Source organism: Anser cygnoides, unplaced genomic scaffold (genome assembly GCF_040182565.1).
Source record: "Anser cygnoides isolate HZ-2024a breed goose unplaced genomic scaffold, Taihu_goose_T2T_genome scaffold_51_1, whole genome shotgun sequence".
In the NCBI taxonomy this organism is placed as follows: Eukaryota; Metazoa; Chordata; class Aves; order Anseriformes; family Anatidae; genus Anser; species Anser cygnoides.
In genome coordinates this window covers 436273-580451 of record NW_027103074.1, presented here as the reverse complement: position 1 = coordinate 580451, position 144179 = coordinate 436273, and the positions used below count along the sequence as shown (strand labels likewise).

General features: G+C 44.9%; 1 protein-coding gene and 2 long non-coding RNA genes across 3 annotated transcripts; 1 reads left to right on the top strand and 2 right to left on the bottom strand.

The window, feature by feature from the left end:
* Positions 1 to 53567: 53567 nt before the first annotated feature.
* On the top strand, positions 53568 to 119876 carry LOC136789488 (microtubule-associated protein 1B-like). Its single transcript, XM_066989533.1, has 7 exons — positions 53568 to 53892; positions 61646 to 61747; positions 76190 to 76272; positions 104816 to 104956; positions 106622 to 112847; positions 117146 to 117384; positions 118100 to 119876. The coding sequence occupies exons 1-7, from the start codon at positions 53721 to 53723 to the stop codon at positions 118253 to 118255; spliced, it is 7119 nt and encodes a 2372-aa protein (XP_066845634.1). The 5' UTR covers positions 53568 to 53720; the 3' UTR covers positions 118256 to 119876.
* LOC136789489 (uncharacterized) lies at positions 84637 to 92257 on the bottom strand. Its single transcript, XR_010828217.1, has 2 exons — positions 86412 to 92257; positions 84637 to 85960 (listed from the first exon to the last, which is right to left on the bottom strand). It is a non-coding gene; the product is annotated as an uncharacterized lncRNA (long non-coding RNA).
* A 2710-nt stretch (positions 119877 to 122586) lies between the features above and the next one.
* LOC136789490 (uncharacterized) lies at positions 122587 to 141689 on the bottom strand. Its single transcript, XR_010828218.1, has 3 exons — positions 141557 to 141689; positions 140906 to 141063; positions 122587 to 124040 (listed from the first exon to the last, which is right to left on the bottom strand). It is a non-coding gene; the product is annotated as an uncharacterized lncRNA (long non-coding RNA).
* Between the last annotated feature and the right edge of the window lie 2490 nt (positions 141690 to 144179).

Below are 144179 nucleotides of genomic sequence, written 5' to 3'. Positions count from 1 at the left end.
ATCACATCCCCTGTCATGCTCCAGCCTCCGGGAAAAGTTGAACGATACAATGGACTGTTGAAGACTACACTGAAAGCAATGGGTGCTGGGACATTCAAAAATTGGGATACACATTTGGCAAAGGCCACCTGGTTAGTCAATACTAGGGGATCTGCCAGCCGAGCTGGACCTGCCCAATCAAACCTGTTACGCACTGTAGAAGGGGATAAAGTTCCTGTAGTGCACGTAAGAAACATGCTGGGTAAAACAGTCTGGGCTACTCCTGCCTCAGGAAAAGGCAAACCAATTTGTGGAATTGCTTTTGCTCAGGGACCTGGATGCACTTGGTGGGTAATGAAAAAGAATGGGGAGGTCCGGTGTGTACCTCAAGGGGATTTAATACTGGGTGAGAATAGCCCATGAGTTGAATTGTAGTATGTTAATTATTATATAATACTGTATGTCATCACTACCATGATTGCTATGTATCATAGATAAAAATGGTGATTAATTAGAATGTATTGGAAAGAGTGTAACCTGAGCATGACATAAATGGGGAATAAGGGGTGGATATCTGTCCTGGTTCCAGTTAGGACAGAGTTAATTTTCCTCCTAGTAGCTGGTAGGGTGCTATGTTTTGAATTAGGATGAGAAGAGCGCTGATAACATGCTGATGTTTTAATTGTTGCAGAGCAGTGTTTACACCAGGCCAAGGACTTTTCAGCTTCTCACTCTGTCCTGCCAGCGAGCAGGCTAGGGGTGCAGCAGGAGCTGGGAGGGGACAGACCCAGGACAGCTGACCCAAACTGGCCAAAGGGGTATTCCATACCATCTGACGTCATGCTAAACAATATATAGGGGTGGCTGGCCGGGGTGGGGGGGCCGGCTGCTCGGGGATAGGCTGGGCATCGGTCAGCGGGTGGTGAGCAATTGCATTGTGCATCACTTCTTTCTTACACATTATTATTATTATTAATACTATTATCATTATCACTATTATTATTATTGTTATTATTATATTCCTGTCTTAATAAACTGTCTTTATCTCAACTCACCGGCTTCACTTTCCCGTTTCTCTCCCCCATCCCAGAGAGGGAGGGGGGAGGGTGAGCGAACGGCTGTGTGGTGTTTAGCTGCCAGCCGGGTTAAACCACAACAGTGGTTATGGCACCAAGCATGTTGGAGTTTAAGAAGCATTTGGACAACACTCTCAGACACATGATCTGATTTCTTTTTTTTTTTTTTTTGGGGGGGGGTGGTCCTTTCGGGACCCAGGAGTTGGATTCAATGATCCTTTTGGGTCCCTTCCCCCTCAGATATTCTATGATTCTATGATTCCATGACCTTTTCTGGGAGAATGGAGAAGGAGGGAAGAAAGGCTTTGTTATTTAAAATAAAAATAATAAAGACTGGATGTGTGATGATATTTTTTTCTCAACCACAGAACTTACGGGTTAAGAGTTAAGAGTTGTGACAAATATTATTTTTACTCTGCAAGTCAAATCAAGTAATTCTGTCATTTTATTTAAAGTTTTAAAGATATCATCAATAAAGGTCAGTTGGAGAACGACCTAAAGACAGAAGCCCTCACTTAAATGCTTGATCAGTCTCAGGTTTGACTGAAATACTCTCAGAATTAAAAATAAAATCTCCGTTTCAACTATTATACCAATTTGATATGTCAAATGGATTACTTTACATAAATTCTAATCCACTGATAGCACATCTTCAAGAAATCCAGTCCTTCATAAATGATTAAGATTTAGAGTTCTGCCTATGTACCTGGCCAGGAAGGAAGCCAAAGGAGACTTCCTTTCATTTCCATATGATTTAAAGCCCTTACAAGCGACAATGTCGACAAAGCGACATCATCTTCAGCAACCAGCTAGACACAGAATACAGTGGTTGCTCATTCTTTATCAACCAGCAGTGTCTTCCTGTGGTGGAGCTGAAGGAACTCACCAAAGTTCCAAACAAAATTCTGATTATAATATTATACATTAGCGAGTATTAATATAAACTATAGTGAGACAATATTAAAGATATTAAACAGTGCATTTAGGAAAAATGTTTATCCTTTAGAATGCCTGGCTGTGACTACAAAAGAAACAAGGCAACAGATTCAGTTAAACCAAGCAGACATAGAGATACTACCATGGAATCATAGAATCATTATGGTTTGAAAAGACCTCCAAGATCATCTGGTTCAATCATCCCCCTACCACCACTGTCACCCACTAAACCATGTCACTAAGCACCACGTCCAACCTTTCCTTAAACAGCCCCAGGGACAGTGAATCCACCACCTCCCTGGGCAACCCATTGCAATGCCTGACCACTCTTTCTGAGAAGAAATGTCTCCTAATTTCCAGCCTAAACCTGGCACAACTTAAGGCCATTCCTTCGTGTCCTATCACTGGTTATCTGGGAGAAGACACCAACCCCCAGCTCCCCACACCTTCCTTTCAGGTAGTTGTAGAAAGCAATAAGGTCTCCCCTGAGCTTCCTCTTCTCCAGACTAAACAACCCCAGTTCCCTCAGTCACTCCCCATAAGACCTGTGTTCCAGACTCTTCACCAGTTTTGTAGTCCTTCTCTGGACATGGTCCAGGGCCTCAATGTCTTTCTTGAAGTGAGGGGCCCAAAAGTGAACACAGTACTTGAGGTACGGCCTCACCAGAGCAGAGTACAGGGGGACGATCACCTCCCTGGTCCTGCTGGCTACACTATTCCTGATACAAGCCAGGATGCCGCTGGCCTACTACTTGGCCACCTGGGCACACTGCCAGTTCCTGTTCAGCTGAGCATCGACCAGCACCCCCAGATCCTTTTCCTTTGCATAGCTTTCCAGCCACTCTGCCCCAAGCCCATAGTGTTGCATGGGGTTGTTGTGACCAAAGTGCAGGACCTGGCACTTAGCCATGTTGAACCTCATCCCATTGGCCTCTGCCCAGCGATCCAACCTGTCCGGGTCCCTCTACAGGGACTTCCTACCCTCCAGCAGACCGACACTTCCCCCCAACTTGGTGTCATCTGCAAACTTCCTGAGGGTGCACTCAATTCCCTCATCCAAATCATCAATAAAGATATTAAAGAGGGTGGGCCCCAACACCGACTCTGGAGGAACACCACTCATGACCGGTTGCTAGCTGGATTTCACTCTGTTCACCACCACTCTCTGGGCCTGGCCATACAGCCAGTTTCTAACCCAGCAAAGAGCATACCTGTCCAAGCCATGTGCTGCCAGCTTCTCAAGGAGAATACTGTGGGAGACCGTGTCAAAGGCTTTGCTGAAGTCCGGGTAGACCACATCCACAGCCTTTCCCTTATCCACCAGGTGGGTCACCCAGTCATAGAAGGAGATGAGGTTGGTCAGGCAGGACTTGCCTTTCATGAACCCATGCTGGCTGGGCCAGATCCCCAGGTTGTCCGCTGCTACCAAAACCTTGCCACATAAGCCCATTACAGTGATCTAGTCTGTGATGGCTCCTAGGAAGCAACATCATCACCATTTCTAGATTTTCAGAAAGCAGACTTGCTGTGAAACTTTACGAGGGTGTCAGAAGTTTCTTACACTGCAGGTATACTTGTTTAGCTTCATCTACATGAAGCCAAATATAACCTTTTAAAAGGCCTATTACCACTTCTTACACTGGTCATATCAGAATAAGAATGCCTTTCCTATACCACCAAACAGGAGTGGAAACCAGAGAACAAATACTTCTCGATAACACCAATAATAGCACCCACAGTATTTTTGCCAGCTGCAGAGCTGAGTACCTTTCCTGAAGGCAATCTGAAGAGCCCATGTAAAAGTGTGTCTTCATCCCACAGTCAAAATATCTGATGCTGATAAAATTGACGTCAGTAACTGGCCACACGTTATCCCTGCTTTTGCAAATGATTTTAAAATTATTTCCCTTCCTTCTACCATGACATAATTCTCACTCCTCAGAATGTGGTGGTGCAGTCCTGCCCCCCCCCCCCCCCCTCGCTGGACTACTCTGCGATCTCAAGATAAACTAATGTTATGTTCTTCTCATTATTACAAGTTGTTGTGGTTTAAGCCGGTCGGCAGCTAAACACCACACAGCCGTTCGCTCACCCTCCCCCCTCCCTCTCTGGGATGGGGGAGAGAAACGGGAAAGTGAAGCCTGTGAGTTGAGATAAAGACAGTTTATTAAGACAGGAAAATAATAATAAAATAATAATAATAGTACTACTAATAATAAAGTGTACGAAACAAGTGATGCACAATGCAATTGCTCACCACCCGCTGACTGATGCCCAGCCTATCCCTGAGCAGCCGGCCCCCCCCACCCTGGCCAGCCACCCCTATATATTGTTTAGCATGACGTCAGATGGTATGGAATACCCCTTTGGCCACTTTGGGTCAGCTGTCCTGGGTCTGTCCCCTCCCAGCTCCTGCTGCACCCCTAGCCTGCTCGCTGGCAGGACAGAGCGAGAAGCTGAAAAGTCCTTGGCTTGGTGTAAGCACTGCTCTACAACAATTGAAATATCAGCATGTTATCAGCACTCTTCTCATCCTAATCCAAAACATAGCACCCTACCAGCTACTAGGAGGAAAATTAACTCTGTCCTAACTGAAACCAGGACACAAGTGCAGTGAGTTGGGATGATTAGGCACTCCCTAACTGCACCTGGAATTCCTGCTAACTGGATACCAGAACTGTACGATCTGGAATATACCTGGAAATGTATGGTTGGAGGGCAACAAAAGAATTACACAACCTGAATTGTGGCCAGGATGGAAAAATACTGACTAAAGCCAATCATCTCGCAGTCCTATAAATACTGGTCCTAGGCAAAACATCCCTTTGACTTCTCCAGGACCACAGCAGGCTATGACGTGGGATCTCTCTCTGAGGTGGGATGCCTTTCAGGGCAAGACTCCTCAAGGTTCAATCATAGAATCACAGAATATCCCTAGTTGGAACGTACCCACGAGAATCATTGAGTCCAACTCCTGGCACCACACAGGTCTACCCAGAAATTCAGACCATATGACTAAGAGCATAGTCCAAATGCTTCTTAAACTCCGACAGGCTTGGTGATGTGACTACATCCTTGGGGAGCCTGTTCCAGTGTGCAACAACCCTCTCAGTGAAGAATCTCTTCCTGATATCCAGTCTGAACCTCCCCTGTCGCAGCTTGACTCCATTCCCTTGGGTCCTATCACTGGTCATTAAAGGGAAGAGATCAGCGCCTGCCCCTCCACTCCCCCTCATGAGGAAGCTGTAGACCTCGATGAGGTCTCCCCTCAGCCTCCTCTTCTCCAGGCTGAACAGGCCAAGTGACCTCAGCTGCTCCTCATACGTCTTCCCCTCTAGGCCCTTCACCATCTTAGTAGCCCTTCTCTGGACACTCTCCAATAGTTTCACGTCCTTTTTGTACTGTGGTGCCCAGAACTGCACACAGTACTCGAGGTGAGGCCGTACCAGCGCAGAATAGAACAGGACAATCACTTCCTTCGACCGACTAGCGATGCCGTGCTTGATGCACCCCAGGATACGGTTGGCCCTCCTGGCTGCCAGGCCACACTGCTGGCTCATATTCAGCTTGCTATCAACCACAACCCCCAGATTCCTCTCTGTGGGGCTGCTCTCCAGTGTCTCATCCCCCAGTCTCATCCCCCAGTCTGTACATATAGCAAAGGTTGCACCTTCCCAAGTGCAGGACCCGGCACTTGCTCTTGTTAAACTTCATGCGGTTGGTGATTGCCCAGCTCTCCAGTCTGTCCAGATCTCTCTGCAAGGCCTTTCCACCCTCAGCAGAGTCAACAACTCCTCTAAGTTTAGTGTCATCAGCAAATTTGCTCAAAACACCTTCTATAGTCCCACATCCAAATTGTTGATAAAAACATTGAAGAGAACTGGCCCAAAAATGGAGCCCTGGGGGACCCCACTGGTGACTGGCCACCAGCCTGATGTAACCCCATTTACCATAACCCTTTGAACCCTACCCATCAGCCAATTATTCACCCATCATGTGATGTTTTAATCTAGCTATATGCTGGACATTTTGTCCAGTAGGATCTTATGGGAAACTGTGTCAAAAGCTTTACTGAAATCCAAAAAGATCACATCAGCTGGTTTCCCTTGATCGACTGGATGGGTGATCTTATCATAAAAGGAAATTAAATTTGTTAAGCAGGACCTACCCCTTGTGAACCCATGTTGGCTGTGACCAATGACTGCATTGTCCCCCAGGTGCGCTTCAGTAACTCCCAGGATCATCTTCTCCATAATTTTACCAGGCACTGACGTGAGACTGACAGGCCTGTAATTGCTAGGGTATTCTTTCTTGCCCTTCTTGAAAACTGGCACAACATTTGCTAGCTTCCAGTCAACTGGGACCTCTCCAGATTCCCAAGACCAGTGAAAAATAATTGAGAGAGGTCTTGCGATGATGTCAGCCAGCTCTCTAAGCACCCTGGGATGAATCCCTTCTGGACCCCTGGACTTGTATGGATCCAGGTGGAGCAGCAAATCCCGCACATGTTCAGGGTCGGTAGGGAGTTTTTCATTCCCACCATCACGGTCCTCCAGCTCAGGGCACCCTGAGTCCCGAAGCCCATCATCAGCATTGAAGACGGAGGTGAAGAAGGCATTAAATGTCTCTGCTTTGCCTATGTCCTTGTTTGTGAGATGATCATCCCCATCAAGAAGTGGACCTATGTTTTCTCTGGTCCTCCTTTTTCTGTTCTCATATTTTAAAAAGCCCTTTTTATTGTCTCCCACAGACATGGCCAGCTTCAACTCTAATTGGGCTTTGGCTGCACGAATTTTCTCCCTACAAAGGCCAACAGCATCCCTGTAGTCCTTCCATGTTGCCCGACCCTTCTTCCAGCAGCCAATGACTTTCTTTTTGTGCCTAAGCTCCAGAAGATCCCTGGTCAGCCAAGCCAACCTTCTGCCCCGCCTGCTTGACTTCTGATATTTTGGAATTGCCTGATCCTGTGCTTTTAGGAGGCAGTGCTTAAAGATTGACCAGCACTGATGGACACCAACGCCTTCAAAAGCAGTTTCCCAGGGGACCTTACTAACTAGTTCCCTGAGTAGCCTGAAGTCTGCTCTCCCCATATCCAGGGTTGAAGTTTTGGTGGCAGTTTTCCTCCTGTCACCAAAAACTTTAAAATCAACCACTTCATGGTCACTATGACCAAGACAGCTGCCAATTGCCACATCCCCCACAAGACCCTCTCTGTTCTCCAGCAACAGGTCTAGGAGGGCACCTTTCCTAGTTGGCTCCCTTAGCACCTGCACCAAGAAGTTATCATCTAGGTGCTTTAGGAACCTCCTGGACCTGCTTGTGTTGGCCATGTGATATTCCCAGTTAACGTCTGGGAAGTTGAAGTCCCCCATAAGGACAAGGGCAGTTGATCTTGAGGTATCTCTTAGTTCCTCAAAGAATAATTAATCGGTGTTGTCATCCTGGCCGGGTGGTCTGTAATAGACTCCCACAACGACATCCCCTTTATTTGTTTGTCCCTTAATCCTTACCCAGAGGCTCTCAACTTTGCCATCACCAACTGCAAGCTCCACACAGTCCAGCCCCTCCTTTACATACATTGCCACCCCACCACCTCATCTGCCCTGCCTGTCCCTCCTGAGGATCCTGCAACCATCTATTGCAACACACCAGCCACAGGATTCATCCCACCAGATTTCGCTTATGCTGATGATGTAGCTCTGGGACTGGGGCAAGACTTCTGGCTCATCCAGTTTATTCCTCATACTGCATGTGCCTGTGTAGAAGCACTTCAAATGCACCTCATTGTATGCAGCACGTCATGGAGCAGACCGAGGACCTCACTAACCCACAGTCCCTCTGATTCTGGCACGCCATCCCTTAGCTTATCACCGGTGGGCCTGGTTTTATCCCTTTCCCCCTTCGAGTCTAGTTTAAAGCCCTATCTATCAGCCCTGCTAACTCCTGGGCAAAAGTCCTTTTCAGTGATCATCTGCTGTATACACCAATGTAGAGGGTGAGGAATTCACCGAAAGAGGAAAAGTTCTTAAGCACACAACTGAGTTTAGAAATCTCCAATACCTTGTTGTATAAAAATGACTTATACCTTGCCGTAAGTCTTGTGTCTTTAACTAAATTGCTGTTCTGATTGTAGCAAACACTAATTATTATGTTAAATAGACTAACAATTAACTGATGATTAAGTGCTACTAAAGAAAAAATCATAGTCTAATTTGTGATTTACCATAAATGATTTAATAAATCATAAATTGCTGATATATCAGATCTGTGTAAAAATTTCATCCACGACACAGAACCATGTAAGATTTTACTCAGCTTCGCCATCTGCTTTCAAAAGCCAGTCAGGTACAACAGTGTCATAAGTACCAATAATTGCTACGGTCTGCATTCAGCTCAGTATATGTAGCTTACAACAGCTTAGCACTGCAGTACTGGACTGATTAATGACACTCCTTCCTGGTGAGGTTGCATGCTTCATCTCAAGTGGCACACACTGGCTGGCTATTCAAGCAAGTATACATTCAACAGTAGAAATGGATCTGGCTGGGATGGAGTTAACTTTCCCTGCAGCAGCCCATATAGTGTAAGTGCTCTGCACTTACAGCTAGAACAGCATTGGTATCACACCAGTGTTGTGTCTATTGCTGAGCAATGTTGGCTCATCATCAAGACTCTCTCTAACCCCCCCAAAGCCAGCAGGCTGGGAGTGGGCAAGAGGTGGGGAGGGGACATTGCCAGGGCAGCTGACCTAAACCAACCAAAGGGATATTCCATACCATATGACATCACACTCAGCAATAAAAGGTGGGAAAGAGGAAGGAGAAAGGGGGGGGGGGCTCTCATTATGAAAATGTCTGTCCTCCCAAAAAAACACTACATGTATTGAGGCCCTGCTTCCCAAAATGTGGCCAAACATCACTTGTTGATAGGAAGTAGAGAATAATTGGTTACTCTCTTTCTTTGCTTCCATGTAGCCTTTACTTCTTTTTTTTTCTCTTTCTTTTCCCTTTAATTAAATTATCCTTGTCTCAAACTGTGATCCTTTTTCTTTCCCATCATACTTTCTTCCCTGCACCTCTCTTTTGAGGAGATGAGGAGGAATGAGAGAGCGGTTGTGGTAAAGTTCAGCTGTCAATCAGGGTGAAAACACCACAGTCCTTTTTGGCAACCAACGTGGGGCTCAAAGGGTAGAGATAACAATAGATTTGATTAGAGCACTTCAGAAAGAACTTAAAATTATCATATTTGTTTAACAGTTGCTGTTCACAGTGTTGACTAGTTTGCTCTTGATATTTTTCTATGTGATCCTGTTTTATGTGATCTGTGCCATGTTCTCCCTTTTGCTATATATCAGATCTGAGAGCTTGTTAAAGGCTGTGTTTGTCTTTTTCAGTTCTCTGTGCTGTAAAGCACTGGCCTTGAGCCTAATCTGGTATTCAGGCCCTTCAATGCTATCATCTCTGTATTTTGGGAATGATCTCTTGGAGAACATTAACTACACTCTTTCTCACCACTCTTTATCAGCCAACTGGTGGAGGATATACGGAATGGTACCTCCTCCTACTTTCCTTATAGGTTAATTACAATAGCTTTTGAATATTTTGAACTTCTTTGGATAAGCAACATACTCCTATTGCTAGGTCTCCAGAATGTGTTTCTTAACAATTAGTTAAGAATACCACCCAGGAATCTGCCCTGAGGCAGTGCAGTAGTGTGTGGCAAGGTGTGTGGGAGGATATGGGCAGGTACCTGTCACGGTTATCTCTTCCAATGGTTTTGAACTTCACCCCTGAACAAGCAAAGAATCCTAAAAAACTGACAGAATGTTTGAAAGAAGTATGTCCTGATCCCAGCAATGCTGGAGAGTTACAGCTTGCTGCACTGTGCTGGGGCCTGGCCTGCACCTCTCAAATGATATTCCACACTATTCAGCACCCTCAGGGGGAGAAGAAGGTCTCTGAATATGACGACCAGATAAGACACTATGGCTAAACCAGAGGGCCAACCATCCATGGTATCAGTCACCATCAGAGTGAGGAACAGCCTTGCAGGCGCCAAGGTCAGTGAAGGAGCGGGAGAAGTCCCCTGCAGCCTGTAGTGAGGACCATGGTGAAGCAGGCTGTCCCCCTGCAGCCCATGGAGTACCATGGTGGAGCAGGGTTCCACCCTGTAGCCCAATGAGAGGAGACCACGCAGGAGCAGGTGACCTGGCAGGAGCTGCTGCCCATGGGGGACCCAGGTTGGAGCAGTGTGCTCCTGAGGGATGGACCCCGTGGTACGGACCCATATCTGGAGAAGTTCTTGAAGAGCTGCTGCCTGTGGGCAGTCCACACCAGATCAGTTCAGCAAGGACTGCATCCCGTGGGAGGGACCCCACAGCACAGGGGACGAGAGTGACCGAGAAGGAGCGGCGGCGAAGAAGCGCTATAGACTGACCATAACTCCCATTCCCCCGTTCCCCTGCACCGCTCGGGGGGAGGTGGTGGAAGAGGGTGGATGGTGGGGAAGGTGCTTTTGGTTTCTTTCCTTTGTTTCTCACTTCTCTAGCTTGTTAGTAATAGGCAATAAATCTTACTATCTCCCTATGCTGAGTCTGTTTTGCCCGTCACGATAATTACTGTGCGATCTCCCTGCCCTTATCTCAACCCTTGAGCCCTTTTCATCGTATTTTCTCCCCGTTCCTCTTTGAGGAAGGGGAGTGAGAGAGCGGTTGTGGTGGAGCTCGGCCGCCCACCCGAGTAAAACCACCACAACACCGTGGCCAGGCTCTGTGATAAGATGGGAACTTGATTGTTCCTGTGCACACCGAGACCGATAAGCTGCACATTTGCTACCCCGAACCAACGGCCTGTCATGTTTTTGACAAAATGCTGTCTTTTGCTCATTATAATATCATTATAATACCAAAACACACTTCCATCCCAAAGGCTACCTGCCTCCAAGGAGTAACCACACCTCACTGAACATGCGTTTAAAAATTTTTCTGGTCTATACATTTAAAGCAAAGCAAGAAAATTTTGCACCAATCATAACCAAGATATGCATGACTAGAGTTACTCAAGCTCCACCTAAAAGATAGAAAATACTATAAATTGGCTTAAGAGAGAGAGGATGTTAGGGAAAATACCATTGCGAAGGATACCTTCTGATTTCTGGGATCAGTTGATGGGCTGAGTCTCTCCCTCCCCCCCCCACACCTTTGGATGAGACAGAGAACAAGATAAAGGATGTTGATTCCATATGTCTTAGCTAGCACAATTGTATGTTAAGGACCCCAAAGATAAGGGAGTAAAAGACTCTATGCATAGATAATGGCACCAGCAAGAACTGGCTTGACTGCTGAAGTCTGTCAAAGAAAGGAAAGGTCAGAAGTTTAGCAGTGGGGAAGACTTCTGACCTTCATCAAAAGACCACCAGAGTACACCGGATGACCACCCAGGACTCCAGTATGCATGCGAATAGGGGTGAGAACCTGTTATTGATTCTTTGGAGACTTGATGAATATGCAAGAGACTTATGGGAAATTAGATGAATATGTATTTGTCCCACTAATATAAGCACACTGCCAGTAACCCTTGGTGTGTGTGTGTTAGGCGGAATGATCCCCCCACATACCCGGCGCCGTAATAAAGACTACCTGCTTAATAACTTTGGTTATTGAGTTTTCACTGTGTCATGGGTAAGATTTGAACACTTGGTTATACCAAGTGCCTCCCTGGGAAACTTAGAAATCTCTATAGAGTTGCTTTATACCTTTTAAAGTGTTTATAGCCAGGCTGTGTTACTCATACTTTTGGTATTTGAGTGTGCTTCACAGACAGTGAATTTATCAATGGCAATCCAAAGAACCTGTGTACCTGTTGCTGTAATAAATTGCACGAGATTTTATTAAACCTAGCCATGATAGTTCTCATTGAACGCGACCAAAATCTTTAAGTGTGGCCGTGGTAGTTCACGGAACGCGACTAGAGTGAGGGTGTGCTACGTTATTTGTGAATCCATAATCATGATAGTTCAGTACCCTGAATGCGACCGGACTTATAACAGCTAATTGGGCATCACTCTCAATTACTTTAAGCTTTAATGAATCAGAAAAAATTGGCATAGTCGGCAGGACTGCCATGGATAAACTGCTGCAAAAATACAAATGTGCCCCTTCCCAGGCTGGGAAGGAGTGGGCTCAAAAATTTTGGAAAAATGGAGGGAAAGTGGTAGAACACATTAAGCAGTGTCAGGCTGCGCAGAAGATTGGAGTGAAAAAGGGTAAAGATGTAATCTGTGCAGTATTAGGAGCCTGTTTGTCTTGCGCTCAGCAAGAAGCTAAGGAAATTCCTGCTCCCAAACTAATCTCTGATGTGGAATATACAGCTTTAAAATTGGAAAATGAGGTGTTAAAGTCATCGTTGCCCTTTGAAAGGGAGACAGGAAAAACACTGGGAATCAGAGCTGATAAACTTTTGAATGAGAATAATCATCTTAAACAATTGCTGGAAAGGGTTAATCATCTGTTAGATAAAATACAGCCTTCTGCTCCAATTAAGCAGGTTCGTAGATTAATGTGTAGTGCAGACCCTGAAAGCTGGGATGGTGATATTTGGTCTGACAGTGATGATGAGGTCAAAGAGACTGCCAAACCTCAATTTATTTCCTTGAGACTTTTGGTTAAAACTGAGACCACTGTTGATGATGATGATGAAATCCGCACTACTGTGTGAACAATCCCATGGTCACCAGCAGAGTTTATAAAAATACAGGAAACCACTGGAAATTAGAGCCACAGGCTATTCCATCTTGGCTGTCGCAGTACAGAAAGCAGCCTGCATACAGGCGATATATGAAAGAGAGAAATTTAGGAAATTCCCCGTGTTAGCCCCTATCGACCCAGCACGATTAACCCCTCTTATCCGTGGCCTCCCTGATTGTCTCAAGATGTTTGTAGCAAATACCAAGGATCACATACAAGCTGCTCGTAGGGATGGTGATCATGGTCGTAGATGAAATCCGCACTTCCCCATTCCCACCTGGAGTGAATTTGTACGAGACATAGATAAGTATGGACGTCGAATGGGCTGGATCAGTTCATCCAGTACTAAGCCCCCAGATCGCTCCCAGCAAGTTCGCCAAATCCACACTCAAAAACCCAGATACCCCAAATTCAAAGAGAGGTTCAAACCTAATAGGGAACGGGGCGAGTTGTGGTGTAAGGCCCTAGATTTGGGTGTACCCCAACCAATCTTGCTTGGTGTCTCTACAGAGGATCTCCCTACATTAGTCCAATCTCTGGGTAAGAAAAATATTCCATCTGGGGAGAAATGCCTAGCTGGAAAACTCCCAACCCATAAGGAAAGTGCACCTTCTGCACCAAGCCCAGTTGGCAAGGCAGAATCTCGGCAAGAAAACTCCTATCCCCGGGGAGGGCAGTGAGCCACCCTGCTCAACTGGCATTAGCAATTAAATGGTTCTTTAAAGAACACTCTGACCCTATCATTGCCATTCCCATTGGACCCCGAAAAATATTGATAAACTTTCTCATGGACACCGGGGTCCAAATGTCAGTGATTACCGATGAGACAGCGCAAATGGCTAATTGGGTATACTCTTAATGCAACATAGCATCAGTAGCCGCTACATGAAGTGAGATAGGGACTGCAATTAACACTGTCCCTAGAGAAGGAGCACACTCTAGGCTCTAGCAAGATTTAGAACAATGTAGAAGAGAGATTGAGAATTTCCACTTCCTTGATACTAACAGTACTAACACTAACTGTATCCTCTTAAGGAGGAGTTCCAGTGGGAGAAGGACAAATAGGTTATGTGAACTCCTCCCCCCCCCCCCGCCCCCCAAGCCCTTACCAGCAGAGAGGTTATGAATTTTAAGAAGGAAATAAAATCTTTAACTGAAGACCCTACAGGACTAGCAGAGCAGTCAAATCTGTTTCTAAGGCCTAATTTGTTTTAGGTGGGGGGGGGGAATATAGAGCTGTGCAAGAATGGGAAAGAACCAACCCGAGACTGGGAGTAATTCCAATAGAGCAGAAATATCCACTTATCCAACAGGGATAATAACAACCCACAACACAGAAATCATATGAAAGACTTAGGGTCAGAATGAGAAAGTACTCAGGGATGAATCCTGAGGACTCGGTAGCCCAAGGACTCTTGAAATTTGATTAAAAGTTGAAAGTTGATTAAAGCCTGGCAAGATATACAAAAAAAAGCTCCAGAAGGTGGGAGGATGGAGTGAACGGTCACTGGAGGCCCTCCTGCGGGAGGCCCAGAAGGTGTATGTCAGGAGGGGAGATGAGAAGGAAAAGCAGAGAGCGAAATTAATGGTATTCATAGTGGACCAGTTAGTGAGGCAGAGGGTTGAAGATAGAGGAAGAAAACTTTCAGGGGAGTCAGGCCCAGAATGGAAGGGAGAGGAAGAGAGATGAAGGAATGGCAGGCAAGGAAAGCTACCTGTGCTGCAGCCTAAAGCCTAGCAGGGACAGGCTTTGAGAAGGTGTTTTAAGTGTGGCCGGGCCAGCCACTTCAAATAGGAGTATACAGAGTGGAAGAAGGAGGAGAGATGGTTTGCTGTTATAAATTCAGAATAGGGGAGTCAGGGCTTCTCAGAAAGCTAGTCCCACTGAGAGCCCCTGATAAATGAAAAGGGCTCAAGGGTTGAAATAAGGACAGGGAGATCACTCTACAATTATTGTCACGGGCAAAACACACTTAGCATAGGGAGATTAATAAAATTTATTACCTATCGCTGATGGGTTGGAGCAGTGAGAAACAAAGAAACAAGCTGGGGGCACCTTCCCCCATCCACTCTCTTCCACCTCCTCCCTGCCCTGAGTGGCACGGGGAGGGCCGGGAGTGGGAGCTGTGGTTGGTCCATGGTGCTTCATTTCCACTGCTTCTTCATGGTCACTCTCTTCCCCTGCTCCAGCGTGGGGTCCCTCCTGCGGGGTGCCATTCTTCTAAAGGATTGAATTACACAGAATTGGAGTGTTTCCAGGGAACACTCCCTGGAAGTGGGAGAAGGGAGGGTATTTAATCCCCACCAGAAGAATCCTTGTTAGTTTGTGATGTTTTTTTCTTAATTATTATAGGGGTGTTTTTATATATATAGAAATGATGTATTTTAAGTTTATCTTAGTAATACCTATTCTCAACGGATTAGTGATAGGATGGAGGGAAAAATCAGCATTTCCAATTAATCCAGAACATCTCTTGAGTTCTATCTCGAAATAATTGTTGGATTTGCACCCAGATGTCTAGAAAGACTGAAAAGGCCTTGTCCCTGATTGCTATTTCCAGCAGCAACTGTGTCTGGATTCTCTAGATTCTCTGGATTCTCTAGAAATGACAGATCATACTCAGTCCTGGGAAGGAATAGATTTTGAAGTTCAGTTCCCTACACATAATCCTGGCTACAATATACTGTGTTATCAAAGGTGCCTTTTAAACAACATTGATAGAAACTCGGGGCAATAGTACTGACCCTGGGTGTGGAAATATTATCCATGAAGTAGGGAATCATCCATACTGTACCGAATATGGTAGCTACGGGAATGCTAATATACATAATGCACACCAGGTACAACAGGAGAATCCTGTAACCGGATGGCCTGTCCCAAATGGCAAGGGGTGGTACTGGCAATGTGGCCATAAAGCCAGGAAGGGGTTGCCCCTCAGATGGAAGGGAGCTTGAACCGTGGAGGCAATAATTCCAAATGTAACTATTATTGAAGACCCACAAAACCAAAGCCCCCTTGAGACCACATGCAGTATTAAGCGGACTCCAGCTAACCCTCTACTAAAAAGAAACAGGGCATTTCACAGTCTTTCAAGGTGTTTTTTACCTTGGTTAGGGGGTGAGTGAATTAGAAAAAGCTATTGTAAATATCTCAGCTATACTTGAAAAACTAGAAAATAACACTCTGGATGCAGTCCAGGAACAACAAAAGGAGTTAACAAGTTTGCAAAAATAGTACTCCGGAATCGAATGGTATTAGATTTATTCCTAAGCTCACAAGAAGGAGCGTGCACTGTTGTCGTGGTTCCAGTTAGGACAGAGTTAATTTTTCCTCATAGTAGCTGGTAGGGTGCTATGTTTTGGATTAGGATGAGAAGAGCGCTGATAACATGCTGATGTTTTAATTGTTGCAGAGCAGTGTTTACACCAGGCCAAGGAGTTTTCGGCTTCTCGCTCTGTCCTGCCAGCGAGCAGGCTAGGGGTGCAGCAGGAGCTGGGAGGGGACAGACCCAGGACAGCTGACCCAAACTGGCCAAAGGGGTATTCCATACCATCTGACGTCATGCTAAACAATATATAGGGGTGGCTAGCCGGGGTGGGGCGCTGGCTGCTCGGGGATAGGCTGGGCATCGGTCAGCGGGTGGTGAGCAATTGCATTGTGCATCACTTTTTTCTTACACATTATTATTATTAATACTATTATCATTATTACTATTATTATTATTGTTGTTATTATTATTTCCCTGTCTTAATAAACTGTCTTTATCTCAACTCACCGGCTTCACTTTCCCGTTTCTCTCCCCCATCCCAGAGAGGGAGGGGGGAGGGTGAGCGAACGGCTGTGTGGTGTTTAGCTGCCGGCCGGGTTAAACCACAACAACTGTAATTAATGCTAGTTGCTCTATATATGTAGATCAAATGGGACGAATTTGATCTCAAAAATATTTGGAAAAAAAAAAAGATCTTACATAACATGACTCAAGATGGCACTTCCTGGGGATTTAGAAACATTTGGGAGAAACTAATTTCGTGATTTCCTGAATGGAATTGGATCAAACAACTATTTGTTGGTATTATAATAATAATGGCATTGTATATCTGTCATCCCCCGTGACATCCGAAGAAGAATATTGCGCCTTAATGTTGGAAAAATTCAAGAGCGCGGTATGTGAAGAGGTACAAAAACAACAATAGGAGTAAGAAATGAAGAGGGGGGAATTGTGAGAAACTAAGTTGTGTTTTTCAGTACAGAATTACTTTTCTGTATTCCAAGGTAGTTGTGTAGTCATAATAAGGAGAAATGCTAAGTAGATAAGTGGACAGTAGAAGGCCTCTCTGTTCCAAAATAAGGTGGAAGCTTGAGAAAAACAGGATGAGCAGTGTGAGAACAGTAAAACAAAGATCACAAGTTCTCAAAATATAAGAAAGGAGAAATTAAAGGGTTGAAAAAAAAAGAAAAATTGTACGTCTATGGTATAGAGGAGCGTCGAGTAGCTTGTGAACCTGTAGTACTCAGCCAATGAGGAAATGGGAGAAATCAGGTGTCGGCTAATAGGGAATATAAGGTTATGATAAACTTTTACTGTGCGCTACTGCTTGCAGGATGCCCGCCACTGCAATCATGAATAAAAACAGCTTCACAGAAAGTCCTGTTTGAAGAAAATTATTGAGATTTTTTTTTTTCCTCACAAAACTAAGTGGAAATATTATATATATATATATGTATGAAAAGTGGTGATTAATTGGAATGTATTGGAAAGTGTGTAACCCGAGCATGACATGAATGGTATGGAATAAGGGGTGGATATATGCCCTGGTTTCAGCTAGGATAGAGTTAATTTTCATCCTAGTAGCTGGGAGAGTGCTGTGTTTGGGATTTAGGATGAGAATAATGTTGATAACACACTGATGTTTTAATTGTTGCAGAGCAGTGCTTACACTAAGCCAAGGACTTTTCAGCTTCTCGCTCTGTCCTGCCAGCGGGCAGGCTGGGGGTGCAGCGGGAGCTGGGAGGGGACAGACCCAGGACATCTGACCCAAACTGGCCAAAGCGGTATTCCATACCATCTGACGTCATGCTGAACAATTAATATGGGGGGGCTGGCAGGGGTGGGAGGACCGGCTGCTCGGGGATAGGCTGGGCATCGGTCAGCGGGTGGTGAGCAATTGCATTGTGCATCACTTGTTTTGGACACATTATTATTATTACTGTGAGAAACAAAGTTATGTTTTTGCAGTAGAAAATTCCACTAACCTTGCATATTCAAAAGTAATTGTGCAGGCATAACAGTGGGGAGGATGTTAAGCAGATAAGGGTAAGGTCCCACTGTCCCAAAATAAGGAGGATAGATAAGAAAAACAAGACAAGCAGTGCAAAATCAGTAAAAACATAAAATCACGGGCCCTCTAGTCACAAGAGAAGAAGGAAAAGAAAAGGAGAAATTAATGGTTGGTAAAATAAAATTGTACATACATAGCATAGTAATAAGCATCAAGTAGGTTGTGAACCTGTAGTACTAAGCCAATGAGGAAACAGGGGAGGAATCAAGTGTCAGGTAATATGGAATATAAGGTTATGATATACTTTTGCTGTGCGCTCCTGCTTGCAAGATGCCTGCTATTGCAATCGTGAATAAAAATGCTACTTCACTGAGATCCTTGCCTGAACCTGTGTTATTTGCTACAGATTGTTTCTCACAAATTGGGGGCTCGTCCGGGATCTAGTTGCCTTCTGGGGAGCCCTGTTACCATCGTGGCAGGAAGGCATGCCCAGATGATTTCAGCAGTCCTGTGCTGTGGTAACAGTGGTTCTGCAGAGAGCTGACAAAGGAACTGAGACTGGTTAAGAAGGCAGGATCGGTGAAGAATTAGGGAAGAAAGGAAGGTAGGCATTCTGGTTTCGAGAACTGACCTGGTAACTCTGTGCACAGACCAAGCTAAGAAATATCAAGTGTTGCCTTCTGGGTCAGGCAAGACTGTTGTGTTAAGTATGATTATGACATACTTTGGTACGAAGCGAGTGTGGAGTCCTGATCCGCGGTTCCATAGCTCTGCAAGGGGCACGGCCAGAGCAAGGGGCACAGCCGTGCGCCTGTACGTGATGGCTTGTTTCGCCCGTCATCGCAGAGGCCCAGAGCGCATGCGAAAAAGAATCTATGGACACGTGAACGTATTTTAGCCTCCCGAACTCGGGAATGTGAGTAACGTCAGTTTGCCAAAGCTGAAGAGAAGAGAGGCCCCTAGGATTAACTGTAGTCAGTGGGCCTGATCATTTTTGACAATCCGGGCAGGTCTGTACTATAAGCTTAGCATCTCCTATGGGGATGGCAAACTGGACAATGCCTTTGCTGCCTGGTGGAAGAATTGATGTGATAAACGAGCCTGGGACAATGTATTTGGCACTGGGACTTGCAATGCAATATGGTCAATTGATCGGCCCGGGCATTTCCTTCTGTAAAGAATCCCGGGAGTGTCGTATGACTTCTAATGTGGATCACGCAATAAGGGTGGGTACGGTGCTCTACAAGAAATAATAACTCTTTAAATTTTAAGAATAGTGCCTCGTTCTGGGTGTGTTTGATCTGAGATCTTTCAATTCGTTGTGCTACTCCTACTGCATAATGTGAATCAGAGACAATATTTAGTGGAGCCTGGTCCCGTTGCTTGAATGCCATTGCTATTGCATGTAATTCTACTATCTGAGGGGAGCCCTGTATTGTTTCTATCACATGTTGCCAGTGGCCTCCTTGTTCCCATGTGACTACAGCTTTTCCTTTTCTCCCTGACCCATTTGTAAATACTGTTTGTCCTTGGACTGGGTGCCATCGATATAGCAGCTTGTCCTCAACCTGTACATTATTATAAAAGGTAAGCATTTTATGAGATGGGAGATGTATATCAAGTTGACCCTTGAAACCCGAAAGGGCTGATTGTAGCTCTAAGCTATTCTGGAGGCACCAATCAAGATAGTCTTTAACTATCGGAATGATAATGGATTTTGGCTCTTCTCCGGCCATTTCTATAATTTGTTCTCTACCCTTCCTAATCAAATCCGAAAACATTTCAATGCGGGTGGCAAGCGTCTTTGTCGGTTGGTGGGGTAGAAACACCCATTCTAATAGCAGCAACGGGTCTGTTGCATTGGAGTCCCATTGCGCAATAATAGCTAAAGGTTGTGGATTCTGGTTGCATATGTAGAGCTGAATGGGTAAATTTTCTGCTTGCCGCTGGCATTATTGGGCAGAGATCTTCTCCTCTATATGGTTTAGTGCTGCCCTGGCTTCATTAGTCAGGCGGAAGGGCGCATTAATATCAGTGTCCCCTTTTAACAACTCGAACAGGGGTGCTAGTGTATGGTTGTCAATTCCGCATTGCGTTCTTATCCAATTTATATTGCCTATAAGCTTCTGGACATCATTGAGCGTGCGAATTTCCATTGTAATGGCTACATTTTGGGGTTGAATACTTTGCTGCAGTATCTTCCAGCCTAAATATTTCCAAGGCGCCTCCATTTGATTTTTTTCTGGCATGATTTGTAATCCCCATTTCTGTAACTCCTGCCGTAGAACAGGCAGTACCTCTTGCGTTAAGTTTTCTGTCGGACTGGAGAGCAATATGTCATCCATATAATGATAGATGTATACGTGCGGGAATCGCTTGCATATGGGACGTAGTGCTACTGCTACATACGTTTGGCAAATTGTTGGGGAGTTTTTCATCCCTTGGGGCAGCACAGTCCGATGATACCTATCGATTTGTTCGGTCTTACTGATTTTTGGGACCGAGAACGCGAATCGAGGAGCATCAGCAGGGTGAAGTGGAATAGTAAAGAAGCAGTCCTTTAAATCGATAACTACTATATTCCAATTTCAAGGGATCATAGCGGGAGAAGGTAATCCGGGCTGGGGAGCTCCCATGTCTTCCACTGCATTGTTTATTTGATGTAAATCGTGAAGTAATCGCCATTTTCCGCTTTTCTTTTTAATAACAAACACGGGTGAATTCCAGGGGCTGGTTGTGGGGGTAATGTGTCCCAATTGTAACTGTTCTTGGACAAGTTCTTGGAGAGCAGCCACCTTTTCTGCAGGGAGCGGCCGTTGATTCACCCACACTGGAGTATCAGTTCTCCAGGTGAGTCTCATGCGCGGTCGTTTGTCAATGGCCGCTATTAATTTTCCAGAAAGCTCAGGGTGAACTCGCCCTGTCCCATCACTTCCCTCCCCAGGAGACTGACAGGTATGAGGGCAGCATATGGCCGGACATTATAGAGTGAGCCTTCATGAGTCTTAATGGTAAGCATATACCGGCTCTGAAAAGTATCGGAGACACCACCAACTCCCACAAGGCCTTTTGTGGTGGAATCTAACGGCCAACCTTTGGGCCAATCCTGAAGAGCAATTACCGTGACATCTGCCCCAGTATCCATTAATACGGTTATTTGTGCGCTCGAGGGGTCGGCCTTTGGATGATGAAGTGTTAGGGTCAGTGTAGGTCTCTTAATGGTGATGGCCGAGGCCCAAAAAACTGATGGGGGTCCCGTCGATCCAAACCCCGCATCATGTCGGTCGTGCATCTCTGCTTGTGGAACTATGGCTTTAAATAGTATTAACTGTGCAATTCTAGTCCCCTTGGGTATGAGCATTGGAGGAGAAGGAGTCCATGCCATTGCTTGTATTATTCCTTCATATTCAGCATCGATTACTCCAGGCAGTACAAAAAGACCCGTTAGTGTGGTGCTAGACCGTCCTAGAAAGAGGGCGCTGCATCCCTTCCCTATTGGTCCCTTTACGTTTAGAGGTATTTTGCGGACCCGAGTGTCCCAAAGGGTGCAGCTCGTTACTGTGGAAACATCCAATCCGGTGCTTCCTCGGGTTTTGGCTGTGAGGGAATCCACGGTGACGTGGGGCGGTGATTTCCGCGAGGATGGCCCGCCCACGAAGGAGGGCCGGGGCACTTGTGTCGTCACGCGGCCCTGCCCCGAGCTCTGCTTCCCGTTTCCCTGCCGCGGTTGTAAAGGTTGTCCCTCTGCAGTATGCTTCGAATGGCACTGGCTAGCCCAGTGCCATCCCGTGCCGCACCGTGGGCAAATAGTGGGAGGAGCAGGGTTACCACGTTCCCCCCCCTGCTCCTCGCTGTGGGCATTCGGTGGCAAAATGCCCCGTGGCTTGACAGCGAAAACACCGTTTACCCCCGGTTTTAAGCGCAGCAACAAAAGCTCCGGCCAAAGCGGCAGTGTGATGTTCTATGGATCCGACTCGATTGCAAGCCTCTATCATTTGTACTAATGTAGTATTAGCAGGCAGGGCTTGGAGTATTTTCTTAGAGTCTGTGTTTGCATTTTGCACTGCCAGTTTTAGTATAAGGACCTCCTTGGCCTCGCGGTTGTCAATTTGTTTGTCCAAAGCGTCTCGCAATCTATCAATGAATTGCATATAAGGCTCGGTAACTTGTTGCCTAATGCTGGTAAATGATGGCTGGACTTTTCCAACTTCAGGCAACTTCAGCATAGCCTGGAGGGCCAGAGACGCGGACTGCCGCAGGATGGCACCGTTGAGCCTAGCCTGCAATCTCGGATCAAATAACGGCTCAGTCCCCATCAACTGTGGGATCCCGGCTCCCCGGAGGGGGTAGCCAGGCTGCCATTCTATGTTACCCAGGGCGGCTAATTCGCACCCTTCTTTCCATTTTCGCTCCCAGAGTAATTTTTGTGTTGGCGTTAAAATCATCGCGGCTATCTGACGGCAATCGTACGGCACCAACAATTGACCACTCATAACATTTTCTAACAATGACTGAGTAAATGGTGCGTGTAATCCATATGTAGTCACAGTCTTTCTTAATTCTTTAATTAGGTCCCATTGGAAGGCATTATATTCATTTGGACCGTTGGGTCGCACCTGCACCGGGAAAGCCATTCCTACCGGGTCCCCGTCCTTTGGCGCTTCCCGGCGCACCAGCTCCCATCGTTCCCGCGGGTCGAAAGCTCGGGCCCCCAGGGAGGCATTATCGGGGGTAGGCAAGGCGGGAGCCGAGGGGGTCAGCGGGGAGGGGCTCTGCGGCGGCGGTCCGCGGCCCTCTTCCTTGTCATCCCCCAGGTCTATCAAATCGCACTGCTCTGGTGACCTTGCAGGCTCTGATCTCGGTTCGGCTGCTGTTATTGCCTGGGCAGCGGCGTTCTGTACTTCCTTTTCTGCCTGCCACGATCTTAAAGTCTCTGTCACCAGCCACCACGTAGTCATCACCTCAGCAGCATTAGTATCCCCACTGGATGCTGCTTCCCATATTTTTTCCCCCGCTTGGTCCCAAGTTTTTACATCAAATACTGTGGAAGCCATTGAGGGGAACCCTTGTTTTCACAAAAATTTCAATAATGGCTTTATCTTAAACGGATCATTTTTTACTCCCCTGTCTATTAGGCATTGCGTTAGTAGTCTCACTATAGCCGCTTCCTCTGCCGAAAGGCTAGCTCCCATGATTAATGCCCAGCCGCTCACCTGTCCTTCAGGTGATGTCCTGGGGTTGAAGCTGCAGTCCAGCTGCGAGCTTGACTCGTTCGGCTGGGTTCCGTTCAGACTCTCGTACAGCGCTGCTCCATCCTGATCACGTCGGGGTCACCATTTGAAGGGATGCAAGACACAGACTCCTGATGGCTCTTGAACAGGAGAGCTTTATTGCCCTTTTTCACCACTACATATACTTTCCCCGTAGCCCCATGCGCTGTCCATGCGCCCAAATCTGTCATACAATTGGTTAGAAACCCTCAGACATGCGCCTTGAGCCAGCCAGCAATTGGCCACTGCCCAAAGCTCATCTTTAACACTGCAGCCAATTTACTTTATCTCGACCTTGCTCAAGTTTTTGGTTCTACCTCTTGTTTCCTCATTATCTCTAATTCAGGGACGTGTGAAACAGCGCAAAGCCACCTGCGAATTCCTTCCCCACATGAACCTGTGTTATTGGCTACAGATTGTTTCTCACATTACTGTTATCTGTATTATTATTATGTCTTCCTTTTCTGTCCTATTAAACTGTCTTTATCTCAACACATAAGCTTTTACTTTTTTTTTCTGATTCTTTCCCCCATCCCACTGTGGCGGGAGGATGAGCGAACGGCTGTGTGGTGCTTATCTGCCAGACGGGTTAAACCGCAACAAGATTAATGAATTATTCAGTCATTGTTTGCACATTTGAGGTACCTTCCATTATTTCATTAAATTTCAGTTTATATACCACTAAAACTTATTTGATACAAACCACACCTTTTATAGAATGGCTTGCATTACAAAATGGTTGTGTCATGTGTGTGTTGCTAGGAAAACAGGTGATATTAAGTGAGAACAAACCCAAATTAATATTATAGGATGAGGTTATGGGTCAGGTGGTGTTTTCGTCTATCCCTGCAGTGGCAGGGAGGGGTACCGAGAGGACACGGAAAGCTCACCTGATTAACACGTGGCTCAGAGGCTGGTGCCAACACAGAAATTTTGGGTTTTTTGACCATGGGGCGCTTTACTCGGCACCCGGCCTGGTGACCGCAGATGGGTCCCTATCTCTAAGGGGAAAACGGATCCTAGCCCAGGAGCTGGCAGGGCTCGTTGAGAGGGCTTTAAACTAGGAAAGAAGGGGGATGGGGCTGAAATTAGGCTTGTTGGAGCTGTGCCGGGGGGAACAATGGCAAAGCCGGGGAAGAAGGCAATGGCCCGACTGAAGTGCATCTACACTAATGCACGCAGCATGGGCAACAAACAAGAGGAGCTGGAAGCCATCGTGCAGCAGGCAGGCTATGACTTGGTTGCCATCACGGAAACGTGGTGGGACCACTCTCATGACTGGAGTGCTGCAATGTCTGGCTATAGGCTCTTCAGAAGGGACAGGCAGCACGGAAGGGGTGGTGGTGTGGCTTTCTATATTAGAGAGTGTTTTGATGTTGAGGAACTTGAGGCTGGGAATGATAAGGTTGAGTTCCTATGGGTTAGGATCAGAGGGAAGGCCAACAAGGCAAGCATCCTGGTGGGGGTCTGTTATAGACCACCGAACCAGGATGAGGAGACTGATGAGGAGTTCTACAGGCAGCTGGCAGAAGCCGCGAAATCGTCAGCGCTTGTTCTCGTGGGGGACTTCAACTTCCCAGACGTATCCTGGAAGCACAACACAGCCCAGAGAAAGCAGTCTAGGAGGTTTCTGGAGAGCGTGGAAGATAGCTTCCTGACGCAGCTGGTTGGAGAGCCTACCAGGGGAGGTGCCCCGCTAGACCTTCTGTTCACAAACAGTGACGGACTGGTGGGAGATGTGGTGGTCGAGAGCTGTCTTAGGCAGAGTGACCACGAAATGGTTCAGTTCTCTATTCTTGGCGAAGTCAGGAGGGGGAACAGTAAAACTGCTGTCTTGGACTTCCGGAGGGCTGACTTTGAGCTGTTCAGGACACTGGTTGGCAGAGTCCCTTGGGAGGAGGTTCTGAAGGGCAAAGAAGTCCAGGAAGGCTGGGCACTCTTCAAGAAGGAAATCTTAATGGCTCAGGAGCGGTCTGTCCCCACATGCCGAAAGATGAGCCGGCGCGGAACTAGACCGGCCTGGCTGAGCAGAGAGTTGTGGCTCGAGCTTAGGAGAAAAAGGAGGATTTATAATCTTTGGAAAAGAGGGCGGGCTACTCAGGAGGACTATAAGGATGTTGCGAGGCTGTGCAGGGACAAAATTAGAAAGGCCAAAGCTCATCTGGAGCTCAATCTGGCTACTGCCGTTAAAGATAACAAAAAACGTTTTTACAAATACATCGACACCAAAAGGAGGACTAAGGAGAATCTCCATCCTTTACTGGATGCGGGGGGAAACTTAGTTACAAAAGATGAGGAAAAGGCTGAGGTGCTCAATGCCTTCTTTGCCTCAGTCTTTAGCGGCACGACCAGTTGTTCTCTGGTTACCCAGTACCCTGAGCTGGTGGAAGGGGATGGGGAACAGGATGTGGCCCTCACTATCCACGAGGAAATGGTTGGCGACCTGCTACAGCACTTGGATGTACGCAAGTCGATGGGGCCGGATGGGATCCATCCGAGGGTACTGAGTGAACTGGCGGAGGAGCTGGCCAAGCCGCTTTCCATCATTTATCGGCAGTCCTGGCTATCAGGGGAGGTCCCAGTCAACTGGCGGCTAGCAAACGTGAGGCCCATCTACAAGAAGGGCCGGAGGGTAGACCCGGGGAACTATAGGCCTGTTAGTTTGACTTCAGTGCCAGGGAAGCTCATGGAGCAGATTATCTTGAGTGTCATCACGCGGCACTTGCAGGGCAACCAGGCGATCAGGCCCAGTCAGCATGGGTTTATGAAGGGCAGGTCCTGCTTGACTCACCTGATCTCCTTCTATGACCAAGTGACGCGCTTGGTGGATGAGGGAAAGGCTGTGGATGTGGTCTACGTTGATTTCAGTAAGGCTTTTGACACTGTTGCCCACAGCATTCTCCTCAAGAAACTGGCTGCTCGTGGCTTGGACTGGCATACGCTTTGTTGGGTTAAAAACTGGCTGGATGGCCAGGCCCAAAGAGTTGTGGTGAATGGAGTTAAATCCAGTTGGAGGCCGGTCACTAGTGGAGTCCCCCAGGGCTCAGTGCTGGGGCCGGTCCTCTTTAATATCTTTATTGATGACCTGGATGAGGGGATCGAGTGCACTGTCAGCAAGTTTGCAGATGACACGAAGTTAGGTGCATGTGTCGATCTGCTCGAGGGAAGGAAGGCTCTGCAGGAGGATCTGGATAGGCTGGACCAATGGGCTGAGGTCAACTGCATGAAGTTCAACAAGGCCAAGTGCCGGGTCCTGCATCTGGGGCGTAACAACCCCAAGCAGCGCTACAGGCTGGGAGATGAGTGGCTGGAAAGCTGCCTGGCAGAGAAGGACCTGGGAGTATTGGTTGATAGCCAGCTGAATATGAGCCAGCAGTGTGCTCAGGTGGCCAAGAAGGCCAACAGCATCCTGGCTTGTATAAGAAGCAGTGTGGCCAGCAGGTCTAGGGAAGTGATTGTCCCCCTGTACTCGGCTCTGGTGAGGCCGCACCTCGAGTACTGTGTTCAGTTTTGGGCCCCTCACTACAAGAAGGACATGGAGGTGCTCGAGAGAGTCCAGAGAAGGGCAACGAAGCTGGTGAGGGGTCTGGAGAACAAGGCTTACGAGGAGCGGCTGAGGGAGCTGGGGTTGTTTAGCCTGGAGAAGAGGAGGCTCAGGGGAGACCTCATCGCTCTCTATAGGTACCTTAAAGGAGGCTGTAGAGAGGTGGGGGTTGGTCTATTCTCCCACATGCCTGGTGACAGGACAAGGGGGAATGGGCTAAAGTTGTGCCAGGGGAGTTTTAGGTTGGATGTTAGGAAGAACTTCTTTACTGAAGGGGTTGTTAGGCATTGGAATGGACTGCCTGGGGAGGTGGTTGAGTCACCATCCCTGGAGGTCTTTAAAAGACGTTTAGATGTAGCCCTTAGTGATATGGTTTAGTGGAGGTCTTGTTAGTGTTAGAACAGAGGTTGGACTAGATGATCTTGGAGGTCTCTTCCAACCTAGACGATTCTGTGATTCTGTGATTCTGTCAGCATCTACCAATATGACATGGAGGCAGAGGAAAAAAGGTAAAGTAAATGAGCTTGCTTTCATTTAAAGTATACATCAATCATTTTTCCTTCTGGTCATCTGGGTAGTCAATGAATATTTCAAGAAGCAAAATCAAGAGTTTCATCTCCAGTCATTTCTTTAACTACCGTTTTATTTGGACATTTAAGTTTAGATGAAACTCAGCAACTGAACAAGTGACAAAGTGTTCATTCACTTCAGCAGGGCTTCATATACCACCTTTACATGCCAACAATGAACCAATGCCTTTTTGACTTGTCATCAGCTAAGCACCCAGAAATACTTTAGCCTTCATTCGAAATTGGTAACTCAGTCACTTTCCACACACAATATAAAATGTTACCATTATAAGCTTTAGTTACCACAGTTAATTTTTAGGCATTTAATCTAGTGGCCTGAATTGAAAAGTTCATATTCCTTATAGCCTTATCAGGCTTTCAGTACCTAAAGGGGTGGTGAGGCAATGGAACAGATTGCCCAGAGAAGTTGTGGATGCCACATCCTTGGAAGTATTCAAGGACTTTGAGCAACCTGGTCTAGTGGGAGGTGTCCACGCCCATGGCAGGGGGGTGGTGGAATTAGATGATCTTTAAGATCCCTTCCAACCTAAATCAATCTATGATTCTATGATTCCTCGGTTCCCGTTGCAATGAGCAGAGGAAAAGGGGCACTCTTGCACAGTGCTGTTCACAGCACCCAGATTAGGCTCCTGCTCTGAACACCATCTCATCCTCTTCTAACGATATAGGAAGCAAGCAGATTTCCTTCCTAACCCGGACACCCAAGCCTGGCGTCTTGCTTAGAGAGAATAACTGCTCCCAATGTTCAGTGCAGTTTTCAAACTTAACTTGTAATTGCTATCGTTGGTAAATACTTATGTAGTCATTATCCAATATACATGTATGCAGCATAAGTAGTAATACAAAAGGATATACCATTATGTCATTAAGACTGCAATGAAGACAAGATACAGTTATTGTGGTCTGGACTAGAGAAATGCTACAAATTTTAATCTGCTAGTATCCCAAAGCGGTAAAACAACCAGGCCTCAATTCTTGTCCCATTAATACAAGTGAAATTTTTGAAGTGACTTTCATTAGGCCCCAGATTCAACCCAGTGTGAGCTAAGGCTCGGAGAGGTGAACAAACAAATTTGAAAACCAAGGCAATAATTGATTAAACCTGTGTACTGGGTCAGGCTGGGATGTTAACTTTCCCTGCAGCAGCCCATACAGTGCTGTGCTCTGCACTCGTAGCTAAAACAGCAATGGTATCACTCCAGTGTTGTGTCTGCTGCTGAGCAGTGCTGGCACAGCATCAGGACTCTCTCTAACCCTCCTAGGGGTGGGCAAAGATGTGAGAAAAGAAACATCACCAGGGTAGCTGACCTAAACCAACCAAAGGGATATTCCATACCATATGATGTCACACTCAGCAATAAAAGGTGGAAAAAGGAGGAAGAGGGGAGGGGTGGGCTCTCGTTGTGAAAACGTCTGTCCTCCTCCCGAACGCTGGCTACGTGCGTTGAGGCCCTGCTTCAAGAACGTGGTCAAGCATCGCTCATTTGTGGGAAGTAGAGAGTAATTTCTTTCCTCTGCACTTCCACATAGCCTTTACTTGTTTTGTTTAGTTTTCCCTTTCCCCCTCCCTTTTCCCCTTTCCTTTTTTTTCCCCCTTTAGTTAAATTAATTGTTTAGTTAAATTGTTTAGTTAAATTGTTTAATTAATAATAATTTTTCCTTAATAATTATTTCTTTTTTTCCTTTAATTAAATCATCCTTATCTCAACCTGTGAGTTGTTCTTCCCTTTACTCCTTCCCCTCCTCATCTAAGGAGGGGGAATGAGAGAGCGGTTGTGGTGTTCAGCTGCCTAGCATGGTAAAACCACCACAACCTGACATAAGAGGACAAAGTGTCCATATTAAGTATATCCCATTTTCTGGAAATGTAACCTTTTAGGACAGGTTAAGTCAATTGAATGAAAATATAGTAAGCATTTCAAAAAAGAAGACTAGAAGCTATTTGGGGCAACTTACACATTATTACAATCCCTATGAAAAGTTTAGCATGCATCTAAATCATGGAGCTCATGCACACCTTGTTCCCTTGACATACCCTATGCTTACTCAAGGACGCTGCCTTATTCTGGCCCATCATCTAAACTTGAAATACCTGCAGTCAGTCTCAGCTTATAATAACACCCACAACTGCATTTCAGGGCTCTGCTTGGAGACTAATGGCCTATTACTATGCCTTGGGTCACATGTTTATCCCTGTCAATCATCAAAACAGCAGCAATGGTCATCCTTTGTCATTACTACTTCAGTCAATATCAGTCTATTTACTAAGCATATCGTTTTTTCCCAAGGTGGCTAAGATGTGATAACTGCATATCTGCAAGCAAACCAGATCATTCCCTACCACTATCCATGTTATGTATAAAAATAATTATTCCAGGTGGTTCAAAGCAATTAGCTGTGTGCCTAACTACTCACCTAAGCATTCTGGGATTGCATAATAAAATACTACTTGTCATGTCTTATCACTTAATTATTATCAGCCTCCAGAATTTCAGTAAACTCAATATACTGTATAGTGAGGTTATACTAAGCCAGAGGCATTGTATCACAAGTAGAAAGAGAGCTATGCCACTATATTGTACTGGATACACTATTACCCCAACACTGAAAACTTTTCAGTCTCATATTTTGACTTGAAAAAAAATGTGTTTATAGTAGACCTTTTTTCAGTGTGCCTGAATTTTAAATTCTCAGAGATACAATAAACTCCTGTCCTGGTTTCAGCTAGGATAGAGTTAATTTTCCTCCTAGCACCTGATACGGTGCTGTGTTTTGGATTAGGATGAGAAGAGTGTTGATAACATGCTGATGTTTTAATTGTTGCAGAGCAGTGCTTACACCAAGCCAAGGACTTTTCGGCTTCTCGCTCTGTCCTGCCAGCGAGCAGGCTGGGGGTGCAGCAGGAGCTGGGAGGGGACAGACCCAGGACAGCTGACCAAAACTGGCCAAAGGGATATTCCATACCATCTGACATCATGCTGAACAATTAATATGGGCTGGCTGGCTGGGGTGGAGGGGCTGCTGCTCTGGGATAGGCTGGGCATCAGTCAGGGGGTGGTGAGCAATTGCATTGTGCGTCACTTGTTTTGTACATGTTGCTATTATTATTATTGTTATTATTTTCTTTCTTTTCTTTCCTAATAAACTGTCTTTATCTCAACACATAAGTTTTTACTTTTTTTTTTCTGATTCTCTCCCCCATCCCACTGTGAGGGAAGGGTGAGTGAACGGCTGTGTGGTGCTTAGCTGCCAGATGGGTTAAACCACAACAACTTCCTTTGTTAGTATTATAACAGCATGCTAAAAGTGTATCTGGAGAGTAGATGAGCAGACCTCAGATGAGATGTCTCAGGCTAAGAGACAGCAAAAGGGAAAACAAACAAGAATGATAATTCTCTCATGTTATGAAATCTCACATTCAACTAATTTACATGGTGACAGCATCTCTCTGCTTTTTAAATCAATGACATCAAGCAGATAAATGATTAAGGTAAAGAAAATAATAGAGGAACATTAGGAGAAAAATCCTTAAAAGTAAAATATACATGTAGGAAAATGAGGGGAAGAAAATAAATGTAAACAAAAATGCAGAGAATAAATACTTCTATTTTTGCTAAGAACTGAATATCTTCTAGCAGAACATGGCTAAATGTGGCCAATAATTTGAAAAAGTATTAATCCTTGGTGCATCTACTTTTTATCATGTATTTCAAACAGCTTTCAAAAGAAGAGCAAGTATTACTATCTTCAGTTTATAAATGAGAAAAGAATAATGAAGGTCAAATATGTGATTCAATATAAATGCATTTGTGACAAATATAAAATACATTGGTTTCATTAGCAAATTGCCTCCTCCCATTCTTTCAGAATTACCTTAGCTTACTTTACTTGCTAAAATAAGATTTTACTATTTTTTTACTGCCATTAGCAGTACAGAACAAATTCAGATCTTGGAGGATGAGCTGGATTTTATTCTGATTTACTTACCATCAAAATAATTGTTAATTAAATTCTCAGTGCAAAATATCACTGTAGATGCATCAGCCCAAAATAATACAGCTTGACTTTCAGTGTTTATTATATTCTAGTGTATGTTTTCCTGTTCGTGCTCAGGAAAAACAAAAAACAAACAACAAAAAAAAAAACAACTAAGCAAAGCAAAGCAAACCAACCAACCAACCAAAAAAAAAAAAGGAACCAAAATCTAAAAAAAAACCTTTTAAATGGAAATTTGTCTGGAAGTCACTGGAAAACAATTCTTCTGGAATGAAACTGTTAGTGGCTACCCTCAGTGAGAAAGCAAGGCAAAGCCAAGCTGGAAATAAGTTAGATGTCCCTGACTAGTGCTTGTGCATTTGTTACTGGTGCAGGCCAGGTCACCAGTAACACAATGAGAGAGGTAGAAGGAGGCAGGGGTCTGCAAGCAAACTTGCAGTCTTGCAATTTCTCCCCAAAGGCATGGAGTTCAGTATGCTTGTTCACAGTATGCTTGCTCTGAAAAATGCTTACTCATGAGAGCATCCCATTAGATTTCAGACTTGGAGCCTTTACATCTTGACATTGCTTGAAAAGAAGTTAAAAAGCAGCACACTACAGCAATCCCGCTACATGATGCTATGCTCCTACTTTGGACAAACAGTCCTGTTGATTGCAACAGGTTTTTTGTATTGTGGTCTGCAGGTCCATGGAAATCTGCAGGTGCTATCTCAGGGGATGTGGAAGGCAACTTGGAAAATCTAGTCTGTTGTAAACAGGTTTAAATTTTAAATCTTCACCTTCATGGGACTGTCTGTACATTTGATAAAGGCTGAAATTGGATTAAAATCATACGGAGCTGTTTGATCTGTCTTAAAACCCTGATGGTGCTTAATGAGAGCAGTCAGTACTGGTCACCTTTCAGAAGAGCCTAGAGGAGAAAATGGGAGCTGTTGTAGGGTTCCTGACAGTCAGGAGATTGCAGAGATAGTGACTACATGGCTGAGGCTCTGGCAAAAAAACTCATCAGCCCTGATCATGCTTGGAGCATAAAAACAAAACCTAGAATTCAGAGAACATTTCTGAGGTAGAAAATAGTTCTTTGACTATTTCATTATAATTTCACCATGTTCTTTGTGTTTTGTCTCCCAATCTTTTCTTCTTCAATTTATGACTCTTCTCAGTAGATTGCATTATGACCTGGTTTTAATGTCTTTCTTCTACATATACTTTTACTGGTCCTTCTACTGTGGTCTTAATTACATTTTCCATTAAATTGGCCATGAGTGGCTGCTTAATACTCCCCACACTGAGACACTAATTGAATGCGAGGAAAATGTTATGGTGAAACCGGAGGCTTGAGCCTAGAGCTTTGAGAGGCTGTAAAATGAAAAGGTAATTAGAGACTCCTCTGCGGATAAGCAAAACTTTTCATTGAATGAATTACAGAATCATAGAATATCCCAAGTTGGAAGGGACCCATAAGGATCATCAAGTCCAACTCCTGGCACCGCACAGGTCTACCCAAAATTTTAGACCATGTGACTAAGTGAACAGTCCAATCGCTTCTTAAACTCCAACAGGCTTGGTGCAGTGACTACTTCACTGGGGAGCCTGTTCCAGTGTGCGACCACCCTCTCGGTGAAGAACCTCTTCCTGATGACCAGCATAAACTTCCCCTGACTCAGCTTAACACCGTTCCCATGGGTCCTATCACTGGTGTTTACGGAGAATAGGTCCCCTGCCCCTCCACTCCCCCTTGCGAGGAAGTTGTAGGCTGCGATGAGGTCCCCCCTCAGCCTCCTCTTCTCCAGGCTGAACAGACCAAGTGACCTCAGCCGCTCCTCATATGTCTTCCCCTCTAGGCCCTTCACCATCTTTGTCACCCTCCTCTGGACACTCTCCAATAGTTTCACGTCCTTTTTGTACTGTGGTGCCCAGAACTGCACACAGTACTCGAGGTGAGGCCGCACCAGCGCAGAGTAGAGCGGGACAATCACCTCCCTCGACCGACTAGCAATGCCGTGCTTGATGCATCCCAGGATACGGTTGGCCATCCGGGCTGCCAGGGCACACTGCTGGCTCACATTCAGCTTGCTATCGACCAAAACCCCCAGATCCCTCTCTTTGGGGCTGCTCTCCAGCATCTCGTCGCCTAGTCTGTACATATAGCCAGGGTTGCCCCGTCCCAGGTGCAGAACCCAGCACTTGCTCTTGTTAAACTTCATGTGGGTTGGTGGTTGCCCAGCTCTCCAATCTGTCCAGATCTCTCTGCAAGGCCTTTCCACCCTCATCCGAGTCCACAACTCCTCCAAGTTTGGTGTCGTCAGCAAATTTGCTCAAAACACCTTCTAGTCCTACATCCAAATCATTTATAAAAACATTGAAGAGGACTGGCCCTAAAATGGAGCCTTGAGGGACCCCACTAGTGATCATCTGCTAGCCTGATGTGGCCCCATTTACCACAACCCTTTGAGCCCTGCCTGTCAGCCAATTGCTCACCCATGTTATAATGTTTTTTTTTTTTAGCTGTATGCTGGACATTTTGTCCAGTAGGATCCTATGGGAAACTGTGTTGAAAGCTTTGCAGAAATCCAAAAAGATCACATCAGCTGGTTTCCCTTGATCGACCGGATGGGTGATCTTATCATAAAAGGAAATCAAGTTAGTTAAACAGGACCTACCCCTCGTGAACCCATGTTGGCTGAGACCAATGACTGCATTGTCCCCCAGGTGCGCTTCAAGGATCATCCTCTCCATAATTTTACCAGGCACTGACGTGAGACTGACAGGCCTGTAATTGCTAGGGTATTCTTTCTTGTCCTTCTTGAAAACTGGCACAACATTTGCTAGCTTCCAGTCCAATGGGACCTCTCCAGATTCCCAAGACCATTGAAAAATAATTGAGAGAGGTCCCGCGATGACGTCAGCCAGCTCTTTAGGCACCCTGGGATGAATCCCTTCCGGACCCATGGACTTGTATGGATCCAGGTGGAGCAGCAAATCCCGCACACGTTCAAGGTTGGTTGGGAGTTTGTCATTCCCACCGTCATGGTCCTCCAGCTCAGGGCACCCTGGGTCCCAAAGCCCATCATCAGCATTGAAGATGGAGACAAAGAAGGCATTAAACGTCTCTGCTTTGCCTATGTCATTGTCTGTGAGGAGACCATCCCCATCTAGTAGCGGACCTATGTTTTCTTTGCTCCTCCTTTTTCTGTTCACATATCTAAAAAAAACCTTTTTTATTGTCTCCCACAGACCTGGCCAGCTTCAAATCTAGTTGGGCTTTGGCCCCACGAATTTTCTCCCTACAAACACAAACAGCATCCCTGTATTCCTTCCTTGTCGCCTGACCCTCCTTCCAGCAGCCGTACACTTTCTTTTTTCGCCTAAGCTCCAGTAGAAGATTCCTTGTCAGCCAGGCCGGCCTTCTGCCCCGCTTGCCTGACTTCCGATATTTTGGAATTGCCTGATCCTGTGCTTTTAGGAGGCAGTGCTTAAAGATTGACCAGCACTGATGGATGCCTATGCCTTCAAAAGCAGCTTCCCAGGGGACCTTGCTGACTAGTTCCCTGAGCAGCCTGAAGTCTGCTTTCCCCATATCCAGGGCTGAAGTTTTGGTGGCAGTTTTCCTTCTGTCACCATCAATTCTAAACTCAACCACTTCATGGTCACTATGACCGAGACGGCCGCCAATTGCCACATCCCCCACAAGACCCTCTCTGTTCTCCAGCAACAGATCAAGGAGGGCACCTTTCCTAGTTGGCTCCCTTAGCACCTGCACCAAGAAGTTATCATCTAGGTGCTTTATGAACCTCCTGGACTTGCTCGTGTCAGCCGTGTGGTGATCCCAGTTGACGTCTGGCAAGTTCAAAATCCCCCATAAGGACAAGGGGAGTTGATCTCGAGGCATCTCTTAGTTCTGCAAAAAATAATTCATCGGCATTGTCGTCCTGGCCGGGTGGTCTGTAATAGACTCCCACAGTGACATCCCCTTTATTTGTTTGTCCTTTAATACTTACCCAGAGGCTCTCAACTTTGCCATCGCCAACTTGAAGTTCCACACAGTCCAGCCCCTGCTTCACGTACATCGCCACCCCCCCCACCTCGCCTACCCTGCCTGTCCCTCCTGAAGAGCCTGTAACCATCTATTGCAACACACCAGCCACAGGACTCATCCCACCAGGTTTCGCTTATGCCAATGATGTCGCAGCTGTGGGACTGGGCCAAGACTTCTAGCTCGTCCATTTTATTCCTCATACTGCGTGCGTTTGTGTAGAAGCACTTCCAATGCGCCTCCCTGCACGCAGAACCTTGTGGAGCAGACCTCACTAGCACACAGTCCCTCTGATTCTAGCGCACCATCCCTTAGCTTATCACCGACGTGCCTGGTATTATCCCTTTCCCGCTTCGAGTCTAGTTTAAAGCCCTATCTATTAGCCCTGCCAACTCCTGAGCAAAAATCCTTTCCCCCTTCTGAGACAGGCATATCCCATCTGGTGCCAGCAGGCCTGGTGTCACGTAGACCTTCCCATGATCAACAAACCCAAAGTTCTGTCAGTTGCACCAGTCCCGAAGCCACGTATTAATGTGATGAGTCTGCTTGTCAACATCAATCCCCCCTATCGGAAGGACAGAGGCAAACACAACCTGTGCCCCTGAACCTTTAAGTAGTCGCCCCAAAGCCCTAAAGTCCCTTTTGATCGCTCTCAGACTTCTCCTTGCTACCTCATCATTACCAGCCTGAAAGACCAGTAGCGGGTAGCAGTTGGTGGGCCGTACCAGGCGAGTGACTTTCTTAGCGAAGTCTCTCACCCAAGCCCCAGGGAGGCAACAGACTTCCCTGTGGGTTGGGTCCGGTCGGCATATCGGGCCCTCTGTCCCTTTCAGAAGGGAGTCCCCCATGACAATAACCCTTCTTTCTTTTTTGAAGGATGATGTAGCAATGCAGGGGGTAGGTTGCCTTGCCTTAGGCATCCTCTCCAACTGGGACGGGCTTTTGTCTACTTCGTTGTTCTGACTGTCGTGTTCTAGACCCTCATACCTGTTATATAAGGGTAGATGGGAAGGTGAAGTGGGCAGGGACAGGGCTTGCCTACCACCCCAAACAGGAACCTGCCTCCATTCCCCCCCGTGGCCTAGGTCTCCTCCTACTGCCTGGTGGGATGAAGGAACTTTTGTCTTCTGCGTAGCAGGAGACACTTGTATTGTGGCAGGCTTGTGAGTCTGTCTCAGAGAGGGTAGAGTACACCTCCACCAGTCAATTTCCCTCTCTGACTCCCTGATGCTCCTGAGCCTGCTCACCTCCTCCCGAAGCTCCCCTACCTGGCTGAGCAGCTCTTCAATCTGGGCACATCTCCCACAGGCATACCCCTTGCTGCTGCTGTCAGACACCGACAGAAGACTCGGGCACACCCTGCAGCCCAAGACCTGGATGGCTGTCTCCTCAAGCCCTCTGTCTGAGTAGCCACATCGGTGACTGCGGCTGGAGAGGCCGCAAGAGATGCGGAGGCCATGGTTTTCTGCCTGGTTGATACCATGGCCAGGTTCCTCACAAGCAGGTTACAAGTACTGATGGGAAGACCGCTGCAAAAGAGCGGCGAGGAGACCTCCCTGCTCGCCCTGCCTGCGCGAACTGCCGCACCCCGCCCTCTCTGACGCGCCACGCCCTGTTTGCCTGTCCTGTTCGCCGCGCTCCTGGTCGCTCCCGCTCCCTAGGGGCTGCTTTTGAACAGCCGGGGAGGGGGCACTGCTGGCTCCGCCTACGCCTCGTCAGCCTCCCTCGTGAGGGCTGCCGGGTCCTGGCGGTTCCCTTGGCTGCTTCTAGTGGCCTCGATGCCGAAAAAAAGCCCTGCCTGTCTCGATCCCCCGCTCCGCTGCAGAACGCGTCTGCCCCGGAGCCGATCGCCTTGGCAAGTCTACAATTATCTACAATTATTTTAATGTTGTTAAATTAAAAAAATGTCTACAAATTATCTACAATTATTTTAATGTTCTTAAAAATACAATGTGTGAATGAAGAAATATAACAATAAGCTATTTTATGGTGCATGGGTCATAAGGAATTGTTTGGGTGCCTTTTCTCAATGACAAAAACTGCTGTGACTGAACTTAGTGTAAAACCTCCATAGAAAACATGCAGTCCTTGTGGTAAGGATGTCAAAATAAATAACCTTGTTTCCGTAATTTATTAGTAAAATTATTTCCTATTACAGAGTTGATATATTATGGTTTGCATAAATGTGATATTCTCCATAAAATGTGAAAACACAACTCTGACCATTTGTTGCTAAAATCCAGAGCCTTTGTATTACCCAGTGTGGTGGTTTTACCCAACTGGGCAGCTGAACTCTACCAGAACCACTCTCTCACTCCCCCTCCTCAAAGGGAAAGGGGGAGAAAATATGATGAAAAGGGCTCAAGAGTTGAGATAAGGACTGGGAGATCACTCAACAGTTATCGTCACAGGCAAAACAGACTCGGCATAGGGAGATTAACATAATTTATTGCCTATTACTAACAGACTAGAGCAGTGAGAAGCTAAAAGCAAACTAAAAACACCTTCCCCCCATCCACCCTCTTCTACATCATCCTCCCGAGCGACACAGGGGAATGGGGGTTGTGGTCAGTCCAGAACACTTCATCTCCACCCCTGCTTCATGGTCACTCTCATCCCCTGTTCCAACGTGGGGTCCCTCACATAGGGTAAAGTCCTTCCTGAACTGCTCCTATGTGGGCTTCCCACAGGCAGCAGCTCTTCAAGAACTACTCCAATATGTGTCCGTACCACAGGGTCCATCTGTCACAAGCAAACTGCTCCAACATGGGTCCCCCATGGGCAGCAGCCACCTTCAGGACAGATCTACCCGCTCCACCATGGGCTCCTCCACAGGCTGCAGTGTGGAAATCTGCTCCGCCATGGTACACCATGGGCTGCAGGGGGATAACCTGCTCCACCATGGTCCTCTCCATGGGCCATAGGGGAACTTCTGCTCCGGCACCTGGAGCACCTTCTTCTTCTTCAGTGACCTTAGTGCCTGCAAAATCGTTTCTCACTCCTCTCTCCCAGCTGTTTTTGTGCAGCAGTTTTTTTGTGTGTGGGTTTTTTTTGTTTGTTTGTTTGTTTTTCCCTTTCTTATATATGCTCTCACAGAGGTGCAAACAACATTACTTGTTGGCTTAGCTCTGGGCAGTGGTGGGTCCCTTTGGAGCCAGCTGAAACTGGCCCTTATCTAACATGGAGAAGCTTCTGGATTCTTCTCACAGAGGCCACCCCTGCAGCCCCCTGATACCAAAACCTTGCCACGAAAACCCAATACACCCAAAAGTGGGGATTACATTCTGCCTGCACAATGTAATTCAGTGAATTTATTTGGAGGGGTTATATTTTTTACACTTCCTTTCACAAAACTGAGTACAACTACAGCATGCTGTGTTTTATCTCAGAAATAGCAGCCTCTCAGCACTGGACAAAATTATTCCTATATGTAGAAAATTGTAGTTTTGGAATTACTGGGAATAGAAAGAGCATGTATCAGTGGGCATTTAAATACATATTATTGTGCCAGATAATGACATTATAATAGTAAAATATGTCAGATCTGGCTAACATAAACCTTGCCTTCTTTGTGTTTTGAAGGCTAAACCTTTTAAATTTGTAATTTAAAAACTTGTTGGAACGAACATAACAGAGGTTCAAAAGAAAAGTTCATGCTATCTTGGGTAAAACCGAATGAAATACTTTGAAAAGAACACAAAATAATGCTTCTTTTCTGCATTTTGATATTTGCTTGGTAGCGGAGCTATGTTTTTGTATTGGAAATCATACTTTTCAGCAATGGCTTTAATATTGTCACTCTACTGCATTTGCAAATACTGAAAAAGAACAAAACTTTTACATATTTCAGAAACATGTTGAGAGCACTAGCATTATCCAAAGAAGTTGTCATACAACATTTGCTAAACACTGGAACCTGACAAAAACTGGGACAATTCTTTGGCAGAAATCATGGAGGGCTCCTGCCTTTCCCAATGTGTCATTACAGCTCCACAAGGGCTCTTGGGGCACTGCCTTGGCAGGACCAGCAAAGACCCCCATGGGTGCAAGGCAAACACTGACTGTGAGCCCTTGTACATCAGAGCGCACTGTGGTGGTGGTCTCTACCCACTCCCAAAAATAGGGGCCCTTAAGCAAAATGCTCTGCTTACTGCCCTCTCTAGGCACCCCTGATGCATGCTTTCTACTCGGGCCATTGACTAAATTCTGCAGTGTGACTCAGTCAGCAAATCTCAACCTACTGTGTAATATTGATGACTAGGAATGACATTAAATTAAAGAGCGGATAAAGTAGAAAGAAAGAAGATATCAGAGGAAAAACATCCTTAAATCATCTTTACTTTGTATCAGCCTATTGGGAGTGCATGGAACAGACAGATAAAATGAGACAGAAACAAACTGGAAGCCAAAACCAACCCAAAATGATGCTGCAAAACTGTATGGATAGTAACATTGCTCTTAAGCCATAATAGAAAGGGCAAGATGATGGAGAAGAAGCAGATGGTTACTCATGTAGATGGTCTGAATGAACAGCTTTGGTGTTTTGTTTTCAGAGATGTAACATGAAGTTAACCATGCCTCCTGTTTGTTCCATAAGCATAGCAAGTTCTAAGGAAAACTATGAGCTTTTGTTGTAACTGAAATAAAGAACTGGATTATCATGGAAGTAAGGCTAAAAGACACTTCAGTAGAATGACTAAAACCTGTCAAGGCAGTATCAATCACAAAATATTCCCATAAGAGTAGGCCACATTTCATTGTAACATACTAGACATCTTTAGGTGAAATCTAAAGTTCTTGAAAAAGAAATAGAATGAAACATGGTTTTAGCTGGGATAGAGTTAATTTTCTTCCTAGTAGCTGGTATGGTGCTCATTTTTTTGATATAGGATCATAGAATTATAGAATGGCTCGGGTTGGAAGGGACCTTAAAGATCATCTAGTTCCAACTCCCCTGCCATGGGCAGGGATGTCACCCACTAGATCAGGGTGCCCAGGGCCTCATCCAACCTGGTATTGAACACCTCCAGGGATGGGGCATCTACAGCCTCTCTGGGCAACCCGTTCCAGTGCCTCACCACCCTCTGTGAAGAACTTCCTCCTAACCTCTAATCTAAATCTCCCCTCTTTTAGTTTAAAACTATTCCCCCTTGTCCTGTCACTGTATGCCTGAGCAAAACGTTGCTCTACATCTTTTTTATAAGCCTCCTTTAACTATTGAAAAGCTGCAATAAGGTCACCCCTGCATCTTCTCTTCTTCAGGCTGAACATAGAATCATAGAACCGTAGAATCATAGAATGGCTTGGGTTGGAAGGGACCTTAAAGATCATCTAAGTCCAACCCCCCTGCTATAGGCAGGGATGTCACCCACTAGATCAGGTTGGCCAAGGCCCCATCCAGACTGTCCTTGAACACCACCAGTGTGGAATGGGGCATCCACAACTTCTCTGAGCAACCTGTTCCAGCGCCTAACCACCCTCTGAATGAAGAATTTCCTCCTAATGTGTAGTCTAAAACTATCCTCTTTTAGTTTAAGATCATTCCCCCTTGTCTTGTCATTATCTACCTGAGTAAAGAGCCCTTCTCCATCTTTTTTATAAGACTCCATTTAAGTATTGAAAGGCCACAATGAGGTCTCCCCAGAGCCTTCTCTTCTCCAGGCTGAACATGCCCAGACCTCTCAGCCTTTCTTCATAGGAGAGGTGCTCCAGCCCTCTAATCATCTTTGTAGCCCTCTGTAGTGGGTTTACATGGCAAGGTTTTGGTAGCAGGGGGCCATAAGGGTGGCTTCTCTGAGAAGGATCTAGAAGGTGCCCCATGTTTGGTAAGGGCCCCACTGCTGACCAGAGCTGAGCCAATAAGTGATGTTGTTTTGCGCCTCTGTGAGAGCATATTTAAGACAGGGGAAAAAAACCGCTGCGCCACACACAGCAGCTGGGAGAGTGAGAGGAGTGAGGAACAGCCTTGCAGGAGCCAAGGTCAGTGAAGAAGGAGGGGGAGGAGGTGCTCCAGGCGCCAGAGCAGAAGTCCCCTGCAGTCTGTGGTGAGGATCATGGTGAAGCAGGCTGTCCCCCTGCAGCCCATGGAGTACCATGGTGGAGCAGGGTTCCACCCTGCAGCCCGTGGAGGAGACCACGGTGGAGCAGGTGGACCTGCACCGATGGAGACTGCAGCCTGTGGAAGACCCCTGCTGGAGCAGATCCTGGGCCGGACCTGTAGCCCGTGGAGAGAAGACCACGCAGGAGCAGGTGACCTGGCAGGAGCTGCTGCCCGTGGGGGATCCAGGTTGGAGCAGTTCACTCCTGAGGGATGGACCCCGTGGTACGGACCCATATCTGGAGCAGTTCTTGAAGAGCTGCTGCCTGTGGGCAGTCCACGCCAGATCAGTTCAGCAAGGACTGCATCCCGTGGGAGGGACCCCACAGCACAGGGGACGAGAGTGACCGAGAAGGAGTAGTGGAGAAGCACTATAGACTGACCGCAACCCCCATTCCCCCGTTCCCCGGTGCCTCTTGGGGGAAGAAGGTAGAAGAGGGTGGATGATGGGGAAGGTGCTTTTGGTTTCTTTCCTTTGTTTCTACCTTCTCTAGCTTGTTAGTAATAGGTAATAAATCTTACTGTCTCCCTATGCTGAGTCTGTTTTGCCCGTCACGATAATTACTGTGCGATCTCCCTGCCCTTATCTCAACCCTTGAGCCCTTTTCATCGTATTTTCTCCCCGTTCCTCTTTGAGGAGGGGGAGTGAGAGAGCGGTTGTGGTGGAGCTCGGCCGCCCACCCGAGTAAAACCACCACACCCTCCTCTGGACTCGCTCTAACAGGTCCACATCCTTCTTGTGCTGGGGATCCCAGACCTGGATGCAGTACTCCAAGTGGGGCCTCACAAGGGCAGACTAGAGGGGGACAATTACCTCCCTCGACCTGCTGGTCACACCTCTCATGATGCAGCCCATGATGCAGTTGGCCTTCTGGGCTGCAGGCGTGCACTGCTGGCTCATGTCAAGCTTTTCATCCACTAGAACTCCCAAGTCCTTTTCTGCAGAGCTGCTCTCAGTGAATTCTTCACCCAGTTTGTGCTCATGTCTGGGATTGCTCCAGCCCAGGTGCAGCACCTTGCACTTGGACTTGTTGAACCTCATTAGGTTCATGTGGACCCACTTCTCCAGCCTGTCCAGGTCCCTTTGAATGGCATCTCTTCCTTGTTTGGTATCAACCGCACCACTCAGTTTGATGTCATCTGCAAACTTGCTGAGGGTGCACTCAATCCCATTGTCTATGTTGTTGATAAAGATATTAAACAGTATCGGTCCCAGGACAGACCCCCGAGGGCCACCACTCATCAGAAGCCTCCACCTGGATATAGAGCCCTTGACCACTACTCTTTGGGTATGACCCTCAAGCCAATTCCTTATCCACTGAATGGACAATAATGTTGATAACACACTGATGTTTTAGTTGTTGCTGAATTGTGCTTGCATTACGTCAAGGACTCTTGTTTCTCATGCTGCCCTGCTAGTGAGAAGGCTGGCAGGTACACAAGAAGCTGGGAGGGGACACAACCCAGACAGCTGACACAAACTCACAAAAGGAATATTCCATATCCTGTGACACCATGCTGAAAAAGAAAACTGGAGGGAGTTGGCATGGGGGGCAGCCAATGCTCGGGGGCTCAGGTGAACCAGTGTACTGGCTACACCTGAGGCCTTGCTCATGCATAGAGGGACAAAAATATCGGCTCAAACTGGGTGCTGGAGAAACTGACAGATAGAGGTCTTGCTCAGCAGCTGAGGGTCAATGTAGCACATGCCAAGAAAAAAAAAATATGACTCTTAATCCATCATCTTACCCCATAAATAATGAGCAGGACAAGGGCCCTTTGAGCTCTTCTGCATGGCAGCTGACCGCTACATGTTCTCCCCTTAAGTAGGGACACCTCTCAAGGTCACACTTGCTGCAGAGAACCCTTACTCCTTGCAAGAGATTCCTTTCCACGACAGATCTTCGGTAAGTGATTAATAGCTTGCTAAACTTTGTAAGCTTCACTAAAATTATATCTTAGATTGATTGTGCACATATAACCTTTAGATATAAACGGCTGAACAAGTCTGGGACTAGGAGTGGATTCAACCACACCTAGGCTCCTTACCTCTTTGATTCAAGGAGTTTAGAAATCATGGAGTTTTAGAAAATAAAACCAAAATGCATAGACAGTGGAGACAGAGATACTCATCCTGGGAAGATTATAAGGGTATGGCCCAGTGTACTGGGTCTGGCTGGGATGGAGTTCTTTCCCTGCAGCGGCCCATATAGTGTTGTGTTCTGCACTTGTAGCTAGAACAGCATTGGTTTCACACTGGTGTTTTGTCTATTGCTGAGCAATACTGGCACAGCATCAAGAGTCCCTCCGAACCCACCCAAAAGCCAGCAGGCTGGGAGTGGGCAAGAAGTGGGGAGGGGACATCACCAAGGCAGGTGACCTAAACCAACCAAAGGGATAGGTTCTTTGCTGACCAAGGACAGCAAAGGAAGTTAAAAGAAACTTTATCCCCACAGTGAGTGAAACAGAAGACCCAGCTACAGGCGACATGGAGAAGGCTGAGGTACTCAATTTTTTTGCTTCAATCTTGACTGGCAAGTGCTCTAGACATATAGCCCAAGTCACAGAATCCAAAGGCAGGGACTGGGAGAATGAAGAACTGCTCACTATAGGAGAAGATCAGGTTTGAGACCATCTAAGGAACATGAAGGTGCACAAGTCCATGGGACCTGATGAGATATATCTGCGGGTCCTGAGGGAAGTGGTTGATGAAGTTGCTAAGATACTGTCCATATGTGAGAAGCTGTGGCAGTCTGGTGAAGTTCTCACTGTGTGGAAGAGGGGAACAGATCCCCCATTTTTAAAAAGGGAAAAAGGAAGACCCGGGAAACTACAGTCCAGTCAGTCTCACCTCTGTGCTCGGCAAGATCATGGAGCAGATCCTCCTGAAAACTATGCTAAGCCACATGGAAAATAAGGAGGTGACTGGTGACAGCCAACATGGCTTCACTGAGGGAAAATTGTGCCTGACAAATTTGGTGGCCCTCTATGAAATGGTTGCAGCACTGGTGGATAATGTTGTGTCTTAGTTTTGGCTGGGATAGAGTCTCTATGAAGAGTCCAGAAGCTGCCCCATGTTAGATAAGGGCCAGTTTCAGCCGGTTCCAAAAGGGACCCACTGCTGGCCAGAGCTGAGGCAATAAATAAGGTTGGTTGAACCTCTGTGAGAGCACATTTAAGAAAGGGGAAAAAACTGCTGCGCAACAGCAGTTGGAAGAGAGAGGAGTGAGAAACAGCCCAGCAGACACCAAGGTCAGTGAAGAAGGAGGGGGAGGAGGTGCTCCAGGCGCCGGAGCTGAAGTTCCCCTGCGACCTTTGGAGAGGACCATGGTGAAGCAGGTTGTCCCCCTGCAGCCCATGGTGTACCATGGCGGAGCAGATTTCCACACTGCAGCTTCTGGAGGAGCTCACGGTGGAGCAAGTAGATCTGGCTAGAAGGAGTCTTGTGTACACTGAGACCGATAAGCTGCACTTTTTGCTACCCTGAGCCAGCGACCTGTCATGTTTTGACAAATGCTGTACTCTAGTGTACTTTTGCTCATTATAATATCATCATAATACCAAAACACACCTCCATCCCAAAAGCTACCCGCCTCCAAGGTGCGACCACCCCTCACTGAGCACGCGCTCTGAATTTCTCGGAACCTATTCCTTTAAACGGAGATGGGAAAACTTTTCATGTCATAACTAAGATATGCTTGATTAGAGTCACTCAAGCTCCACCTAAAAGATAGAAAATAGTATAAACTGGCCTAAAAGAGGGAATGTCGGGGAAGATACTATCATTAAGATACCACCGTCAGGGGACATACCATCACGAGGGAATATACCATCCCGAGGACCTCCTGACTCCTGGGATCAGTCGACGGGCTGAGCCTCTCTTCCCTCCCCATTGGGACGCCTTTGGGTGAGATTTGTACACTTGGTTATACTGTGTGTCTCCGCAGAAACTTAGAAATCTCTATAGAGTCTTTGTGCCTTTTAACGCATTAATTTCCAGGCTGCGCACCTGTGTATTTCATGCATGCTAGCTTGCTTTTGCAGACAGTAACTATTGCCGGCAATCCAAAGAACCTGTGTACCTGTTGCTGTAATAAATTGCACTTAACTGCATTGTTCCTAGCCGTGATAGTTCTCATTGAACACGGCTAGAGTAAAGGCGGTTATACGTTATTGGTGAATCCGTGACCGTGGTAGTTCAGTGCTCTGAATCCGACCAGACCCATATCGGTTATACGTTATTGGTGAATCTGTGATTGTGATAGTTCAGTACCCTGAATCCTACCGGACCCGTAACGGTTAATCAGCTACACCCTTTAACGCGACATCCTGATGGATGGACCCCAAGGTACAGACACATATTGGAGTAGTTCTTGAAGAGCTGCTGCCTGTGGGAAGCCCACATAGGAGCAGTTCAGGAAGGACTTTACCCTATGTGAGGGACCCCACGTTGGAACAGGGGATGAGAGTGACCATGAAGCAGGGGTGGAGACGAAGTGTTCTGGACTGACCACAACCCCCATTCCCCTGTGTCGCTCGGGAGGATGATGTAGAAGAAGGTGGATGGGGGGAAGGTGTTTTTAGTTTGCTTTTAGCTTCTCACTGCTCTAGTCTGTTAGTAATAGGCAATAAATTATGTTAATCTCCCTATGCCAAGTCTGTTTTGCCTGTGACGATAACTGTTGAGTGATCTCCCAGTCCTTATCTCAACTCTTGAGCCCTTTTCATCATATTTTCTCCCCCTTTCCCTTTGAGGAGGGGGAGTGAGAGAGTGGTTCTGGTAGAGTTCAGCTGCCCAGCAGGGTAAAACCACCAAAAATGGCAAGTGTATACTCCAACCAGGACTATAGGGGCCCTGCCTCTGGCCAGGTGGAGGAAAGGGATAACTGGATTTACTGGACTATGTGAATCCGATGGCCCGGCACATTGGACCCGCAGGAGTAGAATGCTCTAACAGACACCAGCACAATGTACCCTAATGCCATCAGGCTACCAAGGGGCAGAACTCATCTGTATCTCTGGAGTGACAGGGGGATCCCAACAATTAACTGTATTGGAGGCTGAAGTGAGTCTAACTGGGAATGAATGGCAAAAACACCCTATTGTGACTGGCCCAGAGGCTCCATGCAACCTTGGCATAGACTACCTCAAGAGAGGGTACTTCAAGGACCCAAAAAGGGGTACCGGTGGGCTTTTGGCATAGCTGCCTTAAGTACAGAGAAGATTAAGCAGTTGTCTACCATGCCTGGCCTCTCAGAATCCCCCTTCTGTTGTGAGATTGCTGAGGGTCAAAGAACAGCAAGTGCCAACTGCTGCCACAACAGTGGCAGCAATATCGCACCAGTCAAGACTCACTGATTCCCATACATGAGGTGGTTCATTGACTGGAGAGCCAAGGAGTGATCAGCAAGACTCACTCACCCTTTAATAGTCCCATATAGCCAGTGCAAAAGTCTAATGGAGAGTGGAGACTAACAGAGGGAGGTGATTCTCCCTCTACTCTGCTCTCGTGAGACCCCATCTGGATTACTTCATTCAGTTCTGCGGCCCCCCAATATAAGGACATGGACATATTAGAACAAGTCCAGAGGAGAGCCATGAAGATAATCAAGGGGCTGGAACAGCTCTCCTATGAAGACCAGGTGAGAGGTTTGGGGTTGTTCAGTCTGGAGAAGAAAAAGCTCCAGGGAGCGACCTAATGAAAACCTTCAAATACATAAAGGGGGCCTACAGGAAAGCTGGGGAAAGACTCTTTATCAAGGAATGTAGTGATAGGACAAGGAGTAATGGCTTTAAACTAAAAGAGGCTAGATTTAGATTAGATATAAGGATATATTATTTAGAATATACATATATATTCTTTACTCGGAGGGTGGTGAGACACTCGAACAGGTTGCCCAGAGAAGTTGTGGATGCCCCATCCCTGGAAGTGTTTAAGGCCAGGTTGGATGGGGCTTTGAGCAACCTGATCTAGTGGAAGGTGTCCCTGCCCATGGCAGAGAGGTTGGAATGAGATGATCTTTGAAAACCCTTCCAACCCAAACCATTCTATGATTCTCTTAAATTAGGAGTGTAGTGTTACATATGGGGGAGTGGGAGTATTGAGAGTGACATTAAGTCACATTGTGAAGTCATCAGCTGAGGTACAAAATGTTATGTGTATTATTTGCTATAATATTGGTGGCATGTTCTTGACTTCTTCATGCATCAGGAAACAGTTCTTTATTGTGAGGACCACAGGTTGCTCAGAGAGGTTTTGGAGTCTCCCTCCTTGGAGACATTCAAGAGCTGTTTGGACATGGCCCTGGGCAACCTCCTCTAGGTGGCCCTGCTGGAGCATTGGAGTTGGACCAGATGACTTACAGAGGCCCCTTCCAACCTCAACCATTCTGTGATTCTGATCTCTGGTGTAGTCTGGCAAAACTTCATCTCCTAAATATATGTCTTATTGCCTCTTCTTATGAAAACCTACCCGCTTCATGAACCCACTTAATGACTGTGCAGTCTTCAGATAGATTATTTCTCTCAGTGAAGACAGACTATCTAAGAGCCTTCTGAACCACTTTGACTGAAGTTCTTAAATTGGTCTGAATTACACTGGTCTTAAATTGCTGAGGCAAAGTGGAAGGAATACAGGGACGCTGTTCATTTTGTACGGAGAAAATTTGTGCGGCCAAAGCCCAATTACAGTTGAAGCTGGCCAGGTCTGATCGAGGGTGACAATAAAAGCTGGGCAACCACCAACCCGCATGAAGTTTAACAAGAGCAAGTGCCGGGTCCTGCACCTGGGACGGGGCAACCCTGGCTATATGTACAGACTAGGTGACGAGATGCTGGAGAGCAGCCCCAAAGAGAGGGATCTGGGGGTTGTGGTCGATAGCAAGCTGAATGTGAGCCAGCAGTGTGCCCTGGAAGCCAGGAGGGCCAACCGTATCCTGGGATGCATCAAGCACGGCATTGCAAGTCGGTCGAGGGAAGTGATTGTCCCGCTCTACTCTGTGCTGGTACGGCCTCACCTCGAGTACTGTGTGCAGTTCTGGGCACCACAGTACAAAAAGGATGTGAAACTATTGGAGAGTGTCCAGAAAAGGGCTACGAAGATGGTGAAGGGCCTAGAGGGGAAGACATATGAGGAGCAGCTGAGGTCACTTGGTCTGTTCAGCCTGGAAAAGAGGAGGCCGAAGGGAGACCTCATCGAGGTCTACAGCTTCCTCACGAGGGAGAGTGGAGGGGCAGGCGACAATCTATTCTCTTTAGTGACCAGTGATAGGACCCGAGGGAATGGTGTCAAGTTGCGACAGGGGAGGTTCAGGCTGGATATCAGGAATAGGTTCTTCACTGAGAGGGTTGTCGCACACTGGAACAGACTTCCCAGGGATGTAGTCACGGCACCAAGCCTGTCAGAGTTTAAGAAGCGTTTGGACTGTGCACTTAGTCATATGGTCTGAATTTCTGGTAGACCTGTGTGGCGCCAGAAGTTGGACTTATGGGTCCCTTCCAACTCAGGATATTCTATGATTCTATAATACACATGGATATGTATTTCTTTTATGCTAGGGGTCACATCTGGCCTTGGACAATGGCCAGCCTAAAGGTTTGTGCAATACTGATAACTCATTTAAAACTTGAAGACAGTACTTGAACAAAGCCTCAGTATTAGTGCATAACAAATAGCATGCACCACCAAGAAGTATGTTCTAGATTTAGACTTCAAACGCTTTATATAAAACTACCTGTTTACTTTTTAAAAAATACATTTTGACAAGAAAAATCCAGCTCTGTGTAATATTCGACTATATTTGATTGTGGGATACCAATTTGGCATTAAATGTACTGATGGAACAAAATGAAACCAAAACAAAGCAAATAAAAAGCCAGACAGCAGTGGATATCAAAAATTGTCTCTTTAAAACAGCAAGACATATTCCATAGGCCACATGAACTTTTACTATTTCTTCTACTGAAGTGGCATATTTGTGTGATTTTGCTGCAGCTAGAAAGCTGATATCACTTTCAAACATTGAGGGTCACATGACAATGAGTCAGCGTTATACAGCACATCTCCACATTTCACCCAGCAGTGGATATGCTCCATATTGTGGAATATAAATGGGTTTCCAGATACATAAAGATGATGACAAACAAAACTACTGAAGTGAGATTCCAGTAGGGCAAGTTACAGTGTGAGTACTACCAATGGAGCTGAGAACCTGCAGCTTTCTCGGAGATGCATCCATAAGGTTAAAGCATCTTTTCTTCTTTGACTTCCATTTCAGATGAAGTGGCATATGCTTGTGAATACATGAGGGCAGAGGTCTGCATCCCTTAAAGAGTTTAGTGCAAGACCATTTTCTTCCAAATGTAGCCTCTTGTTCCTTAAGGTTTTAATATGTGAAACATGTCCCATCATCATACAGTTTGACTGTAACAGTTCACATTTTATACTCTATTCTAGATGCATATTCTTTTACAGCACAATATAAAATAGAGGACTACCTCAGCAGGCTATTTCAAATATATATGTATTACCTACCTGCATGCAAGCATTTTCTTCTTTGACATAATGTCCAGCTTTCGGCTAGAATAGAGCTCATTTTCCTCCTATTAGCTGGTATGGTGCTGTGTTTTGGATTTAGGATGAGAATAATGTTGATAACACTCTGATGTTTTAGTTGTTTCAAAGCAGTGCTTATGCTAAGTCAAGGACTTTTCAGCTTCTCATACCGCCCTGCCAGTGAGCAGGCTGGGGGTGCACAAGGAGCTGGGAGGGGACAGAGCCAGGACAGCTGACCCAAACTGGCCAAAGGGATATTCCATACCATCTGACATCATGCTGAACAATTAATATGGAGTGGCTGGCCAGGGTTGGGGGGGACTGCTGCTCAGGGATGGTCTGGGCATTAGTCAGCGGGTGGTGAGCCCACTGACTGATGCCCATTCCATCCCCAAGCAGTGGGGATTGCATTGTGCATCACTTGTTTCGTTCACTATTATTACTATTATCATTATTTTCTTTTTTTTTTCCTAATAAACTGTCTTTATCTGAACCCACAAGCTTTTATTTTTTTCTGATTCTCTCCCCCAACCCACCTGGGGGGGAAGGTGGAATGAATGCTGTGTGGTGCTTACCTGCTGGCCAGGTTAAATCACAACACAGAATATATCCATTTTGCCTTTTGTTCTTCAAATCCATGGACATTTTTTCAGTTATGTATGTCTTCATTTTTTCTTAAAATAACAAAGTGCTAAAAAGCATATATATCTTTTGTGCACTAGCATGTATTTCTCAGAGTAACACATTTAACCTGCTGTGCTTGTGAGGCAAGTAATTGTTTTACCTTTATGTCCAAGAACCACTATCACTCCATTTTGCAACCAGTTAGCAAGTCCCCTTAGAAAGCTCCTTCCTGTGGTGGTTTTACCTTGCCAGGCAGCTGAACTCCACCGCAACCGCTCTCTCACTCTCACTTCCTCAGAAGAGGAGGGGAAGAAGAAAAGGAAAGAAACAACTCACAGGTTGAGATAAGGATAATTAAAGGGAAAAATAATTATTAAGGGGAAAATATTATTAATTTAAAAATTTAACTAAAGGGAAAAAGTGAAAGGGAAAAAGGGATAAAAAAAAAACAACAAGCAAAGGCTGTATGGAAGTGCAGAGGAAAGAAATTACTCTCTACTTCCCACCAACGAGTGATGCTTGACCACGTCCTCGAAGCAGGGCCTCAACGCATGTAGATGTTGTTTTGGAAGACAGACGTTTTCACGAGAGCCCACCCCTCCCCTCTACTTCCTTTTTCCACCTTTTATTGCTGAGTGTGACATCATATGGTATGGAATATCCCTTTGGTTGGTTTAGGTCAGCTACCCTGGTGATATTCCTTCCTCGCCTCTTGCCCACCCCCAGCCTGCTAGCTCCTGGGGGGTTAGAGGGAGTCCTGATGCTGTGCCAGTATCGCTCAGCAGTAGACACAACACTGGTGTGATACGAGTGCTGTTCTAGCTACAAGTGCAGAACACAGCACTGTATGGGCTGCTACAGGGAAAGTTAACTCCATCCCAGCCAGACCCAGTACACTTCCATACTCCAGAGACCAGATGCTCTTGTTGGTGATTGAAATAAATGCATACCCCAAAACTATGTATTGCAATTGGAGAAGCCAGAAGCTGGCTTCCTCTAATGGGCACCATGTGGCAAGTATTGAGGATATCTATAATAAGAATACAGACTATTAGTGTGGGGGTCACATAAGACATGGCCACAGTGGAGAGGACATTATTTCTAGATAAGCATCTGCACCCATATTAATTTGGGCCCAGCTATGCTATCTCATGGAAACTGCCAGGCTCAACAAGAAAACACTAGTCATAGAAGGGCTCAGACAAATGGGGGTACCCTAAGAACAACATTCTCTACCCATGAATACCTTGCCAACTTTAGAACTGCTACTAGTTCTTCTGCATCTATACGATTGCATTTGTTCTATCAGCAATGTCAGCTCTAGTGAAGAATGAGCACTGTTGCTCTTTATCTTTGCATTATCTCAGCCACCTGACATGGCTGTAAAAATGCTTGTCCACAGCCTACAACCTTAGCTGCTGCAATGGCAGCTCAGAATAGTCTCCTTTGAATGCAACATCCAAACACATCACACATTAGCCAAGGCTCTCAATGCTGTATTTATGTAGAACTATTCATATTAAAAATAGTAGCTGCTATAGGTACCTGAAACACACGTTAATTAGAATGAGTCCACTATGCCCTAAAACAACATATATATTCTAAGAAAACAGGACTGATGTATTGGTTCATCCAGGCAAGTACTGTTTCTGAGGAGTAGGCAGGGAATATGAACAGTCAGTACTGGAAGGAGCTGCACACAGAGGAAGTGTCATCTCAGTCAGGGACCAGAAGTTATCTAGGTCACAGTGAGATTTCTACCACATCACTTTAGCCATACAAACAAGATGCAAAATGTAAAACAGCACCTGGTTCCTGTCAAGTAAAGTGAGAGGAACATCTCATAGAGGCTGATTTATTTTAGACTGCTCTATCCCATTTTAGGGGAAAATAACACACTATTAGGAGGTGATTGAGTTTCTCTCAAGTGGGTCTCAGTGAGTATCAAAAAGCCGACGTCTAATATTTACATGGTAATCAAGAGGAATCCAGCCTTTGTTTCTGTAATTGTAGATGTTTTCTGATACTATTGCTCCCTGGAGTTGCTCAAACCTAATCAAAATTAGTTACTGAAAGCCCTTTGAACTTCTGGAGCCTTAAAATTATGGATTTTATCAGCTAGTCCAGAAACAGTGCTTTTCTGGGGTGAGTCAAATATATCCATGGGCCTTGAATACGTGCAAAAAGCTGCTTCCAAAAGAAAAAAAAGTAATAAGAATATTTAGATTGCCAGTTGTGAGGGGGGGAAAAACATGGCTCAAATTTTGTGGCAGTGTTACAGTAAGATGCAGGAGACTGGACTCGTGGCCTTAGACAACCGAGCTGCTTTTTTCATTCAGTCAGGAGTGCAGCTGGAGCCCCAATGCCAGCTTTTCCAGATGAACTAATGAGGTCTGCCAGGGATCACCTGTGGCTCCTCATGGCATGGCCACCAGGCTTCCAGGACAGCCAAGCCACAGGCTGAGATCTTAGGAAAGCCTTGGGGAGTGAGGGATGGCCAAGCCAGCAGAGTAAGACCAAGAGGGAACAAACAACACGGAATGACCAAACTGGGAGGGTGAGACCCCTGAAGGGCACAGAGGGAGAAAGGGAGGTGGAAACTGCACCAAAGCAGAGGGTGCCAAAGGAAGGGGCCCTCGCCCCCAGTCCCAGACAGGTCCTGCTGCAGGCCAGGGCACACTCCAAGGCTGTCCCCACAGTACCCCCTCAGGGCAATGTTCGCATCCCGTATCCTTCCTGCTTCCAGGGGCTGCCGCAGGGAGGATTTGCTGCAGATGACATCAGCTGTGGATGCTGGAAAAGCAGCAGTGGCAGTGCGGGGATGTGCTGGCTCCCCCCCTTCCTCCTCCTCCTCGTTGCCAGGTCCCTGCCCTGCACTATCTCTGTATAAAAGCGTCACCACCCTTCCAGTCGATCTCAGTCCCTACCGCTTGTGGATCTATCGCTGAGTGGCCCTCCTCCCCTCAGAGCACCGGGGTGGAGCGGGCGACCGCGATGGCCACTGAGGTGGTGGAAATGGACTCGGAGCCATCTTGTAGCATCCCCAACCCTACCTCATCCAGCCTTTCGCACCGCTTCCTGGACAACAAGTTTTACCTGCTGGTGGTTATCGGCGAGCTGGTGACCGAGGAGCATCTGCGGCGGGCCATCGCCAACATCGAGCGAGGTGAGGCGGCGGCAAGGTGCAGGACGGCCGCAGGCGCGGCTGCACCGCGGGGCGAGCCGGGGCGTCGCGGAGTGCGGGCGGCCACTCACGTCTACTACCGTCCGCCCCTTGCTGGTTGTGGGGAGCTAGGGGAGGAACAACACAAACATGATCTGCAAAATCTGTTCGCTTCTCATTTTATGAGGGGATTATCGTCCCGCCTGACTGCACGTCCCTCCTATTCCCCCCCCCCCGCCCGGTCGTGTACGAGCGCCGGGGCGCGGCGGTCAGAGGCTACGGGCTGACCCCCCTGAGGCGTACGGCGGCGGCCCCTCGCTGCCAGCCGTACGAAGATCCACAGTCGTCTCAGCATGCGCCGCTCCTCCACCCCCGCTCTGCTGCTGGCGGCGGGCGAGGAGGGTGAGCCCCCTCCTCGCCATTGTCGGGGTGGAAGCGCTGGAGCTGCGGCAGAAACTGGGTACTTGCCAAGTCCGTCTGCTCGGAGACACCGACGGGTGGGTGTGGTGCAGTCCGCACTGCAGTCCCTATGGCAGCCCAGAGCGGACAAAGGACACCCGCGCCGCCGCTGAAAAACGCGTTTGGGTTAGGACGGCTTTTCTGTTTTCCCCCCTCGGCTCCCGAGCAAACAGTTCTCCTTCACCGCGAAATCAAACCGACGGAATTCGGGGATTTTTTCCTCTGGCTAGCAAATTCTTCCCGAGCAGGAATGCATCTGTGCCTATTGTGTCTAACTTTCAGCAATGAGACTTTCTATTTGCTACATTTTTTTTCAGGACCTAAGCTTTATATACACACTCGTATGTATATTTAAACAAATAAAAATATATAGGTACAAGGCTAATATCTGAGTGTTCAGCCTCATTATTGTCCAGCTACAGGCTGCTATGACTCAATGTTTATTTGTGATACCTTCACGTATTGCTGTCTTAAGAAAGAGACAAATGAAATAACTAAATATTATAAGTTCTTGATGTAGTTTCTAATAAAATAGATAGCGGTGTACATGGAGAAGGGAAAAAAAACCCTGTTGCCATAATAGCGGTATGAAACACAAAGGAAACTGTTGCTGGACCCTATAGTTTAAGCTCAATTGAAACATGATTTTATAACATCTATTTTGTTCTGGTCTGTTGAAAGCAGAGATCAGAAACCTGCCATTAGAGAGGAGAAAGACCACGCAAGGGGGAACTGGTAGCAGCCTTGTCATGTGGGTGTGGTTCAGCAGTCTAGTTAGGACTTGAATAGTCTCTATTGTTTTCTCAAACATTGTTGGTTTAGTTGGCTATTTCTCTTGTTTCTTTTTCATGTCTGTGGTAAAGGGCTGCCTCATCACAGGTAACTAGCATTACTGTGACCTGTTCATCTTTATTGTGACTATTGTGTTTTAGGGAGAACTACTGAGGTAGATGCTTTGTCATTCAGAGCCTCTTCAGCATTGCACTTTCCTAATTTTATTTAAGTTTTGATTGTCAGAAGTGACTTGGCTGCATTTTAATTAAATAAAATTTATAGAGCAAAAAACTTCTACCCTCAAGACATCTGATGTCATCCTTCCTCTGAAGAAATGCCCTTCAGTCTCTTCTTGAAGCTTCTACTATACAGTTGCTGCTACCTCCTGTCACTAAGCATAACACCCACTTACAGTTTTAGATGTTCAGAGGGAATGCTTTGGCTTTTTCATCATTTTAGATTAGAAGTCACCTCACTGCTCCTGGTGTCAGACGGTCTGATGGGGATTTTTCTCACTAGGAAAAAACCTTGATCAAATTTTGCATTGTGTTGCTCTGGATGAGTATACTGGGAGTCTGAAGCTCTATCTGTGTGAGGCAAATATGGACTTGACTAATCTTTCTTTTGGGCAAGTATGCTGTAGTCTGGGGGAAGAAAAAAAACAAAACAGCTTCTTTCAAGCTTTATTCTCAGCAGAGCCTTAAATGAGTTTAGGGTTCTTGATTACTGCCTTGATGTCTTCGCTTGTACATCTCTTAAGTCATCACTGAAAAGTGTGAATTTATGCACTGAACTACAGAGCAATGTGTCAAAGACAATATTTGCTGATAACACAACAGTGGCGTGACGCTATACAACCTGGTAGAATGCAGAGTCATATCATGAAGCAGGAATGGCTTGAAGCTTCATTTCTTCATTTTTAAATGATTACATTTGGGATGACGTTTTTTTTGCAAAAGGGGCAATCCTCCAATCTGCTGTTCACCAAAAAATAAGGGAGGAGTGAAAAGAAAGCTTCAAGATCTTTCTTTCCACTGATTCAGCAGATGCTACTGGGTGTGCTGTCTGATTAGTCCTGTGTCTAGTGGCATTGCACTCCTAAGACTTCAGAAAGAAATAGCTCCAGCTCGGTCATACTTCCAGTAGTTAATTCCATCCTGTTAATGCTGTACATCGTTGGATTGACCTTGAATTTTACTTCCAGACTTACCTCCGTTCTATCCAAACATGATTTGGTTACATAATGAATATAATACATTATACTAGATTATAATGTACATGTACAATTTTTGCATTCAGAATGCTGAATCATGCAGCTGCAGATCTGGGATATTCTATCTAAATCCCAACTTCAGCTTCTAGGACTACCATGTGCATGGTATGTCTAGGCATTTTTAGCTATTTATTTTACATTGAGTGGTGTATTTTGGACACTGGCTCAGCAGTTTGACTATGCCTAATCAATCAGAACTTTATCCCTACCACAAATCTAGATTCACAACAAAGGTCTAGCAGAGGCAGTCTTTGGCAACAAGCTGACTAACCTAGTGAGGTGCGCTTTAAACTGAAGGCCTTGGGGGGTGGGGTCCATAATAACAATGCTTGTGCCATTGCAACGGACTAGGGAATGAGCCAGGCCAGCCTAATGAGCAACAAATGTTCCTTAGCTGCCTCCAATGACAGAAGCCAGAAGGCCAGCTACTTCAATAGTGACTATATCTATGGGAAATCCTCTTGCATCCCTCTAGGGATACCTGTACCCCCTGCTTCCCCAAAGTGCCTGTATACCAATGCATAAAGAATAAATAGGGAGAACTAGAGATCTGTGTGCGGTCACAGGGCCATGATCTCACTGTGATCACGGAGACTTGGTGGGACAGCTCACGACTGGAATGCTGTCCTTTTTAGGAAAGACAGGTCAGGGAGGTGAGGTGGTGAAACATCCCCTCATGTGAGAGAGCAAATGGAATGTATCGAGCGCCACCTGGAGGTGAATGATGAATGAGTGGAAAGCTTGTGGGTGAGAATTAAGGAGCAGGCTAATATGGGTGACACTGTTGTGGATGTTTACTACAGGCCACCTACAGGCTTTCTACAGACAGCTAGAAGTAGCTTCATGATCACAGGCATTGATTCTCATGGAGGACTTCAATCATCCTTATATTTATTGAATTAGCAACACTGCCAGGCACACATGATCCAGGAGGTTCCTGCAGTGCATTGAAGATAGCTCCTCTACCATCTGTATCAGAAAGTTAATGAGGAGAGATGTGCTGCTGGACCTTGCTCTTACTAACAAGGAAGGACTGGTTGGGGGCAGCCTAGGATGCAGCAATCAGAGATAATAGAGTTCAGGATCTTGTGTGGAAGAAACAAAGCAGTTAGTAGGACTGCAACCCTGGACTTCAGGAGAGCCAACTTTTACCTCTTCAAGGACCGACTTGGAGGTATCCTAGCTAGAGCGTTGGAAGGTAAGGGGGCCCAAGAGAGTTGGTTGACACTTAAACACAGCTTGTTCCAAGCTCAAATTGGTGCATCCCTAAGAGCAAAAAAACAGGGAAAGGTGGCAAAGGGCCTGCGCGGATGAGCAAGATGCTCAAGGATAAACTCAAAGGAAAGAAGAAAGTCTATGAAATGTGGAAAAAGGGCCTGGTCACTTAAGAGGAATACAGGAATGCTGTCAGGGCCCACAGGGATGCGACAAAGAAGGCTAAGGCCCATTTGGAATTAAATCTGGCAAAGGAGGTCAAAGATAACAAGAAAGTCTTCCTTTTACTATTGACATAAAAAGAAAAGCCTAGGGAACATTTGGGTCCACTACTGAATGAGGTGTGTGCCCTTGTAACAGGGGACACTGAGAAGATGGAAATGCTGAACGCCTTCTTTGCTTCAGTCTTTACTGCTAAGACTGCCCCTTGGGAATCCCAGACCCTGAAGGTAAGAGAGAGAGTCTGGAGAAAGGAAGACTTCCCCTTGGTTGAGGAAGATCTGATCAGAGAGCATCTAGCCAAAATCAGTGCACACAAATCCATGTTCCCTGATGGGATGCACCCATGTGTGCTTAGGGAGCTGGCAGATGTGATTGTTCAATCACTCTCTATCATCTTTGAAAGGTCATGGAGAATGGAAAGAGGTACCAGATGACTGGAGGATAGACAATGTCACACCAGTCTTCAAAAAGGGCAAGAAGGAAGACTCAGGCAACTACAGGCCTCACCACCGGTCCCTGGAAAGGTGATGGAACAGCTTGCTCTGGATGCCATCTCCAAGCAATTTGAAGAGAAGAAGGTTATCAGGAATAGTTAACATGGGTTCACCAAGGGGAAATCATGCTCGACCAACCTAGTAGCCTTCCGTGATGTCATCACTGGCTGGGTAGATGAGGGGAGAGCAGTTGATGTTGTCCACGTGGCCTTCAGCAAGGCTTTTGACACTGTCTCCCACAACATCCTTTTAATGAAGCTCAGGAAGTGTGGGATGGATGAGTGGACAGTGAGGTGGATTGAGAACTGGCTGACTGGCAGAGCTCATAGGGTTGTGATCAGCGGTGCGGAGTCTAGTTGGAGGCCTGTAGCTAGCGATGTTCCCTAGGGGTTGGTACTGGGTCCAGTTTTGTTCAACATCTTCATCAGTTACCTGGACGAAGGGATAGAGTCCACCCTCAGCAAGTTTGCTGATGATACAAAGCTGGGAGGAGTGGTGCACCAGAAGGCTGCGCTGCCTTTCAGTGAAACCTAGACAGGTTGGAGAGTTAAGCAGAGAGGAACCTGATGAGGTTCAACAAGAGTAAGTGTAGTCTTGCACCTGGGGAGGAATAACTGCATGCGTTAGCACAGGTTAAGGGCTGACCTGCTGGAGAGGAGCTCTGCAGAGAAGGACCTAGGGGTCCTGGTGGACAACAGCAGTGTACCCTTGTGGCCAAGAAAGCCAATGGCATCTTGGGGTGCATTAAAAAGATCAGGGCCAGCAGGTTGAGGGAGGTGATCCTCCCTTTCTATTCTGCCCTGGTGAGGCCACATCTGGAATACTGTGTCCAGTTCTGGGCTCTCCAGTTCAAAAAAGAGATCTAGAGAGAGTCCAGAGGAGAACCACAAAGATGATTAAGGGCCTGGAGCATCTTCCATATGAGGAAAGGCTGAGAGACCTGGGTCTGCTCAGCCTGGAGAAGAGAAGAGGGGATCTGATCAACATTTATAAATATCTAAAATGTAGGAGGCAAACGGATGGGGGCCAGGCTCTTTTCAGTGGTGTGCAGCAATAGGACAAGGGGCAATGGCTAAAAATGGGAACACAGGAAGTTCCACACAAATGTGTAAGAACTTCTTTACAGTGAGGGTCACAGAGCACTGGAACAGGCAGCCCAGAGAGGTTGGGGAGTCTCCTTCTCTGGAGAGCTGGTCTCAAGACCTGCCTGGATGCTTTCCTGCTCAACCTACTGTAGGGAACCTGCTTTTAGCAGGGGGCTCGGACTTGATGATCTTCAGAGGTTCCTTCCAACCCCTACGGTTCTGTGACCCTGTGGTTAGGGATGGTGGACAGGCTCTGTCATTAACAGTATTGCTGAATTGTAGTCAATTTTGCTTAACTGATCTCCAGAAAACTTTGAAGCGCTCCCCCCCCCCCCCAGCTTGCTGTTAGTGACCTGTTATCTTCTAGCTTCTTGAAGTTCAGCACTCATTCATTCAACATACATCAGCCTCATGATCAATATCAGTTTACTCATCAGTTTTCAAATGCATTGTACATGCATGGTATTACATAGTCTTTACTTTCCTCTTTTCAAATATTCCAACACCTGGAAAACATTAAAGCTTGTTGAGCTGTATTTGCCTGTCGATACCAAATATACCATATGGCCAAGAGGTTTCTGAGAAATGAAAATCAGGAGACTTGTAGAAGGATACTTGTTGCTTATGCCTCTGAACAATGACGCATAAGTGATTAAGTGGAGGTAGATGATCATAGTTCAGTTATATTTTAGAAGAGCTTCAGAGATACATACAGGCAATGCTGTATTTTGAAATCTATGTAAAGCTTAAAATACCAACTACTTAATAGCACATGCTTCTTATGGGGATACACTACTAGTTCATACCTTGACTGTCCTACTGACAAGGAAAAGTACTCAATGAGTTATCTCAGAAGAGGGATCAGACTCTTGAAATGCAGATATCCATAACTGCATGGAGAACCTCATCAGAGCTGCAATGGGAGATCAGCAGTACAGATCTGGTTTATCTGCTCTTCCCCCTCTTTTTCCTCCTTATCCTTCAACCCTACAGCATGGCCTCTACCAGAGTGAGGCTTGACATTTCTGCTGCCTTGAAAGAGAATAAAATATGAGAGGTAGTGTTGACAGGAAAGTTAGCAGCCTGTAGTGCTAGTCTCATGGTAAGGGGTTGGCCATGCACCTCTTCAGGCTTTTCTTCCACCCCAAAAGGTACCAAATCTGAAAGTGATTTAACTCAACAATTTTATGCAAAGACATGTTCGGGCATGTGGGAAGGGGCCACTAGATCCTTCCTCACCTGCACTCCATTCTATATTTGCCAGTTGATTTGTATAAGTCTAATGGCATTTTGTTAGGAATCAAAATCGCAGCAGTACCTAGGCTTACCTTTAGTGCAACTGCCTACTCATTATTTTTCAAAGCTTAACAAGAAAATTATAGAAAAATGTTAAAACATATTCTCCTGTTAGTAGTGTTGGAGGTTTTATTTTTTTTTGGTTTGTTTTTTCATAAAAATCTTATGGTAGGAATCTATATGTTTATCTTTTGGCTGCTGTGAAGTTTTTTCTTTTTCCCCAGTCAAATTTCAGTCCTTAAAATGTCTGCTTTCAAAATATCTTTTTATGTTCACATTATATGTCAAGTGTCTCACTTTTTAAGTAGCTGGGGGGGGAAGCTGTAGGGAATAAAGATGTGATATTTATTTTTATTTATTTATTTTTAAAGAAAAAGATCAAAAAGATCTATTTTTAAATCTCAAAACTAGATTTTAATATTTAATAAATAAAAGATCACTTAAATTTTAATTTAAAATATGGGATGCTTCAAAGCTTTTGAATGAAGAGGTCAGCATTTTAATACTTCATATTTAAGTATTAATTTACAACATGCTAGACGACGCTCTTTTTTCACAGGAGGACAAATAAAGTGGTCGTGGAATGTGGCTAAAGTATCTCCTGAGTGATTCACTCTACAATTTTGTAAATTGCTATTCTAAAGTAAATTCGGGGACATCAATAACTTCTCATAATGTCACTACTAGGATGCAGGGCCTTAAAGGACTGTTACCTCTTGGAAAGGCAAATTTCTTCTTGCTTTTGACTGATCCCTGTCCAGAGTGCTTCTTCTGAGCACTCAACACTTTGCAGAAGATGATTGTGTGGCTTGAAAGGAAGAGAGGCTGTTTTTGGAATTTAGAAATATGTAAATAACAAGAATGTAAACTGAGTAATAGTGAATTGAAACTTCTAGTGTTCATATGTCAAGCTAGATGTTTTGTATTCTGAATTTTAGGAATCCGGTCATGGGACACAAACTTGATTGAGTGCAACTTAGATCAAGAACTGAAACTTTTTGTGTCTCGCCATTCAGCTCGATTCTCTCCTGAAGTTAAAGGTGAGTTTTTGGAAGTTTATCAGTTTTTTTGAGAGGAGAATTAATAAATATGCTTAGGTATCTGATGGCCCATTTTTCTCTCTGGTTCTTTACAATGAATACTTTTTTCCTTTATTTTAAAATATGGTTTAAATTTGTCTTAACTTTCTGACAAAAGTAAATGTCACTTACAGAAGCTGTCACTTAAATGAAACTTTAAAATATTCAGTCTTTTACATTAGCTTGATGTGTATATGATCATGATTACTTTAGTAATACATGTTAGTTTTGGGGCACCATTAAAATTAACTGAAACTTACTTTTTGACTGAACAGTTTATGTAGTGCCAATCTATTAGTCCTGGAGACTTAAGCTGTTCCTTATTGTGGTAGGTAGAGCACATACAAAAAATAACCTGAAAGCTTAGCTCTACAGTTTGACAGAGCCGGAAATGGTGTCACAGCTGTTGTACAAGTGTAGCTCAAGCTGTGTTTCTCCCTCAATGGCTTGGAACTTTTTCTTGGTATAAAAAGCTGAGGGGTGAAGGGTCTATCTTGACTTACAGGATCTTTGTTTTTTATGAGAAAGTTAACATTTTACAGGACTCATGAGATTAAATCTGCTTCCTTTTCAAGGCTGTCCTTCTTTTAGAGGATTCATAAAATTAAAAATAAAAATTAAAAAAAAGTTTGAAGTGTAAAACTTGATTTTGTTCTGGTTGCATGGGACTCAAGTGTTTGGTAAGTTTTAACATCTCATTACTTTAACACAAATGCTGAGTGAGCATGTGTGAAAATTAATCTTGGTTTTCATATAAAAATATATAGCCTTCTCAAACGAGTACAGTTTGCTTTCATTGGTGAAATCATTGTGGCCATGTGCACATTGACCAGTAGAACCTAGTACTAATAAACGTTATAAATTCCAGCTTCAGCAACATCTCTTAAGTATGGTGAAAAGGGCTATGAAATGTTGTATCATACTACTATATCACATTCCTAGTGTCAGTTACTATACGCTGTTGACAAAGAGATCGTGATGTCTAGCTAACATGACAGCACTGACCTGATGGTGTTGTATAATGTACCAAAATGTCTTATGTAACTAATTATTCCTTTTGCAGCATAGATTATAGCAGACTTTGTCATATCTGCCCATAGCTATAAAGAGTAAAACATGGCCAGATTTAAGGAAAAGATATGCCTCTATTTTTTCCCTGGTTTGAAAACCAACAGATCTAGTGAATACTCTGAAGATTTAGGGTCAAGACGTGTAGTTACTGAATTACATGGAAGTAAACTCAGTCCTGGAATACATCTCTTATTTCAGTTTAAATACAGTGATGCAAATTCAACTTTTCAGTGACACCCATTGCCTTGTTTTACAGAGAGGGTATTCTGGTAAGTGAAACTAACAAAATTTATCTTTAAGAAATACAATGTGTGGTATACCTCATCTTTAACATGTACAAAACTTCATCTTTAAAACTTCAGGGGGAAAAAAGATCCTATGCTGCTTCTTCAGCAAAAATATTCTAGTGTGTTTAATAATTTTTGCTTTCTTTTTAAGATGTTATCTCTTGATAGCATTGCATGAATTAAATACTCTACTTTTATTTGGTAAATGAAAGATTATGCGCCTCTTTTTTTTCTTTCTATAGAAATATTATAGAATCCTTTAGGAATTGTATTTTTTGTTTGTTTTTCTTGTTTGTCTAGACCTGTCTGAGCCTGTCATTGTGTTGAATTACAGCTTAATTGCATGTGACTGGAATTAATCAACATCTCTATGTCAACCAGTAATGTATGTGTTTTTTCAGCACTGCTCAATCTTTAAACAATAAGTTGCCAAAATTGATGAGGGTCCTCTGTGTTTTCTCTACTGTTTGATGTGAAGGAGAGCTTTTTTTGTTGTTGTTGCCATATGTTCATAAAATTTTAGAATGTTTCATTTGTTACAATGCCCAAATGTTGAATTTTGGTGAGTGTTCAATCTATGAAACTGGCAACATAAATACTAAAACGATGGTTGTAAGTTCATATTTTCTTATGGTCTCAAATTCAGAAATTCCTTGTATAAGAAGCTACCCAAATTCTTCAGAAAGTGTTCATCCAAGGTGAGAGGATAGTGTATGGCATGTCAGATGGGATGTAATTAAACAGCTTTTTTTAATTCTCTGCAGCCTTCTGAGACTGAACTCTTTGTGTAACACGAAAATAGGGATAGTTTACTCCTGAGGAAGGGCAGAGGCATTTAGTGTGTCTGCACAGCTCTTACTGTAGTGAGGTTTGACTACTGACTGAAGCCTCTTTATTTATGCACCACCAGCTCAGTCCGTGTTTCAATGTGAAGGGTATGAGTCATTCTTAAAAAGGAAGCTTGGAGGAAATGGGGTCAAATCTGTCCCCACACCACATGCCTGCAGTGTTGTGGTGGTTTTACCCTGCTGGAAAGCTGAACTCCACAACTGTTCTCTCACTCCCCCTCCTCAAAAGAAGAGGGGGAGAAAAAAGTGTGCTTGAAAGAAAAAAAAAAAGTCACAGGTTAAGATAAGGATAATTTTTTATTCTTTCTTTTCCCTTGAATTAAAAAAAACAAGCAAAGGCTGTGCAGAAGCACAGGGGGGAAAAAATTCTCTACTTCCCATCAACAAGCGATGTTCAGCCACATCTTGGGAAGCAGGGCCTCAATAGATGTGTTGGTTGTTTGGGAAGACAGACATCTTCATAAGGAGAGCCCCCCTCCTCCTTCCCCTTTCCCAACTTCACTTTCCCAGCTTGTATTGCTGAGTGTGACATAATATGGTATGGAATATTCCTTTGGTTGGCTTAGGTCAGTTGCCCTGGTGGTGTCCCCTCCCCACCTCTTGCCCACCCCTAGCCTACTGGCTGTGGGGGGGGTTGGAGAGAGTCTTGATGCTGTGTCAGCACTCCTCAGCAACAGACAAAATATCGGTGTGATGCCAATGCTGTTCTAGCTACAAGTGCAGAGCACAACATTATATGGGCCACTGCACGGAAAGTTAACTCCATCCCAGCCAAACCCAGTACAACCTCCACCACTTATTCCATAATGTGTGTCAAAATCAGCTTCTGCATATTTAGTATATTTGTATTCCCATCACCACTGTTCCCCGTCCTTTAACAGATATATAGGTACTTTTTTCCATTCCATGGGCCTATCCCAAAATGTCCATAGGAATTGTTTTTAGGCTTCATCTGCCAAAGTGGTCAGGACAGGTGGAGTAGGATTTCTGGATGCCAGTGCCAGCTTAGCTCCAGTTACTGCTGCACTTGCCCGCTTTGTTGTGAAGTTGATCTGTCATTGGTTATAGAATCGTTAAGGTTGGAAAAGACCTTCAAGATCATCTGGTCCAACCATCAGCCTACTACCAATGTCACCCACTAAACCATGTCCCTAAGCACCAAGTCCAAACTTTCCTTAAACACCCCCAGGGATCCCACCCACCACATCCCTGTGCAACCCATTCCAATGCCTGACTACTCTTTCTGAGAAGAAATGTCTCCTAATTTCATAGAATCACAGACTATCCCAAGTTGGAAGGGACCTACAAGGATCGAGTCCAACTACTGACATCGCACAGGTCTACCCAGAAATTCAGACCATATGACTAAGAGCACAGTCCAAACGCTTCTTAAACTCTGACAGGCTTGGTGATGTGACTACGTCCCTGGGGAGCCTGTTCCAGTGTGCGACAACCCTCTCAGTGAAGAACTTTTTCCTGCATAAACCTCCCCTGTTGCAGCTTAACACCATTCCCTTGGGTCCTATCACTGGTCATTAAAGGGAAGAGATCAGTGCCTGCCCCTCCACTCTCCCTCGTGAGGAAGCTGTAGACCTCGATGAGGTCTCCCTTCGGCCTCCTCTTTTCCAGGCTGAACAGACCAAGTGACCTCAGCTGCTCCTCATATGTCTTCCCCTCTAGGCCCTTCACCATCTTCGTAGCCCTTTTCTGGACACTCTCCAATAGTTTCACATCCTTTTTGTACTGTGGTGCCCAGAACTGCACACAGTACTCAAGGTGAGGCCGTACCAGCGCAGAGTAGAGCGGGACAATCACCTCCCTCGACCGACTAGCAATGCCGTGCTTGATGCATCCCAGGATACGGTTGGCCATCCTGGCTTCCAGGGCACACTGCTGGCTCACATTCAGCTTGCTATCGACCAAAACCCCCAGATCCCTCTCTTTGGGGCTGCTCTCCAGCATCTCGTCGCCTAGTCTGTACATATAGCCAGGGTTGCCCCGTCCCAGGTGCAGGACCCGGCACTTGCTCTTGTTAAACTTCATGCGGGTTGGTGGTTGCCCAGCTCTCCAATCTGTCCAGATCTCTCTGTAAGGCCTTTCCACCCTCAACAGAGTCCACAGCTCCTCCCAGTTTAGTGTCATCAGCAAATTTGCTCAAAACACCTTCTATAGTCCCACATCCAAATCGTTTATAAACACATTGAAGAGGACTGGCCCTAAAATGGAGCCTTGAGGGACCCCACTAGTGATCATCTGCTAGCCTGATGTGGCCCCATTTACCACAACCCTTTGAGCCCTGCCTGTCAGCCAATTGCTCACCCATCTTATAATGTTTTTTTTTTTTAGCTGTATGCTGGACATTTTGTCCAGTAGGATCCTATGGGAAACTGTGTTGAAAGCTTTGCTGAAATCCAAAAAGATCACATCAGCTGGTTTCCCTTGATCGACCAGATGGGTGATCTTATCATAAAAGGAAATCAAGTTAGTTAAACAGGACCTACCCTTCGTGAACCCATGTTGGCTGAGACCAATGACTGCATTGTCCCCCAGGTGCGCTTCAAGGATCATCCTCTCCATAATTTTACCAGGCACTGACGTGAGACTGACAGGCCTGTAATTGCTAGGGTATTCTTTCTTGTCCTTCTTGAAAACTGGCACAACATTTGCTAGCTTCCAGTCAACTGGGACCTCTCCAGATTCCCAAGACCATTGAAAAATAATTGAGAGAGGTCCCGCGATGACGTCAGCCAGCTCTTTAGGCACCCTGGGATGAATCCCTTCCAGACCCATGGACTTGTATGGATCCAGGTGGAGCAGCAAATCCCGCACACGTTCAAGGTTGGTTGGGAGTTTGTCATTCCCACCGTCATGGTCCTCCAGCTCAGGGCACCCTGGGTCCCAAAGCCCATCATCAGCATTGAAGATGGAGACAAAGAAGGCATTAAACGTCTCTGCTTTGCCTATGTCCTTGTCTGTGAGGTGACCATCCCCATCAAGTAGCAGACCTATGTTTTCTTTGCTCCTCCTTTTTCTGTTCACATATTCTTAAAAGAGCTTTTTATTGTCTCCCACAGACCTGGCCATCCTCAACTCTAGTTGGGCTTTGGCCGCACAAATTTTCTCCGTACAAAATGAACAGCGTCCCTGTATTCCTTCTGCATTGCCTGACCCTGCTTCCAACAGCCATACACTTTCTTTTTATGTCTAAGCTCCAGAAGAAGATCCCTGGTCAGCCAAGCCAACCTTCTGTCCTGCCTGCTTGACTTCCGATATTTTGGAATTTCCAACCTAAACCTCCCCTGGTGCAACTTCAGGCCATTACCTCTTGTCCTATCAGTGGTTATCTGTGTGAAGAGGGCAACACCCAGCTTCCCACATCTTCCTTTCAGGTAGTCGTAGAGAGCAATAAGGTCTCCCCTGAGCCTCCTCTTCTCCAGACTAAATAACCCCAGTTCCCTCAGCTGCTCCTCATAAGAATTATGTTCCACACCCTTTACCAGCTTCGTACGCCTTCTCTGGACATGCTCCAGGGCCTCGATGTCTTTCTTGAAGTGAGGGGCCCAAAACAGAGCACGCCTTACCAGAGTGCAGGGAGACGATCACCTCTCTGGTCCTGCTGGCTACACTATTCCTGATACAAGCCAGGATACCGTTGGCCTTCTTGGCCACCTGGGCACACTGCTGGCTCATGTTCAGGCGAGCATCGACCAGCACCCCAAGATCCTTTTCCTCTGCACAGCTTTCCAGCCACTCTGCCCGGAGCCTGTAGTGTTTCATAGGGTTGTTGTGGCCAAAGTGCAGGACCTGGCACTTAGCCTTGTTGAACTTCATCCCATTGGCCTCTGCCTAGCGATTCAACCTGTCGAGTTCCCTCTGCAGGGCAGTTGTGGTTTAACCCAGCTGGCAGCTATGCACCACACAGCCGTTCGCTTACCCTTGCCCCTCCCTCTCTTGGATGGGGGAGAGAATCAGAAAAAAAATGATAGCCTGTGGATTGAGATGAAGACAGCTTATTAGGAAAGAAAAGAAAGGAAAATAATAATAATGACAATAGTACTACTAATAATAATGTGTAGAAAACAACTGATGCACAATGCAATTGCTCACCACCTGCTGACCGATGCCCAGCCTATCCCCGAGCAGCCGGTTCCCCACACCGGCCAGTCCCCCCATATTTATTGTTCAGCATGACGTCAGATGGTATGGAATACCCCTTTGGCTAGTTTGGGTCAGCTGTCCTGGGTCTGTCCCCTCCCAACTCCTGCTGCACCCCTAGCCTGCCTGCTGGCAGGACAGAGCGAGAAGCTGAAAAGTCCTTGGCTTAGTGTAAGCACTGCTCTGCAGCAATTAAAACATCAGTGTGATATCAACCTTATTCTCATCCTAAATCCCAAACACAGCACCCTACCAGCTATTAGGAGGAAAATTAACTCTATCCTAGCCGAAACCAGGACAGGGACTTTATCTTCCCGGATGTATGCTGGAAATACAATACAGCCCAGAGGAAGCAGTCTAGGAGGTTCCTGGAGTGCATGGAAGATAGCTTCCTTACCCAGCTGGTTAGTGAGCCTACTGGAGGGGGTGCCCTGCTAGACCTACTGTTCATGAACAGAGAAGGACTGGTGGGAGATGTGGTGGTCGGGAGCTGTCTTGGGCAGTGACCACGAAATGGTAGAGGTCTCTATTCTTGGCAAAGTCAGGAGGGGGGTCAGTAAAACTGCGACCTTGGACTTCTGGAGGGCAGACTTCGATTGTTCAGGACACTGGTATGGGGGGTCCCTTTGGAGGCAGTCCTGAAGGGAAGAGGGGTCCAGGAAGGCTGGACGCTCCTCAAGAAGGAAGTCTTAAAGGCCCAGAGGCAGGCTGTCCCCATGTGCTGTAAGATGAGCTGGCGGGGAAGAAGACCTGCGTGGTTGAACAGGGAACTTCTGCTGAGTCTCCAGGTGTACAGGATCTGGCTGGGATGGAGTTAACTTTCCCTGCAGCGGCTCATACAGTGCTGTGCTCTTCACCTGTAGCTAGAACAGCATTGGTATCACACCAGTGTTGTGTCTACTGCTGAGCAATACTGGCACAGCATCAGGACTCCCTCTAACACCCCCAAGAGCCAGCAGGCTGGGGGTGGGCAAGAGGTGGGGAGGGAACATCACCAGGGCAGCTGACCTAAACCAACCAAAGGGATATTCCATACCATATGATGTCACACAGTTCTGGTTTAACCCGGCCGGCAGCTAAGCACCACTCAGCTATTCGCTCACCCTCCCCCTTCCCTCTGGGGGATGGGGGAGAGAATCAGGAAAAAAATGAAAGCTTGCGGGTTGAGATAATGACAGTGTATTAAGACAGAAAAGAAATGAAACTAATAATAATAATAATATTAGTACTACTACTACTACTGTGTACAAAACAAGTGATGCACAATGTGATTGCTCACCACTCAACAACCAATGCCCAGCCTATCCGTGAGCATCGGTTCCCCCCACCCCGGCCAGCCACCTCATATTATTGTTCAGCATGACGTCATATGCTATGTATTATCCCTTTGGCCAGTTTGGGTCAGCTGTCCTGGTTCTGTCCCCTTCCAACTCCTGCTGCACCCTCAGCCTGCCCACTGGCAGGACAGAGTGAGAAGCTGAAAAGTCCTTGGCTTAGTGTCAGCACTGCTCTGCAACAATGAAACATCAGTGTGTTATCAGCATTATTCTCACCCTAAATCCCAAACACAGCACCCTACCAGCTACTAGGAGGAAAATTAACTCTGTCCTAGCCAAAACCAGGACAATATCCACCCCTTAGTCCATACCATTTATGCAATACTCGGGTCCCACACTTTCCATTATAATATTATGATAATTAATCACCACTTTTCATATATGTATATAAAATGTCCACTGAGTTTGTGTAGTCCATGACTGACTTTGAGCTCCATCTGTCACAACAATCTTTCAGGGCAGATCAGATAGCGTGTGATGTTGGATCGTCGCATGCTGAAGCCTGTTCTGGCTACAACACACCGCTATGCTTGTCCAGTTCTAATAACATTCACTCGTTGTTATCTACATGACTGTTAGTGTGATACCATGTCCTGGTTCCAGTTAGGACAGAGTTAATTTTCCCTCATAGTAGCTGGTAGGGTGCTATGTTTTGGATTAGGGTGAGAAGAGCGCTGATAACATGCTGATGTTTTAATTGTTGCAGAGCAGTGTTTACACCAGGCCAAGGACTTTTCGGCTTCTCGCTCTGTCCTGCCAGCAAGCAGGCTGGGGGTGCAGCAGGAGCTGGGAGGGGACAGACCCAAGACAGCTGACCCCAAATGGCCAAAGGGGTATTCCATACCATCTGACGTCATGCTAAACAATATATAGGGGTGGCTGGCCGGGGTGGGGGGCCGGGCTGCTCGGGGATAGGCTGGGCATCGGTCAACGGGTGGTGAGCAATTGCATTGTGCATCACTTGTTTTCTTACACATTATTATTATTAATACTATTATCATTATCACTATTATTATTATTATTGTTATTATTATATTCCTGTCTTAATTAACTGTCTTTATCTCAACTCACCGGCTTCACTTTCCCGTTTCTCTCCCCCATCCCAGAGAGGGAGGGGGGAGGGTGAGCGAACGGCTGTGTGGTGTTTAGCTGCCAGCCGGGTTAAACCACAACATACCATTAATAGGACATATAGCCATCATAGTAGTGATGACATACAGTATTATATAGCAATTAACATCATACAATTCAAATCATATACTATTCTCTTCCCAAGTCAAATCCCCTTCAGGTACATAACCGATTTCCCTATTCTTCTGCATTACCCACCAAGCGCATCCAGGTACCTGAGCAAAAGCAATCCCAAAGTTTGCCTTTGCCTGAGGCAGGAGTAGCCTAGAGTGCCTTCCCCAGCACATTTTTTATGTGCACTACAGGGACTTTGTCCCCTTTTACAGCATATAACGGTTTTGATTGGGCAGGTCCAGCTCGACTGTCAGATCCCCTAGTGCTGACTAACCAGGTGGCTTTTGCCAAATGCGTATCCCAATGTTTGAATGTCCCAGCACCCATTGCCTTCAGTGTAGCCTTTAACAATCCATTGTATCGTTCAACTTTCCCGGAGGCTGGTGCATGCTAGGGGATATGATACACCCACTCAATACCATGCTCTTTGGCCCAAGTCTATAAGGTTGTTTCGGAAATGAGACCCATTGTCTGACTCAATTCTTTCTGGGGTGCCGTGTCGCCATAGGACTTGCTTTTCAAGGCCCAGGATAGTGTTCCGGGCGGTGGCATGGGGCACAGGATATGTTTCCAGCCATCCGGTGGTTGCTTCCACCATTGTAAGCACATGGAGCTTGCCGTTGCGGGTTTGAGGGAGTGTGATGTAATCAATCTGCCAGACCTCTCCATATTTACATTTCAGCCATCGTCCTCCATACCAAAGAGGCTTTAACTGCTTGGTTTGCTCGATTGCAGCACGTTTCACAATCATGAATAACCTGTGCAATAGTGTCCATGGTCAGGTCCACCCCTCGATCACGAGCCCATCTGTATGTTGCATCTCTACCTTGATGGCCTGAGGTGTCATGGGCCCATCGGGCTATAAATAACTCACCTTTATGTTGCCAGTCCAGATCCACCTGAGCCACTTCAGTCTTAGCAGCCTGATCCACCTGCTGGTTGTTTTGATGTTCTCCAATGGCTCGACTCTCAGGTATGCAAGCATCTACATGGCGTACCTTTACAACCAGGTTCTCTACCCGGGCAGCAATATCCTGCCACAATGCAGCAGCCCAAATGGGTTTGCCTCTGCGCTGCCAGTTGTTCTGCTTCCATTGCTGTAACCACCCCCACAGGGCATTTGCTACCATCCATGAATCAGTATAGAGATAGAGAACTGGCCACTTTTCTCATTCAGCAATATCTAAAGCCAGTTGGATGGCTTTCACTTCTGCAAACTGACTTGATTCACCTTCTCCCTCAGCAGCTTCTGCAACTCGTCGTGTAGGACTCCATACAGCAGCTTTCCACCTCCGATGCTTTCCCACAATACGACAGGACCCGTCAGTGAACAGGGCATATTGCTTCTTATTTTCTGGTGGCTTTTTATACAGTGCGTCTTCTTCAGCACGGGTCACCTCCTTCTCTGGTGATATCCCAAAATATTTGCCTTCTGGCAAGTGTGTGATCACTTCCAAGATTCCAGATAAGACTTGGAGCAACTTCAGTGAAGTCCAAAGTTGGTGGCTTTGAGTCAGGTGGCCACCACGTATCTTTGTGTTATAAATGAAGATACAACTTGTTATAAATGACTGAGTCCCAAATAGGATAACAATCAAAGTTTACAATTTATTAAACGAATAGAGGCAAGCAAACAGCGCTGGGTGCGCCGGGAGTCTCTGCTCCACCAGGACGCACACCTGTTATGTTAGGCAGCTGGTTTTTATACTCCTAGGCTAATACATATTCATTACTACTTCTAGAAGAGGCAGGGTTATTATAATTGGTTTCCCGAATCCGAAGTCCTCCCAGGGGCGCCTGCTTATCAGTCTCTGGTAGTCTCTCGGGGGCTGCTCGGATGGGAGGCTCATATTCTTCTTCCTTATCTGGTGGTCTCTTGGCCGGCTGTCAGAAGTTACTGCACGTCCATGCAGAGTCAGCAGTTTTTCTCTAAAGAAATCCGTTTGTTCTCTTATCACCTAAACCCAGGCCTCAATGTTAACCCTTCAAATCCCTTAGTGGCACGAATTGCTGGACCATTCCTTACAAACTCAATCTGAATTTAGTAATATTTATAAAAGGCAAGTAAACAGTGCTGGGTGCGCGGGGAGTCTACGCTCTACCAACACGCACACACAACCGTCGAACTTTCTAAATATATAGATCATTGCTTTTACGTATTCATAAGAAACCCGAGTACGCCTATGCATACGTACAATCAGAGTGTGGGAAAAACCTTCAATCATGGGGTTGGGCCCGCTTTCAGAGCTTGTGTTACCATTCAGCCCTTCGGGGTGATCCAGCTCCTGGAAAAACTAATCACAATTTTATTATGGGTTCAAAAGGTTCTCATGTTATTTTTCTCAGGACAACCTGATCTTAGCGCGGGAGAAGTCCGGTCGAGGCACTCTCACTCGGCGGTCAATACCCATAGGGGTTGCCTCCCTCGGTAGACCATACACACCGCAGTGGAGGGTCCTACCCTGGTCTTGCCTTCTCACTTTCCTCCCTTCAGCCTTGTCCTCTTTATCCAGTGCTCTTAATTCATGCAGAACCTCATTGCCAGAATATTAGTTCCTCTTTAGTCTCAGTTTCAGTTCCCCAGGAGTGGACTCAACCCTCCAGGCTTCGGTAGTTATTGGTCCTTTTATTCTGGATGCGTGGGTCCAACCCCTTTCTGCTGTTCTCACAGCTGTTTCAGTAGTAAGTAAAACAAGGTACGGTCCCTCCCATCGGGGGTTCAATGATTCTTCTCTCCAGGTTTTTATTAAGACCTTGTCTCCTGGTTGTATTTTATGAATAGCAAATCCTAAAGGTGGTGTCTGAGTCATCATCCCAATTTCTCTTAGCTCCTGTAATCTCCTTCCAATGGTAATTATGTATTTCTGGATACTATGATCCTCAACTATACTGTTCCCTAGGGGCATCCCTTGAGAATAAGGCATACCATATAACATTTCATATGATGATAATCCAGTCTCACTGTGTGGTTTAGTTCTTATGTTTAAAAGTGTCAATGGTAAGCATTTCGTCCAGGGCAGCGGTGTCTCGATCATTAACTTAGCCAATTGTTGTTTTATTGTTTGATTCATCCTTTCTACTTTCCCTGAGCTTTGTGGGTGCCACAGAGTGTGGTATTCCCACTGAATACCTTTCAAGGGGTACATCCTTCAAATCTTTGTGGCTGGCGTATGTTCGATTATTTCCACACAATTGTGTTCCAACGGTCCTTCTTCTGGAACAGTTCCTAGAAATACTGCTGGATATAACAGGTTAGTCGTTTTCAAGGTTATGTCATCTTGTTCAGTTAGTATTGCCTGATTGCCTGATCATCCGGCTGGGTGATAACCAGTGGCCCCCCCTTTTGTTCTAAAACAGTTGTTACCATATGTGGTCCAAAAACTTCAATATGTTTTCCCATTTGAAGGCAAATAATTTTCTACTATCTTTATCAAGAGGTATGCAAAAGATGGCATCCTTTAAATCTATCATGGTAAACCATCTATATTTCTCTCTCACAGATGTTAACAATGTGTAAGGATTAGCTACTACCAGGTGAATATCCTTTGTTATTTCATTTATTGCTCTAAGATCTTGTACAAATCTCTTGTACAAAAAACTCGCCATTCGTCTTCTTTACTGGAAAAACTGGAGTATTGTATTCCGATTTACATTCTTCCAGAATCTGATATTTGAGAAATTTGTCAATAATTTTCACCATTCCCGTGCCTAGTTTCTATCTTAAGTGGATATTGTTTGATTCAAACAGGTTTGGCTCCTTCCTTTAATTCCACCTTTACCGGTTGTGCCAGTTTCGACTTCCCTGGTACATCTGTTTCCCATACTGCTGGTATAACTGCATTTTCTACTTCTCTTGGAATATTAACTGTTGTGGTTTAACCCGGCTGGCAGCTAAACACCATACAGCCGTTCGCTCACCCTCCCCCCTCCCTCTCTGGGATGGGGGGAGAGAAATGGGAAAGTGAAGCCTGTGAGTTGAGATAAAGACAGTTTATTAAGACAGGGAAATAATAATAACAACAATAATAATAATAATAATAATAATAATAATAGTATTAATAATAATAATGTGTACGAAACAAGTGATGCACAATGCAATTGCTCACCACCCGTTGACCGATGCCCAGCCTATCCCCGAGCAGCCGGCCCCCCACCCCGGCTAGCCACCCCTATATATTGTTCAGCATGACGTCAGATGGTATGGAATACCCCTTTGGCCAGTTTGGGTCAGCTGTCCTGGGTCTGTCCCCTCCCAGCTCCTGCTGCACGCCTAGCCTGCTCGCTAGCAGGACAGAGCGAGAAGCTGAAAAGTCCTTGGCTTGGTGTAAGCACTGCTCTGCAACAATTAAAACATCAGCATGTTATCAGCGCTTTTCTCATCCTAATCCAAAACATAGCACCCTACCAGCTACTAGGAGGAAAGTTAACTCTGTCTTAACTGAAACCAGGACAAGGGGAAGTTTGCAGCCCTTGCTGACTTTCCAGCTGCTGTGGCTAAGCTGCTAATAGTTCCTGGAAAACCTCATTTAAAACCATCTGTGCATGTTACAGGACTGTGTAGTCTCAGCTATATCTGTGGTGTAGATAAGTCCATAAAAATACAGGGCCATATGCTCAGCTGGTGACAGTTACTCTAGTCCCTGATCCGCACCAGCTCAGTGAGACCAAGGTGAGTAACAGGGAGTCCTCCTGTCAGGGAGAAGGGGCAGGACCCATTGCTATTGCCAGTTTTTTTTCATTGCCTTGAATTTCTGGAGTTTCTGGCCCCTAGGACTGTTGTTTGAAAAAGCGGATCCTTTGCCCGGTGTGCAATAATCCAATTCTCACACACTCAGGAGAGCTATTGCTTTTATTTAGGCCTGGGTGCTTGTTGGATTTTCAACAAATGAAGCACACCTAATGCCAGTTTCTTGATTATATTTATCGTCGTACTTCTTGGCTCCTTTTCAGGACCTTCTGTGCATGCCTTCCTTTCTTTGGGGGTCCTTGGTGGTCTTTGGTGGTCTTTTCTGATGAAGTACCCTAACCCTTTTTAATCCATATATGGTCACATGTCACTTAAGGACAACTTAAGGCTACTTTCTCTTGCCAACTTTCTGTTGTTTCTTACAGAAGGAGTATTTTGTCCCTGATCAAAGGGAGCCTAGGTTAAATGATAAACATTTTTTTGGGTCCTGTACTACATAAATGATACTTGATTATAGGGATGTTTATTTAAACATAGACAATACCTCTTCTTTTCCAAGGGAGAGTTTGTTCCATTACAGGACAACATGATATCATATTTCTGAAGACATGAGCCAGTTCAGCTGCTGTGGCCAGTGTGTGATGCTCTTGGTTACCAGAGAGCTACTGAATGGTGGGACATATAGCTAGCTCATGGAAAGTGCTGGTTTAAACCATGCTGGATGGCTGGTTTAATTTAAATTTTCTTTTATTTTTTCCTCTCTGTGCTTGCAGGTCGGAAAATTCTTCACCATAGAAGTAATGTCTTAGAAACTGTAGTCCTGATCAATCCCTCAGATGAAGCAGTTAGTACTGAGGTAAGTCAGTCAGAAATATTTTATTGCATGGACCATAGTGTTACCGTAAAAGTCAATCAAAGAAACTCTCTAAGACTCAATTTGGAGTTTTAGAAAGCAGGCATTCTTTAATTGCGGCGCCGGACACACAGGGGATCGCTCCACCTACTGTGCGTGCTGAATTGTTCAAGCTACAGGGGTTATATACAATCAGAATACACATATTCATTAGATTTCCAAGAAAGAATCAACATATTCATACCATTTCACGGGACTCATTAAAATATGTAAATGTACCTGATGCATGCGCATTTGTTTCTACTGGTGGTCTTTCTGGGTCTTCTGGTGGTCATCGATAGTCAATTTAGGCATGCATACTAAGATCAGTCATTTACATATCCAAGGACCTATGCATACCATGAGTTCCTCACCTATTCTTTTTCAGACACATCCTCCAGGCCTGGGTTATCTTGACCTCCTCCCCCATCCTGGGATAGAGTTCTGTATGGTCTTATAGATAAGGCTGACTAATTAGTGGGTAAGGTGACGCTAGAGATACAAAGTTTCTAGACTTCCTTCTATCTAACTAAACATAGTAAAGGTTTGGCTCATCTGTTCATAAAATATTTCAGATCTGGTTCTATTACTCTGCCAGGGAGAAAACCATATGTCCTTCTGACTCAGTATCAACAGGAGCTGCATTAACTGTAAAATCAATTCGCCACTGTTTCCCAGGAACATTTCCCTTCTCTATTGTTCCCATTTGGAGTTTGATTCCTGTCTGTGAGTTATTTTTAAGACATATGACACATTGTTTCGATACCTGTCTGACAATGGTATACAAATTAGGTCCTATCCATTTTCTACTTAAAATCTGATTATTTCAGCTCCCCAGCACGTTTTATTATGTTCTTCAAATACCATCTGATATAACAGTTTGGAGGATATCACGATTCTCCCATCATTTATTTGCACTAAACCTGTAGGTAACATTTTCCATTTACATCTTCAATTAATTGCTTATCGATCTTAGAATATTCTACTTCATTTTCTAAGGCTTTTGTTAATGCCTGGTTTTCTGTTCCTGGTACTAGTACCAAAATTTGACTCTCAGATGCCCGTTCTGCTGCCCCTTTGGCATCTGCGTCAGCCAATCTATTTCCTCTTTCAATATCAGTATCCCCTGTTTGATGTCCTTTACAGCACATAATGGCAACTTTAGGAGGCAGGTATACCACTTGGAGTAACTTCAGCATCTCTTCTGCATGTTTAATTGAGGAAGATAAAAGTCCTCTCTCCTTCCAAATTGCCCCGTGTGCATGCACCACACCAAAGGCATATTTTGAGTCTGTCCAAATGTTAATTCTTTTCCCTTTTGCTAGCTCAAGAGCTCTTATCAAGGCGATGATTTCCACCGTTTGGGCTGATGTTTGTTACTGCATATCCTGTGAGGTGAACTCCCTAGCGGACAAAGCTGCTGCCATCTATATACCAATCCTCTGCATCTTCTAGGGGTGCATCCTTTAAATCTGGTCGGCTGGAGTATACTGTGTCCATGGTCTTGATGCAATCATGAATGGGTAATCTGGAAACTCTGTTACTGAGGAAAGAGGCTGGGTTCACAGTATTAGTGCCAAAAAAATTTAGTTAACTAATAGTCCATTCTACACATTCTTTTTCTTCTTCAGTAGCTATCAACAGGTCACTTATGTGTTGCAACAGTGTCCCCTTTTCCTGAAGGGGTTTTCCAAGCTTCAAGATCACAGGCTAGTTGGTTCCTGAATATGGTGGGGCTATTCTTGAATCCCTGAGGTAACACTGTCCAAGTAAGCTGAGTTTTTCATCCTCTATTGGGATTTTCCTTTTCAAAGGCAAAGAGTTTCTGGCTTTCAGTCACCACGGGCAGGCAGGAAAAGGCATCTCTTAAATCTAGTACCGTGAACCAAACTTGACTGTTTTCTAATTTTGTCAAAAGGTTATATGGGTTGGCTACTATAGGATATAAATCTTTTGTGATTCCATTGATGGCCCTTAAATCCTGGACTATAATATAGGTTCCATCTGCCTTTCTAACTGGGCCTATATGGAGTGTTATATTCTGACTCACATTCTACTAATAGTCCATATTTAAGAAAGTTACTGATTATTCCTTCCATTTCCCTTCTGTCTTCCACCTTTAGTGGGTATTGCTTTTGGCATACCCTGGGAGCATTTTCCTTTAAATCTTTTTTTTTTTTTTTTTTTTTTTTTTTCAGGTACTGCATTCTTTGCTCTCTCAGGTATTCTTGTAGCCCAAACTCCTGGATACACTTGGTTCATAATTACATCCATCCAGGGAGTCCTGTCTGGAGCTTCCTCCGGACTTGCCAGGGATAAACTTCAGAGTTTAATATGTTACTTTTATTTCCATTTTCCCTTGTTCAAAATAAATTTTTGCATACAATTTTTTCCAGCAAGTCCCTTCCTAATAAGGGCCTTGGTGAATTGGGTAAGTATAAAAACTGATGTATTCCAATCATTTTTCCCAATTTAAATTTCAAGGATTGCAAAAAGAACACCTTTTCCTGACAGCCAGTTGCTTCTATTACATTTACAGACTCAGCACTTTTCCAGAATCAATTTTTGGATTAACACAGAGAAAGAAGCTCCCCTATCCAACAAAAAAAATCCATGCCTCTCTCTTTGTTCCCTAGCTTTATTTAAACCAGTGGATCTGCTAGTGTAGATGCCCCAGGTCCCTGTCATTCCTGCTCTGACTGTTGCAAGTTTATCCTGCAACAACCTAAGGCAATCCCTTTCTTTTTCTTTTTTTTTCTTTTTTTTCTTTTTTTTCCAGCCTCCTTCCTTCTTGCAGTACGCACACTGGTTCTGTCCTAATGTTTCTCTAAACCCTTCTAAAGTCCTTTCTTTACCTTTTTCAGTTCCCCCTTTGCCGCCCTCCTTCTCTCTTTCTGCTGTAGTGCAGTCGCTGTTTGCCATGGCTATCATCTTAGATAACTTCTGTCTTTCGCATCTTCCCTATTCCTAAATACTTTCCACGCTGCATTCAATAACCCTTCTGGGTCTCCCAAATCTTGTCTCTCCAATTTCTATAATTTCTTTCCGATATCAGGGGCCTATTGCCCTAGAAAGAGGCTAGCCAATTGCCTCTGTTTGTCTTCCGAAGCCTGGTCCAAATTGGTATATATATATGTAGATATATTTTTTTTCATTGCATTTCAAAGTTGGTCCAAAAATTCCGTAGAGTTTTCTTTTGGACCTTGTTGGATACTATACAGGTTTGAATGATTTTTAGCTTTCGGAACTGGTTCTCAATTCCCAATTGAATCAGATTTTGATATTTACATAACCGTTCAAAATTTCCAGGGTGATTAGGGTCTCGGTGGGGGTCGGTCAGGGGAACACAATTGTCTACAGTTCCCTGAGCAGTCCCATTGGCAATTGGAGCTCGCACATGAACTCAGTCTGTTTTAAGAATTAGCTGATTTTCTGTTTCCATCATCTCCGCCAACATTAGATCAATGTCTCCCCAGTCTGGATCCTGATTTTTTTTTCTTCTCTCTATTAAGTCCACCATTGGTTACAATACTTAATTAAGGTCTTATGATTAACATTTCCTCCAGATGGCCCATTAACGTCCTCCCAATGGGCCAAGATACAACCCAGAGGGGTCTTTTTATCAATAGTACTCGAAATTCTTCCCATTATGATGTCTTTTCTCAATCTCTTACACTTCGTCTGTCTCCAGCCATATTCCTCGCGGAATAGTGGAACCACGGATCGGGACTCCGCACTCACTTCACAGCGATGCTGCGTCTCACTCACACAGCACAATCACACAAAGAAGCCCCTTATACCTTTCACTCAAGCAACACAAAACAGCAATCACTACTACAAATAGTATCACTTATTACAACAAATCTCCCAGTATAAATTGTGATCCATTAAGAGTTTTCCGTTATTCAATGTCAAGAACACATTCAGAGTCAAAGTACCAGAACAAATCCAAAACTAAAACAAAATACTGACTAAATCACATGGACACCCAGTGACTAGTAGTATGTGTGCGAAACACTCCGTAGCCAATAACTTAGGCTCAGGCGAGGATCTCAGTGAAGTAGTAATTTATTTGGGATTGCAATGGCGGGCGTTCCACAAGCAGGAGCGCACCTACTAGTCACACAGTATGGTTTATATACTTCATTTCCTCGATGAACAGGACCCTCCCCTGTTTCCCCATTGAGTGAGTAATCCAGGTTCACAACCTATCCGATGCTTCACAGACAATACATGGCCTTCAGTTGCCGGCCTGTTAAATTTCAAATTTTTTTTGACTTTTTTACTGTTTGAAGTGGTAATGTTTCTTCACTTATCTGACTGGACTTGACACCGTGATCTTCACCTAATTGTTCTAAGGGGTCTGGTTGTCTGCATTTTACAAGGTCACCTGCTAAGTTTTCTTATCACTGCAAGCATATCTCAATACCACATTCCTTCCCTTTAAACAACGTAACTCTGTGCAAAAACAACATTTTTGTTTCCACAATTCCCCCCTTTTCTTCTTTATAAATTGTTGATTTTTGCAAAACTTTTCTCGAAGGTATAATTTGGTAGATATCTTCCTCTTCTTCACTTTCTCTGCTTTCCATCTCCTCTAATATCATCATCTTATCTGAGTAAGGTGGTGGCTCCATGGTCATTTGTTTCAACAGTGCAGTTTCAATTAACCACTGTACTAGTCCTCTTACACAGGGGATAGTGCAACAACGAATGGCTGTCAAAACTCCTGCTACTACAATCAAGGATGTAAATATGGACATTACCATCCCTTTCCATTTACCCAACCAAGATTCCAACCATCCAGTCATGGAAGTGTCTGTTCCTAAGTTTTCTGCCAATTCACTGGCAAGGGTGGTAAGCCCTTGCAATGCTCTAGTTACTGTGCCATCCGGGGCAGTACTGTTGGGTATAAAAGTGCAACGATGATTGCCCAGCATCACGCACTCAACTCCTTTCTCTGAGAGCATCATATCTAATGATATTCTGTTTTCCCAAGCCATTTTGCTGGTGGCATCTAGTTGTTCAGCGATTCCTCTTATCGCATCCCTTGTATAATTTATGAATCTCTGCTGATTATAATAAATATAAGTAATCCAATCCACATTCTTATTGATTGTTACCCACCAGAACAGTGACTCAAACCCTGCAGCAATTTGATTCCTGGCTTCCTGTTCATCGGGAACTCCTCTAGGCACCCCAATAGAATCTATGTATACTCTATCATCGAATGATATTCCTAAGCCTCTTTTACTTCTTCTGGGTATTTGTGATGTTTCTCTTTCAAATGCCAGGGTGAAGGGTATAGCTAATTGAACAAGTGCACAAGTGCCTCCCCAGTTAGATGGTAGGGTGGACGGTAAGATCTTCCCTCCACAGTACCACCAGAGATCTGCCCTGGGGAATCTCAAGTCTTGAGCAGTTTCCCATCAAGTCCTCGGTAGCATTCAAGGTCCTCGTGCGCAAGACAAATCCTCCCAGATACCGGGTAGCACTCACACCCTGCCGTGAGAGGCAAGCTATATGGTTACCTATAGCTGTAGAGAATGCAGGGGGAACCCTGATATTGCTATCACACAAGGAAGGGAATAGCAAAGAGAGAGACTTACAGGCCTCACTTCCCCAGGCAGTCTTTTCTTGGTACAATGCAATCATACATCGCATCCCCTGGGAATACTTGGTCCACCCCAATGGGCAGGGCACTATCTGGGCAATCGGTCGTCCCGAGGCACAAGCATAGCAATTGCTATGGTTGAGATTCTGGACAGTATATTTGACTCATTCTATCCAGGCATTCTCATCCCCATACCCTGTTTCAATCTCAAATGTTTGAACTGCCACATTTCAAAGAGGGCCTCCTGTTTTCTCTCCTGTTTTCTCCTTGAGTTTCTCCCTTTCTCTGATGGCAATAGAGGATCGTTTCCATACAGCTATTCTCAATCTGGCTGTTGGGTCTCTACCAGTTATTTGTTCTCTCTGCTCAAGTGTCCTTGGGCATTTAAATCTCCACAAGCTAACACCTCACAAGCATCAAACGTGACGGATTGTGGTACATAACCCTCTGTCACATTCACCCATATTTTGACGGGGTATCCCATCTTACTATTGTCTGGTCATGCCTTTTCCAAGTTGCCAATTGACCAATGCCTTATCTGAGGCCTACAATCACTAGAAACAAAATTAATAGTTGATTTTTCCCTGTCATTATTTTTAACCCTTAGGTTTCCAAATAATTATCAATACAAAGAACAAGATATATGTACACTACTACTAGAACAAAAACCCCTTGGGAGCACGATTCGCTATAGGCCAGTCCTTTCTCTCAATCACAAGTCACACTCATTAGTTACCTGTGAAAATAAAAGGTTAGTTTACAATTGTAAGCTTTTTTCCTGCTCAGAGTCCACTATGAGATTTTTTTCTCTTCGATTTCAACTTCCAACAAGTCTTCTGTAAGAACAGCTTCCCAGGTACCAGGGTCGACAGATGCCTTCACTCAAGTACAGTGAGTCCAACCTTTTTCTGCAGTTCTTACGGCTGTTTCAGTGGTTAGTAGTACTTGGAATAGTCCTTCCCATTCAGGCTGGAGTTTTGATTCTTTCCAGGTCCGAATCAGGACCCAGTTTCCTGGGTGATGGTGGTGAATGGGGAATTCCAAAGGTGGGGTTTGAGCCAACAACCCACGGGTCCTGAGAGACGACAAAGAAGAGGACAACCCCAGAATACAGTTCTTAAGAAAATTCTCTCTTGTTTTGAATTGTGGTATCTCATCCCTTCTGCCCAGATAGGGTAATCCGAACAGCATCTCATATGGTGAAATTCCTATATCCTTTCTTGGTGCTGTTTGAACCTGTAGGAGTGCTAAAGGTAAGCATTTTACCCAAGGAAGTTGGGTTTCTAACACTAATTTAGTTAATTGCTTCTTTAATGTCTGGTTCATTCGCTCCACCTTCCCAGAATAGGAGGGGTGCCAGGGGGTGTGAAAAGCCCACTCAATCTCTAAGGCCTGCATTAACCCTTGCAGTACTTGTGAAGTGAAATGACTTCCTTGATCTGAATCAATGTTTTCAGCTATCCCATATCTAGGGACTATTTGCTCCAGTGATACCTTAGTCACGATGTTCACAGTGGCAGATACGGAGGGGAAAGCTTACACCCATCCAGTCACGTGGTCAATTAGGACAAACAAGTACTTAAGTCTCTCTGCTTTAGGTAACTCAGTAAAGTCTACCTGTATACTTTGGAAAGGTCGAATCCCTGGCTCCCGTCCCCCTCTAGGTGAGTTACAGATGACCTTTTTATTTGCCTTTTGACATATGGTACATCCTCTGCATATTTGCTTCACTAAAGTGTATATTCCTACACAGACATACTTTTTTAGCACAACATCACACATTGCTTGCACCTCCCAATGACTCTCTTGATGTAAAACATCGTATTTGCCTCATTGGTGCTTTATTCAGCATTTCTCTCCCATCAGGAAGTATCCATTTTCCCTCAGACTTCGTGGCTCCTGATTCCTTAAAAAAAACCATTCTCTTAAAACTTTTTAGTTCTTTCTTAGTTTTCAACAATTCCCTGAATGCTCTCTGAATTAATTCTGTTTTCCCTCAGACACTAGATGTCATAAATACTTGACTTCTCTTTCCATATATTGTAATTTATTTTTCGATGCAATCAAGCCCTGTTTTCCCAGAAAGTTGAATAGCTTTTTAGTGGCTTCCTTCACAAATGTTTTCTCCTGTCCTGACAATAAAAGATCATCCACATATTGTAACAGTAACACCCCATCTCTGGAGGTTGGAATTGCTCCAAAATCTGTTCTAGAACTTGCCCAAATAGTTTCGGTGACTCTGTAAACCCTTGAGGTAAAATTGTCCATCTGTGTTGTTGCTTCCGCCCCATTTCAGGGTTTTTCCACTCGAAGGCAAATATATCTTTGCTCTCAGGGTTTGAGAGCACCCCATTAATAACGCCGCTATTCCAGTCTAACAACTTACTATTTGAATGATCAATTTCATCATCAAATCCCTTCCCAACAAGTTAGTCCCTGCCTCAGGTGCATACAATAATTGCCCAGTGATCATTTTATCCCCTAGTCTCAGCTTGGTATCCCCCAAAGGTGGCACTGTTATCCCAGCCCCTTCTACCCCCATCACTTTTTAGGGTTTCATTAGTTAATTTAATCCCTGATACTTTACAGGCCAGTAATGACCTAGATGCCCCAGTGTATTGGGTTCGATGGCAAGGTTCGGGGGGGGGGGCTGCAGTGGCAGCCCCCGCGAGAAAAATCCAGAAGCCTCCCTGTTATAAGTGAGACCATACAAATTTCTTGGTCTATCAGAAATATTTTATTAATTAAGTAAGCAGGCACAAGCAAAACAGCGCTGGGCAGCTGGGGAGTCTCCGCTCCACCACAGCACGCAACTTTCCCTTTTCAGTGGCGCCGTTTTATAGCATCCAAGTTTCGGCTTGTCAGGACTTGTTGGACCTTCTGAAGCTGTGCAGTTCGTTGTTGGGGGTCGTTGTTTTTCTTTCAATGATCATGCATTGTGCTCGTGTTCAAGGGGGAGGGTAGTGAAGCGGGAAACAGTATTTCACAGAGTCTTTGTTTTACCAAGGATGTTTATCCAACACCCCCACCCCACTATCTACTTGCTTAGTCTTCCCCCTTAACAAGGTCGTAAATTGCAAAACCTTATCTTCTCAGCAGATCCTCTGAATTCCTTTTAAAGACAATGAACAAACACCCGCTAATTTATCACAATCCCTCCTTTTTCTTTTTCTAACATATTTTGTTCATTGATGAATTTTTGAAGCACTTGTTTGCTCAATATTAAAGTTTCTGCGTCATCCTCCTCCTGTTCAAGAGATTCATATTTCGCACGCACAAGCATAAGGTGAGCTGCCTCTAATCGGTTTTTTTACAATCGCGATTATTCGATTGAATATACATGGTACAAAAGTTAGTGTTAATATGAGCAGCAACAAAGGTCCTGCTATAGTTGATAGCAGTGTAGTGAGCCAAAGTGAGTAATTAAACCAGGATTCATACCAGTTCTGGTGGGCTTCATTTTCTATTTTTCGTTTTTCTAGCCCTTCTCTCAATTTAGTCATTGTATCCCTTACTACTCCAGTATGATCTGCATATACACAACACTCCTCTCGTAGGGCTGCACACAATCCTCCTTGTTGTAGAAAAATCACATCTAATCCCCTACGATTTTGTCGTACAGATTTCTCTAAAGCTGATACAGATTGCTCGATACGGGCCAAATTCTCATCTACAGCAATGCGTAGAGAGGTAAATTCTTGGCTTTGTTTTACCAGAGAGGTAATTTCAGTTCCGGCTCCTGCAGCCCCCAGAATCATCAGAGTGGCTAAAGTGACAGCCGTAATAGGCTCTCTCTTCCTTAAGTGTTTTTTTTGCCATAGCATGTTGGATGTACATATACTCCTCAGAATGGTAAAGAATCCTAGGTATAATTACTACCTGTACACAAAAATCATGAGACGAGTTGAACAATTTCAAAGATAAGCATGGAGTTACCCCCAGAGACGAACATACCCATCTGGTGTTATCTGCTGGTATTAACCATTTTTCTTTGTCTAACTGTGTAACATTTTCTGTAATATTGCATAGATGGAACTTCTTACTGTGAGAAACACTCCGTAGCCAACAACCCAGGCCCAGGCGGGGATCTCAGTGAAGTAGCAATCCATTCGCGATTGCAATGGCGGGCGCCCCACAAGCAGGAGAGCGCACCTACCAGCTCCAAAAACACAGTTTATATACTTTTTGATGACAGGACCCTCCCCTGTTTCCCCACTGGAGTGGGTAATCCAGGTTCACAATCTATCTGATGCTTCACAGACAATGCCTGGCCTTCAGTTGCCGGCCTGTTTTTGAGATGGTAATGTTTTCTCCCCTTATCTGGCTTGACTTAACATAGTGATTTTCACCTGATTGCTCTAAGGAGTCTGGTTGTCTGCATTTTAGGAGGTCACCTGCTGAGCTTTCTTATCACTGTAAGCATATCTCAATACCACATTCCTTCCTTCTAAACAATGTAACACTGCAAAAACAACATTTCTATTCCCACATCACCAGGGACCGTGCCTACGCATCTGCCATTCCCAGTTACTTCCGTTAACGTTATTCCTACATCCCTTCCCCAATTGCATTGTGGGGGATCGGTTTCGTTTGAACGGGTGGTCTCTCCCAGATCCCCAATGGCGTCGTAATATGAGGGCCTTATATCAAGACATAACCAGCAAGGTCTAGGCACGTCTGGATTTGGTTGATTCAACAACTGATAACTAGCATTCATGATTCTCCATATGTTATTCCCGGTCACCCCTTCATTTCTAATCCCGTACTCCGGGTTTACTGATTTATTAGCAACCTCCAGTGGTTTAGGGCTATTAGGAGTTAGCATTCTAAAAGCTTGTGTAGGCTGAATCCTCAAAACACTCCCCGACAGTTTCTGATTTGGTCCCACCCGTTGGGGACTCTTAGTCTCTTCCTTCTTTATATAGATGATGCCTCCCCTATCAGTCCCCCAGCAGTAGTTATCTGCTGAACAACATGGTGATCTTCCCATCTAATCAGGCTCCATTTAAAAGGTTTGTGAGGGTGCGCAGACCCAGGAACAGTGTAAACAATCGTACCCATTACTATGTATCGCAAAAAAAAAAATGGCTAGGGCCCATTTTCCAGAGTTCTTTACCTGGCCACGTAATTCCCCACCGTTTCACTCTCTGCCTCGCTTGTCAGTTCGGTTGCAGCGAACTACAAGGTGCAGGTTCTTCTTGGCAGCAGCAGTGTTCTTCAGGGGAGTTTCTCAGGTAACCGCGACCTTTTTCTGATCAAACAGGGTCCCCTCTCCTCCTTTTTTTTTTTACGATACATAGACAGTTAGACCATACTTATCGAGTTCGTTTCAACGTGAGCTTTAAGTCATCAGGGCCTGCGACCGCTTCCCATTCGCTTTTCTGGATCGGTCCTTTCACGCGACTGGCATGCGTTCACCCCTTCTCAGCCGTCCGGATAGCCGTCTCTGTGATAAGTAAAACAACATAGGGGCCTCCCCACCGTGGTGTTAAAGACGTTTCTTTCCATGTCTTAATTAGAACCCTATCTCCAGGTTGTATCCTATGGATTGCTATATCTAGCCACCAAGCCTTTCGCTTGCAACTCCCTCCGTCGGTTCATAAGCTGTATTAAATAAGGTTTTAATTGGATATCCTGTACCTGGGGGTGATCAGATGGCATCTCTAAATCATAAGGCATACCATACAGCCTTTCAAAAGGTGAGATTCCGACATCGGCTCGGGGCTATGTCCGGATATTCAATAGTGCAAGCGGTAAACATTTCACCCAGGAGGTTTTAGTCTCTATCATAAGCTTTGTTAGTTGCTTTTTAATTCCACCATTCATTCGTTCTACCTTTCCCGAACTCTGAGGATGCCAGGGAGTGTGATATTCCCATTTAATTCCCAGAGCCTTCATCGTGTCTCGGGATACCTTTGACACAAAGTGTGGGCCTCGATCAGAGTCAATTGCTTCTATTACCCCGTATCTGGGTATGATGCTTTCTAATAATATCTTTACCACGGTTTGAGCTGTGGCCCTTGCCGTAGGGAATGCTTCAACAAAGTTTGTGAGGTGGTCTACAATAACCAATAAGTATCTATATCGCCCCGTTTTTGGAAGTTCAGTAAAATCTAATTGAATCTTTGCAAAAGGTCGATGTGCCAATTCTCGTCCTCCTCCCGGGACCCTTTTTCTCATGTGTTGAGCATTTACCCTCCGACAAGTTATGCAATCATTTACGATCCTCTTTGCTATATTATAAATCCCTATACACATATAATATGTGGCAAATTGATCCACCAACGCCTGAGTACCCCAGTGCGTCTGTTCATGAAATCTCCGTAGCACCCTCATAGCTACTGATTTTGGTAACACTTCCCGTCCATCAGGCAGTACCCATTTCCCTTTATCGTTTTTTTTTTGGTTTTTTTTTTTGTTTGTTTTTTTTTTGTTTTGAACCCCCATTTGTGTCATCTTGTCTTCTTCTGTAATAGTGAAACAGAGTAAGGGGAGGGGAATGGGTCCATTCGACCACAGGGAGTTAGTCGGCCCGCACTTGTAGCAGTTTTTATAAGGCGGGCTTTCTTCCTCAGAACAATTGCATTCAATCCCATCAACTCCCCATTCACTCCAGCAATCATAACATGGAAATTCCTTTAAGTCTTTCCCACAGTATTAAGTATTATATTAAGCATTATTATATATTATTATATTATTATTATATTAATTACTATATCTTAAGTATAAGTATTAAGTATTTCCCACAGTCTGGGCAATCTTCCCTCGTTCTTCTAATTCTTATACTCATTAATGCTGCCCTTTTTGCCTCCTGATCTGCTAGATTATTACCCCTAACCTGAGAGGTGAGGCCTTTTTGATGCCCTTTTATATGTACTACGGCAATTTCTTTGGGCTCTCTGATAGCTTGTAAAACCTGGGTAATCAATTCCTGATGTATTAAACCCTTTCCTTGTGAATTGATGAGCCCCCTTTCTTCCCATATTTTACCAAATGTATGTACTACCCCATAAGCATATTTTGAATCTGTATATATTGTACCGCTTTTATTTTTCAACAATTTTAGGGCCCGCAATATGGCATATAGCTCGCAAGCTTGGGCGGACCAGCTAGGACTCAAAGGTCCAGATTCCACTATCTCAAATGTTTTCCCGTTTACTAACGCGTATCCTGATTTTTGCTTTCCCTCGACTACTCTCGAGGAACCATCCACATATATCTGTTCACCGATGGGTAATTCCACCTCCTCTAGATCAGGTCTCAATTTCGTTTGCTCTTCTATATTTCGGAGGCAATCGTGTCCTAAGGACTCATTTGGTTCCCCATAAAGAAATTGAGCAGGGTTCTGTAGGGAGGTTGTTTCTAATGTTAATTTTGGAGAGGAAATCAAAATTCCTTCATATTTTAATAATCTGGCGTCAGTGATCCATTTCTCTGCCTTCTGTTGCAGTACCCCGCATATATTGTGTAGAGATATTACTTTGATTTCCCCCCCAAAAGTGATCTTCTGTGCTTCTTCCGCTAACAAGGCAGCAGCTACCACTACCTGCAAACAGTTTGGCCAACCCCGGCTAACCGGATCCAATAATTTAGACAAATAGGCCACAGGTTTGTTTTTTTTTTTTTAACTTCTTGCCCATTCCGTATGCTGTGCCTGCTGCGCTGTTCACAAAAAAAACAAAACAAAACAAAACAGCCTCCTTAAATCTGGTAAGCTTAACACTGGGGGGCGTACTAGTTCCTCCTTTAACTTGTTCAGTCGTTCCTCATCTTCTTTTGTCCATTTGAGTAATCCATCCTTATTCAGCTTGTTATATAAAAATTTAACCTTTCCACTATAATCTTCTATCCATTGTCTACAGTATCCGGTCAACCCTAACAGTTGCCGTACCTGCCTTTTAGTTCACGGGGACGCTAAAGCCAATATTCCACTGATTCTGCCTGGGTCTAACTTCTTAGTCCCCTTACTTAACTGGTGACCCAGGTACTTTATCTCTTGCTCCACAATTTGTAATTTTGCCCCTCCTTTTTCTTTTAAAGGGTACAGAGGGTACAGATTAACTCGATTCTCTGAGCCAATCCAAAGGCTCGCATATTCGCTCCCCTCTAAACAAAAAGGTTCCTTTGTATTTACATAAATGTTTAAGGCTTGGCAAACCCAGTCTTCAAACGACCCAAATATGGGCCAATAATTTGCCTACCTCCCCAAACTTCAACACAATAATGAATCATTTTTACTTTATCCTTTCCCCGCCTAAAAGGGGAATCACTCCAATTCTTAATCATTAACCCCAGTGGACTATCTGTGGGAATAGGGGGCAACCTAGCACTAGGCATTACCCCACCCATGGGACCAGAAGGCTTACTCTTCTTCTGTCCCATCTTCCGGAGTGCCTTCACACACACACACAGCCGCTTCCCCCTGGTCGTGGCCCAGTCCCTCGCGGGATGTGGGAACCGCACTACTGAGGGGTCCGCACTCACTTCGTCCGCAATTGGACGTCTCACACAGACGCACTCCGGGATCACCAACCCCAACCGAACGGATCACCGGCCTATACTTACCCACCCCGTGGGTCTTCGTTCGGTCTTCGTGCACAAAGATTGCTTGGGGTTACCGGTTTTATTTGCTTGTGCCTAATTTTGGGTTCGTCGGTGAAGGGCTCGAGCGGGATTTCCCGTTCCCGGGGCCGCCAGAATCGGCGGGGCGCCTCCCCTAGAGGGATTCCCAGTCAATCCGTCTTTATCCGAGTCACGGCACCAAATTTGTTATAAGTGAGACCATACAAATTTCTTGGTCTATCAGAAATATTTTATTAATTAAGTAAGCAGGCACAAGCAAAACAGCGCTGGGCGGCTGGGGAGTCTCCGCTCCACCACAGCACGCAACTTTCCCCTTTCAGTGTCGCCGTTTTATAGCATCCAAGTTTCGGCTTGTCAGGACTTGTTGGACCTTCTGAAGCTGTGCAGTTCGTTGTTGGGGGTCGTTGTTTTTCTTTCAATGATCATGCATTGTGCTCGTGTTCAAGGGGGAGGGTAGTGAAGCGGGAAACAGTATTTCACAGAGTCTTTGTTTTACCAAGGATGTTTATCCAACACCCCCACCCCACTATCTACTTGCTTAGTCTTCCCCCTTAACAAGGTCGTAAATTGCAAAACCTTATCTTCTCAGCAGATCCTCTGAATTCCTTTTAAAGACAATGAACAAACACCCGCTAATTTATCACACTCCCCATGGCAGATAAGGGACAATTTCAGCCGGCCCCAAAGGGGCCCACCGCTGCCCAGAGCCAAGCCATGAGCAACACAGTCCGTGCCTCTGTGAGAGCACATCCAAGAAAATGAAAACGAACAAACAAAAACCTGCTGCTCAACAGCAGCTGGGAGTACGAGGAGTGAGAAACCTTCCCGCAGACACCAAAGTCAGCACAGAAGGAGGGGGAGGAGGCACTCCAGGCGCCTGAGCCGAAGCCCCACTGTGGCCTGTGGAGAGGCCCCTGGTGGAGCAGGCTGTCGTCGTCCCCCCCCCCCGTCCCCCGTCCCTCCCTATTACTTGGGAAACTGACCAAACACCACAGCAAATATACCAAAACTTCTAGACTGTTACTTAGATAATGCCTACATCCTCTTTCCCTGCTCATTCAACTTCAAACAGCTCTGTCAACCACTACATACCACACCTTTAACACCTTCAATAACCCTTTTTAACACTTCTTTCTATCTTTCTCCAGCCTGTACTTTCACCAAAGGCTCAGTCATTGGCCAACTTAATTCCATACCTTTCTCCCTCCAGGATGCTGAAACAACATATCAGTATACCATATTTCATCCCATTTTCCTTCTCTCCTTCTTCCACTCTGGATATTCCTACCTGAAGTGGCCAGCCTGGCCACACTTAAAACACCCCATCAAAACCTGTCCCTGCTAAGATTCAGGCTGCAACACAGGCAGCCTTCCTTGCCTGCCATTCCTTCATCTCTCCTCCTCTCCTTTCCATCCTGGCCCCGACTCCCCCTGAAGAGTTTCTTCCTCTTTCTCCAATCCTCTGCCTGACTACCTGCTACACTGTCAATACCATTAGTTTCGCTCTCTGCCTTTTCCTTCTCATCTCCCCTCCTGACACACACCTTCAGGGCTTCCCACAGGAAGGCCCCCCACAGTGACTGTTCACTACATCCCCCCACCTTCTGGAGCTTTTTCTGTATATCTTCCAAGCTTTAATCACAAAATGAACTTTCAAGAGGCCTTGGGATACCGGGTCCTCGGAACTCACCCCCAAGCACTCCCCCACCCCAACCCCAAGTCTCCCACATGACCCCTTGTGCTGCACACTATCACCACTCCAGCCAGGATCAGCAAGTGGGTATTTCTGCCCTGCCGGTATTACCCCTGGTCCCAGAGGATGAGCTCCTTCTCATTCTTGTATAGCAGCTCTCCTCCTGATCATTCTCATTTCTTCCCCTGTAAACAACAGACTTAGTATAGACATCATTTCCCCCCAGGAGTATAAGTTAGGTCCTAGGAACTGGTCTAATAGTTCAGCTAGCCTGATGGGATCCTCAATTAAAGACTTCATCTCCTTAAAACTCCTAACCTCTCTGCTGGTAAGGAGGGGGGGAGCTCACCTAAGAGGATACATAGGAGTGTTAGTACTGCTAGTATCAGGGAAGGCGAAATTCTCAGTATCTCTTCTAGGTTGTTCTAATTCTTGCCGGAGCCTAGAGTGCACTCCTTCTCCAGGGACAGTGTTAATTGCAGGCCCTGTCTCCCTTCCTGGAGCGACTGCTGCTGCCACCGGTGCAATATTAGGATTATAGGGAGCATAACTTGGCTCCTTCTCCGAAAAAGGAATCTTATTGTTTACATATAAATTTCAAGTCTGAATTTTCATCAGACCCATATTTTGGCCAAAATACTGCTGTTTCCTTAATTGGTTCTTTTGTCCAGTCTGATACACAATATTTAACCATTTTCTTCTTTTATCATTTCCTCCAATTTTGTGATTATTTTTCCAATTTCTTATCATTCTTCAGGAAGAATTTTCGGTAGGCACTCCCCCAGGGATATCTCCCTGTTCCTTGGAACCCATATTTTCCCATTTGTCCTAGCCCTTGTCAGTGTGCTGCTACAGAAATTTACCTCCTGCAGGGTACCACACACTAACGTTCTGATTCTGGAAAATGGGGGTGTACTGCCAAGCACTTTACCGTGCAAGGGGTACTGCACGCCTATGAGTTTACCAGATTCCCTGGTGTACTGCCAAGCACTTCCCTGTGCAAGGGCTTACCGTACACCAAATTTCCCGAGACTCTTCCTTTCTCTCTCTTATCTCATGCTTCATCCGGCTCTGGCTGTGCCCCTCGTGGAGCTACGGAACCGCGGATCAGGACTCCACACTTGCTTTGTACAAAAGTACGTTTCAATCACACATCACACAGAGTCTCACCCGACCCCCAAGGCAATACTTAATATTTCTTACCTCGGTCTGTGCACAGAGTTACCGGATCAGTTCTTAAACCCGGAGTGCCTACCTTCTTCCCTTCCCCACTACTTCATGGATCCTGCCTCTTTAATCAGTTTCGGGCCCTCTGTCAGCTCTCCGCAGAACCGCCACCGTTGATGCACAGGACCGCTGAAATCAGCGGGGCATGCCTTCCTGCTGCTGCGGCGGTGGGGCTCCCCGGTAGGTGACTGGATCCCGGACGAGCCCCCAGATTGTGAGAAACACTCCGTAGCCAATAACTTAGGCTCAGGCGAGGATCTCAGTGAAGTAGTAATTTATTCGCGATTGCAATGGCGGGCGTTCCACAAGCAGGAGGGCGCCTACTAGTCACACAGTATGGTTTATATACTTTCTTTCCTCGATGACCGGGACTCTCCCCTGTTTCCCCACTGAGTAGGTAATCCAGGTTCACAATCTATCTGATGCTTCACAGACAATGCATGGCCTTCAGTTGCTGGTCTGTTAAATTTCAAATTTCTTTTGATTTTTTTACTATTTGAAGTGGTAATGTTTCTTCACTTATCTGACTGGACTTGACACCATGATCTTCACCTAATTGTTCTAAGGAGTCTGGTTGTCTGCATTTTACAAGGTCACCTGCTAAGTTTTCTTATCACTGCAAGCATATCTCAATACCACATTCCTTACCTTTAAACAATGTAACTCTGCAAAAACAACATTTTTATTCCCACATACGGCACCCAACATAGAACATCTTCTATGCTTTATGGATACCTTACAAAACAACAGTATACCAACCAAACAAAATTCCAAGAAGAATACCTTTGGAAAAGATGGTTCTTGTCTGTCCCCACGGTGAGCCAGCTGAGGTGAGGAGTCCCTCCGAGAATTTCCTGGCGCACGCCTAGAGAGTCCCACATCTCAGCAGCTCCTGCAGCTGGACAGAGTGTCCCATCTGGGTCGCCAAACTGATGCAGTGAAAACTCAATAACTAAAGTTATTAAGCAGGTATTCTTTATTACGGTGCCGGGTGTGTGTGGGATCGATCTGCCTAACACACACCAAGGGTTACCGGCAGTGTGCTTTTATTAGTGGCCTATATGCATATTCATCTAATTTCCCATAAGTCTCTTGCATATTCATCAGCTCTCCAAAGAATCATTAACATAGGTTCCCGCCCCCATTCGCATGCGTACTGGAGTCCTTGGGTGGTCATCCAGCATACTCTGGTGGTCTTTTGATGAAGGCCAGAAGTCTTCCTCGCTGCTAAACTTCTGACCTTTCCTGTCTTTGACAGACATCAGCAGTCAAGCCAGTTCTTTCTGGTGCTATTATCTATGCATACACTCTTTTACTCCCTTAACTTTGTGGTCATTAACATATAATTGTGTTATCTAAGACCTATGGAATCAACATCCTTTATCTTGTTCCCTGTCTCACTAGAGTCAAAGAACTGAGCATGTAGTTCAAAGACAAAACAGAAATTTTGCTAGTGAAGGCTGAAAAAATAGTGATAACTGCATTGCTAGCCAGTGCTGGGAAGCACTGACATGTTACAATTTCTTTTGGGAAATGAAGTGTCTCTGCTTGTAGTATTTCATTAAAAAAATCTATTTTTTGTCAACCTTAAATGATATTAAACACAAACAGGAAGAAACACACTGAAACAAATGAAGTTTCTAAAGTTTTAAAAGTTTAAAAAATGGATAAGTCGCCTTAGTTAATAGCAGTTCATTGAGTAAAATATTGAGTGGAAAAACTCTTACACTGCATTAGAGGTACTTATTAGCTGGGTAGCAGCTCTTTAAGTTGTCTTTAACACACTCAGGATTTCAGAGTAAAAAGCTATAAAGTGTATGTGTGTGGGGGGGTGGGGAGCAGAAGGAACTGCCAAAAATAGAGGAATGCTCTTTCTGTCACTGTTGCTTGTCATTCTTTTGTGTTGGGTTAAAGGGGACTTAGAGTCTGGAGTTTGCCTGTTTCATAGCCCTGTAAGGGCTTTCAGTGAGACAGTCTCACAAAGCTGAAATTATTTATGGTTCAATGTTTGCCAGTTTCAGAGCCCTGCTAAGAGCTTTCACTGAGACAGTTTCACAAAGTTGAACATATTTAATAAGGCAACAGATATAACAGATTTGGAATTGCCGTTGATAAATACTCTTACTGGAATAGCGCTAATATATGATAACAGTGCTTGCAAAATGCTATCCTGGGTATTCCTCATCAAAGGGTGAAAGCACAGAGCTTACCAAGAAGGCATCCCTGTCTTGGTGAAGGAGAAGGAGCACAACCCATCGACTGCCTCTTCTAGGTTTCCAATTTCTTCTCCCTGCCTCGCCCCAGCTCTTCTTTTTTCCTCACTCTAACTTTCTTCCTAACACTAACTTCCTCTTTCTTTTTCTTTTTTCTATTTTTTTCTTTCTTCTTCTTTTTTTTTTTCACTAATGTCTAACACTCTTTTGTATCCTAACCTCATTTGTTCCCTGCCCCTGGGGTGAAATTTAACATGATTTGGGTGAAGAGTCAAGTACTATAGTCATATATGTTTAGCATGTACTTCTTTAAGCTCATTATCATATTCTGGGGTGTGAACTTTAATATTTATTTTACACATAATGAAGCAAAAGGTTTTACTTGGTCACTGTGGCCCTCAAGATTCTGTTCTTGCCACCATGTTGGCTGTCACCAATCACCTCCTTATTTTCCATGTGACTTAGGATAGTTTCCAGGAGGATCTGCTCCATCTGCTCTTGCGAGGCTCAGAGATGAGACTGACTCACCTGTAGTTCCTGGGTCTTCCTTTTTCCCTTTTTAAAAATGGGGGTTATGTTTCCCCTGTTCCAGTCAGTGGGAACTCTACCAGACTGCCATGACTTCTCAAATATGATGGACAGTGGCTTAGAAACTTCATCCACCAGTTCCCTCAGGACCCATGGATGCACCTCATCAGGTCCCATGGACTTGCGCACCTTCAGGTTCCTTAGCTGGTCTTGAAACCGATCTTCTCCAGTAGTGGGAGGTTCTTCATTCTCCCAGTCCCTGCCTTTGCCTTCTGGGACTTGGGCAATGTGGTTACAGCTCTTGCTGGTGAAGACTGAGGCAAAAAATTCATTGAGTACCTCAGCCTTCTCTGTATTCCAGGTAACCAGGTCTCCTGTTTCCTTCCAGAGAGGGCCCACAATTTCTCTAGTCTTCCTTTTATCACTGATGTACCCATAGAAGCCTTTCTTGTTGCCCTTGATGTACTGGCCAAAGGGCTAAAAAGGGCTAAAAATTCTAAAAGGGCTTTGGCTTTCCTAACCTGATCCCTGGCTGCTTGGACAATTTCTTTGTATTCCTCACAGGCTATCTGTCCTTGCCTCCACTCTCTGTAGGCCTCCTGTTTCTGCTTGACTTTGACCTGGAGTTCTTTGTTCATCCATGGATGCCTCCTGGTGTTTTTGCCTGACTTCCTCTTTGTTGGGATGCATTGCTCTGGAGCTTGGAGGAGGTGATCCTTGAATATTAACCAGCTTTCTTGTGCCCGTCTTCCCCCCAGCGTTTTGTCCCACAGGACTCTACCAAGCAGATTCCTGAAGAGGCCAAAGTCTGCTCTCCTGAAATACAGGGTAGTAAGCTTGCTGTACTTTGTCCTCCTTGCCCTCAGGATCCTAAACTGCACCATGTCATGGTCACTGCAGCCAAGGCTGCCCTTGCGTTTCACATTCCCCACCAGCCCCTCCTTGATGGTGAGAATGAGGTCCAGCATAGCACCTCTCCTCATTGGCTCCTCTATCCCTTGGAGAAGGAAGTTGTCATCAGTGCATTCCAGGAACCTCCTGGATGGCCAAAGCCCTGCTGTGCTGTCCCTCCAACACATATCGGTGTGGTTGAAGTCCCCTATGAGAACCAGGGCTTGTGAATCTGAGTCTGCTCCTGTCTGTCTATAGAGGGCCTCATCTGCTTGGTCTTCTTGATCAGGTGGCCTGTAGCAGACCCCCACTATAATGTCATTTGCCCCTTCCCTCCCTTTAATCCTGACCCATAAGCTCTCTGTCAGCTCCTCATCCATCCCCAGGCAGAGCTCCATGCACTCCAGCAGCTCATTGACATAGAGGGCAACACCCCCTCCTTGTTTCTCGTGCCTGTCTTTTCTAAAGAGCCTGTATCCTTCAATTCCAACACCCCAGTCATGGGAGCCATCCCACCATGTCTCTGTAATGCCAATGAGGTCATAGCCCTGCAGGCATGTGTACATCTCTAACTCCTCTTGTTTATTCCCCATGTGTGAGCATAGAGACATTTAAGTTGGGCCCCTGATGAAGCTGACTTACTGGCTGGAGTGTCTGGAATTCCTTTGTGCTGCTTTTCAGGTGCTCTCCTGCTGACCCATGACCCTTCTCCAGGCTCTGGGCATCTATCACTGACACTAGCCTCAAACTGGGAGGAGCGGGATGAATTAAGGTTCCCCTCCCCCAGCAACTCCCATTTAGAGCCCTCTTCACCAGCTTGGCAAACCTATGACCAAAGATGCTTTTCCCCTTCTCTGACAGGTGGACCCCATCAGCCCCCAGCAGACCAGGTTTCTCAAAGCGATTCCCATGGTCATAGAATCATAGAATCATATAATTGTTAAGGTTACAAAAGACCTCCAAGATCATCTAGTCCAACTGATCCTTACCACGAATATCACCCAGTAAACCATGTCACTAAGCACCACGTCCAACCTTTTCTAAAACACCCCCAGGGATGGTGACTCCACCACCTCCCTGGGCAACCTCTCACAATGCCTAACTACTCTTGCTGAGAAGAAATGTCTCCTAAATTCCAACCTGAACCTCCCCTAGTGCAACTTGAGGCCATTCCCTCTTGTCTTATCGCTAGTTATCTGTGTGAAGAGGCTGACCCTCAGCTCCCCACAACTTCCTTTCAGGTAGTTGTAGAGAGCAATAAGTTATCCCCTGAGCCTTCTCTTCTCCAGACTAAACAACCCCAGTTTCCTCAACCACTCCTCATAATACCTGTGTTCCAGACCCTTCATCAGCTTCTCTGGACATGCTCCAGGGCCTCAATGTGTTTCTTGAAGTGAGAGGCCCAGAAGCGGGCCCAGAACTGAACACAGTACTCAAGGTACGGCCTCACCAGAGCTGAGTACAGGAGGATGATCACCTCCTTGGTCCTGCTGGCTACACTATTCCTGATACTAGCCAGGATGCCGTTGGCCTTCTTGGCCACCTGGGCACGCTGCTGGCTCATGTTCAGGCAAGCATTAACCAACACCCCCAGATCCTTTTCCTCTGCACAGCTTTCCAGACACTCTGCCCCGAGCCCATAGCATTGCATGGGGTTGAGGTGGCCAAAGTGCAGGACCCAGCACTTAGCCATGTTGAACCTCATCCCATTGGCCTCTGCCCAGGAATCCAGCCTTCCCAGGTCCCTCTGCAGGGCCTTCCTACTCTCGGGCAGACTGACACTTCCCCCCAACTTGGTGTCGTCTGCAAACTTCCTGAGGGTGCACTCAATTCCCTAGTCCAACTCATCATTAAAGACACTAAAGAGGATGGGCCCCAACACTGACCCCGGGGGAACACCACTCATGACGAATTGCTAGCTGGATTTCACTCCATTCACCACCTCTCTCTGGGCCTGGTCATCCAGCCAGTTTTTAACCCAACAAAGAGCATACGTGTCCAAGCCATGGGCTGCCAGCTTCTCCAGGAGAATACTGTGGGAGACCGTGTCAAAGGCTTTGCTGAATTCTAGGTAGACTACGTCAACAGCCTTTCCCTCATCCACCAGGAGGGTTACCTGGTCATAGAAGGAGATGAGATTGGTCAGGCAGGACTTGCCTTTCATGAACCCATGCTGACTGGGCCAGATCCCCTGGTCTAAGTAGCTGAACCTCTGTCTGAAACACCAACCATCCTGGAACCATCCATTGATTTGCCAGATTTGACTGGCCCTTTCAATCCCCTTCCCTTTTACGAGCAGGACTGATGAAGAAAACATCTGCACTCCCAAGTCCTTTACTGCTGCTCCCAGGGCTCTGTAATCCCTCTTGATAATCCTCAAACTGCTGTTGGCTGCATCACTGGTGCCCACATGAAACAGCAGGAGTGGATAATATTCATTAGGCTGTACAAGGCTTCTCAGTCTCTTGATGACATCCGTGATACAAGCCCCAGGTAAGCATCAGACTTCCCTCAAGAGCGGATCAGGTCAGCAGATGGATGCCTCTGTACCTTTCAGAAGAGAGTCTCCTACTACTATCACCTTTCACCTTTTCTTAGGTGGACTAGATGTTACATGGGGAGCAGACCAGGCTGTCTTATTCAGCTCCACCCTCCCTGCAATATGTCTTTCCTTTTCAGTCCACAGAGGAGTGAAGCAATTCTGTAAGGAACTCGGGCTTTGGGGTAAGACTCTTCTTCCTGCTGGTTCTTGTTGTTGCCAGCTTCCACTTCCCTGTGTTATTGGCCCCCTTCCCTTCTGTGAATGCCAGTAAGGGAGTTTCAGGCTGTTTGGTCATGGGGTGTGGGTCCCCTGAAGACTGTACTAGGATCCAGCTGTCTTACTCCTCTTCAGCCTCCCTGATGCTAAGCAGCCTTCTCACTGCAGTTCGTCCACCTGGTGCAGGAGGTCCTCCACCTGGGCACACTTTTTTTCAGGCAGGTCTGCCACATGTCCCTGCCCCAGGGGAAAGATCTAGTCACTTCCAGCAGTCAAAAGTCTGCACTGCAACCTCACCCCTCGGTAGCTGTGTCTGGGTGGAGGCATCAGCCACCACTGGAGAAGACAGAACAGACCACGCAGCCAGAGCCGCAGCCTTTGCCCTGAGAAAAGTGCTCACTATTCTGCCTTGAGGAGCGGGAAAGATGGAAAAGATGTGTGCCCTTGGCCTGTGGAGATCTGGGTGCGGGGTTAAGGTGTACTATGCGCTTCCTGCTTGGATAGTGGAATGGCGCTTCCTCAAAGGGGTGCCTTCCCGCGCAAACTGCCATGCAAACTGCCACGCCACGCCCTGACTGATGCGCCATGCCCTGTTTGTCCACTCGAGCTCCCTATGGGTTGCTTATGGAGGAGTGGGGGGTGATGGATGTTACTGCTGGCCCTACCCACAACTCGTAGTTTTCTCACAAACCGCAAGCCCCTAGCAGGACTCTGTACTCCCCTGGAGCTTCCCTAGCTCAGGAAATCCCTCTCTATGCCGTGATCCTCCGCTCCACTGCAGAATGCGCCCGCCCAGAGCTGATCGCCTCGGCGAACATGAAAAGAACCAGCAGGTGGATCAGGCTGCTAAGACTGAAGTGGCATGGGTGGATCTGGACTGGCAACGTAAGGGTGAATTATTTATAGCTTGGTGGGTGATGACACCTCAGGCCATCAAGGAAGAGATGCAACATACAGATGGTCTCATGATCAAGGAGCTGACCATGGACACTATTGCACAGGTGTGGTGGTTTTAATCAGCTGTACAGCTGAGCTCCACCACAACCAATGTCTCACTCCACCTCCACAAAGGGAAAGGGGGAGAAAATAAGGTGAAAAGGGCTCAAGGGTTGAGATAAGCTCAACAGGGAGATCACTCAACAATTATGATGGGCAAAACAGACTCGGTGTAGGGAGATTAGAGAAATTTATTGCCTATTTGTAGCAAGCTAGAGCAGTGAGAAACAAAGAAAAACTAAAACCACCTTCCCCCCATCCACCCTCTTCCATCTCCTCCCCCCGAGCGGCACAGGGGAACAGGGGAATGGGAGTTGTGGTTAGTCTTCGCATTCAAAGATATCAAAGAGGCCTTAAAATCTGCTCCTGCACTGGGACTCACAGATTACCCCAAACCGTTTGATTTTTTTGATTTGGGTAAAACAAATTTGGCATTGGGGAGATTGATATAATTTATTGCCTATTACTAACAGACTAGAGCAGTGAGAATCTAAAAGCAAACTAAAAAAACCTTTCCCCTCCATCTACCCTCTTCTATGTCCTCCCCCCGAGCGGTGCAAGGGAACAGGGAATGTGTGTTGCAGTCAATCCATACTGCTTCATCTCCACCTCTCCTTCACCGCCACTCTCTTCCCCTGCTCCAATGTGGGGTCCCTCCCATGGGATGCAGTACTTCCCGAACTGATCCTGCATGGGCTTCCCACAGGCAGCAGCTCTTCAAGAACTGCTCCAAATAAGGGTCCATACCATGGGGTCCATCCATCAGGAGCAAACTGCTCCAACATGGGTCCCCCATGGACGGCAGCTCCTGCCAGGTCACCTGTTCCTGTGTGGGCTCCTCTCCACATGCTACAGGTCTGGCCTGGAGTCTGCTCCAGCAGGGGTTCTTCATAGGTCACAGCTTCCTTCAGGTCAGATCCATCTGCTCCACCGGGGGCTCCTTCATGTGCTGCAGTGTGGAGATCTGCTCTGCCATGGTACTCCATAGGCTGCAGGCGGACAGCCTGTTCCACCATGGTCCTCTTCACAGGCCACAGGGGAACTTAAGCTCCAACACCTGGAGCACAGCACCTCCTCCCCCTCCTTCTTCACTGACCTTGGTGTCTGCAAGGCTGTTTCTCACTCCTCACTCTCCCAGCTACTGCTGAGCAGCAGGTTTTTCCCCTTTCTTAAATATGCTCTCACAGTGTGGTGGTTTTACTTTGCTGGGCATCTGAACTCCACCACAATCACTCTCTCACTCCCCCTCCTCAGAAGAAGGGGAGGAGAAGAAAGTATGGTGGAAAGAAAAAAAAAAGACTCACAGGTTGAGATAAGGATAATTTAATTAAAGGGAAAAGGACCAGGGGGAAAAAACAAGCAAAAGCCACAAGGAAGCACAGAGAGAGAGAAAAGAAATTATTCTCTACTTCCCATCAACGAGTGATGTTCGGCCACGTCCCGGGAAGCAGGGCCTCAATATGCACAGTGGTAGTTTGGGAGGACAGACATCTTCATAACAAGAGTCCTCCCTTTCTCCTTCCCCTTTCCACCTTTTATTACTGAGTGTGACATCATATGTTATGGAATATCCCTTTGGTTGGTTTAGGTCAGCTGCCCTGGTGATGTCCCCTCCCCACCTCTTGCCCACCCCTAGCCTGCTGGCTCTTGGGGAGGGGGGGTTGGAGGTAGTCTTGATGCTGTGCCACTATTGCTCAGCAGTAGACAAAACATTGGTGTGATACCAATGCTGTTCTAGCTACAGGTGAAGAGCACAGCACTGTATGGGCCACTGCGGGGAAAGTTAACTCCATCCTAGCCAGATCCAGTACACAGAGGCTCAAACAACATCGCTTATTGGCTCAGCTCTGGGCAGCGGCAGGTCACTTTGAAGACGGCTGAAACTGGCCCTTATCTAACATGGGGCAGCTTCTGGACTCTTCAAATTAGACAAATTAGAGAGATGGGCAATTGCCAACAATATGAAGTTTAACAAGAGCAAGTGCCATATTCTGAACCTGGGAAGGCACAACCCTGGTTATACATACAAACTGGGGGATGAGATGCTGGAGAGCAGCCCCGCAGAAAGGGATCTGGGGGTTCTGGTTGACAGCAAGCTGAACATGAGCCAGCAGTATGCCTTGGTGGCCGAGAGGGCCAACCGCCTGTTGTGATTGAGAAGGGAAGTGATCGTCTTGCTCTACTCTGTGCTGGTGCGGCCTCACCTTGAGTACTGTGTACAGTTTCGGGTGCCACAGTATAAGAAAGACATGAAGTTGTTAGAGAGTGTCCAAAGGAGGGCTACAAAGATGGTAAAGGGTCTAGAGGGTAAGACATATGAGGAGTGGCTGAAGTCACTTAGTTTGTTTAGCCTGGAGAAGAGGAGACTGAGGGGAGACTTCATCGTGGTCTACAACTTCCTCATGAGGGGGAGCGGAGAGGCAGGCATTGATCTCTTCTCTCTGGTGACCAGCGATAGGACCTGAGGGAATGTCTTGAAGCTGCGAGATAGGAGAGGTTCAGGCTGGATATCAGGAAAAGGTTCTTCACCAAGAGGGTGGTTGGGCAGTGGAACAGGCTCCCCAGGGAAGTGGTCATGGCACCAAGCCTGCCGGAGTTCAAGAAGCATTTGGACAACACTCTCAGACACATGATCTGTTTTTTTGTTTTAGTTTGTGGTTTTTTGGGTGGTCCTTTGGGGACTCAGGAGTTGGACTTGATGATCCTTGTGGGTCCCTTCCAACTTGGATATTCTAGGATTCTATGAAAATGTAGAAGTGGAAGCCAGTTCTTTTATGGTTTGATTACAACTACAGCAGACAGAATTTCAGTAACACACATCAGACAGCCAGCTGCATGTATCTATATTCTTGTCTGAAACAGAAATAAATAAACTTGATCTAGCAAAGATATTGTTGAATTTATAATCATCTGGTGCAAATAGTGATAAACCAGCATTAGTCCTGTGTTTAATTAAAGGAACTTTATGCTGCTGAAAGTCAAGATCACCATTCTGGTTTAACTTAATTCTCCTTGAACAGAGGAATTGCTACACATGAGATTCGTACCTTACCTTAATTTGAATTGATGTTTCAGTGTTGGACAAGGCTTTTGAAATATTTGCAGAGTGTTTACTCAACAGTACATAGTCTTACAAAAGTTTTGTTTACTTTTGTTCTTCAATTTAAGTTGAATTCAGCCAATAGAAGTACACTGAATATATGGATTTTTCTTAGCATACAAGTAAATCTCCCCCTGGGTGGAAACAGGAATTATTACTAGCTGCAGTGAGGATCAAGTAACAAGAATCTACTTTAAAATAGTTGAGTTATTTTAAAATGCAGAAGAAGGTTATTTCTCGGTAGCAAGCTACTTTGAGGCATTAGGCATCCACATAATTTGCTAATGTTTATTGAAAAAGGTCTTTGGCTGCCACACTTTAAGAAGTTATAGTGCCCATACTTAGTGATATCATGAGATGTAAATGATGCATGTGACTGTATCTGAGTGCCTGAAGTTCAAGTTTATGATTATGGTGAAGCAGAATTGTGATTTGTGGCTGTTAATTTTCAGTGATGTTTTTGCAACTGAATGGCAAGTCATGCTGTATACTGGGAAAAAAAGAATGACCTTCCAAAAACTGAGTCTGACACATGTAGTTGTCCCTCATTATCATGTGTGAAACAGTTGGCCAAGGCTGTCCTGATACAGTGCTATTAAAATTCACCAAGTTACATAAGGAATGTATTTGTTCATGAAAATATTATTTTTTCATTCAAATTTTATTCTCTTCTGCTCCTTGTTCCTTTTTCCATGTTTTGTTTATTCATTAGGCCTTCTCTCTAATCACTCCTTGTGCCTCCTTTTTTCCCTTTTGTTCCTTGTAACTTGATAATATTTCAACAGTCCTGGAAGACTGGTGCAAAATATGTTTTTAATTAGGCAAGGTAAACTGCATGTTCTCAGAGAAATATAGAAACACATGGCAACTCCCATTATTGATGTGCTTCTCTCCTTCATTCTAGGTGCGTTTAATGATCACAGATGTTGCAAGACACAAACTCCTTGTACTAAGTGGACAGTGCTTTGAAAACACAGGAGAACTCATTCTTCAGTCAGGGTCCTTTTCCTTCCAAAACTTCATTGAGATCTTCACGGATCAAGAGGTGTGTTCAGAAAAGTGTCTTCCATGTGCTGTTATGTGATGGCACAAGTTTCTAGAAAACTAAAAATGGCCCTCTGTTAAGTTAGAGTTAGCACTGATAGCTTGATGCTGATGCTCTTTACTCTTTAATAGAGGATTTCTTTCAAAACGTATTTTATTTACTTTAGCTTTGATGTAAATTGCTTAACAAAAGAACTACATTTTAATTTGGGGAATTAAAATTGTGACTTTGAGAAACAGAAAACCAAGGAACCTTTTGACAATGGAAGGAGATATCTTTGTGTTTAAAGTATACTTTTTTTTATCTAAGGTGCACTAACAAAGTCAAGCAAGATGTCACACTTCTTAATTTGGCTGCTCTGCAAAGCATATAGTTAAATAAACTATATGGCTGCATCCCTAGGATTTTAGTTTCCAAAATTAATTAGGAGAATTTCAGTGGAGGGAAACTTGAAAGTTTGGCACTGAAAAAGCAAAGTTTGCATGAGCTCCAGTGTGACCTTATTGCATCTATTTGTTCCTATTCTCAAAGCCTCTTTGTTCAGCATGTGGTTGTAGAGTTGGGGAAAGAATTGGATTCCTGCTCTCTGAAATGCATCTGACCCCTAAAAGTCACTATCAGTTCACAGTTACTTTTCTGTGAAACCGGAAACCCAAGCTCCTTGCATCTCTGGCTAATTAGTTAAACATAATTACTTTATGACTACATGCAAAACTAGGGGCAAATCCTACTGTTACAGCCATTTCACCAAGAGATTGCTGCAGTGGCAGGTGTCCAGGGGGTACCTCCCATGGGCTCTGAGGAGGCTCCCTTGGCTCATCTCCACTGGAACCATTAAATACTAGCTTTTAGTTCATCTTGGAACAGAAAAATAGCTCTTGATACTATGGCATAGAATTTCTTGTTTTCTGTGCCTTTATTTCAGCAGCTGTTTTTGGTACTGTCAAAATTAGTGGAGTCATTCTAGATTTTCACTTTTGTGGTCTGTGAGTTTAAAATCAAAGTATTAACAAGAGTATTTTTAATCCTAACATTTTTTTCTTGTTCTTTCTTTAGTCCCGACTTTATATATATTTTAATAAAACGGTATATATATATATTATCATATATTTATAAATATATGCACATATACACCTCACAGTCTCAGAAATACAAAAACTGTGACTCTTTGGATTTCCAAAGCAGCAAATCATTTCTTAGTGTTCTGAAAAACTGCCCTTCAGTCAGTCATACTAATCTCAGAGTGGTGCCAGCTTTTCAGGAGCAAGACTGCAGAAAGAACTGAAGTAATGATGGTGTCATGACATACAGCCCATGTGAGGAGGGGTGGGGAAGGCAACTGCCCCTGGGAGGATGCTGACCTCCTCCAGGCTGCAGGTATTCTGTGCCTGTTAAGAAGATGTGCTGTTTCCCTTAGGTATTTGGACAGCTCTTCTGGATGGACTGGGGCAGCACAGAGACTCTTGAGCCTATGGCAGAGATAGTGGCAGCTCTGGCAGCATTAGCTTCATAGCCCTCATCCCCTCTGAATATAAAAACTTGTACTATCCTCCTATAAAGAGAGAAGGAGGGAAGGGGGAACCTTGGAAAATACTGTGTGCTGGTATTAATTATTAAAAAATGAATCTACATGCATCTTCTTGTGTTTTTGTTTTAAAACCCTAGATTGGTGAATTATTGAGCACCACCCACCCTGCTAATAAAGCCAGCTTAACTCTTTTCTGCCCCGAGGAAGGAGACTGGAAAAATTCTAACCTTGACCGACACAACCTTCAAGACTTTATTAATATTAAACTCAACTCAGCTTCCATATTGCCTGAAATGGAAGGACTCTCTGAATTCACAGAGTATCTGTCAGAATCGGTAGAAGTACCATCACCCTTTGACATTTTGGAACCCCCAACCTCAGGAGGCTTTTTGAAACTCTCCAAACCCTGCTGTTATATTTTCCCAGGTGGAAGAGGGGACTCTGCACTGTTTTCAGTGCATGGATTCAACATGCTTATCAATGGAGGATCTGAAAGAAAATCTTGCTTTTGGAAACTTATCCGACATTTGGACAGGGTAGATTCCATTCTGCTCACTCACATCGGAGATGATAACTTGCCAGGAATCAATAGCATGCTTCAGCGAAAGATAGCCGAATTAGAAGAGGAACAGTCCCAAGGGTCTACTACCAACAGTGACTGGATGAAAAATCTGATCTCACCTGATTTAGGAGTTTTATTCCTTAATGTACCTGAGAACCTGAAGAACCTGAATCCTAACTTTAGAATAAAAAGTAGTATAGAAGAAGCTTGTTTTACTCTCCGGTATTTAAATAAACTGTCTATGAAACCAGAACCTCTTTTCAGAAATGTAGGAAATACCATTGACCCCATCATTTTATTTCAGAAAATGGGGGTTGGCAAACTTGAGATGTATGTGCTCAATCCTGTCAAAAATAGCAAAGAGATGCAATATTTTATGCAACAGTGGAGTGGTACTAGCAAAGATAAAGCTGAATTTCTGCTACCAAATGGCCAAGAACTAGACATTCCATTATCCTATTTTACCTCTGTCTCATCCCTGATTGTGTGGCATCCAGCTAATCCTACGGAAAAAATAATCCGAGTTCTATTTCCTGGAAACAGCACCCAATATAATATTCTAGAAGGACTAGAAAAACTTAAAGACTTAGATTTCCTTAAACAACCCATAGTTACACAAAAAGACCGAACTGTAAACATTGCTAGTCTGGCTGTGAAACAAGCAAAGCTGAAACAACGAACAGACAGCAAGGAGAGTCTCAAGCCTGCTGCAAAGACACCACCAAGCAAGATAGTCAGAAAAGAATCTAAAGAAACATGGGAGCCTGCAAAGCCTAGTCCAGCACTGGAAAAGACTCAGAAATTAGAAGGCAAAGAAAAAGTTCCAGTTAAAAAAGAGAAACCAGCAAAAACAGAGACCAAACCTATAGTGACAGAAAAAGATGGAACAAGTAAAGAAGAGCAAATAGTGAAATCTGAAACTCCTGAAAAACAAGTTACAGATGTAAAATCAAAAGTGGCAAAGGAGAAGACAGTGAAAAAGGAAGTCAAAACAAAACCTGAAGAAAAGAAAGAGGAAAAAGAAAAAACAAAGAAAGAGATTTCTAAAAAAGAGGAGAAAATACTCATCAAAAAAGAGGAAAAACACAAAAAAGAAGAGATCAAGAAAGAAGTTAAAAAAGATGTGAAAAAGGAAGAGAAGGAAAGTAAGAAGGAAGTAAAGAAAGATGCTCCACCAAAGGAAGCTAAAAAAGAAGCGAGGAAGGAAATTAAGAAGGAAGAAAAAGACGCCAAAAAGGACATCAAAAAGGTTTCTAAAGAAGCAAAGAAGACAACTGGTCCTTCAACTGAAGCCAAAAAGCCAGCAGCAAAGCCTAAATCACAAAAGAAGGAGGAGCCTGTTAAAAAGGAAGCAGTACCTGCTGGAAAGCCAAAGGAAAATGGAAAAATTAAGACTGTGAAGAAGGAGATCAAATTCAGTGGAGCACAAGCTGCCCTTGTAGCAGTTGGAACTGTTGCCACAACTGTAACAGTTCTAGCAGCTGCAGAAATTACAGCTAGTGGAAAACAACTTGAAGTGGAAAGATCCCTTATGTCTTCACCAGAGGATTTAACAAAGGATTTTGAAGAATTAAAAGCTGAAGAAGTAGAAACAATAAAAGAAACAAAACCTCAGATTGCATTCATAGAGGATGAACTGAAACTCACTGGCAAAGAACAAAAAGAGGCCTTTGATTCCCAAAAAGAAAAATTAGAAAATGAAGGACCTTCAGAGTCCTCTGATGAAGGTATAACTAACGCAGAGGCTGAGGGTGAGTGTGAACAGACACCCGAAGAATTGGAACCAGTGGAAAAGCACAGGGTTGATGACAATGAAAAGTTTAAAGATGAGGGAACTGGCTTGGCAGAATCATCTGAAGTGGAAGATTATGAGGAAAAGGCAGAGACAGAAGATGCTGAAGATCAAGGTGAAGATGAGGAAGAAAAGACATCATTGGACACCACAAAACTATACATGGAAGAAGCAAGAATAATGGAAGAGAGTTCAGAAGAAATAATGGTCAAAGAAGATGCTAACATTAAAGATGAAAAATATATTGAAAAGGCAGATTATGAGGCATCAGGTGAACAATGTGAAGAAGACGGGGAAGAAGCAGTAGAAAAGGCAGAAACTGAAGAAACTGAGGAAGAGGAGGAAGACAAAACAGAAGGCATCAGCGATAAAGAGGAGACTGAAAAAATAGAAGCTAAAGAAGATTATGTAATGTCTGTTGTAGATAAAGCTGCAGAAGCTGGTGAAGTTGAAGATAAATATGGCCTACTCATAATTACACCAACAAAATGCTCAGAGCCTCAGTCTCCAGCAGTTGAACTGGCCTCTCCAATCCATGATGAGACATTACCTGGTGATTCAGAAAGTGAAGCTATTGTTTCTGATGAAGAAAATAGAAATCAACCTGAGGAATTCACTGCTATTTTGGGTTATACACAGTCTACCATCGAAATACCTAGTGAACCAACTCCAATGGATGAAATGTCTACACCCCGGGATGTCATGAGTGATGAAACTAACAATGAGGACAGTGACTCAACTTATCAGGAGTATGCGAACATCACCAAGTATGAGGCATCACTGTACTCTCAAGAGTTTGGTAGACTTAAACTTTCTACACTTCTGGATGCTTTTAATGGATTATCTGAAGGAACCAAAACAGAGGCCACAGAAGGTAGAGACTATAATGCCTCAGCGTCTACCATCTCGCCACCTTCTTCATTAGAGGAAGACAAATTCTGCAAATCTGCATTCCAGGATGTATACTGGCAAAAAGAAAATGAAACCCAAGGCACTACTAAATTAGAAATCAAAGAAACCTGTTCAGAAAATGTTGGTGGAAAATGTAGTCCAGCCAAGAGTCCATCTGAGAATTTGTCCCCTCTATCACCAGTTGCCAAAACACCACTGAGTGAACGTAGTGTGAACTTTTCACTTACTCCCAATGAGATCAAGGTCTCGGCTGAGAATGTCCCCATTGCTACGTTGCCTGATGTACATCAAGAAGTTGCCAAAGAGCACTGTGCAAGCCTTGAAGATATAACATTAGAAGTAGTATCTCCCTCACAGTCTTCTGCTGGTAGTGCTGGCCACACACCTTATTATCAGTCTCCCACTGCTGAAAAATCCAGCCAGCTTCCCTCTGAAACCAGTGAAAAGTCAACAGAAGCTCCAGTTAGCTTTGAATTCAGTAAAGTCAAAGATGAGTCTTCAAAACCCATAATAAGCCCTATGGATGAACCTGTGCCAGATTCAGAATCTCCTATTGAAAAGGTTCTCTCACCTCTACGGAGTCCACCACTGATAGGTTCAGAGACCACTTACGATACATTTTTGAGCGATGATGTAAAGTGTCCCACCAGAGATTATGGAAGTCCCTCTAAGGGAATACCTGAAAAAGAAAAAACACCTGTTCAGATGAGCCCAGCTTCTGAAGGCAGCTCTGTGGGCCTTTGCCAAGAAAAAAAAGATGAAAAAAGCATGGAGTTTATGGTAATTAAGGAAAGCTTCAGCCTAGAAAGGAAAATGGAGGATACAGAACCCAGCAACTCCCAGTCTTCATTGGTCTTGGATGACCGGAAGTTAACAGGTGATCTCTCACCTACTCAAATAGATATCAGTCAGTTCAGTTCTTTAAAAGAAGACACCAAAATGTCAATTTCTGAAGGCACTGTTTCTGACAAGTCTGCAACTCCTGTTGATGAGGTCATAGCAGAAGACACCTATTCCCATATAGGAGTAGCTTCTGTCTCTACAGCATCTGTTGCTACTAGTTCATTTCCAGAACCAACTACTGATGATGTATCTCCTTTGCATGCTGAGGTTGGATCCCCCCACTCTACAGAAGTTGACGATTCCCTTTCAGTGTCAGTTGTACAAACACCAACAACGTTTCAGGAAACAGAAATGTCTCAGTCTAAGGAGGAGTGCCCAAGGTCTACGTCAATTTCTCCACCAGATTTCCCACCTAAAACCGCAAAATCAAAAACCCTTATGCATGATCACAGATCTCCTGAGCAGTCAGTAGAATTTGGCCAGGAGGCCCCTGAGCAGTCTTTAGCAATGGACTTTAGTAGGCAATCTCCAGAATATCCTACTGTAGGCACAAGTATACACCATATATCTGAAAATGGACCAGCAGAAGTAGATTATAGTCCTTCAGATATACAGGAGCCAACTTTTGCACAGATTTCCCCTGTGGAGCAGACATCTTACTCTCAGGAGAAGGATATTTCAGAAATTATTTCAGTTTCTCAAACTGAAGCTTCATCTTCAACTTCATCAGCTCATACACCTTCCCAGGTAACTTCACCACTGCTAGAGGAAACTTTTTCAGGTGCTGGTTCACCCAGAGATATGTCACTGCATTCTTCTTTTACCTCAGAAAAGGTACAGAGCCTAGGAGAAAGGCTGTTTCCAAAGTCTGACCCATCTCCACTAACTCCAAGGGAATCTTCTCCTCTATACTCTCCTAGTTTTCCAGATTCACCTCCTGTAATCACAGAAGTGGTTTCAGCTAGTTACACAGCTTCACTGTCACTGCAAGTGTCCTCTGACAAAGCATTTGGTAAACAGGCTGTCATATTACGGGAACCTCTAACAAAGCACAGCCCAGAACTTTTATTCAACCCAGAAAAAATAGGTTCAGCGATAAGCAGCAGGTCACCAGAAGAGCTTAGTTATTCTTATGAGGCCACAGAGAAAACTACTAGGTCACCAGAGGATATTAGCTACTCCTATGAGGCAGTTGGAAAATCTACTAGATCATCTCAGGCCACAGATTATTCCTATGAGAGAATTAGGAAAGCTACCAGATCACTTGATGCTATGGATTCTTCCTATGAGACAACAGGGAAAACCACTAAGTCACCAGAAGCCATTAGCTACTGCTATGAGACAACTGGGAGAACCACCAGGTCACCAGAGACCATGGCTTACTCCTGTGAAATAACTGGGAAAGCCACCAGCTCACCTGAAGTTAGTAGCTATTGCTATGAAGCAAGTGCACATTTTACTCCAGGAAAATCATTAGCAGAATCTTGTCAGGATGTTGATTTATGTCTTGTGTCCTCCTGCGAATATAAACATTCTAAAACTGAACTTTCACCTTCATTTATCAACCCAAATCCCCTTGAGTGGTTTGCAAGGGAACAGTTTCAAGATCAAGAAAAGCCATTAACTCAATCTGGGGGAGCCCATCCACCTTCTGGGGGAAAGCAGCAAGAGCGTCAGTGTGATGAAACCCCTCCTACATCAGTGAGCGATTCTGCCCCATCTCAGACTGATTCAGATGTTCCCCCCGAGACTGAGGAATGTCCTTCCATCACTGCAGATGCTAACATTGACTCAGAAGATGAATCAGAAACCATTCCAACAGACAAGACAATTGCATACAAACACATTGACCCACCACCTGTCCCAATTCAGGATCGCAGCCCTTCCCCTAGGCACCCTGATGTCTCCATGGTTGATCCAGAGGCTTTGCCAGTCGATCAGAATTTGGGTAAACCTTTGAAGAAGGACCTCAAAGAAAAGACAAAAACAAAAAAGCAGGGCACTAAGACCAAGTTGTCTTCTCCTGTTAAAAAAAGTGATGGTAAATCAAAAGAAGTGGCTTCACCAAAACCAGCTGTAAGAGATTCTTTAGACAAAATTTCCCAAACAGCTTCTCCAAAAAAGGAGTTTGTGGAGAAGAGAACCAAAAATATCTCTAATCCAGATGTGAAGTCCCAAGTGGAAGAGAAAGATAAGGATATCAAGAATGCAACAAATACAACAGCATCCAAGTCAGCAAAGACTGCAACCACAGGTAAAGGCAGATAGGATCTCCCTAGTGTTAAGATTTTCTTAGTTGTTTCAATGAAGTTAGGTTGTCTTTATGTCAGTTGAGAATGCAATTTACAGCAAACACCCAAAGAAAGTCCATGCTTTAAAAATAAATCCAGAGTGTAAAGGCTGCATTTAAATGAATGAAATATGCTGAATTAACTTTTGCAATCAGGGAAACTATATGCATCAGTTTGCTCAGATGTAAAGAATTAGAGTGAGTACATCAAATATAAAAAGATTAATACTAGCTGTCTAAATTAGTTAACCAACTAATAGAATTAAAAGTATTGCTTTTGTAGGTGAAGTGAAATTAGTAGTAAAGTGACCCATTTTATTCATTGTAAGAATCATGTAGGCATAATGCTCTTAACATAAACCAATTCATTTTAATTTTGTGAGAGGCAAAGGTGATATAGGACATTGGATGTGTTTATTACTTTGCTGGATTCTTTTTAAAGAGTATTTTAAAAATAGCAGTAAGAGCACTTTCAGTGAGCTAAGCATGTACATCACATAATCTGGTTAAAGTCTTATGCTATCAATGATGGCTAAACATATGGAAAGTTAATGTTATTTTGAATGACTGTTGTGTAGTCTAAGTAGTAATAAAATATGAATTATATCACTGAAGGAAGCATTGTGCTAATATGTTGTTTCTGGCAGATCTTGTTACAGAGCATTTTGAGGATACTTTGATTTTGCTGTTGTCATCAGGACTGATATTCTATTGAAAGCTTTTTACAAGACGCAAGTCTCGGATTCAGTACAAGCAAACCAGCATTCAGCTGTCTGTAGCTTCCCCATTTTCAGTGGTCTACTCTTCCTTTCATACACCATCATTTGCAGGTCTCTGTTAAGAGATGCTTTTCAAAGTAGTGGTGTAGTTCCTCATGCTGTACATTTCTCCAGCACTTTAGCTCTCTATTAGATTCTTCTTCCTTGAAGCATACTTCTCAAACATACACTAGAGCTTAAGACAAGGCTCTATTTGATATTGACATTTAGGTGTAAAATATAATGTCTAATACTTTATCCAATGTTGGTATTCACAGTTCAAAAGGTCTATCACAGACTTTTTATCACAGATGATCAAAGATTTTATAACATATGCAGTAGTTAAAATGCTCTAATTCAGGAAAACTTATCATATTATGATGCTTATTTGACATATTGCTCTCTGATGAATATCATCAGGTCATGTTAGACAATTGTAATGGACTTTCCTGGCCTTTCAATATGTAACCCTTAATAAAGTGTATTGCTCAGATAATTTAGTTTACCAAACTTCATACTCCGTAATTTCATGGAGAGGTTAATAAAACATAAATGGTGATCATCTAAATACAATTACTGATTGAATCCTGATTGTCAGGTCACTCTGTGATTCAATGTGTGACAAAAGCAGCTTTTTTGAAATATTTTTAGTGCTAGTGTTTAAACTTTGAACTTCCTTTTGACTGAAGCTCTTCTTAGAACAGGTACTACACTATGTATAGCAGCAAAACCACTCTTCCCCTTACTTTTTGCGACGTGGCTAATTTGTGTATGCAAATAAGGAACTAGCAGGCAAACAAATACTTGTTCTTAGTTCCCTGAAGCAATTGAATTAGGAAATTTCACTGTCCTCCCAAGTTCCTCTTTGCCCCTCTTTCTGCTCTCATGTAGTAGCTTCCTGATGCTCCTGTAAGACAGCCTGAAAATATCAACAGCTGCTATGCTGATACCCCAAATCTCAAGACTGCTTAAAATCTGCATGACTTCCTGTGTGATCCTAAGTTTTATAATCATGCATACCCAAGACTTTTGAAAAGCTGTGATTCTTAACTTGAAAAATAGAATCACAGAATCATAGAATGGCCTGGGTTGAAAAGGACCTTAAAGATCATCTAGTTTCAACCCCCCCTGCTCTGGGCAGGGTTGCCAACCGCTAGAGCAGGCTGCCCAGAGCCGCATCCAGCCTGGTCTTGAATGTCTCCAGGGATGGGGCATCCACAACCTCCCTGAGCAACCTGTTCCAGTGCCTCACCACCCTCTGAGTGAAAAACTTTCTCCTAATCTCTAACCTAAATCTCCCGTCTTAGTTTAAAACCATTCCCCCTTGTCCTATCACTATCAACACATATGAACAGGCATTCCCCCTCCTGTTTATACGCTCCCTTCAAGTACTGGACGGCCGCAATGAGGTCTCCCCGGAGCCTTCTCCTCTCCAAGCTAAACAAGCCCGGTTCCCTCAACCTTTCTGCATAGGAGAGGTGCTCCAGCCCTCTGATCATCTTAGTGGCCCTCCTCTGGACCCGTTCCAAGAGCTCCACATCCTTCTTGTGCTGGGGGCCCCAGGCCTGCACGCAGTATTCCAGGTGGGGTCTCACAAGAGCAGAGTAGAGGGGGGACAATCACCTCCCTCTCCCTGCTGGCTACCCCTTTTTTAATGCAGCCCAGGACATAGTTGGCCTTCTGGGCTGCAAGCGCGCACTGCTAGCTCATGTCCAGTTTCTCATCCAGCAGGACCCCCAAGTCCTTCTCCGCAGACTGCTCTCAAGTTCTTCTTCGCCCAGTCTATATAAATACCTGGGATTGCCCCAGCCCAAGTGCAACGCCTTTCACTTGGCCTTGTTGAACCTCATTAGGTTCTCATGGACCCACTTCTCCAGCCTGTCTAGGTCCCTCTGGATGGCATCCCTTCCCTCTACTGTATCCACTGCACCGCTCAGCTTGGTGTCATCGAGGGTGCACTTGATTCCATTTCCTATGTCATTGATAAAGATGTTGAAGAGCACCGGTCCCAAGACTGACCCCTGAGGGACACCGCTTGTGACCGGCCTCCACCCAGACATAGAACCGTTGACCACAACCCTTTGGCTGCGACCGGCCAACCAATTCTTTATCCACCTAACAGTCCATCCTTCAAATCCATACCTCTCCAATTTAGAGAGAAGAATGTGGTGAGGGACCATATCAAAGGCTTTGCTCAAGTCCAGGTAGATGATATCCATCACCCTTCCTTTGTCACTCCATCATAGAAGGTCACCAGATTGGTTAGGCAAGATCTGCCTTTGGTGAAGCTGTGCTGGCTGTCTCGAATCACCTCTTTATCTCGTGCATGCCTTAACATGTCTTCCAGGAGGATCTGCTCCATGATCTTCCCAGGCACAGAGGTGAGGCTCACCGGCCTGTAGTTCCCCGGGTCTTCCTTTCTCCCTTTCTTAAAAATGGGAGTAATGTTTCCCTTTTTCCAGCCACCGGGGACTTCACCAGATAGCCATGATTTTTCAAATATGATGGAGAGTGGCTCGGCAACCACATCAGCCATCTCTCTCAGCACCCTGGGATGTATATCATCTGGCCCCATGGACTTGTACACATCCAATTTCCTTAGGCAGTCCCAGACTTGTTCCACTGTCACAGTGGGACGGAATCTGCTCCTCTCACCCTCTCCTCGAGGTTCAGGGTCCTGACAGACATAGGATACTTGACCACCAGTGAAGACTGAGGCAAAGCACTTATTGAGTACCTCAGCTTTTTCCATATCTGAGGAAGCCAGTTCTCCCGTCTCGTTTATCAGAGGGGGAACACTCTCCTTGGCCTTTCTCCTCCTGCCTATGTATCTGTAGAACCCCTTCTTGTTATTCTTCACATCCCTTGCCAAGTTCAGCTCCATCTGTGCTTTGGCTTTCCTGATCCCATCTCTACACATCCAGACGACACCCCTGTATTCCTCCCAGGCTACACAACCCTGCTTCCACTTCCTGTACATTTCCCTCTTTTCCCTCAGTTTAAGCTGCAGGTCCTTGCTCAGCCATGCCAGTCGCCTGCCTCCTCTGCTTGATTTCTTCTGCTGGGGGATGGAGAGCTCTTGCACTCTCAGAAGGGTGTCCTTAAATTTTACTTACTTTACCTTAATTTACTGAATGGTAATTCAGTATTCATGGCCCTGCGTAGTAATTGTTGGATAATAATAGCATATTACTGGGAAAGGTTTAGTCAGTTGTTGGTTATGTGGTAGTGAGCTTTTATTGTATTGTATAGTTAGTTACATTTATTATTTTTTCCTCTTAGTACAGTCATAACTGGGATACAACAAATCTGGAAAGTGTCATTAGGAGGGTAATGCCATAACTGTTTCAGAGGACACAGAAGTACAGCTGTAGCTATGTAATGCTTAACAAACAGCAGCTATTTTAAGGAATATCACCTCAGCAATTATAACAGTAATTAGGAAATGCATGTTTTTAACCAGCCTATAACCAGATATATTCTTTTATTGTTTTATTTCCAAAGGAACTGGGAATACTAAGTTGGCAAAATCTACGGTGGTGCCTCCAGGACCTCCAGTGTATTTGGATCTGGTGTACATTCCCAACCACAGCAATAGCAAGAATGTCGACATTGAGTTTTTCAAGAGGGTGCGGTCATCCTACTATGTGGTGAGCGGGAATGATTCTACAGCCGAGGAACCGAGCAGGACTGTTCTAGACTCCCTGCTGGAGGGCAAAGCCCAGTGGGAGAGTAACATGCAGGTAAGCTCTTCACTAGTATTTCTACCTGGAACTTTAAACTTCTCTGGGAAGCAACTATGGGAAGCCAGAGCATTGCTGGAGTGGATGGCGACTGCTCGGGACATGGGATTTCCAGCCAGGGCACCTCGTTTCACCAATAATGTGAGAGGACACCCAAGTGAAGCACAGAGCTGCACCATACTCAGCCACTCCCCCATTTCTGGCCCATCTGACCTGTCCCTGGAGAATAAAACAGTTTGGAATTCCTGGTTTAGAGAGCCATTTAGCTGTTTCATGCTATTGCTATACCATATATGATCCAAGTTTGGAAACCTTGCAGTTTGTAGGTAGGAAAGAAAAGTGAATGTTTCATGATTTGTATAGTAATCACATACACTTGGAAACTTCTTGTACCTTTCCAACATGGTAAATAAATAAACAAAATATTTGGCCATAATCTGAAGAGCTATCAGTACAGACAACAGCCTGCTACTTCTCTGGAAAGCTGCATCTCAGCAGCTTATAGAACCAAAGCTGCTTCTTTACAGTCATTTCATCTTATTTACATATTTACTTATTTCCTTTTATCCATTCATTTACCTAAGTATTTATTGCATAAAGAGCCACTCTTTCCAAAAGGGAAACATGCTTGTTGGCCAGGACTTCTAACAGACATTTTTCTTATCAGTTGTTTCTGCTGTCAATTCCTGAGGAGTTATCCTGTTTTGTGTTGCAGGTGACCTTAATCCCAACCCATGACTCAGAAGTGATGAGAGAATGGTACCAAGAGACCCATGAGAAACAGCAGGACCTCAACGTCATGGTTTTGGCAAGCAGCAGCACTGTTGTCATGCAAGATGAATCTTTTCCCGCATGCAAAATTGAACTGTAAGAATGAGACCATGCACCACAACATTAAACTTTGTTTCCAGAAATTCTTCAGTTTGAAAACACCTTTTATAAAAATTCAACCCATCTATTTCAGCTGCTGAACTATATACCTGCCGAATGCTATACTGTGTCACAATGATGTAAGTCACTAATATTTTTCAGTCTTTGCTAATTACTAAGGGAAATAACAGTATTCCCACAGTAGGTTTCATAGCACTGTGACAGTACAGATCCAGTTTCATCTCCTCTGAATATTTGGAAAGCATGCACTAGCAACTCCAACTGACTTCTGTCAGATAGAGGCATTTGCCCTCTAAAGAAACACAAAGAGAGAGAAAGAGAGAGAGGGTTAGGAGGAGAAAGTAATAAAAAATTAGATCTGCTTTAGTCTCATGGCAACAGATGTATTGCTTGATGCAGTTTGCAGTTTTAAATTTGTATCAGTCTGAGCTATAGCAAAGGGGGTCCTTACTTTACAGAATTGTTAGCTGGAAAATAAGAAGCGGCAGAATGTGGCTGGGAAGGGATATACAACCTAAACTCTCATTAGCAGTTTTCCACTTTAATTTGAACTCTGCATACTGACATACCATAACAATCACAGGCCAAATATATACATAGTCTGAACCCATTCAGAATTTTAAAACCTTCCTTTCAACATGCAGAACTGTTGGTCTAAGGCATGCTCCCAGTGAAAATACACTTATGCCACTCAGAACTGACCAGTCCACATGCTTAACTGTCAACTGTTGATTGACTGAAGTAAAATATCAAAGCGGTTGGAAGTATATACAGTATACAATTTGCCTTAGAACGTGACTTGAATGTATAAAGAAACTTGCACTTATTTTTTACTGTTGAGACATCAAATTTATAAAACATCTGTGTAGGATCATAGTTACACCAGTAAAGTGTGAGTGTGCATGTATGGTACTAGAAACCTATCTGACTAGTCAAACAGCTTGGTGCTATGAATTACATATGTTAGTCATGTGTGCACTTCATTGATGCACCTGGACAGCTCAACAAGGCAAGGCAAGCATTTTTTCCAAAGTTTCTTTTGTATTGTGGAAGCAAGATTGAAGTGGTGTCCAGTATCAGAATTGCAAAACTTAGCAAAACATTCAGGATGATGAAAAAGGTTACCTGCAAGTCTGTACAGTATTCATCCTTCCTTGGTTTTACCTTGTTTTATTTGTTTAATTTAAGAGTGAATGTGGGAATAAATGTACAGAAACCTTTCTTTTAGTGCTGCATGAACTTTTAATAGATGAATTTTTAAAAAAAGTTTTAATTTACAGGAAAATGCAAAGAAAAAAAATTCAGGTAAAGGCAACTTTTTCTTAGTAGTTTTGTAAGACAAATGAATAATTTGTTTAAGGTTCTAGTAAGAATAGATATTGAGGTAAAATTTATTGAAAATAGTCAACTGCCAATACCTTGCAGTGGGGGGCACCCTGGTGGTAAAATTAACCTATTGATGATAACAGAAAACGGGATTTGAAATGTTGATTGCCTAATATTTACAAGGGTGTAGCCTACATTCTCAACCCTCACAAGATCTTGAAAAAAGATGCAATAAACTAAAACAAGTCTTTCCTTTCCTTTCCTTTTCCTTTCCTTTCCTTTCCTTTCCTTTCCTTTCCTTTCCTTTCCTTTCCTTTCCTTTCCTTTCCTTTTCCTTTCCTTTCCTTTCCTTTCCTTTCCTTTCCTTTCCTTTCCTTTCCTTTCCTTTCCTTTCCTTTCCTTTCCTTTCCTTTCCTTTCCTTTCCTTTCCTTTCCTTTCCTTTCCTTTCCTTTCCTTTTCCTTTCCTTTCCTTTCCTTTCCTTTCCTTTCCTTTCCTTTCCTTTCCTTTCCTTTCCTTTCCTTTCCTTTCCTTTCCTTTCCTTTCCTTTCCTTTCCTTTCCCCCCTTCCTTACCTTCTCTAGATTGCTTGCAGAGGAAACAGCATATAGAACAGTTCCATGATTTAAAATAGTTTGGATTTTTTTTTAACCTCAGAAGTTTTACCCCAGTAAAAACATATTGTTACATTGTAGAAGGTTTGTGAACTGGAATTTGAAGAATGTGCAAAAGCCTCCAAAATGGAGATATGTGCTGGTCTGTATGATTCACCATTATGGCTGGTATTAAGTTTCATAATGTAGTGGACGGACTATGACCTCATTTTATTTTATTTACTTATAATTTATTTCAAATTTACATTTTGTAGGATATTTTTATTTAATAGGCATATGTTTGCACTCCTAATTTTTGTGATTTTTTTTTTTATATACTGCTTTACGACTCTTTAAATGTGGGCTCTTGAGGCCTGTTTAATACTGTAAATTACTGTTTGTCAGTTGTTGGGATTTTCAATTTATTTTTAACATTATCTGTTTTTTTTGTGTGTCTCTAGCAATATTGCTTTATTAACCTTTTAAGTTGAAAAGAATAACTCAGAGTTGTAAAGAATAACCCAGAATGACTATGGCACAAAAAACAGATGGAAATGTATTGTGAAATTAAGCGTGTTTGCTGGGCTCATAATCATTAACTTAAAATTGCCTTTGTAATACATAGCCTTCAAAGGCCTTTCTGCAATTCTTTCTGTTTTGTCTACTTTCTTACATAGGTAAGAAAGATTTCAAACTTTTTGAGTGGGTAGGAACAGATTTTCTGATTTTCTGACAATATCTGAAATGTTTTGTACCTCTGCTTTGATAGAAAATCTCTTTTAAGTACAGCAGTGGTCCAGAGACTAATCTAACTTATGCCAATGTGAATCAGGAACAATTTCACTGCAATCAGAGAAGTTAGAGTCATTTGGTCCTACTGTAAATGAAATTAGAATCAAGCCTTAAATCTCCCCAAGTAAGTTTGTGATGACTCAAGCATTTGTTTTACTTTAAAAAAAAAAAAAGTAGTTAAAACCAATCTTAAAATGTACATTCATTTTTTGCTACTACAATAATATTAAAAACCCAGTCTGGCTCTTCTGAGGTATTGTAATGCCTGTTCCATCTATTCCCTTTTAAATGGCAACTGTGTCTGGGTGTAACACAGTGATGAACTCCTCCATTAGCTCCTTTTACCCTTAATGTCTTTCCTGCCTGTGGAACTGATCTAACTGTGCTCGTCATAATACTACACGATTAGCTTAGTAACAGTCATCAAAATGTACTGTGTGCATTAACAATGAGTGCTGTTGATCAGCATAGATTTCTAGGAGCATGGTTTGTTATTGATTAATTATAAAAAAATCAGTATTTGAGTGCAAAGGGCACACCATTTAAATTATGGTATTATACATAATAGCATGCCCAGTCATGATCTTTATGCTATTACTATATTCGTTCATAAAATTAAATGAAGAATTAACTTTAGAGATCACCGCCCACTCCTGAACTTGGACAGGGTCTCTCTCGCATGCCTTTTCCAAGTCCTGTGGTGGGCCTAAATTCATTGACCTCAACTTTTCACCCCATCTTTTATAGAATTCACTTTTGATTTTTTAAAATTATCTTACATACTGTGGTGAATGGAGATAACTGTGTATATAATTCTTTTTAATTGTCTACAATAGCTTATGCATTTTAGGACAGTTCTGGTACTCATTTACTAATGTTTAATCAATTTGTTGAATTTTCAATCCCTCCCACCGCAAGCAAGTCAGCTCCACAGAGCGCTTATTGTGCATTTGGGACATTTTTGTCATATGCTTCACTTTGTTCGTCTGTTGCCAGAGGTTCTTGTTCAGTAATGTTTTGAGAGAAATAGTAATTTTGTTGGTCTGGACTTATTAGAAAAGGAAAAAGTATAATGTTTGCACTTGAAAGAAACTGTAAGCTTTCATCTTCACATAATTGAACAAAACACTAAAAGCAACTGGGGTAAGTATTTCTTAGAATGCAGTTATATCGTTCACCTGGTTTTAAAATGTTTGCTATTTAAAATTAAAAAAAAAAAAAAGAAAAAAGTCTGTTTATTGTGACAAAAAAATAAAAAAAAAACAACAAAAAATACTGAAAGGAGAAAAAAGGAAGGAAAAAAAATAAAAAGCTTCTCTGCACTAGATGGTGGGAGCTATCTGTTCAAGACTGAGCTGTAATCACAAATGAAAAAGAACAAATCTGAAATATGTTTTCATGCATTTGCATGCGGCCATTATTTTCCAAGCTATGGAAAGGAAGAGTCTTGTTGCTGTCTGAGAAGCACTTCACACACCTCCTCTCTCTTGTTCTGAATGGTGTTTGTGTCGGTCTGCAGCTGTGTATGGTATTATGTCTTATAATCCTGAATCACTTCTATTCTATCCAATCATATCTACCATAGAAAAGTAGTTTCCAGTGAAAGTAATATGTAGTGCTTTTATGATATTTGTGTGCAATATCCCCTCTTCCACTGAGGATATTTGATGTAAAGGAAACAAACTCAGTTCCACAATAAAATACAAAAGTGGTAAAGTGGTGTTGACCTGTTTCTTGTCCTTGTCTATGCATGTATTTGTAAGTTTTCCCTATCCTTCAGTCATGACTACCTACTATACAGAACTTTTTTCAAAAGATCAGTGACTATTTAAACACTAGATAAGAACCAAACTCTATTTAGAAATTGGAAAATAAATGAAGATTACTTTTATTTCTTATGGTGTAAAACATTACTATGATGTACCATGATGTGGCTTCTTTTAGTTCTCATTTCTGTATTCCTCAGTAGCATGAGAAAACACCTCATTTTCAGTAAGTACACATTCAAGTGGCTGTGTCAGAGATGATACCCAATAAAGCTACATCAAACTGAGCCCACCCTGGTTTGAAAAGAGATCTGTTCCACACCAGAGAGCTGCAAGTTAACAAGAGTGCATTGCTTGTCTCCAGAGAACATGGACCCTTCACAACCACTGTTGCCCTGTAATCCTGGTGAGAGGGGATGGGGTCAGCTAGCATGGAGTATTTGGGAGAAGCAGGGAGTCAAGACAAAACTGTACTTTCATGCTCTCAGTTTTTTGTGTTTTTTTTTTTTTTTTTTTTTTACTTTATAGACTCTTGTCCTCTACTCCTGTTAAAGGGATGTTGTATGATCAGGCTTTCTGCTTTTGTAGCCGACTTGAGGCCATTGCCTCACATCCTATCACTTGTCACCTGAGGAAAGAAACCAACACCCTACTTGCTACAACCTCCTTTCAGATAATTGCAGAGAGCAACGAGGTCTCCCCTTAGCCTCCTTTTCTCCAGACTAAAGAGCCCCAGTTCCCTCAGCTTCGCCTCATAGGTCGTTTTCTAGTTCCTTCACCAGCTTTGTTGCCCTTCTCTCTGCGCATGCTCATGCAACTCAATATCCTTCTTGTAGTGAGGGGCCCAAGAAACCACAAAGTACTCAAGGTATGGTCTCACCAGTGCCAAGTACAAGGGGACAACCACTTCCCTTGTCCTGCCAGTCACACTATTTCTGATGCAGGCCAGGATGCCACTGGCCTTCTTGACCACCTGGGCACACTGCAGGCTCATGTTCAACTGGCTGTCAACCAGCACCCCTAGGTCCTTTTCTGCTAGGTAGCTTTCCAGACGCTTTTCCCCATGCCTATACTGCTGCATGCAGTTGTTCCTTCCTACCCTCAAGCTGATCAGGACTCCTGCCCAACTTGGTGTCATCTGCAAACTTACTGAGGGTGCACTTGACCCAGATGTTGCGGCGTGGTTGGATGGAGACCCAGGGCTGGCAATAACCAATGACAGCGGCGATTGTGAGGAGGAGGCCAACCATGGCCTTACCCCCCTTGCTGGTACCCATCTTGGTCCGTGACCTCTGGAGACACAAGCATACCCTCGACCCCAAGTTATTAGAGCCTGGGGTCCCTCCCAAAGACCTGTATTTAAATTTTCTACCATCACTAAGGCCTGCTCTGCTTGTGGCACCCGTGACAGTGCAGAATTCATATTTTTGTAATGTTTTATTATGGGCGGTACCTCTTCGTGAGGAAAGGGTAATGATAGGTGATTCATTACGTGAAGTGCCTTTCCCAACCTGTTCTGTGGTGTTTCCTGGGTGTCTCCCCCTTTTTGTTTATTTAGCAGTGTTTTCAAGGTGCGATGTGTGCGCTCAACAATGGCTTGACCCGTGGGGGAATGAGGAATGCCTGTGATGTGTCGGATACCCCAAATTTGAAAAAAGGTTTGAAGGGAGTGACTAGTATAGGCGGGGCCATTGTCGGTTTTTATTTCCTTTGGGATGCCTAACGCCATGAAAGCAACACGGAAGTGAGCCTGGATGTGGCGACTAGTTTCACCCACTGCAGCTGTCACCCAAATAGCATGAGAGAAAGTGTCTACTGATACGTGAACATATTTTAAGTGATCAAATTCTGGAAATATTATGACAAAATAATTAATTAGTTTGCATAGCAGCATTTTTTTCATTTCTTCCAAGAGCTATGCAGATATCCATTTGAGATACAAATACTAAAGTTAATATCTTATAAACATGTTAACATCTCATTACCTTTCAGTCTCTTACTTCTTTGAGTGTTTGATAAAGGAGCTCCTAATGTGGAAAAGTATGGGGAAGACTGACAGGATTAAAAAAATGAAAATATGTATAAAGATTTTTAACAATTACCCTTGACATATGCTTCATCTTGGAATCTGAACACTTTCCAAGTCATTTACTAAAGACAGTGCTCTGAAAATGAAGCACAAGGAGAATACAAGATAGATCTCTCCAAGAGATCTTAGAAATCCTAAATTTTTCGCTCAGGTTCTGAATAAAGAAGTCAAGACAAAACTCCTCAATTAATTAAAGAAAAATAAATCTCCTAACTGTAATTTAAGACACACACAGTTCATACAAAGAAATAATATTTTCTGTAAGACAAGTTGGAGTAGCTGGGAAAGGGGAATGAGCATTCTGTCGGTCCCTAATCACAGCTCTATTGGTGCAACAATTTGGTGAGGAGACTGCACCTAAAAGCTTGTCTTTCTTTCCCAGCTACATCAGCTAATCTTATTTACTTCTTTCTCCATGCTCTGTATCTTCTCTATTCTTAGGTCACTGCTAGGACAACAGCACTACTATTTGCAGCTGAAGGCAGGGAAATCTGACACAGGATATTTAAATAGAGGAAAGTGAAGCTAAAAGCCATTTGCAGGATAAATCATATAACTACTCCCTTTTCTGAGCCCTGCTTATTTATACCCCCTTTAAACATACCCCGAGATTATGAAGTTAATGGAAATGTATTCTGTGAGTACTAGTACAACACAGCACTCACAAGATCATAATTAGTTTGATGCAATACTACAGATGTAAAAGCTAGTCTCTGTGGTTTCACTCTACCATGGAATATTGCAAGCCTACTCTAAGACAGTAGGAAGTATAAAATAAAAGTGATTCATGAGTGACTCAATTTTGACCCCTTTAATTCATTTAAAACCAATAGCTTCAGGAAAAAAAGCTGGCTACAGATACAGTCCAAATGCTTAGATAATGATATTGCCCAAATGATTTGGGCAACCTGATCTAGTAGGTGGCTTCCTTGCCCATGGCAGGTGGGTTGGAACTAGATGATCTTTAAGGACCCTTCCAACCCAAACCAGTTCTATCATTCAGTGATTCTATCACAGAATTCTGCTCTCTGATCAGACCAGATGGAAGTATGGACATACTGAATTTTTGTTGAATATAAGGTTTGGCCTGTCCTGATCACAGAATCACAGAATCATCTAGGTTGGAAGAGAACTCCAAGATCACCTAGCCCAACCTCTGACCTAACACTAACAAGACCTCCACTAAACCATATCACTAAGCTCAACATCTGAACGTCTCTTAAAGACCTCCAGGAATGGTGACTCAACCACTTCCCTGGGCAGCCCATTCCAATGCCTAACAACCCTTTCAGTAAAGAAGTTCTTCCTAATATCCAACCTAAACCTCCCCTGGCACAACTTTAGCCCATTCCCCCTCGTCCTGTCACCAGGCACTTGGGAGAATAGACCAACCCCCACCTCTCTACAGCCTCCTTTAAGGTACCTATAGAGAGCGATGAGGTCTCCCCTGAGCCTCCTCTTCTCCAGGCTGAACAATCCCAGCTCCCTCAGCCGCTCCTCATAAGACTTGTTCTCCAGACCCCTCACCAGCTTCGTCGCCCTTCTCTGGACTCTCTCGAGCACCTCCATGTCCTTCTTGTAGTGAGGGGCCCAAAAGTGAACACAGTACTCGAGGTGCGGCCTCACCAGAGCCGAGTACAGGGGGACAATCACTTCCCTAGACCTGCTGGCCACACTGCTTCTGATACAAGCCAGGATGCTGTTGGCCTTCTTGGCCACCTGAGCACACTGCTGGCTCATATTCAGCTGCCTATCAACCAGTACTCCCAGGTGCTTCTCTGCCAGGCAGCTTTCCAGCCACTCTTCTCCCAGCCTGTAGCTCTGCTTGGGGTTGTTGTGCCCCAAGTGCAGGACCCGGCACTTGGCCTTGTTGAACTTCATACAGTTGGCCTCAGCCCATTGGTCCAGCCTATCCAGATCCTCCTGCAGAGCCTTCCTACCCTCGAGCAGATCAACACATGCACCTAACTTGGTGTCATCTGCAAACTTGCTGAGGGTGCACTCGATCCCCTCATCCAGATCATCGATAAAGATATTAAAGAGGACTGGCCCCAGCACTGAGCCCTGGGGGACTCCACTAGTGACCGGCCTCCAACTGGATTTTGACTCCATTCACCACAACTCTTTGGGCCTGGCTATCCAGCCAGTTTTTAACTCAACGAAGCGTATGCCAGTCCAAGCCATGAGCAGCCAGTTTCTTGAGGAGAATGTTGTGGGCAACAGTGTCAAAAGCCTTACTGAAATCAACGTAGACCACATCCACAGCCTTTCCCTCGTCCACTGAGGGCATCACCTTGTCATAGAAGGAGATCAGGTGAGTCAAGCAGGACCTGCCCTTCATAAACCCATGCTGACTGGGCCTGATCGCCTGGTTGCCCTGCAAGTGCCGCGTGATGACACTCAAGATAATCTGCTCCATGAGCTTCCCTGGCACTGAGGTCAAACTAACAGGCCTATAGTTCCCCGGGTCTACCCTCCGGCCCTTCTTGTGGATGGGCGTCACGTTTGCTAGCCGCCAGTCGACTGGGACCTCCCCTGATAGCCAGGACTGCCGATAAATGATGGAAAGCGGCTTGGCCAGCTCCTCCGCCAGTTTGCTCAGTACCCTCGGGTGGATCCCATCCGGCCCCACCAGCTTGCGTACATCCAAGTGCTGTAGCAGGTCGCCAACCATTTCCTCGTGGATAGCGAGGGCCACATCCTGCTCCCCATCCCGTTCCACCAGCTCAGGGTACTGGGTATCCAGAGAACAACTGGTTTTGCCACTAAAGACTGAGGCAAAGACGGCATTAAGCACCTCAGCCTTTTCCTCATCTCTTGTAACTAAGTTTCCTCCCGCATCCAGTAAAGGATGGAGATTCTCCTTAGTCCTCCTTTTGGTGTTGATGTATTTGTAAAAGCATTTTTTGTTGTCTTTAACGGCAGTAGCCAGATTGAGCTCCAGATGAGCTTTGGCCTTTCTAATTTTGTCCCTGCACAGCCTTGCAACATCCTTATAGTCCTCGTGAGTGGCCTGCCCTCTTTTCCAAAGATTATAAACCCTCTTTTTTCTCCTAAGCTCGAACCACAACTCTCTGTTCAGCCAGGCCGGTCTAGTTCCGCGCCAGCTTGTCTTTCGGCACGTGGGGACAGACCGCTCCTGAGCCTTTAAGATTTCCTTCTTGAAGAGTGCCCAGCCTTCCTGGACTCCTTTGCCCTTCAGAACCTCCTCCCAAGGGTCTCTGCCAACCAGTGTCCTGAACAGCTCAAAGTCAGCCCTCCGGAAGTCCAAGACAGCGGTTTTACTGATCCCCTTCCTGATTTTGCCAAGAATAGAGATCTCTACCATTTCGTGGTCACTCTGCCCAAGACAGCTCTTGACCACCACATCTCCCACCAGTCCGTCACTGTTTGTGAACAGAAGGTTTACCGGGCACCTCCCCTGGTAGGCTCTCTAACCAGCTGTGTCAGGAAGCTATCTTCCACGCTCTCCAGAAACCTCCTAGACTGCTTTCTCTGGGCTGTGTTGTGCTTCCAGGATATGTCTGGGAAGTTGAAGTCCCCCACAAAAACAAGCGCTGGTGATTTCGCAACTTTTGCCAGCTGCCTGTAGAACTCTTCATCCGTCTCCACATCCTGGTTTGGCAGTCTGTAACAGACCCCCACCAGGATACTTGCCTTGTTGGCCTTCCCTCTGATCCTAACCCATAGGGACTCAGCCTTATCATTCCCAGCCTCAAGTTCCACAACATCAAAACACTCTAATATATAGAGCCACACCACCACCCCTTCTGTGCTGCCTGTCCCTTCTGAAGTGCCTATAGCCAGACATTGCAGCACTCCAGTCATGAGAGTGGTCCCACCACCTTTCCGTGATGGCAACCAAGTCATAGCCTGCCTGCTGCACGATGGCTTCCAGCTCCTCTTGCGTGTTACTCATGCTGCGAGCATTAGTGTAGATGTACTTCAGTTGGGCCATTGCCCTCTCCCCCGGCCCTGACATTGTTCCCCCTGGCACACCTCTAAAGAGCCTTATTTCATCCCCGTCCCCCTTCTTACCTAGTTTAAAGCCCTCTCAATGAGCCCTGCCAGCTCCTGGGCTGGGATCCGTTTTCCCCTTAGAGATAGGTGGGACCCGTCTGCAGCTATCAGGCTGGGTGCCGAGTAAAGCACCCCATGGTCAAAAAACCCAAAATTTCTGTGTTGGCACCAGCCTCTGAGCCACGTGTTTATCAGGTGGGCTTTCCGTGTCCTCTTTGTACCCCTCCCTGCCACTGTAGGGGTGGACGAAAACACCACCTGTACTCCCGCTCCACCCACTAACCGTCCCGGCCCCCTAAGTCCCTTTTGATAGCCTTCAGGCTTCTCTCAGCAATATTATCACTGCCAGCCTGGACTATCAAAAGAGGATAGTAATCAGAGGGGCAAACCAGGTTGGGAAGCTTTCTGGCAACATCCCTGACCATGGCCCCAGGGAGGCAGCAGACTTCCCTATGGGTAGGGTCAGGCCGACAAATAGGGCCCTCTGTTCCCCTGAGAAGGGAGTTGCCTACGATTACCCTTCTTTTTTTCTTGGTGGAGGCAGTCTTGAGGCGTGGAGTCGACTGCCTTGCCCTAGGCATCATCCTGGGTAGACTTTCTACTTCATCCTCACCCACCAGTCTCTCAAGCTCCAAGGCCTCAAAGCTGCTGTGTACACGCACCTGGGAAGGTGGGGCTGGTGGGGGGGGGGGGGGGGGGGCGTTGCCTGCGAGGTCAAGCAGGGACCTGTCTCCATTCCTCCTCAACTCCTAGGTCCCCTCCCTCTGCTGGACAGCAACAGGGCAGGGGGGTCCATCCCCATTTGGGGTGTCTCACCCCAGTACCTCTCCTTCAGGCCTTGCAGGGAGTTGCTCCACCAGTCTATCTCCCGCTCACACTCCCTGATGGCCCTCAACCTCTCCACCTCCTCCCTGAGCTCTGCCACCAGGCGGACCAGGTCATCCACCTGCTCGCACCTCACACACACAGTATCTCTGCCTCCCTCAGATGGCAGCAACAGGCTCAGACACTCCCTGCATCCAGAGACCTGAACTGCCGCATTTTTGAGCGGGCAGTCTGGGTGGTTACAGACTTTCTAGAGAGAGCTCTCTCTGATGCATATATGCCAATTTTAACTGTGGTCTCATGATCTGTATGCATAAATACAAGAGTGTTGATTAAGGGAGACAGTGTACATTACCTTTTTCTTGCTGTAGGTTCAACTTTTTTTAGAGGTACTTTGTTTCATTTCAAAGGAAAATAAACAATCACTTGTATATTGCATTAAAAATGTCTTTAAGGTAAGGTAGTTTGTAACTTAGCTGTTTAGCATTCATCTGATGGGTGTACCTGGTAAACTGGAGCTGTTAAGATAAAGAATGATTTGGCCAAGTTCTGTAATATTTTTACCAAAGAAAGATGACTGAAGTCTTCAGTTTGGGCAAATCATATGCATTACATCGGTCTGCCATAAGTGTAAGGACCGTAGACCTCTAGGGTTTACCGTTAAAGACTGGGTCGAAACATGTTGTTGACAGTCAGGACATGTTTGGAAATCAATTTGGTGTCAGTGATCGATATAGTGAATTGTTTCACCAAGGCTTTGGTGGATTGATGGAAAAAGGCATGGGATAACCGTGCTTGCTCCAGCACCTTAGGCACTGGGGCAGTCAGGGTCATATTAGTTAGCTGGTCAGCGCGTGCGTTACCCTCTGTAAAAGTAACGGGTAACATGGTGTGGCTCTGCATGTGAATAATACAATATGGGTGCACTCGCTGCTCTACCAAAAATAACAGCTCTTTAAATTTTAGAAACAAGTTTTCCTTTGGGATATGTCTCAAATGTGCCCTCTCAATGCGCTGAGCAACACCTACAGCATATTGCGAGTTCGATACAATATTCAAAGGTACTAGGTTTTTCTTTTCTTTTCCTTTTTTTCCTTTTTTTCCCTTTTTTCTTTTTTTCCTTTTTTTCCTTTTTTCTTTTTTCTTTTTTCTTATTTTTTTCTTTTTCCCTTTTTCTTTTTTCCTTTTTTTCCTTTTTCCTTTTTTCTCTTTTTTCCTTTCTTTTTTCTTCTTTTTTTCTTTTTTCTTTTTTCCTTTTTCCTTTTTTCTTTTTTTCCTTTTCTTTTTTCTTTTTTATCTTTTTTTCCTTTATTATTTTTAGTTTTTTCTTTTTTCTTTGTTTTTTTTCCTTTTTTCTTTTTTTCTTTTATTTCTTTTATTTCTCTTTTTTCCTTTTTTTCTCTTTTTTTTTTTGTTTTGTTTTCTGGCTGCAAGGATCCCATGTCCTCGATCAGTGTATTGATTCGTCGCAAATCATGCAGTAATCTCCATTTCCCGCTCCTCTTGATAACAAACACTGGTGAATTCCATAGGCTGTTTGTCGGAACAATATGTCCTTGTTGGAGTTGTTCTTGAACCAACTCCTGCAGACTACTGCTCGGAAAAGAATCAATTGAGCAATTCTAGTTCCCTTTGTTACTGACAATGGTGGAGACGGTGTCCAAGCCATAGCTTGGATTTGTCCATTATAATCGGCATCAATTATCCCCAGCAAAACAAAAAATCCGGTCAAAGTTGCACTTGATCGTCCTAGCAGCAATACACTACAGTCATTCCCAATTGGTCCTTTGACGTTCAATGGAATTTTATGAACGTGAGTACCCCACAAGGTGGCGTGTGTTACTGTGGAGACATCCACTCCGGCACTCCCTCTGGTTCTTCCTGAGAAGGTGTCCACAGTGGTAACCGTGGCAGCGGGGCTGCAGCGCGGAACCCTGCTCCACTGTGGTACTCCATGGGCTGCAGGGGGACAGCCTGCTTCACCATGGTCCTCACCACGGGATGCAGGGGACTTCTGCTCCGGCGCCTGGAGCACCTCTCCCCCTCCTTCTTCACTGACCTTGGCGCCTGCAAGGCTGTTCCTCACTCCTCTCACTCTCCCAGCTGCTGTGAAGCGCAGCAGTTTTTTTTCCCTTATTTTTTTTTTTCCTCTTTCCTACATCTACTCTCACGGAGGCTCAAACAACATCGCTTATTGGCGTGGCTCTGGTCAGCAGTGGGGCCCTTACCTAACATGGGGCAGCTTCTAGATTCTTCTCACAGAAGCCACCCCTATGGCCCCCTGCTACCAAAACCTTGCCACGTAAACCCACTACATTCCACCCCTCGCCTCTGTGAAAAGCATATTTAAGAATAATCACAATATACTCTTACTTTACAGTCATCACAAGCTTCACAAACTTCACTTACATCAAAAAGAAAAAGAATTCCCCACACCAAAATAAACATAACAGCATCACAACACCGACGAGGTGGACAATTTACACACACACCACCCCTCGTCCCTTACCACACTAATATGAAACATATTCCTCACAATTGCTGCTTTCTTAAATTCTTCACAACTATTGCATTCATAAAAAAAAACATCCAGTCCATGTTTTGCCCGTTACTTCTCTCAACTATCATCCTTATCTCAAATTCCTTGAGCCCCATGTTGGGCGAGTAAAAAAAAATAAGTTATCATGGACTTGGGGTAGGAGGTTTGAAGAAACCAATCTTCCGGCAGTATCGGACAATAAATGGCACAGAAACTATAGTAATGCTGATTTGTACTGGAGCAAACAATTTGTGAATAGCATATGCCAACACAAATGTGCCTGTACCAGCAGCCCTTTTAGATTGCAGCGATGATTCACTGAAACCAAGTTTGAAGAGAACTGCAGTCATATCCACACCACTTGATACAGCCAGGTAGAAGATTCCTAGAGATACTAATGAAATTCCAGCGTGGAATGAAACCCCTACAGCACCATATTCTTTGAAAACTTTTTTCAGCTGCTGGGATTTATTGAGTTTGCGTTCACTGCTGAGATCTGTGGCTGCCTTTTCAGGGGATCCACCCACATCCTTGGCCGAGCTGCCGGCAGCTCGCAGCGCCAGCAGAGGGGCCGGCGGGCTGAGGGGGGGCCGACCCGGGGGGGGGCGGGGGAGGCAGCAGCGGCGGCGGCGGCGGGCGGCGGCGAGCGGGGGCCCGCGAGGCGGTGGGCCCGGGCGCAGCAGCAGGCGGAACATGGTAGCGCCCGGTCCGTGCGGGCGGGCGCTCAAACCGGAGAAACGCAGCAGCCGGCGGCGGGGCGGGCGGGCGGGCGGATGCCCGGAGCTGACAACGGGGCGGGCGGCGGCGATGGCGGCGCTGATGGCCGCAATGGCATCGAGCGCAGAGTGGCCGCCATGGGTTGGGATATTGTCTCTGCTTCTATTCCGAAGTCTATCAGGTTTGCTTTCTCTGGCGGTACGCAGTCACCACTTTTTATTTCACCCGCCTGCGTAGCCTGAGCGGCCGTTGTCTGTTATAAATTACTCTTTTAGCCAGAAAGAATTAGTTTATTGAGTAAGCGATCAGCAAGCAAAACAGCGCTGGGCGGCCGGGGAGTCCATGCTCCTCCAAATGGCGCGCGCCCCCCCCCCCCCTTTCGCAGTCCCCTTTTATCATCGAGTTCTTCCGGGGTTACGTAGCCCCCCTTCCTGGTACTGCGGCTGCGTCGACTGTTGCTAGGGGGTCGTCTCCGGTCCCTCTGGTGGTCGCGCGGATGAAGGCAGTAGTTTTCCTCTGCTTGGTATGTGGTGTTTTCCCCTCCTTAATTGGTCATGTTGGTTTGTCTTAAGATAGGGCAGTGGGTTATTGGTTTTGCAATTATATTGTTTACACAAAGTTCTCTCAATCTTCTGTCCGAGACAGCAACAGGCAGGGTGCCTCAAGGTTCTTACCGCCACCTGGGTGACTCCCTTTGTTCCTTCTTAATATAGCCATGGGAAATAATGAACAAACATGCTTTATACATCACATTGTCTGTACCCTTTTTTCCGCTTGCCATGATCTCAGTGTCTCAGTTGCTAAGCGCCAGGTCGTCATCACCTCAGCAGCTGTTGTATCTCCCCGTGAGGCAGCGTCCCATATAGTTGTCCCAGCATTTTCCCAAGTTTTTAAATCAAACACCGCCGAAGCTGGGGCCCCATTCTTTTGCAAAAATTTCAACAATAGTTTTATATTAAACGTGTTATAAATGACTGAGTCCCAAATAGGATTACAATCAGAGTTTACAATTTATTAAACGAATAGAGGCAAGCAAACAGCGCTGGGTGCGCCGGGAGTCTCTGCTCCACCGGGACGCACACCTGTTACGTAAGGCAGCTGGTTTTTATACTCCTAGGCTAATACATATTCATTACTACTTCTAGAAGAGGCAGGGTTATTATAATTGGTTTCCCAAATCCGATGTCGCCTGCTTATCAGTCTCTGTTACTTTCTCAGGGGCCGCTCGAACAGGGAGACAGGAAGGCTCATATTTTCCTCCTTATCTAGTGGTCCAGGGAGACAGGGAGACAGGAAGGCTCTTATTCTTCCTCCTTATCTAGTGGTCTCTTGGCCGGCTATCAGAAGTTACTGCACATCCGTGCAAAGTCAGCAGTTTTTCTCCGAAGAAATCCCTTTGTTCTTTTCTCGCCTAAACCCAGGCCTCAATGTTAACCCTTCAAAACCCCTTAGTGGCACGAATTGCTGGACCATTTCTTACAATTCCTCCCTTTTTTTTTTTTTTTAATCATCAATTCGTGTCTCTCCTTCAACCTTTGTCAGTAACAATTGGATTTCATCAGTCAGTTCTCGGGGTGTCCACTTCTTAAGCATCATTATCGACACGTCACCTTTTCTCTCCACTGAAGTCATCACAAATTGGGTGCTATTTATTACTCGCCGTATCAACAACGTAAAGCAAGGTATCATACAAGGTATAAACAATAATGTCATTACACCACATAAAAATAAAAACAGCATCCTTTTAACCCATGGTTCACCAGGCAACCATGAAAAGAAATCCCAATCCATACCCTTCCGAGTTTGTACTGGGACGTGGGCTAGCTTTCTAATTTCCTTTGTTATCTGCTTGACCACTTTTCCATTATCATCAATCTGTAGACAACAATTAGAATCGTTCAGTTTTCCACATACTCCCCCTTCTTCTGCTAGTAAATAGTCTAAGACCATTCTATGTTGGAATATAGCATTTCTCATTTGAGTGGATTGGTCAGCCAAAAGATCCAAGGCTGTCGCTGTTTGATTTGTTACAACTTCGAGGATAGCTTGCAACCTAATTATTCGGTTCAAATTATAAATAGGTTCTCGGGCTCCTGATATCAACTCATTTGAGTTCCAGGTGGCTGGCCCATAATGCTGTATGATTCTTTCAGGAGGCCATTCATCCTTTCCCCATTTTTGGGCACTATCCCCGGATAAGGAAGTATCAATAGATCGTTTTACTCTGTTCAGGTCATCATATAATCTTATTCCTAAATGATTTCCTTGTGTTTGTGACAATAAAAAGAACAAGGGTCTTATGTACCCCCCATAGCATATTCCCGACCAGTTTCCAGGTAGCCTCTTGTAAGCATGTTTGCCACACACCCAATAATGTCCCTTTAGGGCCCACGTCCCGTTTGGAAAATGACCATCCCATCCATCTTTACCCTTTGGGGCGTGATAATACAGAGTGTCCTTGTTACCGAGTGGTCCTGTTACAATGTCTGCCCCGTTTGTACTCGTATATGCACGCTTCCAAGCTCCCACGTTGGGTTTCCACTTACAGTCACAATTCAGTTCCCTTTGGCGACCTGTCATATTATAAGCCTTTTTCGCCGTCCAATCTTGAGAGTGTGGGAAGCGCCTTCAATCATGGGGTTGGGCCCGCTTTCAGAGCTTGTGTTACCATTCAGCCCTTCAGGGTGATCCAGCTCCTGGAAAAACTAATCACAATTTTATTATGGGTTTAAAAGGTTCTCATGTTATTTTTCTCAGGACAAACTGATCTTGGTGTAGGAGAAGTCCGGTCGAGGCACTCTCACTCGGCGGTCAATACCCATAGGGGTTGCCTCCCTCGGTAGACCATACACGCCGCAGTGGAGGGTCCTACCCCGGTCTTGCCTTCTCCCTTTCCTCCCTTCAGCCTTGTCCTCTTTATCCAGTGCCCTTAATTCATGCAGAACCTCATTGCTGGGATATCAGTTCCTCTTTAGTCTCAGTTTCAGTTCCCCAGGAGTGGACTCAACCCTCCAGGCTTCGGTAGTTATTGGTCCTTTTATTCTGGATGCGTGGGTCCAACCCCTTCTTGCTGTTCTCACAGCTGTTTCAGTAGTAAGTAAAACAAGGTACAGTCCCTCCCATCGGGGGTTCAATGATTCTTCTCTCCAGGTTTTTATTAAGACCTTGTCTCCTGGTTGTATTTTATGAATAGCAAATCCTAAAGGTGGTGTCTGAGTCATCATCCCAATTTATCTTATCTCCTGTAATCTCCTTCCAATGGTAATTATGTATTTCTGGATACTATGATCCTCAACTACATTGTTCCCTAGGGGCATCCCTTGAGAATAAGGCATACCATATAACATTTCATATGATGATAATCCAGTCTCACTGTGTGGTTTAGTTCTTATGTTTAAAAGTGCCAATGGTAAGCATTTCGTCCAGGGCAGCTGTGTCTCGATCATTAACTTAGCCAATTGTTGTTTTATTGTTTGATTCATCCTTTCTACTTTCCCTGAGCTTTGTGGGTGCCACGGAGTGTGGTATTCCCACTGAATACCTTTCAAGGGGTACATCCTTCAAATCTTTGTGGCTGGCTTATGTTCGATTATTTCCACACAATTGTGTTCCAACGGTCCTTCTTCTGGAACGGTTCCTAGAAATACTGCTGGATATAACAGGTTAGTCGTTTTCAAGGTTATGTCATCTTGTTCAGTTAGGATTGCCTGATATTTCATCATCCGGCTGGGTGATAACCAGTGCCCCCCCCCTTTGTTCCAAAACGGTTGTTACCATATGTGGTCCAAAAACTTCAATACGTTTTCCCATTTGAAGGCAAATAATTTTCTACTATCTTTATCAAGAGGTATGCAAAAGAAGGCATCCTTTAAATCTATCACGGTAAACCATTTATATTTCTCTTTCACAGATGTTAACAATGTGTAAGGATTAGCTACTACCGGGTGAATATCCTTTGTTATTTCATTTACTGCTCTAAGATCTTGTACAGATCTATACTCGCCATTCGGCTTCTTTACTGGAAAAATTGGAGTATTGTATTCCGATTTACATTCTTCCAGAATCTGATATTTGAGAAATTTGTCAATAATTTTCACTATTCCCGTGCCTAGCTTCTATCTTAAGTGGATATTGTTTGATTCAAACAGGTTTGGCTCCTTCCTTTAATTCCACCTTTACCAGTTGTGCCAGTTTCGACTTCCCTGGTACATCTGTTTCCCGTACTGTTGCTATAACTGCATTTTCTACTTCTCTTGGAATATTAACAAAGGGTTTATCTTTGATCATTAGGATTTGGCCTACTTTGGACTCAGGTACCTTCATTATTAATTCTCCATCCTCAAAGGTTATTGTTGCATCTAATTTGGCTAATAGATCCCGTCCCAAGAGTGGCATCGGGCATTCTGGTACATACTAAAATTTATGGGTTAGTTCCTCACCCCCAAAACGCAAATCAAGGGGTCGTAAGAATGACCATTCTTCCTCTTTCCCTGTGGCTCCAATTATTGTAGTTGTCTTAGTTCCTAATCGTCCTTTTAAACTATTTAACACTGAATATGTTGCTCCTATTACATTTACAGCCTAATTAACACAGAGAAAGAAGCTCCCATAACCAACAAAAATTCAAGCCTGTCTTCGTTTCCTAGCTTTATTTCAACTAGTGGACCTGCTAGGGTAGATGCCCCAGGTCCCCATCATTCCTGACTGTTGTTTGTCCTGCAGCCTAAGACAATTTCTTTCTGATATCAGGGGCTGATTGCCCTGGAAAGAGGTTAGCCAGTTGCCTCTCTCTCTCTCTTTTTTTTTTTTTTTTTTTTTTTTTTTTTCAAAGCCAGGTCCATTTTTTTTTTTTTTTTCATTGCATTTCAAAGTTGGTCCAGAAATTCAAAAATTCCTTAAATTCCATAGGGGTTTCTTTTGGACCTTGTTGGAACAGATTCTCAATTCCCAATAGCCAATTTAACCAGATTTTAGTATTTACATAATTTCCGGGGTGATTAGGGTCTCAGTGAGGGGGTCGGTCAGGGGAATGCAATCGTTGAAAGTTCCCTGAGCGGTCCCATTGGCAATCTGAGCTCACACACGAACTCAGGTTGTTTCAAAAGTTAGCTGCTTTTCTGTTTCCACGACAACTCTCTCGGACCCATCACGGTCCCCCTGCCCCAGAGGGCTCACACCGCGATTTAGAGATCTCAGCCTCGGGTTGAGGCGGAACTATTAACATTCCTACATCCTCTTCCCCTGCTCATTCAACTTCAAACAGCTCTGTTAAATACTACATGCCACACAACCTTTAACACCTTCAACAACCCTTTTAACACTTCCTTTATCTTTCTCCAGCCCGTACTTTTCTAATGCCAACACCAAAGGCTCAGTCAGGGGCCAACTTAGTTCCAAACCTTTTCCCTCCAACATGCTGAAACAACATATCACTATACAACATTTCATCCTATTTTCCTTCTCTCCTCAAAAACATTAATTGCAAGACACTGTTATAGTCGATTGATCCATAAAGTGGCCATTTAGTTTATATAGTGGCCACCATTGATTGCAATACTTAGTGAAAGTCCTCTTGCTTTCTGTGCCCCCATTTCTAACAATATCCTTCCAATGTGCCAATATGCACCCAAGGAGGCTTTTTTTTTTTTTTTTTTTTTTTTTTTTTTTAGGACGTCTTTGTTTTGGATTTTCCCCTTTTCCTTGATTTCCCATTCCCTTTTATTTATTTATATTAGTTACTGTCCCTTGTTTCAATTTCCACACAAACCTTTTTATTGCAGGTTTTTACTATCTTTTCCTAATCTTCTTCCCAAATGTCCCAATTCTCTGGGATTAAACTCTTCTTTCCACATACAAACTTTACTATTTCAGATTATTAATGAGCCCCATTCCAATCATAAATCCGCAGGACTTCGGAAAAAACACCTGAAGCACTCAGCCTTCTGTCTTCTAGACAAACAATAACACCTTTTCCACAAAGTTTACATTTCAATAAGACCGAATTTCAAGCCAAATGCTAATTTTTCTCATGCACTTTGTTAGTAAGCCTACACAAAACAAGGAATCACTCCTGTGTATCCGTCAAGATGGGGGTTTAAAAAGGTATTGAGGCCTAAATAAATTCGCTCTCCCCCTTCTTACCAAATTCCCAGGGCTCAGGCCCGAACCACCAAAGAAGTGACTCTCCGTTCTACCACTTTGATAATCAGTCAGCCCCGCTCCCCCGATACTTGGGAAACTGACCGAACACCACCGCGAATATACCCAAACTTCTAAACTGTTACTTAGATAATGCTCCCACCTTCCTCCTTGACACAGTCAAAACATTTAAGAACAAAACAGGATTACAAGATGCACCACCGGGGGTGGATTGTTAGGATATAGAGGTGGTAGGTTATCCAATGACTCCCATTCATCATCTTTTTCTTTTTCCTTTTTTTTTTTTTTATTTTTTATTTTTTTGTTCTCTTCTTCGTCAAACTTCTCGTCTGCTTTCAGTGTAAATATTGAGGCTGGAAAAGGACGTGAGATCCTGATCCATAATCCTGCATAATCACTTTCCTCCTGGCTAAAAGGTTCCTTTGAGTTAACATGTAGATTTAAAGCCTGGCAAACCCAGTCTTCAAAAGATCCGAAAATAGGCCAAAAGACATGTGGTCTTAAAGGCTCCTTTGGCCATTCTATCATACAATACTGAATCATTTTTACTTTGCTTTTTCCTTTTCTGGGGCCCCTATCGTTCCAATTTCTAATCATTATCCCTAATGGACTTTCTGGTGGTATGTCTGGTAATTTGCTCCCTTTTCTCTGGTCCCGGGTCTTCAATTTTGTCTGACCCATCTAGGAATTTTACTGTGGCAATTCCTACAGCCCTTGGTTGCCTTAGTGAGAGTGTCTTGCAGGGGGTTTAGGACCTATCACCCACCCACGAATCCTATAGGAATCGCTTCGGTCCTTCACCGGCCAAGTCCCTCGCGGGAGATTGGAACCGCGGTTAGAAGACCTCCACAATCGCTTCGGAACTACGTTCCGTCTCAATCACACTCTCACACACACAGGCAACCGAATCCCACCCAACCGAACGGTATACACATTAAATACTTACGACTCCGTCGTCTTCGTTCGGATCTTCGCGCGCAGAATTACGGGCAAAATATAGTGCTGCAGCCGGCAAAGGGAGCTCATAAAAAAATCTAAATCTTTGCTTGCCCTTATTCAGGTTCAGGATGGTGTTAGCCCTGACCTGACTCGAACAGGAGCCACCAAATGGTGGGGGCGCCCCTCCTAGATCAAGTCAGAATTCAGGAACCAAGACCCTCCCGGACGAGCCCCCAATTGTTATAAATGACTGAGTCCCAAATAGGATTACAATCAGAGTTTACAATTTATTAAACGAATAGAGGCAAGCAAACAGCGCTGGGTGCGCCGGGAGTCTCTGCTCCACCGGGACGCACACCTGTTACGTAAGGCAGCTGGTTTTTATACTCCTAGGCTAATACATATTCATTACTACTTCTAGAAGAGGCAGGGTTATTATAATTGGTTTCCCAAATCCGATGTCGCCTGCTTATCAGTCTCTGTTACTTTCTCAGGGGCCGCTCGAACAGGGAGACAGGGAGGCTCATATTTTCCTCCTTATCTAGTGGTCCAGGGAGACAGGGAGACAGGAAGGCTCTTATTCTTCCTCCTTATCTAGTGGTCTCTTGGCCGGCTATCAGAAGTTACTGCACATCCGTGCAAAGTCAGCAGTTTTTCTCCGAAGAAATCCCTTTGTTCTTTTCTCGCCTAAACCCAGGCCTCAATGTTAACCCTTCAAAACCCCTTAGTGGCACGAATTGCTGGACCATTTCTTACAATTGCATCATATTTCACTCCCCTTTTTGTTAGTAGTTGCATTAATAGTTTTACTATAACCTCTTCTTCTACTGTGAGGTTAGCTCCCACGATCAACGCTCAGCCGCTCACCTGTCCTCCAGGTGATGTCCCAGGGTTGAAGCTGCAGTCCAGCTGCGAGCTTGACTTGTTCGGCTGGGTTCCTTTTGGACGCTCGTGCAGCGCTGCTCCTCCCCTATCACGTCGGGGTCATCATTTGAAGGGATGAAAGACATGGACTCCTGATAGCTCTTGAACAGGAGACGTTTATTGCCATTTTTCACCACTACATATACTTTCCCCATAGCCCCATGCTCTGTCCACGCGCCCAAATCTGTCATACAATTGGTTAGATGGACAGACATGCGCCTCGAGCCAGCCAGCAATTGGCCACTGCCCAAAGCTCATCTGTAGCCAATTTACTTTATCTCAACCTTGCTCAAGTTTTTGTTTCTACCTCTTGTTTCCTCATTATCTCTAATTCAGGGACGTGTGAAACAGTGCAAAGTCACCTGCGAATTCCTTTCCCACTCTCCTTCACAAACACTCTCCTCCCCTGCTCCAGCGTGGGGTCCCTCCCACAGGATACAGTCCTTCCCTAACTGATACTACATGGATCAGTTCCCACAAGCAGCAGCTCTTAAAGAACTGCTCCAAATATGGCTCCATACCACAAAGTCCATCCTTCAGGAGCAAACCGATCCAACATGGGTTCCCCACGGGCAGCAGCTCCTGCCAGTTCACCTGCTCCTGCGTGGACTCCTCTCCATGGGCTATAGGTATGGCCCAGAGTCTGCTCCGTCAGGGGTTCTCCACAGGCTGCAGCCTCGTTCAGGTCAGATCTACTTGCTCCACCATAGGCTCATCCACAGGATGAAGCATGGAAATTTGCTCCACTGTGGTTCACCATGGACTACAGGGGACAGCCTGCTCCACCACTGTCCTCTCCAAAGGTCGCAGGGGAACCTCAGCTCCGGCGCCTGGAGCACCTCTTCCCCCTCCTTCTTCACTGACCTTGGTGTCTGCAGGGCTGTTGCTCATTCCTTGCCCTCCCAGCTGCTGTTGTGCAGCAGTTTCTTTTTTCCCCCTTTAATAAATATACTCTCACAGAGGTGCAAACAACATGTCTTATTGGCTCAGCTCTGGCCAGTGGTGGGTTCCTTTTGGAACCGGCTGAAAAAAACTGGCTCTTATCTAACAATGGAGCGGCTTCTGGACTCTTCTCACAGAGACCACCCCTGCAGCCCCCTGCTACCAAAACCTTGCCACGTAAACCCAATACACCCTGTCATCGCCATTGTTCAGATCTAGACAATTAAAACACTCCCTAACATACAGGTTTACCCCCCCTACACACACACACACCTCTCCTTCCTATCCTAATCCTTCTGATTTCCCCTTGGATTATAAGGGCTCCATTCTGCTCCCTGCCTCTGTCTTCCAGATCCATGGGCTGGGTACCCTCAGAAAAATTAGTCTTACTATTAAAGACTGAAGCAAAGAAGGCATTAAGTACCTCAGCCTTTTCCTCATCTCCTGCCACTATGTTTCCTCCTGTATCCAATAAAGGATGGAGGTTCTCCTTAGTCCTCCTTTTTGTGAGAAACAAAGTTGTGTTTTTGCAGCAGAGAATAACTTTTCTGTATTCCAAGGTAGTTGTGTAGTCATAATAAGGAGAAATGCTAAGTAGATAAGTGGACAGTAGAAGGCCTCACTGTTCCAAAATAAGGTAGAAGCTTGAGAAAAACAGGACGAGCAGTGTGAGAACAGTAAAACAAAGATCACAAGTTCTCAAAACATAAGAAAGGAGAAATTAAAGGGTTGAAAAAAAGAGAAATTGTACATTGATGTTATAGAGGAGCGTCGAGTAGCTTGTGAACCTGTAGTACTCATCCAGTGAGGAAACAGGGAAGGTGATCAAGCATCAGGTAATAGAGAATAAAAGGTTATGATTTGTTTACTAAAATGCGCTCCTGATTGACAAGACGCCTGCCATTCCAATCGCGAATAAAATAGCTTCACAGAAGATCCTGTCTGAAGAATATCATTTGAGATTTTTCTCACAATTTGGGGGCTCGTCCGGGATCTTGTCACCTGCTGAAGATTTCTTGCCACCACAGACAAGAAGGTGCACCCCGCTGATTTCAGCGGTCCCATCGGGGATGGTGGGTCATCTCGGTACGGCTGGCAAAAGACCGAGACTGTTAATCTGAAGACAGGCTCTGCGAAGCTCTGGGGAGAAGGGAGGCCAGCACAAACATACACAGACACAGCCCACATATAGTCCAGCCCGGACCGGGAACAGGCACGGGGATTACTGCTGATAACCCGGACCAGGAAGCCGTGCACGGCTGTGTTTTCCTTTGGACTTCGTGACTCCTAATTCCTTAAAAACCTCTTTCTCTTAAAACTTTTTACTTCTTTACGTTTTGGGTAGGGGTAGCTCAACAGTTCCCTGAATCCTCTCTGGATTTATTCTTCATTCCCCCTCAGACACTAGATGCCCTAAATATTTGACTTCTCTTTGTATGAATTTTAATTTATTTTCCAATACTTTCAAGCCCTGTTTTCCCAGAAAGTCGAATAGCTTGTCAGTGGCTTCCTTCACAGCTGTTTTCGCCTGTCCTGACAATAAAAGATCATCCACATATTGTAACACTAACACCTCCTTTGGAGGTTGGAATTACTCCAAAATTTGTTCTAGAACTTGCCCAAATAAATTGGTGGCCCTGTAAACCCCTGAAGTAAAATCGTCCATCTGTATTGCTGCTTCCGCCCCATTTCAGGGTCTTTCCACTCAAAGGCAAATATATCTTTGCTCTCAGGGTCTGAGAGCACCCCATTAATAACACCATTATTCTAGCCTAACAATTTACTATTTGAATGCCCATTTTCATTATCAACACCTTTCCCAACAAGTTAGTCCCTGCCTCAGGTACATACAGTAATTGCCCAGTGATCATTCTATCCCTAGTCTCAGCTTGGTATCCCCCAAAGGTGGCACTGTTATCCCAGTCCCTTCTACCCCCATCACATTTAGGGTTTCATTAGTTAATTTAAGCCTTGATACTTTACAGGCCAGTAATGACCTAGCTGCCCCAGTGTATTGGGTTCACATGGCAAGGTTCTGGTAGCAGGGAGGGGGCTGCAGTGGTAGTCCCTGTGAGAAGAATCCAGCAGCTGCCCCATGTTAGATAAGGGCCAGTTTCAGCTGGCTCCAAAGGGGCCCACCACTGTCCAGAGCCAAGCCATGAGCAATGCAGTTTAAATCTCTATCACAGCACATCCAAGAGAAGGAAAAAACTGCTGCACAACAGCAGCTGGGAGAGTGAGGAGTGAGAAACCTCCCTGCAGACACCAAGGTCAG

Coding starts and splice junctions, on each gene's coding strand:
- LOC136789488 (XM_066989533.1), top strand. CDS start 53,721: ATGGCCACTGAGGTGGTGGAAATGGACTCGGAGCCATCTTGTAGCATC. Junction 61,748..76,189: donor ATTCTCTCCTGAAGTTAAAG/GTGAGTTTTTGG, acceptor CTGTGCTTGCAG/GTCGGAAAATTCTTCACCAT. Junction 117,385..118,099: donor AGTGGGAGAGTAACATGCAG/GTAAGCTCTTCA, acceptor TTTGTGTTGCAG/GTGACCTTAATCCCAACCCA.